The sequence below is a fragment of the Prosopis cineraria genome, unplaced genomic scaffold (assembly GCF_029017545.1).
Source record: "Prosopis cineraria cultivar Desert tree isolate PC_DT_omini unplaced genomic scaffold, ASM2901754v1 PC1, whole genome shotgun sequence".
Taxonomy (NCBI): domain Eukaryota; kingdom Viridiplantae; phylum Streptophyta; class Magnoliopsida; order Fabales; family Fabaceae; genus Prosopis; species Prosopis cineraria.
This window is the reverse complement of record NW_026555332.1, coordinates 39629662-39761022: the sequence shown is the minus strand read 5'-3', so window position 1 is coordinate 39761022 and position 131361 is coordinate 39629662. Positions and strand designations below refer to the sequence as shown.

Below are 131361 nucleotides of genomic sequence, written 5' to 3'. Positions count from 1 at the left end.
TTAATCAAAATTATAAGGATTAAGTTATAATAAGTTAAATTTAGATATTGAATTATGACTACATTAAAAATTATTAAATGTTTAATTTATCCTATTTTTATTTAAATAATTTTATTTCAACACATGCAAAATCTAGAATTAGATAAAGATATCATAAAAACTACTCCCTCCGTCCTCAATTATAAGTGCTCGGTTTCACGATCATTACAGCATCTAAGCTAAGAAAGTGCCCCCAAACGCCTGCTGCTTGCGCCTTCCTCCTCCAAACAAACCAACACATCAAACATTTTGATTTTCTAATTCCCAATCCCCACTTACAAATAAATGACAGTAAAATGCCGCTAAGTATTACTCTCTTTTATTTTATTTATAAGTTAAATTTTTTTATCTCATTTATAAATTATATTATTAAATTTTTGTTGCATATTTTCTTTTTTATTCTTTATTAAATATTAGAAAGAACAAATATGTTGTTAAAATATATATAGTTAATAGGGGAGAAAAAAACTTATTAAATTTTTAAATAGAGCTAATAAAATTTAAAATTTTTCTTAATATCAAAAAAATAAATAAAAAATAATTTATAAATAAGATTGAAAAAGTAATTGCTACTTCATTAAATGTTATAGAGAGAAAATATATTATTAAATTTTTATCATAAATTTTTTCATTTGACCTTCATTAAATATTGTAGAGAGAAAATATATTATTAAATATATATATATATATATATATATTTAATAGTGGTAAAATTAATAAATTATTAAAGTTTTAGATAATGTTAATGAGTTTTAATGTTGTACTTGATTTAGTAAAATATGTTAAAAGTGCTTTATAAATAAGGCTAGAAAAGCATATGTCATCACTCAACAATTAAGTTCATCTCAATATCTTTCAACTTAATTTCAAAGTAATATAAATATTTTTAAAATTAATGAAGCCATAAAAATAATACTATTAACAAGTTAACAATTCTTACTAAATAATACTCCTTTTGTCTCTATATATAAGATATTTTTTAAAAACTTATTTTATCCCTAAATATAAAGAGTGGCAATAATTTTTTTTAAGTGATTAAACAATTTTACCCTTATAATGAAAAATAAAATAAATTTCTCTATCACCATCAAGATATTAATTATAATATTATTAAGGATAAAATTAAAAAATTATTGTGTTTTAATGTGAGTTTAACTAAATAATAAATTTTTATTTATATGCGAGATTTAATTAAAAATATTTTATATATATATATATATAAAAAGATAGAGGGAGTATGTGCTTATATTATTTTGAGACCGTTAATATAAAGAACCAGAGTCAGATAAATTAGTAAATAAGTAACGGATAACAACTACTACGAACCTCCATTAGTGATTAGTGGGACGGAAAAACATTAATTACAAATACAAGGTCTCAAAAACATTAATTACAAATACAAGGTCTCAATTATTTAATCGTATTCAGGTCAAAAAATATTTATTTAATCCCAGCAAACAAAACAGTAATTAAAAAAAGAAAAAGAAAAAAGACCCTATCAGAAGTCCAGAACCTTTAGATTCCTGCTCAAAAATTCCACTCTACGCACCACCACTCTCCGCCGCCTCAGGAGCCGCGACGTTCAAATCCCAACCCCTACTCTTGTCCATCTCTTCCTCATCATTCCTCGGCGCCTGACCTCCGCCGTCGTCTCCGACGACGTCCTCCACCTGCTCCAACGCCTCCCTGCACTCCCTCCCACCCGTTCCTTTTCCATCAAAGTACCTCACCGCCTCCTTCATCCTCTTCAGTATCGCACAAAACTCCTCCACCTCATCATCAGCCGGAGCAACCGCCACCTCACCCGCTTCCAGGGCGGCGGCGCCACCCTTGGCAGCAGCACGCTCTTGCTTCTTCAACTTCTTCAATCGGTCGGTCCCCTGAACCTGAGCATCTCCGATGACCAGCCTCTTATTGGGCTTGTGGAAGTCCATGACAAAGAAATCAGAAATGGAAGGATAAATAAAGTTACAAGGCGAGGAATGGAATACATATAAAGCGATCTGAATTGTGGCAAGAAATCTGATTCTGACACGGGGAATACGAAATGGAGGGCGGATGGGGGATCTGACAGAGCCATAATTTGGTGATATGATTAATAATTACGATTAGTTAATGGGATGTTTGACTTTCTCATAAAGGTCGTGTTTGGGCCGTTGGTTTAGCTTTAGTTGTCGATCTGATGTCGGTCAGGTTCTGTTTTTTCATGTCAGTCTCATTATGCTGTGCGTGACTCCCACGCTCCCAATTAGTGCCTTTTTTTTTTTTTTTTATTTTGGGAAAAAAATGAAGAGGAAGAAGAGTGAAGGAGCAAAGTGCGTAGAAAAGAGACAGCAAGAGGAATAGTGCGAGAGAGAGCGAATGCTTTAGAAAATTTTTTTGATATTTAATATTCCCTCCACTAAAAAATATAAATTTAAAAAATTAAATATTAAAAAAATATTTTTTTTATACAATTATTTTTTTAAGTATTTTTATTAATAATGACTTTATATTTACTGTAGAGTGTTTAATAGGAATAAATATAAAAAAATATGGTTAGTTAAAAAATATATAATTATTTTATTGGGGAATGAGATTCAGTTAAAAATATCTTATATTTTTAAAGGAGGGAGTATAAAATACTTGCACCGTTCTAAATTATAAAATATTTTTAAAAAAGATTTGGCATCTCAATATTTTGAGATGATTAAAGTTTCATTAAATAAGCTTATTTTAATATTATCCTTTCTCTCTCTATAATTAATTTTTCTCCTTTCTCTTTTCAATATATTAAATGACGGATATTTTGAAAGTTTAAATTTTTATTTTAGAAAGATAAAGTTGTTAAGCATATTTAATGAAGTTTATTAGTATGTGAAATTTTATCTAAAAGTATCTTATAACTTATGATGGAGGAAATACTTAATTAGATATTAACTATATTTTGTGAATATTATCTTTACTTAATCCCTTTAAATATGAGAGCGAATATAAATACCTTCTTTTGTTCAAGTTTCCAAAAATAATTTTAAAAAATAAAAGAAATACTTTCCTCTTTTTTGATTTCTCAAATCTCCACAATTATGTCTTGATTTGAGCCTTCAACAAAAAAAGTCAAATTAAAATTTAAATCTTTACACTTGTGTCTTGATTTGAAATAATAAAAGTTAAAGATTTTTTATTTCAAGAATTCAATCGGGAAGCGAGAGGAAGGTGGTAGATTGAGAAGGAGAAAAAGAAGGAGGATTAGGAAGAGAGCTCATAGAGTACTATTTTCTCTCCTCTTCTCATGATGGCATGGTTTTGGGTTTAAACGATGGATGGAGATTATTTATTTCTTTCTCTCCTTATTAGACATACTCTCATGAATCACAAATTCTAATATTTTGTGAATTCATATAAATGTCATCCATACATTTTATTCTCCTCCTTTTTTATAGCCTATTCACCGACCCTAAGGAAAACGAAGGTTCTAATACTTGTTATCATACATGTGATTCTCAAGATTAATGGCTGAAGGGTGGATTAAGGATTATTTGGATGTGCTTATTTCCTTATTTGCATGTACATATATTTTCTTTGTTTGGTTTTGTTTACTTTCTCCTTTTCTTGCTTGTTTTGCTTTTGCTTTTTGTTTTTAATCTTTCCTCCTTTTTTCTCTCCCGTTCTTTCCTTTTCTTCCTCTCTTCCTCTTTGTTCACTTTCTTTCAATTCGTTGTTTTCATTCTTTTCCTTTTTGTTTTGTTTAATTAATATTAAAAAATGCTTGCAATCCTATCCTATGCCTTTGTAGCTCCTCGCTGCAATAATTTGAACCGCGTGGTACAAGTTGAGAATCGGCATACCAGAAAAATTAATGCCTAAACATTTCTCTTTCTTTTCCTTTTTTGTTTGTTTGTTTTGATTTCATTCATCTTCTCTTTTGTTCCTTTTTTTTTATTGAAAGCTCATGGCTTGCTATTTGTATATATATTTCCTTCAAAATTGTTTTGCCATTATGCACTAAGCTATAATACTCTCATTATCTAAAATGCTATTCCTACCGCCTTTAATTGAAAATGGTTCTTGTTTTAAAAGTGTCTCAAATTTTTCCAATGTTTTATTCTAACTTTTACTGTGAGAGGCTTTTAGAATTCAATGTACACTCGATAGGTGCGCCATATTTAACAATAAAATACTGCAAGCCCATTGTTAATTATAGTTTGGTCATATCCTTTTCATAACACTTTCCCTAACTTCTGACACTTTTTAGGATATTTATTGCATATTAGAAGCATTTTGGATCATCTGATCCACATTTGTAAATTTTAAAACTTTTGGGGCAAAAGTGAAAAATTCTAAAAGTTTAGGGGCAAAACTGTAATTTTACAAAATTAATTCAGAAAAATTTGTCATTTTCTAATTTTTAGTTCATTAATCCCACAAGCTTAATTTCAATTGATTCAACTTAGTTTGTAAGTTATTCACTAACACATCTTTTAAAGTACATATTTTTTTGTACTTTAATTGTACTTTTCATGAATTTTGAAAGCATATTAGATTTAGTTTTTTGTAACTAAAAACACCCAAAAAACTTCTCATAACTAATTTCATATTCTAATCTTTAATTTAATCATTTTAATTCACTTCACCATACTTTCATAATTTACACCTTAGTTGGATAACTTCATAAGATGAATAGAATTATTTGTGTACAATTTACTATTTAATGAATTCATTGTGTGTTTTAGGCCATAAAAAGCTCTTGGATGATAATGGCAACCCCTTTGCATGAAATTAAGCTCTTGGATGAGCTATTTTGATGATAAAAAGGTCACAAATAGTTGATAAAATTTAAAAAAAGCATAAGGTTAATTATGACAATTCCATCTTTCAAATTTAATTCTTGTTTTCCTTATTTTTCTTATTCATTTTTTCATCATCCCATCATATTATTTTTGAATTTCTCCTTCCATTTTCAAATTATAAGTTGTCATCCATGTCCATTTATTACCATTTAGATAATACATTCTCAAAATTCATGGTTATACATGAAACATTATGTGAAAGGACCCTTAAATGCACAAAAGGCTCACATCACTTTAGGGCAATTGGTAGGTGTAACATCCTCATATTCAAACTTTGAAATTTAAGTGTTCAAAAGGGATAAATTGTAAAATTAAGTGATTAATAAATTAATAATATTTTTGAATTACTAATATGGCTATTGGGTCATTGGATAGCCTTAGAAGAGAGGAAAAATTCAATATAGCCCTATTGTGCCATCTATTGCGACGGGTGGGTCATGCACTGTGGCAGATGTGTAAAAATCTAAATATATCAAATTGTATGCACATCAGAAAATGGAAGGAGAAGAAGAGGAAAGGCAAAAGGGCAACAAAGGAAGAGTGGAGGGCTGTTACAACTTCATTTTGAGAGCAATTTAGAGGTAATCTATACTAGTTTAATACTTGGGCAAGCTTCATATCTTCTCTCTTCCTCCTATATGCAAAATTTCTATTAGCTAGGGAATGTTGGGTGTGATTTTCATCTCTCCTTGAGTTTAGACCAAATCCATTGGCTTAGTTGAGACCTTGGGGAGTTAAATCAAGCTTCTAAACTTAAGTTTAAGGATTTTATAGTGATTTGAAATTTTTGATTAGGGTTTAGATAAATCATAAATGGAATTTGAGATATTGGGAGTAATATGGGTGAAAAATTAATATTATCTAAATATTTGACTATTAAATAAAATTAATGAAGTGTATTGAAAACGTTAATGGTGTTAAAGTAAGATTTTGGGTATCATGGATACCTAAAACTAGGTGAAAATGGAGTTTAATTAGAGTTATAATTGATGTTAATGTTATAGATTAAATATTGATCGAGCCCCGTTGAACTAGTGGACCTTTGTGAAGTTGAAAAATTTGTCATGATAATCCTTTTTGTGACAAAAAGATTAAGGTAGTCAGATGCTCTAAACTTATTATTTGAGTGTTTAGATGGTTGTGTGGAACTGCAAAAATTACTCTATTATTGTTTGAAACTAGTATATTATTAATATGTATAGTAATTGAAATTTAAAAATATTTTTAGGGATTTGAAAGGGATTTATGCCAAAATCATAAGTGTACATACTTGTGAAATTGTATGATTTGTTATGGTAATGATTTTTTTTGGAATAATTCACATGTGTGTGGTTATATGAATGGAAATATATAAGCATGGTCATTGTAAGAGGGTGAGAGTTCACTTTAAAGTTGTCAGGGGTTATTGTATAAAATTCATATACTATACTAGTACCATAAAGGCTCCAGTGTACAATTCTATTCTTGTTTGAAAGTTTCAATACTATTTGAGATAGATTGAGCATATGACACCTTAGGTATTCAAAGAAAGGGAGAATCTATCGTCCATAATGGGTAAAGGAACCTTTAACCAAGGCTATCTTTCATAATTGGTGAACTTAAGCCAATCCAGTCACATGAACTTGGTTCTATTAAATTGTTAACTCACAAATTTAGTTGGAGAAATAAGAAGGATATAAGATGGTGTGTTGATCATGTATTTGTTAAAATTGTAAAACCAAGTCCATGTGTATAATTGATAATTGAATCACACATTTTTGTGCCACTTCACATACACATATGTTGTTCTTATATGTGAATAGTTATATTAGATTATTTGGTTATTGAGTTATTGACTGACCCCCAAGGTTATATTTTTATATGTGAAGGCTCCAATAGGGGCAAAAGGAAGGAAGCCGTCATTGAAATTTGAAAACATTGTGTTTGTATAGTCCTCTCTCTCTCACTCTCTTGATAGTTGTAACAAATGATTTGTATTAATATGCCAACTTAGGAACATATATGTTTTTGATGTACTTGCATGAGAATATTTGAATTATGGGTATCTCAACTTGTATTAATGTAATTGTGATGAGATTGATGTAAGGAGCCGAATACTTGTACAAGTGATGCTATTGTGTTATCTGTGTGTTTGAATGGCCAAAATGATTGATATATGTGATTTATAGTCACCTGTTGATTGATTGTGAAATTAAGGTTTCAATGGCCATTTTATGTTTGGGATGTAATTGTTATCGTATAATTGCTTAATTAGGTTGATTATAGTCTATTTGAGTTAGTTCAAGTGATTCTAGGGATATTAGTACTGGGTTAGTGGATTTGGACACCCTTGAGGTTGTTTTGAAAGGGAAAAGGATAATTTTGTATCTGAGTGTCTAACTTTTAAATGGTAAAGTGTTTGGTTGTGAAATTAATACCAATAGCTAGGTGGCTCAGAAAACTATATGTGAATACTTGAATCGCTCAAATCGAACATTAACTTGCTTTAAAAGTTAGTCCCAGAGTGCTATTATGACAATAAGGGTGCACCACGGCATACTGCATGATGAGGGAATTGACCCCTCTATGCCATCTACCGTGGTGAATGACACATGCACCGTGGTAGATGTGGTCATGTGGCATTTTAGAAGATGGCCATTTTGTCCCATGTCAATGTTTGGATGTGCTCTAGTTCACTCTTATACTTCCGTATTTCTTTTTACTTGTTTTAAATTAAGGTTTGAGCTCAAAACATCATTTTAAAAAGTTTTTTTTAGATCCTAAATCTTTTAAGCTTGATTTTTTAAATCCTTATAGTACCATAACCTTATATAGGAAATTAATTAATCCTAATAATCATAATGGTGTTATCTATTTATGTATTATGTTTTAGTAATGTCAAGGTGGACATTATAGTGGGCATGATTTATAACCATTAGATTGATAAAAATGAGACTCAATAACTCCAAAATATCAAAATTTCATGCTCTACAATCACAGCCCTCTCATTCACATTTTTCACTCATCTTCCACCTTTATTCATCTTTATCTTTTCTCTCAAGAACACCCATGAACCCATGAACCTCTTCTACCATTTCTCTACCTTAAAACCATCTATTTCACCATCCAAACCCACCATTCAACTCCCCTAATAATCTACATCATAACCCATTAAAAAAAATCCATCATCCACTCCATTTTCATATTGACCAAATTTTAATATCTTCATCCATGGTGATTTCTAAAGTTTATCAACAAGGAGAGGCTATGGAGATAGTAATGAGGAGTAGTTAAACTTATCTTCTATTCCTAGGATGCATTGATGAACTCTCTTTGAGCTTTTAAATTTTGAAAGTTTCTCTTATCTCTTACCCATTATTTAATTCCTTGAATTTTGATACTTATGACATTATAGTGACAACGGTTATTGGAATTGAAATTTATGATACTTGGTTGAGTATTATATGAGGTTATTATGTTATTTATTTTCCAATTGAAGTCCTATTATAGTGATTTTGGTGTTGTCCAAAACTTTATACTAATTTATTCAATTTCTTATTGCATTTAATGTTTAGTTACTTTTCGTGAGCTTGTGAGTTATGATTGTTCATTAAGCACACTTAAGGTTAGCTAATTATTTTTTTAATCAATTTGAGGCCTCATTTTATTAAGGAAAAAGCTAAAATTGGTAATTAAATTTATAATCAATTGGTCATTTTTAAATATAATTAATTCTAAGGGTTAATTTATGGTCTTAGTTCATCTAAAGAACTTTAGAGTGCTAATTCCTAGTAGTTATTAGGATAACTTTAAAACTAATTGGGCCTAAGAGAAAATAAATTAGATAGACACTACTACAAAAATTTAGATATATAACAGCATTTATTCAATAGTTATAATAAAAAATGTTATATATTGGGAGGCGGGAAAGAGAAAATGACATATTAAACGGTTATGTAAAAAATTGTTTAATATTCCATGATAATATTCAACGGTTTATTAATATAACTGTTGAGTATATAAGGATATTACACTCCACCTCTTACTCAACAGTTAAAATTTAAAAACTGTTGAGTATTGATTTAAATACTAAACAGTTTTTAAAATTAAACCATTGAATATATATACTACTTGGGTCAATTCATTTTTATTTTTTTAATATCTTGATACTCAACATTTATTTGGATTTAAACATTGATTATATATATATATATGTATGTATGTATAGCAAAATAATATATTATATATATTATTCAAATTTATTTTTTAGCAAAATAATATATATATATAATATATATATATAATATATATATATATATATTATATTACCCAACGGTTATGTCAAATAACCGTTGAGTATTTGATATTAATACTCAACAATTTGACATTCAACCGTTGGGTATATCAATATATTCAACGGTTAGAAATATCTAACCGTTGAATATATTGATTTCTAAAGCTTCTTCCCTCCGTCAGTGAAAATGAAAAGCTATCACAAGGATGCGCGCGAGAGTGAGATAAGAGCAAAGCAAACCCATTTCTTCCAAGACTCATATCCAGCCAACACTCATTTCCTCTAAGTATCAGCACAGTTGCAAGCAAAGAGAGTCAAAGAGCCATTTTCGGTCAGTAACAGCCGCAACCCATTTCCTCTATTTTCCTCTTCCTCAGAGACCCATTTTCAGCTAAACCCTGTTCCTTTTCCTCTTCCTCGTTAGCTCCTTTTCGTCTTGCTCTTCCTCTTGCTCTTCCTATTTCTCTTCTCAAGAGTAGGTGAGATACGTTTATTCTCGCTCTCACAATCGACCAGCCCTCAATCCTCCTAGTCAGCCATCTGCCCCTGAAGTTGTCACTATCTCATCCTTTCTTCTATCAAGAGCAGCCTCACACTATTATTTTGTGATTTTTAAGGTATTTCTCTATCTCATTTGCTATCTCATTGTGTAGAGGAAGCTTCTGAGGTTGATAACGTTGATTTTTTAACTTAGAATTTAGATTAGCTAACTAGATTGGTTTGAGTTTGTGACAATTTGCTGGGCTATGTTGAGATTTAATTGTGATATTTTGTTGATTGATTTTATTGTTTCATGCCCCTAGTAGTTTGTTTCTACGAAAGACAAGAGAAGATCAGAGTGTTTGGTTAGCTTTTAATTATTTAAATTTGGTTTAATATATAGTGGGGCAACCTTGAATAAAATTTAGTAAACATGTTTTTCATTTACATAAACTAATTTTTTAAGATATTTAGTTTTGCACAAAATTTAGTAAACATGTTTTTAAGATAAACTAATTTTTTTAAATATATGGTTAGCTTGTGATTATTGAATATTCAGTTCAATGTGTGCTAGGTTGTGATTATTTAGTTTATTAAGATAAATTAATTTTTTATTAACAATAAGATATATGTCTTGACTTAGTAGACATGTTCCTTGTCACTTTTACCCAATGCTTTTCAATTTGTTCTTAAATATTGTATTTTTCTAGTTATTTGATTCCTTTTTTCCCCCTATTGAGCTTGGAAACTGGACTTATTTCTTTATATATTATAGTTATTATATTACATGGTTGCTTAACCTTTTAGTTGTAGTAGTATTTTATTCTAAAATTGACCTAAGATTGATCTATGTATATGTTGATTTGAAATTTTTGTTATTTTAATATTGGATTTGTGAAAAGAGGGCATTAAGCCTGGGAAGTGCTCAATTTCATGCCATTATGCTGCCGAAATTTTTTTAAATTTTTATTTTACGATTATTTAGAACAAGTTTGAGCTTTCTTTGACGTAGTTTAACATTTAGTTTGATTAAATTAGTATAAATAGAGAATAAGGCTTGAGGAACATTGAATTTAAGCCGCCATGCTGTTAAAATTGTCTAAATTTTTAAAATAATCAACTTATACTTACTGAATGCTTTTCCATCTTTATTCTCTTACTTAAACAAGGGCATTAATTATGGATAAAGAGTGGATGTCTGCTAATCGTCTATCCAAAAAATATTGGGATGGGGTGGCAGACTTTATTAAGTTTGCAGTAAATAATGCAGAAGACTGCAGGCGAATTGTTTGCCCTTATTTAAGCTGTGGTAATGTGAAGTCAGTTTCTCCTGAAACATGTGAACTTCACTTATTTAAGTATGGAATTGATCAAAGTTATAAATGTTGGGTAAAACATGGAGAGATACCTGAAGATGTGAATAATAGTAGCTGGGCATATATGAAAAGTTGTTCATCATCACCAAATTCTGACACAAGTGCATATAAGGCTGACTGCTGTTTTGAAGAATTAGCTAATGAGATGGAAGGGGAACTCAAAAATTTTCTAGAGAAATTGAAGAAGTTGAAAATTGATGTGGAGACACCTTTGTATGAGGGTTGTACTGAGTTCACTTTATTGTCCGCTGTGTTAGAATTGTATAACTTGAAAGCTACAAGTGGGTGGAGTGATACTAGCTTCTCAAGCTTGCTCTCTCTAATCAGACTAATGCTACCAAAGAATAACAAGCTTCTAAGTCAGCTATATGATGCAAAGAAGGTGTTACGCACAGTTGGCCTGAGTTATAAGAAGATACATACTTGCCCTAATGATTGCATCTTGTTTAGGAATGAATACGAAGAGCTAACCCACTGTCCTAAGTGTGAGGCATCACATTATATGAAGAATGGGAAGAGTCCAAAGAAGGCGATATGGTATTTTCCTATTATTCCAAGATTCAGACGCTTGTATAGCATACGTCAAGAGGCAAAGAATCTAACATGGCATGCACATGGGAGAATTAAAGATGACAAGGTTCGGCATCCAGCTGATTCTCCTGAATGGACAAGGTTCGATTGGAAGTACCCTGAGTTTGGAAAAGAAGATAGGAATTTATGTCTCGCATTGTCTACCGATGGGATGAACCCGCATGGAATGCAGAGTAGTACCTACAGTACATGGCCTGTGATGATGGTCATTTATAACTTTCCTCATTGGCTTTGCATGAAGCGAAAGTATATTATGTTGTCCTTGCTAATCTCGGGGCCAAAGCATCCCGGAAATGATATAGATGTTTATTTGGAACCACTTATTGAAGACTTGAAGCTAATGTGGGAAACAGGTGTAGAGGTATATGATGCCTACAGAGAAGAGATATTCAATTTGAGAGCTATGCTTTTTGGTACAATTAATGACTTTCTGGCGTATGGTAATCTATCAGGATATAGCATTAAAGGACAACTTGGATGCCTTATTTGTGAAGAAGGCACACATTCAATGAAGTTGCAATATGGTATGAAGAATGTGTACCTTAGGCATCGCAGATGGTTGGGTGACAAGCATCGATATCATCGTTGGAAAAAATCATTTGATGGGAAATCAGAAGAAAGAAGGCCACCAAAGCAATTGACTAGTGAGGAACTATTTGAGAAGGTAAAAGATGTTGATATTGAATTTGGTAAACCGTTTGTGAAGCATGTTAGAACAAATGGGTGGAAGAAAATGTCTATATTCTTTGAGTTGCCATATTGGAAGACCTTAAATGTCAGACACTTCCTTGATTTAATGCATATTGAGAAAAATGTTTGTGATAGTCTTATTGAAACATTGCTTAATATTCCAGGAAAGATCAAGGATGGCATTAATGCAAGGTTAGACATGGTTGCGATGGGGATAAGAGAAGAATTGGCACCACAAGGGAAAGGAACTCGTACATTTCTTCATGCTGCGGCTCACACACTGTCTAGAAAAGAAAAGAAAAGTTTCTGTGAGTTTCTTGTTGCAATTAAGATTCCAAATGGGTACTCTTCAAATGTTAGGAATCTTATTTCAATGAAGGATCTAAAGCTGAAGGGTTTAAAGACTCATGATTGTCATGTTTTGATGGAGAATTTTATTCCAGTGGCTATACGTGGTATTTTACCTGATAATGTGTGAGCTATAATTACAAAGTTATGCTACCTCTTCAAGTGTCTCTGTAGTAAAGTAATTAACCCCAACAAGTTGCCAAAGTTGCAAAGTCAAATTGTGCAAACATTGTGTGAGATGGAGATGTTTTTCCCTCTTGCATTCTTTGATATAATGGTCCACCTAACAGTTCATTTAGTTAGAGAGGTACAATTATGTGGTCCTCCTTATTTGAGATGGATGTATCCATTTGAGCGTCACATGAAAGTATTGAAAGGTTATGTTAAAAGTCGAAGTCGACCAGAAGGTTGCATTGTTGAACAATATATTAGTGAAGAGGCTATTTACTTTTGCAGTCAATACTTAAAGAATTCAAGGGTTATTGGTGAAGAAGGTATAGAAAGGACAACAAGAAGAAAAGTTATCACTATCTCAAGTGACCAGTGAGAAAAATACACCTTTTTGTGCTATACAACTCTCTAGAGGTTGATGAGTATGCTAAGATTCACCAGGCAGAGCTTAAGAGGCAAAGCCCTTATCGATTAGATAGTTGGATCACCAAACTACATAATAAACAATTTATACGCTGGTTGAAAGAGCATATAAAAGGGAAGTATAATGCTGATCCTAATTCAGTTCCTGATAGACTGAGATGGTTATCACTAGGACCGAACAAACATGTCCTCTCTTACGCAAGCTATATCATCAATGGGTACAAGTTCTATACAAAGGAACACGACGATCGAAGCATGATGCAAAATAGTGGTGTATCTACTATAGCTGATGGCATGTACATTTCCAGTGCGAAAGATAAAAAACCCATCTTTGCTAGAATGCGTTACTTCGAGATAATTGAGCATATTTAGGAGTTGGATTATATCTCCTTTTGAGTTCTAGTCTTTGGTTGCAAGTGGGTTGAAAATAATAATGGGTTAGATGTTGATGACTTTGGGTTGATTAGAGTGAATCTAAAGAAGGAAGGGTATAAAGAAGATCCTTTCATTTATCCATCTCAAGCCAAACAAGTTTTTTATGTCAATGATCCTGCTGATAAGGAATGGTCTGTTATTTTGTGGAGTAACAAGGAAGTTGAAGAAATGAAAGCTGTAGAAAGTAATGAAAATGAGCAAAACAGAAAAAATGATAAAGTTGATATTAATCCGTTTCATGGGATGTCATTCGAAAATGATGATGGCTTAGACAATATTGAAGATAGTGCTTTCTACGTAAGACATGATCACAATGAGGGCATTTGGATTTCTAAGAAGGGGAAATCAATTCAACTGAAGAAGAAAACTGTTTAAGTTAAGAAAGAATTAGTTAAAAAAGTAATTAGGACAAAAAAAAGGAAAAGAACGAAATAAATAGGTAAATTACTATTTTTAACTTACTTTTTTGATATTTTTTATTTAATCTTGTTAAGATGTTACTCTTGTTTGAATTATTATTGTTTTATTTAATCTTAATTATTGATGTCTTCACAGGTAAATGGCTACTAAGGGTGATCGTCTAGATACTGGATCTAAATCTAGTAGTCCTAGTAAGCAAAATGATGATAGCGGGCAAAATGTGACTAATAAGGAGGAAGAATAACTAAAGAAGGGGTTGGTTGTGATGGAGCAGGTGACAAAAGCAAGAAATGAAGGCAAGAAGTTTACTGTCAAGTGAAATAATAAAAATCAAGTAGTTGACAGTAATAATTTCATCAGTTATATCGGGGTGGCGGTGAAGTCCTGTGTGCCTATCAATTTAAAGTCATGGAAGAATGCAACTCCCGCAATGAGGGATGCTGTATGGAATACTATAACAGTAAGATATTATCACTTTGATTATTATTTTAAACTTGTTTATGATATATATTCTTCTTACAAGTTGACTTGTTTATTTTGCAGTCAGGATTTGAGATTGAGGAAAGGCGTAAGAAGTATGTCCTACAAAATGCTGGGGCAGCCCTTCGAGCATTTAGAAGTTTTGTCTCTCATAAATTCTTGCAGAACCCCAATATAGAGGGCATTGAAGACACAGTTCCTCCCCTTATTAGGCTAATTGTAAATTTGAATGAATGGAAAGATTTTGTTGACTCACGCCGTAGTCCAGAGTTTAAGCTATTATTTTTGTTATTCTATCAAAATTTTATTACTTTTGTTGGCATTTATTTTAACTTATTTATCATGTTTTGTGTTTTTAAAGGCATTAAGCACCAAAAACAAAGAGTTGGCAAAGAAGAATGAATACACTTATAAGGCTGGGCGTAAAGGGTATGCGGGTGTTGAAAAGGCCTTGATTAAAAAAGAGCAGGTGTCAGAGGGTTCTATATCTCGTGGTACAATTTGGGCCGAGGCTCGAAAAAACAAACAAGGCAATATTGATAATCCAAAAACAAAGGCGATTGTTGACACAATAGTAAGTATTAATAATATAATGTTATTAATTATTTATTTTTACTCATTTACCTTACTTTTATTGCTTCACAGGAGAGCTTGACTCAGGAGGCATCAGCAGGCACTCTTACTGCTGATGAGGATATCTTGGAGAAGGCATTGGGGAATATTGACCATCTTGGTCGTGTTCGAGGCGTCGGCTTTGGTGTCACAAAGAAAGAATACTTTAGAGAGGGGTACAAGCGTTATAAAAAGACTGCTTCTTCTGCTGAGGTTCAAGAACTGAGGCAAGAGCTAGCAGAACAGAAGCAACAGATACAAGCACAGTCACAGTAGATACAAGAGCAATCTAGACTTATTGACATGCTGTTGAATCAGCATAAGTTAGGGCTTCCATTGAGTGACGCTAGCCCTAGTATAAATGACAGTTGCACAATCCCATCTCAGCTCCTACCTGAGGTAATATTATTAATTTTCCTAGCCTTATTCATGATAATATTATTCATATTATGTAATGATTTTGTCTTTTTAGGGTGAGGCTGATGTTGATTGTTTGGGAGAGGATGGTAGTTTGGTTGCACTGGGACGAATGTACAATATTACTGGCCAAATCATGCTTCACAACGAGATTCTCCCTGAAGGGACAGTCAAGATTTCTTTGAAGATGGCTGAAAAGCCTAATTATGATCTACCTCACCCCACTAAAGATGCAAGGACAGTAGTAGATGCAATTGGAAGCTTTGTAGCATGGCCGGTTCGTCTTATATGTATTTCAGTGCCGTCCCTAAAGGTATAACATCTAAATTCATAATTGAAATTTATTTGTAGTTGATCTCTAACTATGTGTGTGTGTGAGAGAGAAAAACTAGCCTGTTAATAAGCCTGTGGCCAAGAAAACACTAGAGGTTATGAAGGTATCGGCAAATAATAAGCGAAAGAGGGGAAATGATAAGAACTCTGTTGAAAAATCCAAGGAGTCCATCACATTTCTCAAGAATGCACCGAAGGTTCTCCCTCAAACCCATGTGCCTAAAGCCTCTCAATCAACACCTCAGCGTCAACTAGTCACACCCAACAAACACCGAAAGTTGCTTAAGACTTATGCAGAGATGCAAGAAGGAGTAATGCTCCCTTTCCCTACAACAATGTATGGAGATCCAGAGTCTGTCGATCAAGTCAACAATGAGGTTTTGAGTGACTTATTCAACCATACACAGGCTACTACTACTTTGTATAACTTATATATGAGGTATATTTCTAAAACCTTGTATTAAATATTTACCAATATCTATATTTTAGTCATTTATTGGTCAATTTATGTTGACATTATTTAAGAAACTTGTACATCACCATGCTTGTCGGGAGAGATGTAGCGAAGAGGGTTATACTCGTCAATCCCCACTTGGTCTCCACGAGACAATAAGTCCTAAGCAAGGATTAGAAATAGCTCAGAAGCTTTCTGAATACTTCGAGCAACGTGGCGCTAATAAGAACAAATATTTATGGCACCTTATTGTGAAGGGTAAATCATTTTACGATACTTTACTTTCTTCAAAATTAAATTATGACACTTCCTAATTATAATCATTATCATAGGGGGCATTGGATGATACTTGTGATCAATCCAACTATAGGGAGAGTATGGTATCTCGACCCTATTAGAGGTGGTGATCTTACCAACAAACCGCATATAGTAGAGATGATTAATCAGTAAGTTCACTAAGTTTTGTGCATATATATGTGTGCGTGCGTGTGCGTGTGTGTGTGTGTGTAATTCGTTCTTTTTATATGCATATTTCTCACATCAACTTTTCTGTTGCATGTTAGAGCCATTGTCATGTACCGCACTAAGGTCAATCAGCAATCTTGACAACTAATAATGGGTAGCGGTCGCCTTGATAAAGCAACATCATGGACAATTATCAAGGTATATGTATTTATTATTTATAGTGTATTTACTACATAAAATATAAGTTATATCATGTCATTAACTGATCATATTTTTTTATCCAATGTGTGATCGTAGTGCCCGAAACAACATGACAAACTAGGAATTGTGGGTACGCTATCATGAGATATATGAAGGATATAATTCAACACGCTCCTATGGGGACTCTTCCAAATAATGTATATATATTGTCAACCTTCTCTTCATTATTTAATATTTTCAATAATTAATATGACTTTAGTTTGTTGTTTTTGCAATTAGTACTATAACGACGCATATTGTGACACATTTACTGAGGCTCAAATGGAAGAAGTCCTTGAAGAGTTAGGACGTGGCATTTTTCAAGCATGGTTTAGCTATAACAACCAGCAACAGTGAATGAATAGATGATGTTGGTATATATTTAAAGTTGACATACATATAGTTATACCTACTTAGTCTATTTTTTGATATATGAAGCTTTATTTTGGCCACTTATAGGTTTAATTTAAGCTAGTTAAAATTTTACATAGCTTATGTAGTAATGCACCATGTAAATTTCATCATTTTATGTATAGGATAATATTGTTGGTTGTCAAAATTTTGTTATGGGTATGCTGGATATTGTATTTGTAAATGTTTAATGCAGGGGATTGTTAGAAATGTAAAACATGTATATGAAAAAAGTAACCCAAAATATTCAACGGTTATATATAAAAACTGTTGAATAACTTGCACTATATATTCAACAGTTAAATTTTTAACCATTGAATATATTAAGAATATGCAACAGTTTTTTAAAAAACTGTTGCATATCAGTTATATATTCAACGGTTAAAATGTATAACTGTTGAATATACTAAGAATATGTAACGGTTTAAATAAAAACCGTTGCATATTTTCTTGTAGTTATTTAAAAAAAAAATCCAACGGCCATATATTTAACGGTTTTGAAAAAAAACTGTTGAATAAAGGTAAAATATTCAGTGGTTAAAAACCGTTGAATAAAAGTTTAAAGAATATTCAGCGCCTGATTACTCAACAGTTCATAACCGTTGAATATTATCTAAAATAACCGTTGAATATTGTTATTTTTATAGTAGTGAGACCAAGGATAAGAAGGGAGTTCATGTGTTTAGGAAGACATCGTTTTGCATTTTAATAACACATTTTAACCATTTTCAAAATCTATCCAACCTAAAAAATACCAAAAAAATTAGTTTTTATTTAATATTTGATTGTTTAATTCCTAATCAATCAAACCCAATCAAATTGTTACTATTCGTGATAGATTTAAATAACTAAGGTGTTAATTTTTAATTAACTTCATGAGAGATTCAACTTGGGTTACTCCTTATAAACATTAGGGTATTTCTTAATTTAATTTGAATAACTAATACACATCACTTAACAATCATGGTGCTTAAATTTTTTTTCTTAGAAATCCTTTTTAAAAAGGGTTTTCTTTTTTAAAAATAAATAAATAAACATATTGAAAAATGATTTTTATGTGATTTGAGAATCTCCACAGGCATAAAATAATTAATTTCTTTGTGAGATTTTTTGAATCGTTGTAGAAATTTCAATCTAAAATTTTTTTACAAGGTTTTTGCTCAAATAATGAGAGAAGTCTCTTTCTAAATTAAAAGATACAAACCCAAAATAAAAATAATTTTCAAAAATGAAAAAATCTTTCTTCTAAAAGTCACAAAGACACCCATTATTACTTTCAAACTATGTGAGTTTTGATCCTTCTGAAGGGCACACAGGTTTTAAAATTTTATCCTAGGTCAAGTTCAACTTATAAATAAATAATATTTTTTTATTTTTTGATTTAATTTTTCTTCTTGTTTTCTTTTTTATTATTTTATTAAGGATAATTAAATTATAGTTAAGGTCACATTAATTTTGTTTAACCAACTTAGAGTAATCATTATTGTGAAGAGGTATTGTAGGGTGCCTACACATTCCTCCACGCACAATCAACTCCCAAACTTTATTTTAGTTATTGTAGATGATGTTTTTTTATAAAGGTTTTCAAAATTATCCTTTAAAAATTTTAGTGGCAACCCCCCATTTGTTGATTTCCCTTTTCAACGAAATCATGACCTAGGTGTGACAACGAATCTAATGCAAATTTGAAATTTTCATTTAATAAAGGCAAAATTAAAAGTTTATTATATTATATTTTCAAGCAAAAGTTAATAACTTAATTACTTTTATTTGGTTCTAGTGAATTGATTAAAGACTTGTAGATGACTTATAATAGGAAGTGGAGTACTTTCAAATGTAATAAGGAAAATAACCAATTCATTGAGTATAATAATTATGTCTAAAATTAAAAAAAATCTATTAAACTACTTTTATAATTGATGTAATAAATTTGTCTTGTGAAAATAAATTTTTATCATATGAGGGATAATTTGAAAAAAAGTATTAAATGCTTCTAGTATTTATTTGAGCGATTTTCTTATAAAAAATGTGATAAAATAAAAAAAAACATATGACAACTTTTCTTATAATAAAAAAGGCAGAATATATTTAACTGCGATGGATAAAACTGTGATTTTCAGTCGAGTGGCTCTCTTTTTTCATTGATTTTAATTAGAGTAAAATAGGGGTAGCGCGTGGGGAGGATTAGGAAGTTGAGTTGGGAGAAAGCAGAAGAAAGAGAAATCGGGAGTGGGTGCCATAACTTGTGATTTGATGAGATTGAGGAAGACGATCGATGGATGACTCTCTCAGTGCCTGTTTTGGTCAATTTTTTTAATTAACCTTCTAATACCATGCTCATAGCCTGTGTCATCAAACAAAACTCCTCCATTATTAATTAATTAATTAATTCATTAAGCTGATGACCAAATGTAACTACCTAGTCGATGTCTTCATTCATCAACCTTAATTCTTTCCCTGCCTCACCCTCTTCTTTGTTAATCACTTCATTCATTGGTTAATTACATTTGATATATTCTTCACACAGCCTAATAATTAATTAAGTTGGCTTCTTTTTCTACCCCATTTGCTATGAGGGAAGCGTTTTTGATGAAGATGAAAATAGAAATCATGTTCAGTATGATGATTGAAGTGAGATAAAAACTTTATTTAAGTGAGAAGGATTAAAAATTTTATTTAATTGAGTTCTCCTAAAAGTATAATAGAAGTAAGTTCCATGGTTTTTTTTTTCCTTTATGGAATTACGTTCCTTAGAAAATTGAATTCTTCCTTAGAAAATTGAATTCTTTTACACCAAATAAGAAAATTTTAGAGTTCCCACTTTCATCTCCGCCTTTTCATTTCCAATTCCATTGCAGCAAAAGGTGTATTAGTATACAAGTCTAACACAACATCCTCTATAAAAGTATAATCTGATGAAGAGTACAACATATCTTTAGTCAAAATAAAAAAATAACAAACACACACCCCCCCAACCCCCACCCACACACATATCTAATTAGAGTTTGATGGCTGTGTGTTTAGCAGTAAAATAGGCTTTTTGGGCATGCAGAAGATTCCAAAACTATAAGGTTTGTATTGAGCTTGATTGTGAATTTTTGTTTAAAGCTTTGTTGTTGAATTTTGTGAAGGATTGTGATTGGCGATGTTTGATTGTCTTGGAGGATTTATTGCTGCTTAAAGATTCTGTTGGTCGTGTGGACTTTGCTTTGGTTGCAAGGTAAGGTAATTCTGTTGTGGATTTACTTGCATCTCATGGTGCTAGGATGATGGATCCGCAAGGTTGGCTCTTTAGAGCTCCATCTCCTCTCTTGGATGCTTTAGTTGCAGACTCGTTGAACGGCAATGATTCTGCCAATGTTAATTGTGTTTCTAATATAACTAGAATTGGTTAATTGTGTTGTTTCTCTAGTTTGTTAATTTGTTTTTTTTGTTTTTGCTTTTGTAAGTTGTGTGTTAAGTTATATTCATAAGTTCTTTTCGAGACTTTTTTTGACTTGGGCTATTAGTAAGTGTAATATGTATTTTTTGGTGATTAACAAAATTGACTCATTTTGCACCCCAAAAAAAAAAAACTAACATCTATTTACAGAATTAATAACGATAAAAAGAAAATGAAAATGAGAAGATACCACCAAGATGATTAACTTACGTCACTCGCTCTCTCTTCCTGTACGAAAATCCCTGGACTTGCAATATATCCTTAGACCTTCATTCCCACTGCAGCAACTCCTTAATTTACACAATACTAAATAATATTCAAATGATTAAACTTTAATTAAAGACAAGTTAACTCAAAAGAATATAAAATACCCCAATAAAAAGTATAATAAAAAACATAAAAATGTAGATTCGAAAATCTTGTTGGACCAGTTGAAGCCTAAATATGTTGCTGAGATGAGTAACATTCATGTGAAATTGGAAGTTGAACAAGTGTCATGCTGTAACTTGCTATTACATATCAATGGACTATCAGTTTGAAGTAACTTTCCATCTGATTGTCGGAACCTCAACAGGTGTCACCACTTATCTTGCTCTCATCCTTCCACTGTTCCATCAATTCTCAAGATTTTTTTAACATCACCGTCACCACCACGATATTATCCTTGTGCCCCTAAGATTATATTTCTTCCCTTTATATTTTGGTCAAAATTACACGAGTGTATGTGTATAAAATATATATACATATATAGAAGGAGGACATTATAAAATCCTCTTCATTTTTTATGTCTGTTCCCAACAATATCTCTTCCGTTTCTTTTATCTGCATTTTCTTTAATTTGTTTTGAGTCATTTCATCAATTTGCATGATTTAGGTTACGTCTTTTATATTAAACATAAAAAGAATACTCTTTTTTTTTCAATAGATTTAAATTGTCCAAATTAACTTAACATATATATAGTCAAATTTCACTCAAAATGGCAACGTTATCTTCTGTTTTTTTTTTTTAAATTGTTTGAGGAGATTCATACAATATATATATATATATATATAATGCAGTTGATTTGCATGAGAGACCCGTGATAGAGAATTTAATGAAAGGAAAGTTGTGGAATGGTGGTGAAGGACGACACAAACATAAAAGGGCAACCTTTTGGCCTCATATAATTAAAGCAATTTGTGGTGTTGGTATACATACCAAATGTTATGGTGATGGCTCTTCTTTGGACTCATTTCCACAATGTCCACATTCACATCTGATTTACAATTACCAATCAGATATGATTTGTAGATTCATATCAGCTTCTTTCTCATCAGTAATCTCCCAGTTCGGTTAATTAAAAACAAATTAAAAGAACTAACTTACTGTGCTGCTGCTGATATATATATATAACTCGTACTTAATGGTAAAATCAATGATTAGGAAGCCCACAAAAAGAAAAATGAAAGATTCGCAAGATGATTGGCTCGCTATTAATCAGGTCTTGGAATTTTGGTGCTGAAAAAGTTGAGCCATCAATGTAAGATAAAAGGAAAAATCCAAAGTGATATGGCAAAAGAAACAGTTGACGAGGCCCTTCCTTGACTTTATGGTTCAGATTTCTCTGAACACGCCAACAGAAGAAACGAATTCTAAAGATGGAGAGCTCTAGCCACTAAATCATCCAGGATCCATATATATCATTTATATTTTATGGTTAATATCGAGATTATTGTGGGGCTGCACTGCTTCTAATGGTGGCAAATGCACTGTGACAAGCGAAGAGAGAGAGAGAGAGGGATTGAGGGCAACCACAGGTGTGAAGTGAAAGCAACCAATAGGGGACCATGAAAACGGGAAATGATAAAGCCTCTGCAAGGAATAATTGAACTGGAGAGAGGCTACACAACGAAAGTTTCTTTCTCAGATATTAACACTCTTACTAACAGACACTTCACCACCTGGGTCCATAACGCTCTTGGGAATCCCCTAATAGGAGAGATAACCCAATCAGAATTCTCAAAAGAAGATGAACATCAAACCCTCCACCAATCAGCACTGAGATAGCCCTCCTTCACGAGGTCCCACATGATTCCGTCCTTTAATTTTTTCTGATTCCCAAAAAATTACCAAAAGTGCATGGGCATGCCTTGCCCTTGCCCTTGTTACCTCTCTAGTGAGTAATTAAGTGCCCCATCGCCCCCACACACTTTCAAGTCTCAACACACACAATAATTGAATCCGCTTGGGTTCATAGATACATACTTTTACAAGACACGCATTTGCTCACCTGAACGCCAGAAGAAGATGAAAGCAGCCACTGCGTTGGGAGCTAAAACTGCAAGAGCTTGTGATAGCTGCCTTCGCCGACGAGCTCGATGGTTCTGCGCAGCCGATGACGCTTTCTTATGCCATGGCTGCGACAATCTGGTTCACTCTGCGAATCAGTTGGCCAGCAGACATGAAAGGGTTCGTCTCCAAACCGCATCGTGCTCCAAAAAGGCAATATCGCAAGTATGGTATAGTGGATTCACACGCAAGGCAAGAACCCCGCGTCATAATAGCAAGCAGTTATTGGCTCAGAAAAAATCCAAACATGAAGAAAAGGGAGCGATTTTTAATAGTAGTATTCTTCCCGTCGTGCCGGAGCTCGGAAGCGAAGAAGGTGGGCTGGACGAGAGTGACGAGCAGTTTCTTTGCCGGGTTCCGGAGTTTGATCCGTTTGAAGACGACCTTTGCAACATCTACAGCGAAGTTGGCGATGAGAGGTTGGACGTTGTGATGAAGAAAGATGATGTGAATGGGGGGCAAGATGAAGCAACATGTGACCTAGACAATTTTTCAGAGTTTCTTGCGTCGGATATGGATCTTGCAGAGTTTGCTGCTGATGTTGAAAGCTTACTGGAAAGTGGGCTTGATGAGTCAGGAGAAGAACTGTTGGATTGTAAGCAAGAAGAAATGATGGAGGCATTAGATGGTACTGTGGTGGGATCAGACAAAAATAGTGCAATGGTAAAGATTAAGGGTGAAGAAGTAGTTGAAGCTAACATGGTTGTAGGCATCACAGGCGAGACCTTAAATTGGAACATACAGACAATACATGGCTCATCATCATCAGTGGAAGAGGAAAAGAAGGTGGAGACGAAGGCAAAGATATTGCTGAGGCTAAACTACGAGGATGTCATAACTGCTTGGGCAAGTCAAGGTTGTCCTTGGACAACAGGAAACCCACCTCAGTTGAACTCTAATGACTGCTGGCCACACTGCTTGGTATTCACCCTCTTCTCTCAACCACTTCTTTCATTCTGATCACAAAGACACCCACACACATATTCATTTAGACTCCCAACAAAATCAATTAGACCCAATCAGTAAGTAACAATAAGCTGTATACATATTGACCAATAATGGATCTTCAGCTGAATTATTCTTACTGCTAATTGATATTTAATCTGTCGTGGACATCCTCAAATACTGCTTTTTTTAATTAAGTATACGCTGTTCTTCTCATTCAACTTGCAAACTGTTGCATCCACAAAGCTACATCATCAGTTGCATATCTAAAATCTATAGAATCGATATGATTTATAGGTTTGGCTCAATTGGTAGAAATGACATGTCTTGAACGGAAAGATTTGAACTCAACTGGACAGTTTTTCTTCAGCAGGCATTCACCGTGTGGTCTTGTATTGCTAAAAGATCAATCCAAGACCTAATTTATTTCCCATATGAATGAAACTATTTTTGTACTTGTCTCAGGGTTGGAACGGGGGAGATGTTCATCAGTGCTGTTATGGGGAACTGGGGAGCTTAAGGGGACACATAGATGGGGGAAGAGAAGCAAGAGTGTCGAGGTACAGAGAGAAGAGGAGAACACGTTTATTTTCGAAGAAAATAAGGTACGAGGTTAGGAAATTGAATGCAGAAAAAAGACCTAGAATGAAAGGTCGGTTTGTGAAGAGGGCTTCCCTTGTTGGAACCACTGCTTTGCCTGCTGCTTCCCGCTGACACGAACCACTACAAATCCAAGTTTGATTTTATGCCAAATCTGGATGGTTCAGTCTATATATGCGTAGCGTGCCTGTATAATATAATAATAATAACAACTTCACTAAGGTTTCTTTAATTGTATCGATCTTGGATGTATATGTGTCTCGAGTATATATCTATAGCAGGAGCACTTAGTACTAATTAACGTTCGTACTCATTACGAAAGCCGTTTGAAGAGTCGGGCAATCAATTTAGGGAAGGTTTCGTTGATGTGTAAGTAGTGAGAAACTTAATTATCCAGTGTATCTGATGCATTATGTAATTTCCTAATTTTATAGCATATCTTGAGGCAACTGATGATATTGACGGTTAATTTTTGATGATGATATCAGGTAGTTCAAGTTCAATTCCTAATTCAAATTTAATTTCGAGTACAAAAGGAGAAGAAGATGAAGAAGAAAAACAGAAGAGAAAGGATGAGTGCTTGCGCGCATCACAGAATCCATATATCGATCTATGAAGTCTCTTTTGTAAATTGGGAAAGAAAAACTGGGAATGATATGAGCAAAAAGAGATAAAGTAGTTTAAAAATATAAGGCATTTTTAATTGAATCTCACCTCCCAATAAAAAAATTATTTATTTTCAAACTAACTGTTTTTACATATTTATTTTTATTTAATAGAGTGTTTCATTTTAAAATAAATATAAAATCGTTTATTCATCAAGGATATTTTTGAAAAAAAAATACAATGATCACACTTTTGAACGCTAAAATTCATTATATTTTTAAACAGGAGGAGTAAGATAGTGTGACAGAATTGATCAGATCTTGCCATTCATAACAATTAAACCTTGATATACTATACTTAAGGTGGATCGCTGAGCGGAATAAGCAATATTAGGATGACCTCCGAATTTGAATCTGTTGAGTTGCAGAAGAGATCCTCTTTTCCTTCTTCATACAAAGAAAAATAAAGTTGAGGTGAACTGGATTTTGAGAGCTAGCCAGAGTAGATGTTTACCGGGTTCCAATAACACTTTCGGGCTAAAAACCACATAAATTTTTTTTTTTTACAGATCGTACGTTCACCAATAAAATAAGATTTATCCACGACATTGTAAATTAATTGTGGATCAAATCTTTATTAATTAGACCAACTTTAATTAGTTAAAAGAAATCCTCTATCGTTTGGTGTGCTAACGCTTTACTCCCATGGATCTTCATCTTAGGCAACTGCAAATGTGTGCTGTGTTGTTCAGATCATGGGTTGGGGTTCAACTTAGGCTGGTCCAACTTACTCTTATATTTGGCCTTAATTTAAGAGAGAATAACAGTAGGTCTCAAAGAAATCAATTAATTCAACTTAGATTTCAAGTGTTAAATATCAAGAATTTACAAATTCAACTTTCAATTTTATAATTTTATTGTAATGAATTTGCAACTTATGTTTCAAATTTTAATAAGAAAAAATTTATTTATTCTTCAACTATGTTAAAATTTAAAAAACAAGTACAAATTTATCATAATAAAGTTGTAAAATTAAGTGCTAAACTTGCAAATTCCTGAAGTTTTACATTTAAGATCTAAGTTAAATTAATTAATTCTTTAGAGATTTCTCTATCATTCTTCCTTAATGTAATGGATGTCATGTATATCATACTTCAGAATGTCCTGATCCCATCGTTCATGATCACTCTTATAGTAGTCCTTTTTAAGTACAGGGTAATTTTGAAATACTTGTTTTAATTCAAGTTATAATAAGAAACAAAAAGAAAGCTATGCCTGGTGCGTTAACAACATTGTTTTAATTATAGAAGCTATCTTTGAGGAGAGATTCATCAGGGTCCCCTTTATTCAGTTTCTATATAAAAATATGAATCATTAATTATTTTCTTTCAATTTTATACTACAGAAATTTTTTTATGAGTAGAGTAAAATGTTATATATAAGAAAGAAATTATTTTTTAAAAAAATAAATTTAATGAAGGTAAATTAAAAAATTTCTTTCATATCAGGCAATATTAATAATTTAACTATACATTGTTTTGGTGCGTTAACTGATGTTTTAGGGAGAGTATTACTCCATTTAGTTGTAAAGATAAGATCTAGTTAACTAATTTACACATATTAAAGAAATGAATTAAGGTTGTTATTTATCATTATTCATCAAAAGGAAAAAAATTTGTGTTACTCTTGCTAAAACATCCCTCATTCCCTCCCAAAATTTTACCCAAAAAAAAAAAAATCCCTCCCAAAGAGAGGGAATGTTAAAGAGAGTGAGAAAAGCGTGCAATTAATTAGTAAGGTAATCTAAAAGGTGGAAAATTAATATTTTAATCTTTTAACTTTTATCTCATTTATAACTCAGTTCTTCAATTATGACTCATTATGATTTAGTCTCGACTTGTTTATGATCCAATCTCTCTACTTTTGTTAGTTTTTTTCATGTTAGTTTAGATCCCACATCAAATAGCAAGATGAAGGTATTTTAAAGAAAAGTGTGAGAATTTCTATTATCCGTCTTATTTGATTGGGATAATTTTTTTAAAAAAATTGAAAAGTAAGGAAAGAGTTATAAGTAAGTTAAAAGTTAAGAGAATTAGTTACAGTGAGTCATAATTGAGGGATTGAATTACAGTATGTTATAGTTGAGAGACTGAATTATAAGTAAATTAAAAATTAAAGGATTAAAAGATTAATTTTTAATTTAAAAAATATATAAAATGTGAGAGCTAGAGAAGATTAGGGTTTAAATTCAAGACCAAAATTATGTTTGATAAACATAAGAGGAAAAATTGAAAAGATATGTATTTAACAAATATTATTAAAATTTATTTTTATTATTTATTTATCTATTAAAAAATACTCCTTTTAAAAGGATTTTTTTTGTACTTACTATAAAGTATATGAAAAGTTAATTTCAGGCCAAAAAAAATGAAAAGTTATTTCTAATAATTTTTTAATATTATTCATGTTGTAAATTTAATTTTATGACCCATTGAAATAGTTAATAGTCCTTTATAACATGGATAGAATGCGGTACAAAGCTTTATGAAGCTTATTTTTATTTTTTATAGTACGAAACAAAAAAACAACTTACAACATATTGATGTCTTCTAAGTGAAGGGAAGAGGCAACGCAGAGTATCGTCGTTATTAGGGGAAATGGCAGTTTCTAACTTTCCATTATGCGAATGCCACGTCACAAGAGGTAGCGCTCCGATTCGGAAATGGTGAGGGTGGTCCTATCCCTCAAAATTTGACTCTCTGTTGTTCCAATGGAAGGGCCACTGTCATGTCACTGTGTGTCACAAATGGTCCATCGTAAGATCTTCCTTTTTTTTTTTTTACAAATTACTCTATACATTATTTAAACCCTCATCTCAACTTTAAAATTGTATGCTACTTAAAATTTAAATAAATTACAAGCCACTTCCTGCTCCTTCTTGCTTCCTTGCTCTGGACCACTTAAATTGGGCATTTGACAAGGATGGCTTCTATTTACTTTGTTTTTGCGTATTAATTTTCAACGGACTCTGCTTGTTTGGTTGAGAAAGTTGGGTCCCAAATTTCCTTTTTACCTCCCCTCCAATTTCCTTTAAAAAAAGAAAAACCGGAGGAAAATTTTGTGACCGAGTTGTCATCTATAATTTTATAATATTCCAAAAATACTCAACATACAAAAAAAAAAAAAACTGACAACCATTTCACTCTAAAAGTTTCTTTTCGTGCAGCCTTTTGATTGTTTATAACACCTCTTTCAATAAGAATTTAAACTTTAATTTATCATGAAAGATTAACTTTTTTAGTTAGACTTAACTCCTTTTGCTCCTTATGTCTGATCCATTCACCTATGTTTGAATCTTTTTTCTTTTTTTTTTTCAGATTTTAGGATAGCTCAATCCAGCTCAGGCATGAGCATGGCTAAACATGCAATGGAAATTATCCACTTGCTCACCCATCAAAATCTCATCTATTGAAGAATGAAGATCTAGTTTTATCCTTAGACATTATATTTCATTATCTGAATGAGTTTTTAAAATATTTAAGGAAATTTAAAAATAAAATAAAACGAAGTTCAATAATATAACGGGGGAGTTCTAAAAAATGATGTACCGTCGAGATTGGATTAATAGTTTTAATACTTATATTTTACCATATATTGGGATTGAAAACATATATTATACAATTTAGATTAAGGTGTAAAATTAATTTTACAAGAAAAAATTTAAAAATGATGTAACATATAAGACTTCAATGATAAATTAGTTATTATATACCTTCCCCTCACCTTCTAAATCAAAAAGAAGATTACCAACTCATCCCCTCTCCTCCATTCATACCCATCAAAGGAACATTGAAGCTGATGCTGAACCAAACACGCCATATCATTGCCCTGACATTTTTAACTGCAATTCAAATTAAAGCAGAAAGATTAAATAACTGTGAATTGAATTCAATGTTATGATACTTAAAAATTAAAAATTGCAGTTTTTTAGACCAATCTATCTTCTTACCAGTACAGTGTTGTGCTTTTTTTTAAAAAAAAATGATTAATGATTATGTAATAATAATAGCAGGAAGTAGTAGAGGTCAAAGTCATGTGATTTGAGGATTAAAGTGCTAATAATCCTTCTTCGCAGAAGTATTAATTAAATACACTAACAGTAACTCTATCAATCCATATGCTAACCCCCAACTTTTTTTTTTATTAGACCATGCGAAATAAGAGCCGTTAAATTTTAAATTCAAAATATGATACATTAAAACATGAAATTTTGAAAACCCAAGAAACTGTGCCAAGGTCGTCTAATTCTGCTTCCCTAGTTCTCAAAATTATACGACAGCACATCATTAAAATCCCCCTTTGGCCATCAAGAAAATTGAAATAAACTATGTTTGGTATCAAAGAAAGCCATTATTTGAAAGAAACGAAGTACAGCTCAACCAACTTGGACCTTGGCTGGCAGTGGGTTGGGTTATTCAAGGTGAGCTTCAAGCTGGCGAGCTCAGTTAGAAGCCCAAATCTTGCTGACCAAGCAGATGAACTCATCTAATCAATGAGTCTTATCTTGTCTTACAAATTAATTTTAAAAAAATTAATTATTTAATCCTTCAACTTTTAACTTACTTATAATGCAATCATTCAACTATAACTTACTGTAATTTAATCCTTCAACTTTTAACTTACTTATAATTCAATCATTCAGCTCAATTTTTAATTTTTCAAATAAGAGGGATAAAAGAAATACTTACATCTTGTTTTAAAATATCCTTCTCCTACTCTTTGATGTGAGATCTAAGAGAGCAAACAAAAATTGAAAGATGAGTCAAAAGTTAAGAGACTAAATTATAATGAGTCATAGTTAAAGAATTGAACAGTAAGTTAGTTAAAAATTAACGGACTAAAAAATTAATTTTTTTTAATTTTATTTTTCATCAGGTACTCTATTTCTTATGTTATGCCAAGGAACCTGAAATTTTACCAACATCCTACCTCTCTTCACTGCTATCATTTGATCTAGCCTCGAGTTGTCAGTATTATTATTTGCATTATAAATTTTAAATGAAAGCTATTTTTTTAAATATGATGAAAAAAGTTTTATTCTCATGAATAGGTGGCTATATAAATTGCACGATGTTATTATGATTTATCAATAACCAAATCTTTTAATGTATTATCATTAATTGAAAGGTCTTGTTCCACCATTTCATTACTGAGCTTCTTAAAATATGATTACACACAAGTTTGTAAAAAATTGTGGTACTGTGCAAGAGTAATACATATTTGACAAAAATATATTTGCTGGCACCTCAGTTGAATTTGTTTTTATTATATACAATTCAACGACTCATTACTTTGAGGAATTGTTTGTTATTTATTTTTGAGATGAAATGAGGAATGATTAATGAGTGTGACTAGGAATAATCGCATATTCTATATATTTAATGGATAAATAATCGATGTATTCATTACAAGTCAGTTATCAGCACATCACGGTAACGACAACTATTTAACAACAGTTATTTATTAGAAATAAAACACAGTAAATTATGTCTCAGCTAGCCACTTACCAATCAATGGCAGCAAGATAGTTATTTATAATCTCTGAATAATTTTTATTCATCATGACATAAGTTTTGAGAGAGATATTGTTCTTATCTTTTCTTTACCACTCGCTTGGGGTAAGAATCTGTTTATATCTGTCTCTGTCACCCAAAAGTAGTTATCGTTTCCAGCTAAATTACAAAGGAAGTAGAGAACAAAGTTCTCAGCTGTGCATTCTGCAGAGGCCATTGAATGTTCATTAATTCCGCTACAAAACAAAAGGAACCAAAACCAAATCTACACATTTGAATGAAAGAAAGTGTGTAACTCTCTGAGAAAGAAAGTTTCCTTGTAGCTGAATGGGAATCCGAATCCATTCACCTTAAATACTGTAGATGTTCCTCGGAACTCAACAACATAGTAATGTCACAAAGAATACATGGTCTTGTCAAATCCACTAGCTTTGGAATTGGATGGAAAGGCTTTTATTACTTGAGGAAGAGTCATTGCTGATTTCTGGTTTGGGTGCAGGATCCTTGCTTTAAACACCAGTTAATAATGGATGACAAACAGGGGAATGGGCATGCAGGTCTTTTAACTGTTTACTTGTCGTTTAATAGTTGAAGTCGAGAAAAAAAGGGAGTCACAATCTTGAGAACGTCAAAAGAAAGGGACAATGGTTTTCAGTTTTCTTTTCACAGTGCATATATGAGCTCATGGGAAGCTAGGTTTCTTTTCAGTCTGCATGACCTCAACTAACACCACTTTGGTGCTGTTGCTGCAGTATTCAGATTGTCTGGGATTGAAGACTATGCTGTTTCAAGTTTCAACATAAAAGCACTTTGTTTGGGAGCGAATCATTTGATTTTAATTTATATTTTTTGGGTCAACAAGTTTTGACTGAGTGTTTGAGATTACTAAGATTAATAGAATTCAATAGCAAGGTTTGTCTGGCTCAAATAGGAGTCATTATTCTAATGCCTTCTTCTTTTTTTTTCAATTCATCAAATTCAAATCCATGATTTGATACAAGAGGTGTTGAAGAGCACTTTTGACAAGTTGAAAATATCTTCCAAATGAGTTTTTTCCTTCTTTAACAATTGTAAGAATGTCTTTAAGATTTTATTTTCTCGGTGGTTTAAAATGAATCGGTAAGCTGATTAACACAAAAAATCGAAAGAAATTAAAGATATTGTGACACCTATTCAGGATTGAGGATTCTGAGTTACATATCATTACTTGGTGTTAGAATTCTGTCAGTTAACAAGTAGGTAAATTAAGAATCAACCTAGGAAGGAGGGGGGATAGTTGAGACTTACCTAAGTGGCCCATCACTTAAAGTGGGGAACATGCAATTCTCTTATCCTCTTCATGACAGAAGACTGGAGAGGGACCATTTCCCATCACTTGGCTCGTTGATGACGCAACAATCTTCATAACATGGTTTCATGAAAGAAAAAAGATAACATTTATTAAGTAAAGATGGATTAAGGATAGTTTGTCGGTCATAACTGATTAAGATGTTAATGATAATAGAATAAATGACAAGCATCGAAGAAGACAAAAGCTCCCACTTGAGAGATAACAATAAATGGAGGGGTCCTTGACATTGCTTAAAAAAAGGATCCAAGACTAAGAGGGACTATTTGTATATAAGGAGGGTGAAGGGAGGGACAATTTTACAGCAGCTTCGTTTTACATAGTCCATGTCAAACGAACTTAAGAGGAATGAAGGAGGAGATGCATACAGATATATATATATATATATATATATGTCTATATAAATGGGTAAGACACAGAAGCGTAGGGGCAAAGGGAGCTCCTTTCTGTCCAATACGAAGGGCTGAGGGGTGGCTAGAGCTGCCATCTCATGCATTCGGCTACTCTTAATGTTATCACAGAACCAATGTTAAGTTTGGCCAAGTGCATGCTATGGGGGCAACCCCATCTGCCTGCTTAGCCCACCCATTGGACTGAAGGGAGCTCCTCCTGCTACCTTCACTTCCTTCTCTATTCTTTCATTTGTTTTTGCCGTCTTTATCTTAATTTTATCTCATTTATAGTGTGACTTAGTTACTCTCTTCTGTCTCTTTTATCTCAGAAGTTTTGAACAGGCTGGTTTCCTTCTCATTCTTCTTCTCTACTACTAGTTTCTTCTTGATCTTACCTGTCTTGTGTTTTCAGCTTTCCAAGCTTTTGTGCAGTAGAAGTAACAGTGCTAGCTACAGATGCTGCATCCAGAAGAGAGCGGAACACAGCATTCCTTGCACCGGTAACTTGCTGGCTAAGTCAGGAGAGACTACGGGGAATCATTCTACTCTTTTCTTGTCCTCCCAACCCGCCTGTAATATGTATGAGAAACACAAAAGCTCAGATTATATTTTATTGATTAAAAATGAATATTTCCGGATCTTGTAAACTACAAGATGTAAGATTCATGGGTATTCCTCTTTCTGCTGGCCTTTGCCATAGGCAATAACTTTGTTAATGTGTAGTCACGAAGAACTGCTAGGGATGTCTACAAGACAGGCGCTTATAATAATCTGCACATTAGCAAATAACAGACAGGATTTTAGTAAGGCAAATTAACCATAGCACAACTAAACTGCAAGTTGAAAGTATTGTCCGTCACACCAATATACAGAGATCAAGCCAAGACAGGCCTTTCATCTTCGAGTGCTCGTCCAGCTCAATTTTAGCCCACTGTTTGATATATGCTGTCAGCAAGATGCATTTCTTTCCTTCAAAATCTCATAGAATCGATTTAACTTTTACGTTGCTTTGGCAGTAAGGTTGCCTTCATTTAAGCAATAAAGAATGATATCCATACATATTTCTCTCCCTTTAAGTATCTTCACGCTTTAAAGGAATTTGTTGTCAAAATGATGACTCCATGGACAAACCAAGGGAAGCATTTTATACCAGATCACTACAGAAACTCGAGCAATTTGTGAACCTAGACGAAGAATGTAATGATTGCATTATCCAGATGAAATATGTAAAAATAGCAGTACCGACTGAAACACAGTTTTTCTTTTCCTCCATTGTTCTTAAATCAATCGAGTAGAGGAAGCTAAGAGTGAAGTGAAAATCTATCCACAAAGAGAAAACTAGAGGAAGGAAGGAAAAGGATAAAACTGAAATATACCAGTTCAGCCATGCAATTATATATTTATATTGATGGAGGTTTATAGTTTGAAACTACCTTTTGTTTGATCATGGAATGATTATTTGGTGTTTCGGACTCAACCATTTCAGGCTCAGATCCTGATTCAGCAAATTACATTACATAAGATGCAGGAAGTTATTAATGCACCGAAGGACAGAGAAGACAATGAGGATCCAAATGGTTATAGTGGATAACATCGAAAGAATTTCGAAATAACAAAGTTCCATATGCAAAGGCATTAGCACCAGTAACTGCATAGTATGGAGAGAGCTTAATTTGCTTCAAGCACAAATAGGCACACGAAAATGAACAAAAGGAAAATATGATCCATTATTTTTTATTCCAAATCTTAGCTGAGAATACTCGAGGATCTAGTGATGCCACTCATGAGTTAGAGCTTCACAAAATCATTCATTCGCCATTCGCTAAGGACTTCAATCAGATGGTTAGTATGTAGATCATTGGGGGATAAAAAAGATGCTCAAACAAACAAGAGAATTCAGACAAAAAACAATGACTGAGATGAAGATTTTTAGCTTCATGTAATCGTTTCTTCAACAAGCAAGTGAAATCTAGAGAAAATCAAAGACTAAATGATCAAATTCAACATCGTAAATCAAGAAAGGACGTGGGATGCTAAAATTCTGCTTCCGCGTCAATCGATCTCCATTCCTCAACTGTATCCATATCCTAACACGTTAAATGGAGTGACTGGGCGATTAGCAAACTTCGACATGACGAAAAGCACTGAGGTAGGAAATACGCAACTTATATAATGTAAAATCATCTCCCTCGCTAGTTTAATTTCCAGTGTAATAATTCGCCAACTAAATTCAACTTTTCACCCTTGATTTCTCAACAATCAGAAATGTTCGATCAGATGGTAATTTGATTGTCAAAAAGAATAAAGACAACTCCAACATAACAAGACCAAACTAACGCAACAAACGAGCAATCCGCGTAACCAAATATGAATTCCCCTTAAAGAGCTTCAAGCTCCATAACGAACACCGAAAAGAATTTGAGGCTTCAGAAAGCCTGTGGAAAACCCACGCTTGAGTTTTTTTACCCCCAATTCCCACGTTGAGGAGTTTTTGTTCTTTATTTGTTTTTGAGATTAACTGACTGTGTCCGCGAAGTGGAGCTTGGACTTAAGTCATTGAGCCAGGCTTCGTTCTAGTCTGTAATGGATTTAACGTCACAATTTCAAGTCCAAAGTACGGAGGCCATGGTTAGACATAACTTTTTAAGCACCTTGCGTACTATTTGCGCAATGTTTTCCAACCGTAGTTCGTGTCCCCATCGTTTGAGAATTTATTGGGTACCGGATCCGAACCCGAATTTATTTGCCCCCTCATTTAAGTATCTCAATTTATTTGACTGCTTTTGATTATTGGGACTGACCCCGTGAATTTGCCAATTTGGACATGTCACGACTCACGAGAGCTATTATGAGCAGTACTTCCACATATTGCTTTGGTAGAAAGAATGGAAAATTTCGGTGAATGACATTTTGATGGACTAAGAAACTTGGGTGCGCTCATTAGTTGGAATAAGCTTGACTATTTTGCACAATTTTGACCATGGCCTTCTTTATTATTTTTTTTTTTTTTAAAAAAGCCTGAACAAGAAGAATAGCCCCTGATTACTTCCAATCTTCAACTGGCTTCTGATGTTGTAGGCTAATGACCTTTGAGTACCTGTGACTTGTGATTCCGGTAATTTTTAACATCAACCAAAGACACCTTTAGACTAACCAGATATGCCAGCAAGATACTTATAGGACTATCTATAATCCAACAACCAATTTTTATTTGCTACTGTGTAGCTTTATATTATCGCGAGTAAATCCTTTAATAAATGATCATTATAAGCCATAGAATTTGAACAATCTTCTTTTCTGTCGTTTATGTAGAGAATTAAACCAAAAATTCTCTTTCTTTATTATCAATCAAATCACTATTGAAGATTCAAGATTTTATGTTGTCATCAATCTAATCACCATTCACAGCTTCTTCATATTACTAAACCATATTACTTGTATGACTTAAATGTCTCATACTTTTTGAAAAAACAATTTGATAGGTGAGATTTGGCACGATACTTACAAAATTGATGAGATTCAAATATTTCTTCTTAACATATTGATAAATAACATTTTTTATAAAATTAAAGTAAATAAAACATCAAATAACGAGAATCAGATAAAATAATTTAGTTCTAACGTATCTAAAAAAAATGTATACTTGTTCAATCTCTATAGGAAAATGGTAATTCATCATCTACAACAAAACGCTATTCTGTATTGTGGTCCTGTCCCTTTCTGTATTTCTTTCCCGCTTGGGCCCATTTGGCGGTCTACATTTGTACGTGGATTTGGCAACAGCTGATCATATTCCTAAACAGAATGATCAGAGCCCAGTGTTAATTTACACGTGTTCGCATCAGAACCATTGATATCTGTATGACCCTTAGCTTGTTGACCCCACCACATGGTCAACTCCAGCTCTAACTCCCCATTCTCCGCTTCAGCTTCGCTTCTCTCGTCGTTCTTCGCCGGTTCCGGCCAACCTTCTGTCATCTCGACGGTGCTGCTATCAGCTTCACCGCCAGGACTTCCACTTCTGTGCTCGCTCACCCCCGAACCATTCAACTCGCTCCCCGAACGAGCCATCAGCTCAGCTCCAGCCGGCTCCACTTCCGGCTTCTTCCGCTTCGCGCCGGAGCGTTTAAACTGGCTCCCACTCCTCACCTTGTGTAACTTATCCGAGGCGCACGAATTTCCCTTCTTGCCCACATGCCGAATATCGCACAACTTCAGGAGCGGGCTGACGCCGTCGAAAGCCGATTCGGGCGAAACCTGCGTGATCGGCTCGCCTCTTAGGACAGCCTCGACGGCGGCTTGACAGAGGTTCCAGCTTCCGGAAGAGAGTAAGCCGGCGGAGCCGAAAATGGGATTCACAATCCGACCACAAGCTTCGTAGAGCAAGGACTTAAAAATCGCTGGAAGAAGATAGACAGAAGCAGAGTCAGGACTCAAAAAACTACAAATCAGTGGATGCTTCCTGAGAAAACAAACAAGAGGTGGAAGGGTGAATTACCTGGGCGAAGATGGGGAGCACCGGCATGAACGAGGTTGATGAGGCCGGCGCGGCCGTAGAACTTGGCGAGGAAGAGGGTGGCGTTAGATTGCGATTGAGGAGAGGGAATCCAGAGGAGGCAGGGACGAATGGGGCAATCAGCGGTGCAACCTTTGCGGAGCACTCGGCAACCATTGCAGCTGAGGCGCATGATGAGAAGAAGAGTCGGGTGGGCGGAATGCGTTTGGGAGTCGAGAAAATGAGGGAAAATGAGAAAGCACGCAGAGTAGGAGAGTTCAAAGACGAGGAAGGGTTTATAAAGAGAGGCAATGCCGTGGGTTTGTATTAGAGATGGATAGCGCAGTGGTTTCCCGCACAAAGGCTGTTTTGCCAATCTGGTTTTGAGGCGTCTTCCCCTGGGGGACGCTGAAACTGAATCACATGTTTCTTCAAATCTCCATTTTATCCTCATCCGTTTTCGTCCCCCGTTTCTTTCTTTTTCTCCACTTATTATTATTCCTATTTTTTTTCCATTTTACATTTCCAATCAATAAATATTCCTTCCACCCTAAAATATTTTTAAATAAAATCATAAAATTTATTAAATATATTTTATAATATTCATTTTTAGGATAAAAATATAATTTTAAAAAGTATTATTCATTTAATACTTTATTTATAAAAAAATTATTAAAAAGAGAATTGATTGGGTGAATATTAAAAAATATTATTAATAAAATAATATTTTTATTAAAATCTTTTTATATTTTAAAATGTTAAAAAAATATTTTATAGTTGAGAAGGGAGGAAGTGATATATTAAAAAAGTACAGTGTTTGATATCTAGTTATAAAAAATTTATGTTCGCAACTCATGCCAACGAATCCACTTTTTGACCGGTTGACACAAACTTCTTGTGATGAGGACAACATTTTTATTAAAATAAAAAGTACACTCTTTTTTTGTCTTAATTTCTAAAGTATTTTTTTAATAAAATTATACTTAAAATATTTTTAATTAAATCTCACTCTTAATAAAGTAATTACTTATTTTTAAATTAATTATATTTTTTTTGTATTTATTCTTATTAAATATCCTATAATAAAATAAATTACTATCAATAGGGGTATTTGTAAAAAAAGACAATAATTATACATTAAAAAATTAAATATCTTATATTTATTAATGGAGAGAGTACAAATTAATCAAGTTCATTAAATATAATTTATAATATTAATTTTTTATAAACTTCTAGAGACACCTTTCATTAATGAGAGAGTAGAAAAGTTTATTTAAGGGATACAATAATGAGAGGATAATTTTAGAATAATAATCACTAATAAAATCTTATTTTTTAATCATATTATACTTTGGGACATCAAATTATCTTTAAAAATATTTTATTAAATGAGAGGAGTAGTTTAAATACTTAGGTTTTTTATTTAAATAAACGTTATGCACCAAATTGTGGGCTAAAATGTAGTATAATGATAAGTTCAAGTAGTTTGCAAGAACGGATAAACAGCTTAAAAAATAACTATAATATAAGTTGTGAGCTAAAGTATACTACTTTCGGTTCAAAATAAATAATTGTTACCAATTAATTTTGATTCAAAATATAAATAATTTATTTGCTATGAATTTATGATCCTTTTCTCGACCATTATAAATTGGGATTGTGGATAAGAAAAAGAGATCGAGAGAGAATCATATATGTTTTTATAAGAATAAAAAATTTATTGATATCTAAGTTATTGTTAAAAATTATTTATATTTTATAATGGATGGAGTATTCATTAGCTTAGAGTGGAACACATCAAACAAATTGGGAGAATTAATGTCTCATTTCATTATTAGAAAAGAATGAGTTAAAAAAATAAAATAATTCAAAAAAATAGGTAAACACATTTATAAAAAGAGAGATAATTTAATTTATAAAATTGAGAATCATAATTTATAAAATTTTTAAAGGTATAATAATTATCACATTTATAATATATATTAATAAATTTTATTATATTTTTTTATAAAAAAATAATTTAATTTATTTTATATTATTTTTTTAATAAATTTCATTTCATTCTAGTAAAGGGGACATAAGTCCATTAATAACATTGGCTAGAGTTTTGCGTAAGAGAAATCAAATCAGATTAGCTTTAGTTTTTTAGTTTTGTTTTCAAAAAAAGAAAAAGAAATTTTTTTCAAAAGCGAGGAGATTTTTGTTTTAAGAAATGGCAAGATAGTAATAAAGAAGGGAAGGGAGGGGGAATAAAAGGAGGGAGCAAAAACAGAGCAGGAGGGAAGGAGGTAGAAGGTGCAGAGGAATCGCCGCACGGGGTTGTGGCGGGAAGAGACAAGGGATTAAGCCCACGCGCGAGTGGCAGGAACGGCCTCAGAGAATTGGGGCGTGAAGGTAAAAGCGCGTGGGAGTGGAATTCCGGGTAATGTGGAAACAGAGAGATACCGTACAGCGGTATTGGAAAGGGGGCGCGGAGGACCGTGGGCGCCCTCGGGAGGTAAAGCCAGTGGTTTTGTTTCCTGATTTCCAAAAACCGTGGAGGCTCGCAATTGGGAGTCTTCCTTCCGCCCACGTTTCTTTGTTTTTTTCTCAAATCACAAAAAATACCTGAAATATCCAAGTAAAGATGAAATATCGCCATAAGTCATAATTATTATATCTATTTTTTTAGTGACTTGTCTTATATATATATATATATATATATATATTAATTTTTTAAAAAAAAGTAAAAATTTCACTGCGATAAATAACTAAAAATTAATAATTATAGTATTTTTTTAATTATTTGCACTCTCTTTCTTTTCAATTTTATATTATTTTGTGTGTTTCCACCCTGTCCTGTCCCAGCCTTCTGAATACATTACCGATTCACGAATTCCAAAATCCACACACGCACGTACGCGTAGAAGCCATTTTATACTGTGGAGATGGATTCTAGTACGGTGCTCATGCATGCTCCCCATTTTTATTCTCCATCATCGTACTTCTCCAATGACCAATCTGCAATATTTTGTAATCCTGGCTTTCACGAATTGAATCCCCTGTATCTTACAATATACTCTGTGATTTATTTTCACTTTTTTCTCTCATTCTATGACAGATGATATTAGTAACCAGTCTCTGGTTCAACAAATACTATAATCTCAACCTAGTAGCACACAGAGAAAATATCATATTATGGATTGAAATGAGTATATGGTTTTTTTTTTTTTAAGTTCTATTGTTTTTTTTTTTTGTCTAATTTGACTTTATCGACACACAATGCCATAAGTGAGGTTGAATAAATTTTTAATATTGTATGTCATAGTGTACTTATTTATAATTCTGGTTGGCGCACTTTATCTTTGCTCCTAACCCAACCACTTATTTTATTTGACTCCTTTTGATTGCTTATTTCTTTGGATGGAATTATTAAAAAGTGAGAGAAGTGGGACGTGCCTTTTTTAAATAATTTTTTTTATTTCCGCTTCAAACTTAAATTTTTTTACATGACTATCCACCGAACTTAAAATAGGTGTACTTATTTTGTAATATTGTATATTAGCAACTGCTTGTTTATTTTTGTGCATAATCACAAGTTCTCCAGTAGTGTGCCACATAAAATTCCACGTCACAATAAAATCAAATATAAAATCTGAAAACTACACATGATTTTTTTTTGTATATTACACATTTTTCAAAAAATATATGAATTGCATTTTTTACTTGGAATTACATTGTTTATAGTTTGTGTATAACGTGAATTTTTAAATAGAACTTAAATCAAGAAAAAGTCACTCTACTGAAATAGAATTGGCAACTCTCAATAAATTTTATGTTATATTGATAATGTTATTTCACTTCCTTTGTCCCGGAACCGTTCTCTTCACTCTGCATTTTGAATTTTAATCAAATATAAATAAAGTTTTAACAAATTTAACTTTATACAAATTAATTGATGTTGTAATAAATAAACATTGGTGATTGGTGTGGTGTTGCAACCAATCTACATATCTTAGCATCTGCATCTACTGACATTAGAGAATATAGTCAATGTGCAAATTTCATACACATACTTTATGGAAAAAAATTATTTTCTACAAACAAATCTATTACACGCATTTTCCTGTTCTAATGACTATATATATATATTGGTTATATTATGATAATTTAAATCCAAGTACTCATATAATTAAGTTAAGCATCATACTACACTATTGGTAAGCTGCCTTACTAATTTCCATCAACTAATCTATTCTTTTTGATTTTATTTATAAAGTATAGAAATCAAATTGGAAGAATGATAAGCAAGGACTCTATAAAAAAATTAACATCAAATTAAATTTTTTTAACATTGACGTTTTCAAATTTTAATACTTCTTCTCTCCTATTTTAGTATTAAAAGTCTTGATTTGATATTAATGTTATTTCAAGGTCTTTATTTATTATTCTCCCAATGAAATTTTTGATTCTATTTATAAGGTATATTATTGACTTTTTATTAGAACAATAATCAATTTTTGACTCATCAATATAAAAATTCAAACAGTTAGATGGACAAAATACAAATAAAAATTCAGATAGGCAGCTGAATTAATCAACAGTCACGTCAGGTTTTAGAAGTTTAAATTTAAATGAAGAAGCACTACATATAACTAAAATGCACGTGTTGTGGTCTCTGCTCTCTAGCACGAGGAGAATGCCACCCAAATCGAATTCAAGATTGGTTTTACTGGTGAGGATGGGGTCTGTCAATGGCACTTCAACAATAATGTGACGCAGAGAGTATTGCACTCCTGCTTTATCGGGTCGTTCTGTCCCTGATCTTCATCATTCTCCCAAACCTCAGCTGTACTCGGAAATTTCTTTTTGCAATGGCCGTTTTTCTCTGAGTTCCCAGATTGATTCAGTGTTAACGCCAAGCTGCATCATCATCAGGATGCAATTGTCCTGGTCTGGTACTTCCTCACATTCATGATTTTTCTCTTTCTTAAATCTCAATTTCTGGGTTTCATTCTCTTTTCCACCATGTTTCTCCTTTGGTAATTAATTTTTCTGATGTTTCCAAATGACATGAAACTATTTTCAACTTGTAATGCAATTGCTCACGTGGGTTACGGGTTTTTGGATTAGACATATAATTTTAACTCAAGTTCGCATTAGATGATGTTGCATTGTTTCTTTCTATGGAATAGAAGCCATGTTTCAACCGTGCTGCTGTTGGTTTACGCATTAGAAACGTCGACTCCAAGCTTCTGAAATGTGTATACCATGGCCTCTCTTATTTCCTTCCGGATTGTAGTCGTACATGTTTATATCCTGAGATTCTTTCTCTTCTAGTTTTCTTTGACCAGTCAATTAATTTGGTGCAGGTGCAACTGCGTATGCACTGAATCAGGAGTAATATTTTTTCAGGCGGTTTCCTCCCTTCCAGGTAAAACATATTGGTCCATGGGAGGAACATATTTCTTCAGTCTTTCAGGATTTTCCCCTCCGGGTTATAAATGAGAATTCTTTAAAGCATGTCTTCATAATCATCTGAATTCTCGTGTCACTCCAGGAACCTAGGAATGAATACACAATCTGGTAGCTGCGGTGTAGACCTCAGAGAAGTAGACAATTTAAGTGCCGTTTCCAATGGAACTAATTTTGGGCATTCAATAGTGACCAGTCACGGTGAGATTGAAGGTATGTAGTCTTTACCCTCTTAGTAATTATATGCATGTTACCTTTATTCATTACCTAATATAATTAAGCTTGTTTTGATTGAAAAATTTTCAGCCAAACATCGAGCGATCCTGGTCAAATGGCTAAATAGTCTTTTTCCTTCATTAAACTTGCCAAAGAATATTAGGGACGATGAGTTAAGAGAATGCTTGAGTGATGGCACAGTTCTATGTCAGATATTAAACAAGTTATCGCCTGGCTCTGTGAATGTGGTGATGGACCTTTTTAATCCCTTGAAATTTGATTTATCAACTTGATTTTGGATAAGTTGGCTCAATCTCAATTCCTTCTTTTAGGTTAGTGATGGTGATCAGTCTTCACAATCAAACTCGGAAAATATCAAAAGGTTTCTGGCAGCTATAGACAGTCTTGGGTTGCCTCAGTTTGGTGCAACAGAACTAGAGAAGGTATGCAGCAGACCTCTCATTTTGTCATGAATTCAAATATTAGGATCGAATTGTATGCATACTACTAATTTTGCTGAATCATTTGAGTCTCTTATCATTCTTGTTCAAACTACTTGATTGGATTTTGATTATGGAATTGTCTATTGTATCATGTAGGGATCTTTGAATCATGTTGTGGACTGCCTTATAAAACTTAGAAGTTTGCATAGCTCTTCGGGAGATGATAACATTTCAGTACTAAGTTTCAAATCAGAGGGTTCCCGTGGACATGCATCTCGTAGTTCTCCAACATCAGGAGAAGAGAATAAAAGATTTTCATCTGAGTCAAAGTCAAAGTTACAACGTGTACTGCGTAGTGCAGGTATGCCATTTTGAGCCATAGTTTCAACCTGTCAACAACACAACAACTCATACTTAAATCTCATATATTGGAGGGCAAAGAGCAAAAGTTTGTGTTTCAAACTTTGCTAGTACCAGTATGGTGTATGGGTCATGTAAGTATATTTAGACAAGCCAGTCTTTTGTGTGCAAAATGAAAGAAAAGAGAAAGGAAAGAAGACTCTTTTCCTGTGTCAAGCACATTCATACGACCGCCCTAAACTGAAACTTATAACCTTTGGTTCAATTAAATAATCACCTGCTGGTTTTTGTCTTTAAGGTATTGGCAATTGCTTTTACCCTATGCCAGAGTCGTCAGGGGCACTAACACAGCATGTTGTGCATAAACTCCATGAATCGCATCACGCAGGGCATAAGTTCCATGAGATGTTTCAACTGAAAAATGGAAGCTTGGTAGATATGCCTTCCTCAAAAGTTTCGGAGATAATGAAATCAAACAGTATAGAGGCGAGACCTCTCTTCCTCTTGCAATCAGAATTAAATGTTTCTGATCCACATGCTTTCGTGCTTAATGTATTAATGATTTGTTTCTACATCTAATTTTGCAGAATGCTTCCACTCAGTATATTCTAACTTTCATGAATGGTATTCTAGATGAAAGTGCTGAAAGAAGAAACGGTGAAATACCTTACGTATGGCTTCAGTGCTATGTGCATTTATGCTTTAATGGATTTATAAGCTTCCAATTGTATTCTATGACAATGGCTAGCACATGTAGAATGTATAAGGTTTCAAAAACATAGTCTAACTATGTCTTTGTTGCTCAGCGTGTGGTCCCCTTGCTGAAAAAGATTGTCCAGGAAATTGAGCGACGTATATCAATACAGGCAGAACATTTACGAACAGTATGTACATTAAAAACAAAATTTTCAAAACCTTGTTACTTTTGGTCTCTTCTTACTACATCCTTACCTTGTATCTCCAGCAAAACAATATTTTAAAGGTTCGTGATGAAAAATATCAATCAAGAATCAGAGTTCTTGAGGCACTTGCATCTGGAACTAGAGAAGAAAGTGAGGTATGATGATCGAAATTCATCAAGTTAGCGGTGGTTCTATTTTAAAATTTCACCAAATTTATCCTTAGTGCAGATATTCAATTCATTATATTGATTCTTTCGTTACAGATGGTTGCAAGCCAGCTTAAGCAGTTAATGGTATTACGCTCACTTGCTTTTTAAACTAAATACATACTGGCACACTTTTAGAGAGAGGATATAATGAAAGCTTTTGGTTGGATTCTTTTCATATTTATTTATATTATGGTCTATATGGCCGCCCAATACAGACTGAGAAGACCAAAGTGGAAGAAGAGAAGAAGGCTAGTGAGGAAGAGTTGATTAGGTTGAAGGAAGAGATGGACCACATAACTACAAAATTTTCAACATTGAAGCAAGAGCTAGAAACAACAAAAGACACATGCTTACAGTTGGAAGCAGAAGCTGAGGGTGCCAAAGGAGAACTGAATCAGAAGTCAAAAGAATACGAACTTCAATTAAACGATTTACTCAATAAGGTGAAAGAACTTGAGACTTCTTCTGATTCAAAGTATCATAAATGGAACATGGAGAAGAACCTATTGCAGGAAGCTGTCGATTTTCAATTTAGTTCCCTGCAGGTGTGCTTTGACTCTGAAGCTCTGGCTATTTTTTGCTGTCAAATATTACAATTTTTTGCTGAATTTTCTCCAAAATAATCCAGAAAATAAAATTGTCTTGGCAATCCATTGTGCAAGATATCTTGAAAGAGCAAAAAATGTACATGGAAGAAAGCAATCAATTAGGTAATCGTTGTTACTTGAGTGTCATTCATGTTTCTTTTAGTAGGCTCTGATCATTTAATTTTCAAATGGTTCAGGTGTAAATCTTAAACCACTAGTGGATGCAGCTAATAATTATCATGTTGTTCTTGCCGAAAATCGAAGACTGTTTAATGAAGTTCAAGAATTGAAAGGTGCTTTACATGTGTGTGTTTAATGGGTTATTAACCTGGGAGCTGATAAACTCACATGAAACTAATCCTGTTACAGGTAATATTAGAGTATATTGTCGAATCAGACCATTTATTCCTGGACAAAGGGAAAAGAGATCCATCATACAACATACTAGTGAAAAGGATTTGGTTGTAGCAAACCGCTCCAAACAAGGGAAAGAAGCACTTCGATCATTTAGCTTCAATAAGATCTTTGGTCCAACTACATCTCAAGGTCCCCCCCCCCCCCCAAATACTCGTCTTTGTGAAGATTATGCTTCAAAATTGGTGATAAATGAACTGTTTGACTATCGTCTTGATATAGTGATGCTTTACTCATGTCATTACTCTTGATGATGTAGAGGATGTATATTCTGACATACAACCATTCATACGATCAGTACTTGATGGGTACAATGCATGCATCTTCGCTTATGGCCAGACAGGTTCAGGGAAAACTTACACTATGGTATGAACCCTCTTCACATGCTAATCTTTTTCCATCCCTCATGCTAATCAAAGAAATTCCTGATCCTAGAAGATAATTTATCTCAGAGTGGTCCTAATGGAGCAACAGAAGAGACTTATGGTGTTAATTATCGAGCTCTCAATGACCTCTTTAGCATTTCCAGCAGCAGAACAGGCTCCATAGTCTATGAGGTTTGGGTTCAAATGGTTGAGATATATAACGAGCAAGTGCGCGATTTATTGGCAACTGATGCTTCTAAAAAAAGATATCCTTTTTCAAGATCTAATCAATTGATTCTTCCGTTTGATTGTTCCATTTTTCTCTTCCTTTCAAATTTTATTTTACCTGAATGAAGAATTTTATGTTTCCTTGATTTGCACACACTTGGGATATTGACCCAACCTCAACCCAAGGGCTTAGCTGTACCTGATGCCAGCATGTTCCGTGTTAATTCAACTTCAGATGTTTTGATGCTAATGGACATTGGACTGAAAAACAGAGCAATGGGGGCAACTGCTATGAATGAAAGGAGTAGTCGTTCGCACAGGTATGATTTGTTTCTTCTCTCTTTTACTCTCTATATTGAAACTTCGTTTCTATAGTAATGACACTCAATAACTCTATATACAGTGTGGTCTCAATTCATGTTCGTGGGAAAGATATACACTCTGGTTCTTCTCTGCATGGTAATCTTCATTTGGTAGATTTGGCAGGAAGTGAAAGGGTAGATCGTTCTGAAGCAACTGGGGATAGGCTTAAGGAAGCGCAGCATATAAACAAATCATTGTCTGCCCTTGGAGATGTCATTTTTGCCCTCGCCCAAAAGAGCTCCCATGTGCCATATAGAAATAGCAAACTTACTCAACTCCTGCAAAGTTCTCTTGGTATGTCATGAAACCATGGTTTATAGTTATTGATAGGATTATCTGTTGAGCTTCTGCTGAACTGCATAGAAATCTCTTGGATTTTACTGCATAGGCGGTCATGCAAAGACTCTCATGTTTGTCCAACTTAATCCGGATGTAAATTCATTTTCTGAAAGTCTAAGTACATTAAAGTTTGCTGAGAGGGTCTCTGGAGTTGAATTAGGACAGGCACGAAGCACTGGAGATGGCAAAGATGTTAGAGAACTAATGGAGCAGGTGCTTGACATGTGTTCTCTCTTATAGTTTATCATTTCAACTACAACAAATGTTCTCAGAAAGAATAATTTCTTAGCCCATTTCTTGCATTGTTTCAATATGCATTTGCAGATAGCTTTTCTCAAAAACACAATTGCATTAAAAGATGAGGAGATTGAGCAGCTACAATCACTTAGAGATGTAAGAAATGTCTGTTCGGAGAGAGCCTTTTTGAGGTATGGATCTCCCTTTAAGGGCAGAGAATCCATAAGCAGATCTCCTAAGAGGGACCATACAGCATCAGGGGGGAGAAATACACAATTAGAAGCTCATTTCCAGCAGTCAATGGATGGCCTAAGACAAGACACTGAATTTTTCCAGTTTCCCAGAGTTGCTGGGAACAGTCCTGATAGGCCAGAGATTTTCCGGTATGCAAGTGAGGATTATGGTGGAAGACTGAGTGATTTTTCCGACGGGGGCTTTGTAGGAACAGAAGCTGACGATTTGTTTGATAATAAAGTTCACACTGAAAACAGAAAATCGCCACTTCGCATGGTGAAGTGAGTATGGCAGTTTTTCTGATACTGCAAAACTACTTGCAGAACATCATACTTACCATGAATTTGAAAGGTAGTTCAGTTTCGTTTTCACATTGCACATTGTGCAGATCAAAGCCATCCCCAAAAACTGGCGGAGTACACACAGCTCACAAGAGTCCTCTAAGGGCAAAGATCTTTCGACATGGTAGTGCAGATTATGGGGCAACACCAGGTGATCACTTTTCTGAACGGGGCTTTCGGAGAACCGTCACCGATGATCAGTTTGATAATCAAGTTGTCGCTGAAAACAAAAAATCTCCTTTCCGCACGATGAAGTGAGTAGTTCTTGTCTTAGTACTGCTTTGTCTACCGCTCAACGAGTCAATTACTATATCTCATGATTTTTGACGTCTAAGATATCAATATGTCATAATATTGAATGCTAAAAGCAATACAAGATATCTTGATGTATAAAATTCTGGTGCCATACTCCAGAGTTGAAGACACGATAAGAAAAATGTACATGAGACCCAAATTTGCTCTCCTCTTTTTAAACTATACAACAAATCTTACCCAAAAAAAATCTCGAAAATCTGCAGTCCGTCCATGCATGAACATCAAAACGTGAAATTTGGATAGTTATGCTTACATCTTAGATTTGAAATTGAATGTTGTGTAGATCAAAGGTTGCATCAAAAGTTACTCGAGTTTTGCCGAAAACGACCCAACCCTCACCGACTACCACAAAGGGGACGGCCAAGAAGTCACCAAGTATGAGAAAAAATTGAAGTTTATACTCTGCCCTTGTTGTGTATTATATAGCGTTTGACCTATAATAGTCAGATTCATGGTAGATTACTGAGATTAAATCCTGGTAATTCTATTATATTCGTAAATATTATGCGGTACTTGAGAATCTCTTCTTCGTAGATACTCCATATATTTTATGGTTCACATTTGGCGACTTAGCTCTCAGCTCATGAAGATGTGATTCACTTGTTTCAGGAATTAAAAGAAGCAACAGTGGTGGACTTCCAAAAGGTTCGAAACGATGGCATTGACGAATACTGCATATTTTGTGTCAATTTATTTATAAATCCCCTCGCTTTTTACACTCGTAGATTACACTTACACATGTAAATATAATTCTTTTGACTTCGAAACCCAAATTTGAGTAATAATGTAATCAAATTCATTATTTGGTTTCAGCCCTCAGAAGGTTTTTAATTAGTACATAAGTAAACCGTAAAAGGGGATATTTTATTCAACAACAAAAAAAAAAAAACGGATTGATTTAAACTTAACAATTGATATTAATGTTAATAATTATTAATATTAATAATATTTATAAATGTTAAACAAACACTCAACAAATTGGTTTGTTAAATTACATTTATTTTATTTCCATTTTAGTAATCTAAAATTAAATTCTACTTTTTTTTAACTGGCAGCAGTATAAAATTTTTCATATAATTGAAATAAGGATTGATTTTTTTCTTATTGAACAGGCACCATGGGCAGATTAGGAGGGAGATAGGAAAGCCGTCAAATGAAGGGAAAATTGAAGGCTAAATATCAACGCGCCCAAAATTTTTCAATGAGGCTGTACATTGTTTAAAATTAGGGGGAAAATACAAATTGCCACTTGGAATTTTCCGTGTTTCTGTTTTGTTCGTCAGTTTTTTCCTTGGAAAATGAGAACAATCCTCTCAATTCCTGTACTTTTTTTTGGCCAATCTCTAAACTTTTTACGTTGCGTTATGCTTGAGGAGAGAGAAAAGCGGAGGGAAGAAAAAAGTATGAAAATATTTGGTTTTAGCTTTTGTAATTATTGAAATAACCAAAATAAAAAGTGTTAAGCATGTAATTACTGTTGGAAAATCACGCAAAAAAAACTGAAGCCTTGTTCGAGTACATTATCTCAAGAGCTATTCCACGACATCAGTATTGGCCATATATATATTCGGCTTAATGACCATGATAGAAAAACCGTTTATGGATATTGTAATTAAAATTAATTAATGGTGATCAAAATATCTAACACCGCATCTAACTCGCACAAGGTAAAATGTTGCCTGCAGATCGCAACTATATTGGACTGTTACTATGTGTGTGAACCCAGTTCTCTTATTAACTCATTTACTTTCTCAAATGTTTATCTTAATATATTACTACATACGCTAAAGCTTCCTCTAGTTTAAGTAATGTAAGATTTCTTTTGACACATATAAAAACACTGAGAACTATTTCAGCCAATCTTCAGAGAATCAATAGAGTCAAATTGATCAAAAACAGTAGTTTGGTTGGTTTTAATGATTTGAACGTGTTTTATTTAGCAAATATTTCATTTAAGAAGTAAGCTAGATACAAAGCAAGTCCAAGAATGGAATGACGAAGTATCTTTACATGTAAGCAGAAAAGAAAAGGGAAATCGCATTATTCATAGCCCCTGCACAAATATATATTAAAGTTATCGTTAAATTAAAATAAATATAGTAGAGGTGTTATGACTGATGGCAAATTTGAGTTGAATAAAAATGTTTTCTTTATTATATATTTTTTTAATTGCTCACAATTATTTTTTTATTAAAAGTAATTTTGTTTAAAGTATAGTTAGATATTAAATGTATAAGTGAAGATAGGAACCTTAATTCGCCACTCTTTATCGTTTATTAGCATATGATAAATATAATGTTTTCATTTAATATTGATTTAATTCAACCTTATCAGCTTATCTTTAAACTTAAAAAAAATTATTGGAATCAAAAAGAGTTGAATCTAAAAAAAAAGTCACTTCCTTGTAATGACAAAAAATTGTAGGAATAATTAAAAATATTTCTTAAAAAGAAATTAATGTATTTTGATGTGCCCAGGCCCCAGTGTTCAGATCCCTTCAATTTTCTTAAGAGGAAACATGACGAGTTCATGTTGAGGGGATCAAAATCGCTCCAATAATTAAACTCATCACTCATTAGAAGCAAAATTAAGTACTTATAAAAGCTGCTCTATAAGCGCTGATTTATTCAACGTTCAACTTAAAATTAATAAAACTACAATCCCCTGGTATCGGATGTCATATAACTATATATAAAAATTAATAAAACTAGTAAATAGTATATTTTATGGGAAAAAAATAAGATTCTGTTAATATTATTATTTTTATATTTAATGACTTGATTTTTTTTACCATCATATAACTATATTTATTGACTTGATTACTAAAAATTTTGAGTTCAAAATACTCTTCTGGTCGGCCAAAAATAAAACTCAACCTTTTTTCTATAAAAAAAAAACAGAGAAAGCATTAAAGCTCATTAATCATATCTAAAGATTCAATAAATATCCAATTTTACCTATTAAATATACATAATACTCTGATATTTAATAACCTTTATACCATTTAATAAGAACGAAAAGGTAAAGATAGATAAAATAATTATTGAAATACCCTATAAATAGGATGAAAAGAAATGATTTATTTGCCATATAAATAGAATTAAAAATATATTATCTCATTCTCAAATTATAAGATATTTTAATAAAAATAAAATCTCATAAATGATAATTTTTTTTAATATTATCTTTCCTATTATATTCTATCTATTTAATATTCTTTTATAGATGGAGTTTTAACTAAAGGGTATTTTTAAAAGTTTTTATTTTTTTTGTTTGAAAAAATAAGGTTGTAAAATGTATTTAATGAGTTTTATTAGTATATAAATTTTGTTTTAAAATATCTTATATATTGAGATTGAGGGAATATTAATCTAGATTTTTTGAAAATCCTTTATCTAACATTTTTTTATGGGGTTCTAAATTGTCATCATCTCTGTATTTTTTTATTTTCTTTTATTTTTTAGCAAAGTCATCATCTCCGTATTAAAATCCATATTTCACTTGTTCTTTTCCCATTCGGCCATTCCCAATTTCATGGGTTCTCGGAATTGGAGGAAATCCATAATCCAACAAGCTTTTAATTTTTTAATTGCACCAACTTGCTTAATTCTAACTTCTTTTTCCCACACAATAAATGAATAAATATAGTCCAAGCAAATAAAATACTCTCTTTGTTTTTTATTATAAAAGGAGTTATGATATACTTTATTATTTTTTATAAGAAAAACTATAAAATTCAAAAAGTATTTATTGCATATTTTTAAAATTATCCCTTATAAAATCAAAATTTATTTTCATGCAACAAATTTATTTTATTAGTTACAAAAGGTAATTTAATATATATTTTTTAAAATTTCAGACGTACTCAACTAACTTTTTTAAAACTGCGTATATTCAAATTGTAATGGTGTCACTATCCACCAACGATTTTTATTTTTTTTATTTTTACCAGCTATCCACCACCGCTTTTGCATCAACCTACAGACAAAAATGTATGAGCATTTACAATACAAATATAATGATTAAGATTAAAATTTGAATAATTAAATTAATGCACTAATAAAATTTAAAATTACAATCAGGGAAATATAATAATCAAAAATTAAACAAATATTGCTACTGGAATATAGAAGAGACGTTGTACTTGCCGGTAAGGTATGCTGCTCAAGCTTTGAATCCTTAGCTGGGAATGCTTTTCCTAAAATATTTCCCCACACACTCACAAAGACTAAAACTAAGCCCTCATGTTTTCTACTGCTAGTACTTACGTCTATTGATAAAGTATGTGATACTTGATGAGTATATGCAAATTAAAAATGAGAAAAAGTTTATTCCTCAATTTCAGCCCTTGGAAAAAAAAATTATTGTAAAATAATCTGAAAATAAAAATCATGTTGGTATGGATTGAGGATTTTGTCAACGAGACGGAAACTGGCTAGAACCAGAGTGACATGACAGAGCCACAAGCCCACCGCGCCAGCTGTGATGCTGTTGTTTTGTTTTGTTTTGACTGCTCACAATGCTCCAACTAGTGACCACGAAGCTCCCACGCACCTTCGTCAGTCTTCACCCACCAGAATGGGGTCCCATCGTCGCGTCTCCACGCTCCCTCGCACGCGCCTTTATATTCTCTTAAAATTTGTTTGTTTATATTTAAAAATTGAAATATACCTTTGAGACACACATATGCATGGTGATGCATCTTTCACCACCCCATTGCCTAGTCAGCTTCTTGGACCATCACATCATCGCACACTTATCTTCATTCACATTCTATCCATATTCAATTCCACACTCCCATCTTCAAATCCAGCCCCCCACCTTTGACCTAATCTGCCCTTCTGAACCTTCCCTCAAGCCACAATCTTTATTTTCCCTCCATTCCAAAATAAACGTCGTTTCTACGAAGACATGCACCCAAAAGCTTTTTTCTTATGTTATCATCAAGTACTATTGTAATGAAATGAATTGCATACTTTTGCACACGCAGAGGCAACATCGTCTTCTTTATCATCTACATCAACTTGGCCTTCTCTGAGATTAAAAAAATTTAATTTACAACATCAAATTCCAGAGATTAATCCTCAACTTCCTCCAAATTACACTTACAAAGGGAGGATCTGAGTGACAAAACACACAACACTTCAGACTCCAGACCCATAATCATATGTTAAACCTAACAACGAAACGAGGTGAGAAAGGCTGAGCTTTCTCTCCCCGCAAACACCTTGTCTTCTTTTATTCTTCAAAATCACAAAAAGACTTGGTTGGTTCTCTCGCCATATCTCCATGTTACATGACATGACGCCTTTAACTCATGAACAAGGACTGTCTGATAGACCTTTATATACATATATTACACTAAAAATTTGTAATTCAACAATGGCTCCTTTCTCTCCCAAAATCTCCTCTGCTCTTCGAACTCTCGGAAATTTTTCATCATCTACCTTCTTTCCTCAGCTTCATGGTGTTGATGAGGCTTTTGGTTATGAGTTTTATGCTACAGCAGAAATACTGCAGTTTCGCCTATCTCTGCTCAAGCAATCAAAGCCCTCAATCCTGACAGCTGCTGGTTTGTGGCCAAAGCTCATTCGAACACAGCCTCTCGCTGAGGAAGAAGAAGAAGGCGACGAAGGCGTGATTGAGAATGGATTGAAATTGCCGTTACCGAATTGCTCGTCTTGGATCACAGGGTTTGAAGCCCTGCTCGGTGGAGATCCACAAAAATATGGAGGCGAAAACCCCACTTGGCTCCCAGATCGGTCAGCCAAACTTTCCTGTTGAATAACATGCACAAAAACTTCTGAAGGTTAGATTTTTTCTGATCTACAAGATGAAATCTTTTGTCGTCTTTAAAAGGGGCGCATCATAAATCACCAAAATTGAATTTTATTTGGTGGTTGGAGATTGAGGCGGAAAATAACCTTGGGGAGAATAATATCAAGAAGCTCTGCCCGAACAACTCCTGATGGATCTTCCATGTCTGACTGGTGGCTGATTTGTTTTGAAATAGTTCAAAAAGTTAAGATTATTACAAAGAAAAGCTCAGAATTTGTGATTAGTAAAGGATAGAAATTGAGAATTACCTGAATATTGGCCGTCTGATGGATCTTATGTGGTCGTTCATCGTTGAAACGTTTAAGCGACCCAAGCGACGAGGCTTAGGGCAAACCATCGACTCCTTCCTCATCTCCTCGCAGCTTGTCCAGGCGTTTTGTTGGTTTCTGCAGCAATTCATTTTCCTCTTCCTAAATCTTTACCCTCAGAGATCTATACAAGGAAACGCCTGTAACCGCGAAAAAGAAAAAGAATAATGAAACTCGTTTCGATCAGAAGATAACGAAACAAAATTCCATAGAAATCTGAGCTCTAAACATAACCACACCCTAGAAAGATCCAAAGATTCAACCTTTCTCACATAACAAAAAAGAACACTTTTCATTCGGCAGCTAAGGGGAAGGGGGGAAACGCAAACTCATAAATTTCAGACAGACAAGTTCCAAAAATTAACTGCGTTTTCAGATCCCCCAAAGAGGGACCAAAAACACAAAGATTCATAGAGAAATCAGGACGAAGGAAGAAAGTACCTGAGCTGCCTCAGAGATTACTCTGAGAGGAGGAAGATGAAGAAGGAACAGGGAAAAAAATTTTGGGTCGAAGCAAAAAATCGTGAGGCAGAGAAAGGGAGGTAAGGAGGAAAGAAGGAAGGCTTGGCACCGTATTCATAGATGAGAGGAAGATAGGGAGTGACGACCAAAAGGGGAGTAATACTATAGTACGATGAGGTGCAGATTACAATATGCGACCGCGGTTATGAGACGTTGGATCGCTGAGGGTTGGCCTCGGATTCGGTGACGTAAGGAGATGGGGGATTGGATTCTGGTAGGGGTCGACTTTATTCGCTGACGCAGACGGAGAGAGAAGCCGCATAGCATGTCGCAGACTGCTTTTGTGGTGATTTCTCAATTTTGCCCTTCTCTCTCATTTCTTCCTCATGCATTGAGGGCGACAAGCCCCACGGCTTGTCCACCCCTGTCCGTCGTGTGTAGGATAGATCACAAGCATATGTATGCTTCATCAAACCAAAACGATCCCTTGGTAGACCTCAAATAATGAAAACCAATCAACGTCTGAATATCATTCATTGTATTTTTCGGTCATGCACAATAATTCTAAATTAGTTTACACTTTTGAAATTACATCCCTTTTAAAAGTATAATTGATTATAATAAATTTTAATCAATTCTATCTATATCCATCTCGATTTTTTTTTGGTCAATATATCCACCACGATTATTCAATAATATACATATCAAAGATATTATTAGAAATATTTATTTGTTTCATAAATAAGAACTTAAAATTTTCTATGACATAAGTTCTAATCTGAGTAAAGAGTAACCATTTTTTTTTTGTTTGGGTCAGATTACAAGTTTTTATAAACTTAAAAATGAGAATTTAGCCTTCGATGAAAAATATTAAATGAATTGTGTTAAATGTAAAGATTTTACTTTCTTGTTCATAATATATTTTACTCTGCAATTATATGCGTGCGGCACGCCTTTCATTGTCATTGATATTCAAAAAATCCTCGTCATATCATACCATAGGCATGTAGTGGTTTTTTTTAGGAGAAACTATTAATTTGAAATTAAAATCCCTAAAACCATTTCTAAAACCATGCAAATTGAATTTTGTATTTTACACTATTTTCTCCTTTTTTTGTACTTTGTTACTCTTGTTATTAAAAAAATATATAGTATAGTTTCATCTGGTATATTTAATTTATTTCAAATTCAAATGATTCAAAACGCATTCCACAACAGCAACTAATGATTATTTGTATATATTGAATGTAAATTGACAACCCATTGCAAACCCAAGGGGTTATTATTCTTGCTTATAATCCACAATTTCTTGTTTATAATAGGATCCGATAAATGATAAAAAAATTGAAATAATAATTGTGGGAATAAGAATTTTCATTGACACAAAAATATTGATAATAATAGTTGGGCTTTCGAAATTGGACAAAGACGGGCTGCTTTAAATGCGAATGAAGGGATGACACGTAAGGCAAGCAAGCGCCATAACCCCAAAGGCACAATTCAATGAATCATATGGGATTATTTGAAATTATTTTTATTTTATTATTTTAAAAATTAATATTTTATAAAATATATTTTGAGAATAAAAAATAATAAAATAATTATTTTTTTATATTTTTTTATTTTTTAAAATAATAATCTCAAAACACTTAAAAGTTATTTTTATTTTTTTGCTCTCCCGAGCAATATTTTATTTTTTATACTCTAAAATATTTTTTTAAAACATGTTATTAAATAAATTTTTTTATTTTTTTATTCTGAAAAATAAAAAACTGTTTTTAAAATATGTTGCCAATCAGATCTTATATTAGTGTACGCGCACACAATTATATATTATTTTGATTCAATATAATATAATACGGACATACAATCATATATTATTTCGATTCGAATTTTCCTTTAAGTTTAGAGGCAAACCACATAAATGATATATATGCGCGTATTTAAGTTTTCAAAACTGTAACGATAAAGACTACAAGATTGAACAAAAGGATATTTGCATGATCAAAAGCAAATAATAATAATTTGACTTCCCAGAAAGACATCGCAGTGGCGTGAAAACATTCCAAAGTTATCCATTGAAAAAAAGGGGAACAAATTGATGAAGGGGGCACAAAAAATATATATATATTCGATTCCAAAGTGAAAAAAAGATATAAAGCTCTATGAATTATGAGAATGGAAGATGAAGTGCTGAATATTGAAGTGGGGGCGTCCATTGGAAGGATAAACTTGTTTGATTTTGTTTATTTTCTTTTCTTTCATTCAATTTTATTTCCTCAGCTCAAGTTGGCGCGCACATTCCCCATTTCTTTGGTTTCTTAGGTGTCCGATCTTCTATAACATAGTATTTTCATTTCAAATTTTAAGTATGAAATTAAGAAATTTTTTTAAAAAAAATATATTACTTAACATGGACAAGGTAGAAAAAACTTTAACTTTTAAATAGAATTAATAACTTTAACATTTTTCTTATTTTAGTAAAAAAATATTAGAAGTGACCTGTAGATACTACCGAATGGAGCATATTCTAACTAATCCAAATCATCAATGGGCAAAGGCGAACAATGGTTCAAGGCTTATATATATATATAGGGAGAATTACATTCAGCTCCTTTTTAAAAAAATTAATCATAAATAAGGATCAATAAAAATCTCATTAAAAAAAAATAAGTCACATTCTCATTTTAATAATAACCCATTCGACATTGGTTCTTATCTGTAATTAATTTTATTGGGAGAGGGTTGGATGTAATTTTTTTAGTATTGATCTTTATTTGTGATTAATTCTTTTAGGAAGAGGCTGGTTGTGATTTTTTTATATATTCCTTCCTCTTCCTTATTAATATATATTTTTTATTGATATATTTAAATAGAAATAAAAAACAAAAAAATAATCTCACTCAAAAACCCCCGCAGACTTTCCTGGACAGCCGAATCTGAGCCTTCCGCATTTGACGAGCATTTTGGGAAAGTATGAGTGAAGAAGGCTCAGATTGTGTGAAAGTAATGGATTTGGGAAGAAGGGGCTCGAGTTGTACGACAAAATGGTCGGGGTTTCTCTTAAACATGTTTTTTTTTTTAATTATTTTAAAATTTAGAGGTAATTAGTTTTTTTCCCCCCTTAAATCTTATTTTCAGTTAGTCCCATGAGTGTGGAGTGACATTTTAAAATCATAGGGTCCTTCCATGCTAATAACAGGCGGCATGGTCCATGAGTGAGATTTTCTCAAAACAAAATTTTCCCATGGACGAGGATAGTAGTGCGGGAGTGATACGCGAGAGGAAGATCAGGAGATGTCGCGCATCTTTGTACTTTTAAAGTTTTTTTTCCCACCAAACATACATCCATGTAATTTGTGGTTTGTGCAAACCTTATAATACTTTTATATATGATATAGATTACAAAAAATTTATTAAAATTATAGGTATCAAAATACAATATTATTTAATATTTTAGCCAGACATCTTATAATCTGGACAAGGTTTTATTTTTTAGAACGTGCTTTATAGCTATTGTTATAAAACATCTAAAAATTAATATTAATTACTTGTGCTAATAAAATTCTTCATGTCCTGTTTAGTCGGCATATTGTACTTCCTCTCGATCTCTTAATAAAAGTCCTAATTTTGAAAAACACATTAAGTAAGGAAATGCTGAAATTTAAGTGATATGTAAACATTAGTTTTCCATTTCACTCTCCCCCGTATTTAATGCTTTAGGAAGGAGTGTAATTTAAAGGGAGGCTTTCAATAAAGACCCCTGGATTATATTTATTTAAATTTAAAACTTTTAAATTTTTAAAATTTTATTATAGTCTAGGAGGATTTGATATTCATTTTCTGATAAAAAATAAAATTATTACTTATTTAAATTAATATCAAAATTGTTATATTTCACTTATTTATTATCCTACTTAACATATTCATTTACTTATAAAATATTATTAATTACCTTATTTCAATTATTCATAAGGTGAGAATAGGGTAGACCTCTACACTACAACCTACTTTAGGCCCAACCTAGCACATCATCTTTATTATCATATTATATTGTAATTGTTAAGTCCTTTTAATTATTATGTGTTATAATTGATAAATTAGATTATATATTATATATAATATATTAATAGTTTTAAAGTATATTTGAAATTTTTAAAACTAAAATATGAGTATATTTAAAATGCTTATTTTTAAATAGGCTTTTAAATAAGCTTTCAGATTATTCCAGGCTTTAGGTAGATTTAGATTTGAGATGTGACAAAAGTCTTATACAGACTTTAAGCTAGCTTCAAGCCTTTGATTTGCCACACAAACTCAAGCTTCTAATTTAAATAGACTTTTAGGCCATGCTAAACTTTAGGTAGTTTCAGGTTTGAGATATAAGAAAAGCTTTATATAAGCTTTAAGTCAGGTTCAAGCTTCTGATTTACCACACAGGCTCAAGCCTATCCAGCTAAAGTCTTACTCAACCTAGCCTATTTCCACCCCTATTGTTTATTTTCTTCGAATGAATCAAGTGAAGTAAGACAATGAACAAGTGAAATAAAACAATAAACAATAGTCTGGAAATAAATAAATAACATATAGTATAGTAATCAATAAATTGTCTTAAAATAATTTAAACACATAAAAATGAAAACAAATTACGTAGGGTAATAAACAAAATTCTATAAATAAATTAACAAGTGAAGTAGGACAATGAACAAATAAACTAAGGAAATTCTTATATTAATTTAAATGGAAAAAATTTTATTATTTTTTAAAAAAATTAATATCAAATTAGTATCTATAAACTGCAGTAAAAATTTAAAAATTTAGAGGCATTAGATTTAAATAAGTAGATTTAAAAGTCTTGATTAAAATGTTCCAAATTTAAAATACCAAATATGGGATAGGTAATTTAAATTTCCTATAAGATATATTCTTGGAATTGATTACGTCTAAAAATTTGAATTGCAACTTATATTTAAAGATAAAAAAAAAGTGAAAAAAAAAAAAGGGATCCATGTTAGGCGACGGAGGAAGTAGTAAAACACTAAAACTTGGCAAGTTGAGATTGAAAGGCATGCAGACTCCTTTTTAGAAGATCACGAGAGCTTGCCTCGAGACTGCGACATGTCAATCTTATTGAAGAACCAAACTAACCCCAACTTTGGAGGCAGAAACATGCATGTGACTATATATGTGAGAATAAGCCATAACCTTGCAATTATTCTCATAAAAATAAATCTCTCTCACGAGCAGATTCCAAACCATTCACAGAAGCAAACAAGGTCTCAACTAGAAGCATGCATGAGCCACTCACACGAAGGATTTTCTTTTTTCTTTTTTTTTTATTAAAATCATAATTCATTCATAATCAAATATTACAAACTCAAATCATCTCTATATGGCCATTTTTCTCCCCTTCCTCTTCTTCTTGAATAAAGGAGGGAGGATGGTTAACACGAAGGATTTTCTTCCAAGTTCCAATTATACCATAAAATCACAGCAATTAATTAATCGTGCCCTTGTCAAAATCATCCAAGCCAGACTTCGTCACCGTAGTAAACAAACAGTACTTCGTCACCGTAGCATCAATGTAATATTTAGGAAGAGGGGGCTATGCTGGGAGACCGTATCTTTAATTTTCACCCAATCACATGACATGAAAAAGTGCTCCCTGGATTATTAGTACAAGGGATGCTCCTCCAACACATAACATGGACCACGTGTAAGAAATTTAAGGACTGCATTCTCTTTTCAGTTGGCTGGGTTTACTTGCACGAAAGCCCTCATAGCGAGTTTTGATTTAACATTTGCAGCAATGTATATTAAACTGTGCTGAATGTTAAATCTTAATGGCCAATAGGTTTCTACATTTATAGTATAACCGGTGACACGCGAGCCATAAAACCAATAACATAATAATTAAATAAAAAATATATTAATTAAATATATATAATTTATATATGTGCCTGCGTGGATGATGCATATAATAAAACCACATTATGCCTAGTTATATATTAATAAAATAAAACAGTATGACCTTAAATTAAGAATATCATAAACTATAATTTTATAATTAGCTTGTCGAATATAAGTAGATTTTGATTAAATCGAGTATTAAATATGTTTAAAAATATCTACAATTGCACATTCAACTCTAATTAGTCTCAACTCAACACAACTCTAACCAGTTTAATTGTTGGATCTGGTTTAAAAAAAAGCGCTTGATGGGCCTTTAGAGATAATCACTGTTTTAATAGTTATGTTCCATTAGTGCCTTTCTTGACACTCTTTATCTTATTGGTCCTTAATTAAATAAATGACAAAATTATCTAATTTACACATACTTGTAAAACTAATTTAACTAATTTATGTGTTAAAATTATTTTCATTTTTTCCACTATACCCTCGATCAATGTTCAGGTTTTTATTAAACCTTAAACGGTTTGTTTACATTCCAATGTGGGTCAAGTTTTTTAAATATATTTATTAGTGGCTTTTCAAGGTAAAAATATTAATCACTCCTCAAATTTGGTAAATTATCTTATATAAAAGGAAATCACTTTTTTTTCATTGAGCATAGGTTTAATCCTATTCTAGAAATAATTGAATACTAAATGTGGGTACCTCCCATAATGAGAATTTAAACTTTAATTTATCATGTTGTGAGAGATTAATCTCTTTTACTAGATTCAACTTTTATTGGTATAAAAAAATCACATTTGTCTTATAATTTGCTACAGTTTTGAATTTAAGGCATGTTTTGTAAAATTCTATGTCTTAGTAAATGAGAAATTTCATAGGGAGTTTTAAGCTGAATTAAAAACCTTAATTTTACCTAATTATATCTATTAACTGGATGCACCATGATCTATTATTTGGTATTCACATGGTTGGGCTATGCCATCATCATTCCGACAATTTTGTGGCAATGGGATCACAAAACTTCGGATCAAACCTGAACTTGAATATCAAAATTATTTTTTATTATTAATAAATTTTTAATTCACACATTTCACACCCCTAAATGAAGTTTTAATATTTTAGTAATAGTTTGTCTTGAATACTTTTTGAAAGTGTTAAGGAAAAATAAACATGAGATGTTATTTCATATGCTTTCATCTTCACTCTTGCAATTATTAGTCTCCCTTCAATAGAGATACAAAGCCATCTCATTTATAGAAAATAAATAGCATGATTTGTTTTATACTCCATGCAAAGTACGGATTTCACAATCTAGTTGATTGATAGTTGTTAATTATATCATATAAAATATATAAGGAACCGAATTGTTTCTAAGTTATGAATACTCATCTAAATTCTTAATTAACTTTCACGTAAAATACCGGTTATATAGTCTAGTTACGTTGATTGATAGTTTATATTATGCCTTATTGATTTAGCCCAAACATTGACATTATAAAAATGCTAAACATCTCTTAAAGTTTTCACTAGATATTCTATTTCCTTGATCATAGGTGAGAAAGTGTGGCAAATTAAAGCATCGATCGGACCAGCTTAGAGGTTCCCTTGTTGGTTCATCGAATGATACACATACCCGACATCGATCATTTTGCTTTGTGACCCAACATTTTTCACTAAACATTGCCGCAACCAAATTATTAGAAGTTTGATAATTAAAATAAAATTTTCAAATTAGTTTTCAAACCTCAATAATGAATAACATTTTTGAAAGAACACAGTAAACTCTTCATTATTTTTTCACAAAAAATCTTATATCTAGAACCAAAAAAGGCATCTATGCAAGATTTTATATTTAAGAACAGAGTGAGTATTTAATTTCTTTGTACTTATTTGTTTATCTTTTCAATTTAAAAAAACTTTATGAAATTTCTTATGAGAAAAAACAAGGTTTTGATCGGCAATATCTCTAGTTATTAAATTTGAGCAAATCCACCATCCTATGATACAAACCTATTAATAAAAGCCACACATCGTTTATCAAGTTTCGAGCTTCCAAAAGATTGAGCGGATGTTTTACGGGCTTAATAATTGGGCCGATCTATTTATGGTTCTGGCCCTTTGTCCCACCAGAGTTCAGATTTTTATTTGCTGCGTGCATGGGAAAGGTACTGAGAAGTAATTAACAGTGTTTTAAATATGATTATTTTCAATAAGGAATGTCTGTGTAGGTGGAAAAAAAATCATCTTACATAAAAATTTAATCTTTATACCAAGACAAAAAAAATCATCTAAGTAATTTCATGTTCAGACCATGTTTTATATAACTATTTATAAGATTACTAGAGCCGTCAATTAGGGCCAGCCCGTAGGGCCGGCCTTTTTAGGTCCGAAAAAATTGAGGGTTGGACTTCTATTTTACCTTTAAAAAAGTAAATCGGGCCTAAAAGGCTAGCCTTTTTAGGCCCGAAAATAAAAGGGCCGGCCCTTTTAGGCCCGTTTATAATTTTTTTAAAAAAATTATAATATAAAAAAATAAAAGATTAAATACATAATTTAAAGAAATGAATATATTAAATGCATTCATTCATCCCTCATTCATTTATTAAGATTTAGCTAATAATATTAGTTGAGATTAATTTTTATTGGTATTCACTTTGATATTGCTATTTGATATTAGACTTAAATATTTTAGTTTTCTTTATTGTTGTGGTGTAAATTGATTTAAATTTATTTTTTTAAACTTAATTTTATGAATAATAACTTTTTTATGATTATAAATATATATTTTATAATTTTTGATTGAAAAAATAATTTTAAAAAAATAGGGCCGAGGCCCTGAGGGCCGGCCCTTTAGCCCTGAGGGCTAGGGCCGGGCCTTAAAAAATGGAATTCTGATATGTAATCAAGCTTATTAGGGCCAGCTCGTTTAGGCCCTGGCCCTTCAAGGGCCGGTCCTTTAGGGCCGGGCTGACCCTAATTGACAGCTCTAAAGATTACCCTCAAATCTGTTTAAGAAAATCGACTGTCTCCCACTTTAATGTAACAATCATTGGCTGTAACTAACATGATATTTTTGTTATATAACAGTATAAAAGTGGAACATTTGAAAAAAACATTTTTTATATGAATTTGGATTATTTTAACCGAGTAGAAGAGAAATAATTCTAAGTGGAGAAAAAAGTGACATGATGATTTATTTATTCGAGAGGACCTAAATCTCAATCTGTAAGTTTTGTCGAGGTATTGTTTTATCATTTAGTGGTGTTGAGATGGGATAATTTATTTTTTCCAGGATAAATATGTAAACCCTCTTTGAAATAAAAGATAAGAAGAGCAAAAGGAGTGCATAGTAATAAAAAAACGAGTCCACAGACACAAGTATATATTCTCATTTTTTATACTATTTTTATGTAACATCAAACCATAGATATTACATAATGATGAACTCACCGCATTTAGAGCTGGAAAACTGTGGATTCCGACACGTTCATCGATGTTTTTTCAAAGGCCAGCTATTAATAATTGCCTTTAGAATAACAAATATATATGGCTTACGAGCTCGAACCTTGTGGACTTGAAGATTTGGAAGTATATTTTTTAAGTTATAATTTATATGTTTGCATTTACTAATTTTATCCTTTTTAAAAACTACAAAAATTAAATGTAGGTTTATAGATCTGACCTTAAGCTCTGATAACATCGTTCGGGCTTCATGAATGACGACGGGCTTAACACGTTAGTCAGCCGGACCTATTTCCCAAATCTAGGTCCCCGCCAATATAGTTGAAAATATAAATCCTGCTATATAGATTGGCTTGGATAACTTGTTATATGTTTGCCAAAAAAAAAAAACAGAATAACTTGATATAAATAGGATTAATATGTAATTTAAACTCTAAAATTTATAAAATGTTTATTATAAACTCTAAATAATTAAATTAAAATAATTTCACTTTTATTATTAAATTTTAACAAATGTTTGTTAATTTTTTTAAACAGGGGGCACAACATGCGATTTTTATCAAATTTTGCCCTCCCTTTTTTTTTAGTGAAAATTACACATTAGGTCCTAATTTAATGAAGTTTTTTTAAATTTAATGATATGGACGAAATTACTTCAACTTTAATTATTTATAATTTAAAATATACTTTTTAAAAATTTAAAGTTTAAATCGTCCATAAACTTATAGTTCATGATTCAAATTATTTATTATATTAACCTTTATAAATATCATGTTGAGTTGAAAAGTTGGCACAAATAAAAATTAATATTTTATGGCATAGATAAGATAATCTTTGAATAAAATGGGCTATGGGTTAAGACCAACCTGTTTAACCCATATTATTTAGAAAATAAAAATCAAGGAATAAAAAATGGAGGAAGTTTTGGCTCCCTACCCCGCAAAAACAAGCAAATTTGAAATAAATCTTAATAGAATGGATCAATCATATATATTTATGATGTAAATTTTTTCAAAAGTATGGAATATTATATTGAAACTTATTATTTAGATGTAATTTTTTTAAAAAAATCATGAAAAAAAGTTAAATGAGTTGGTAGGTTATCTCATTTAACTTGCCAAATCTTAAGAGTTGGGTGGATATTTTTTTAATCCATATGAAAATGAGATAAATTCAATCTAACTCATTTTTTTACAAGGGAAATTATGTAAATGCCGAAGTCCTATTTATTTGTAAATGTCAAAATTTAACATATAAATTTAAAAAGTAATTTATAAATAAACTAAAGAAATAATTAATTTTTTTATTTACAATCTGATTATAATTCTCCTTTTCTTTATAACCAAACAAATTTATGGAGATAAATTTTAAAAAAGTTTACATGGAGCCTCAGAAAAGTCATATCATATCATTCATGAGTTTCAGATAACATGAATTTTTATATATTTTATATTTTTAAATGGTATTGATAAGCCGTGCCATCTTCTGAAACAATGTGAAAGAAATTGATGCCATGGCCACAGAACTTTTTTTTTTTATATATATATAATAATGGAGGAGGTGGAAAGCTATCATACGGAAAATTGCCATCAGAAATTACTGGGGGAAAAAATGTTTGAAAAGAAGCAGCCATAAAGAAAGATGTCCCGATCAATCAATATAGACGAAGGATTATTCATTGAGAAGATTTTTGGAGAAACTAGATTCTTCTTATGGTGTCGAATGACTAATCTTGGACGTCTATTATTTTGTCAAGGCTTTCCTGAGCGTTGATGATTCATTGGAGAACTATTCGAGTTACCAAAAGAGTAGTGTTGTGAATTTTTTTGTTGGAATTATAAATCCACTTGAATAGGCATTGAACAGAAGCCAAGTTTGATTTCCTCTAACACCTGTGGAGATTTCTAGTGACCAATCAGAAGAAAGAGGCGCAGCTGATATGGGTGGGATAATGAAAAGAGTTGGAAGATGCAGTAGTGATTTGACTGTTGGAAGGTGCCAAGGCATGCTGCAATCAAATCAATATTTATTTGAAAAAACTGAAACTCGTAGAATTAAGAAAATTAAAAAATATAGACCAAAGTATGCAGAGCATGAGATATTTTTTAAAGAAATGAACATTAAAAAATATAAAATATTTTAATCTTTTTAGTTATAATTATTGTATTTTTTTTAAAGTATTCTTATTGATGAATGATTTTATATATATTATAAGGTGTTTAATAAGAGTAAATATGAAAAGATAAAATTAATTTAAAAGTATGTAACTACTTTATTGAGGTGATATTCAATTAAAAATATCTTTATAAACAGAAAGAGAACATAATTTCATGATAATTAAATTAACAAACAAAAAAATATGAACAATATGAGTAGATCATTTTTGTTTTGAAAGTATAGCAGATTATATTTTACAGTTCACTGCAATCCGACGGCAGACCTAACTTTATAAAATATGAAAATAAAGACGCAAGCCTTTAATTTATTTCCCTTCATTTCAGACGCCAAAAAACAAAAACAAAAACAAAAGAAAAAGAAGAGAAAACTGATTTATTGCCTACCGTTATTTCTCCAGTCTATCACATGTGTACTATATACTTCTTTATTTCTGCAGATACTGCGTGTAGCAGATGTCTGGATTATTGTTCTTTAAGATTCCGCTAAAACTTAGTCTAAAAGCCCCCCTAGTAGATAAACCCTAATTTAAAAATTAAAAGAAAAAAAAAAAACTAAAGTGAAAAAAAAAAAAAAAACGAAAGCTACTCTTGTCCTTGTCTTGATGTTCCTTGCTTTGTCTCTGGTCTTTCCCTTTCAGTGTTCATCTTTAACTTTGCCTTCCATGGATTTCTGGCTCCAAAACCCATGCGCGCGCGCGCTCTCCCTCTCCGGCTCTCCCTCTCTCTCTTACTTTGATGATATATATATATATATGGGGTCCCTCCATTTTCTTTTCTGCTTTAACCCCTACAAAAGCATGTTGAGGATATTCCTTTACTTTGTGCATGACTCATGCATGCACAATCATCATCCAGTCACGAAGCAGCAAGAATAAGAATTAAGAAATCTTAATATAATGATGTGAAACGTGTAATCTGGGCGAGTGAGTCAGCCCGTCAATGTGCAGGGAAGAAAAGTGGAGAGGAATCTCTTTGAAGCTTCCCGTCCATCGCTGTCACTTTGCTCATCTTCTCCTCACACCAATGCAACTGTTCTTCGCTTAAATCATTCATTCTCAAAACCCTCGACACTACTTTTAGATCTATCAGTGCCATCAAAATCTCCATCTCTTGATCCTCCTTCTGCTTCTTCCTCTTCCTCAGACATTTCCGTGAACGTCGAAGATCTTTCACCTTCGTCGTCTTCTGCATTATATATATTACCCGCAAATGTCAATGTTAGTTAACTAATAATAATAATTAATAAAGCATACATGCATGCGGTGATCTGGAAAGCAATATTTAATAATAATCAAGGGGTATTAATTTAATTAAACTCTGTTAGGACTTGCCTTTTGGTTAACCTTCTTCATGAGCCGAAGTAATGTTGGATCCACAGAGTTTCTTCGGTTTCTCTTAAAGTAGGCTGCCAGGATCTGACAGGGCTTCTCTTTATCAGCCTTGAGGAAATTCATGAAAGTTCTGATCCCATCCTCCATTATCATAAGAAATGATGTCGACGATATTCTTGACTGATAATCACTCTCCCTCTGATCATCCTCCGAATCTTCAAGAGTTACGCTCGTAATTAATTTACTCAATTCTATGATTCATTCTTATTCTTCTATATGTTTGCTTTTGCCTACCATACATAGTATCTATAGCTAATAACATTACACAATCTAAATACACCACAAGATATAAAAAATTGTAATAAAGTTATTGAAAATCAGGCTGGTTATTGAATCCGTTGAGGCACAACCGTAGTAAAAATAGAATCAACCCAGCAGTCATGAGTAAAAATAAAAATTTAATTAAAATACGCAAAAAATATTCACACATATATGTTAAAAAGAGAAATATTTAAATGAAAAAGGCATCGATTTATATGTAAGTAGAATATTCATTTATAAATTACGCACATGCAATCCAACAAAAAGTTGTTAAAGTATAAATACGAGGAACAGCTATTTTCTATTTTTTAACCAAAAAACATGTCATTTTAGGCTTGGCAAGGGGAAAGAAAAATAAAATCTTGATTAGACCAGTTAGAGGACTGATCCACTGTGGGTTCAGTAGGTTTGACTATACCCACCCAAATTGAGTTTTAATACCATCAGTGATACCTATTATTACAGAGGGAAAAAATGAAGTCTTAATATTAAAGTATTTAGTGAACCAACCTCGATATTCTGGGACAAGGAGCAGTTTTGGTGCCAAAAGCCTCATTCTGGCATAGATCTCTGGTCTCCTTCCATGCTCATACGGTTCATTCTCAACGTACCTCTGCAGCAACACCTGAAATTGCTGGAATTGTTGGGCAACGATGGCAGGACAACCATCAAGACACGATGCTTTCTTTGACTGAAAATTCTGGTAGTTCCAGTTCAGAGCTTCCCATGTCAAGCAGATTTGTGCAACGTACGCAGCCTCCAGCTCCCGGTATGGGTTCTGACGTATGTGAGCTGGTGTTTTGTTTATATTTGAAAACTTGTACGCTATACGCTCTGATATGGATCTCGGAGATACATAGATTGACTTCAAAGACTCTGAAAATGTGCCACAACTCGCAAATATATATTCAATACAGTGAAAGAAAAATTAAATTTGGTCAATGAAATACCAGTTTCGTGTAGTTTCTGTGCGCTAATTCTATCTAGGAATGTCATTTCTTCATCGTACTTCTGGAACACGGTGTAAGACTCCCACTTGGGGCAGCTCCTTCTGGAGGAAGAAGAAAACGGGTCATCGGTTCCAGAATCTCTGCAAATGGCTGAGCTCCTCCAGTCCGATGAGCTCTTGGAGGTGGACCCCGCAGTGCATGAGTCACCATATATTTCTTCTTCGTCCTTTTCTTCAACAATCAGCCTCTTCGTTTTCAAATTGGTCGGAGCCAAAACAAAGAACCTGCCATCCCCCATGAAGTTGGCCTCCTGCACTTTCTTGTTTTTAATAAGCCTATCAGTAACATGATCCTCTGCAGAAAGCATATAGCAACACCTGTTGCTTAGCGTTGATAGAAAATCATGTGAGTAATGTTAATAATTATTGAACGAAGGTGATGGTGTGGAAGTACCGTCACATGTTTTGTCACTGTCCACTAAGTCGCTATCAATAGGAACAGTGTTCAGTACAGAATCATCATCAGCGTGATGATGATCTCTTGCAGCAGTAGCATCAGCATCAGCAACAACTTGTTCTTGTTGTTCTTCTTCAACAAGCCCTTCAGTTTCAAAGTCTGAAACCAGTGGAGATCTATGAACAGACAAGGTTTGATCAGAAGCATAGTGGTTTTCCAATTCGGAGGTATCATCATCAAGCGAGCTCTCCCGCGGACTTATGAAGAGGTCTTCGGAGAAAGACTGAGGACTAGTCTGGTGGTGGTCGGAGTGCAGAAACATAAGACTTTCTCCACGACCAACGACGTCGGCCACCAGATGGTCTCTCTCGATATTATTATTATCCCTCGAATCATAACAAAACCTTTCTTCCCTTCCTTCTTCCTCCTGGTCTTCATCCTCGTAAAACACATACTCATACTGCTGATCTCTGCAACACAGACACCAAAACAGAGAAGTATGTATATATAAGTAAGTAATGCGGGAGAAGATAAAGAAGGATGAGAGAGAGTGATGCGGGGAGACAGAGAGAGAGACCGGTGGAGGAGGGAGTAGTTGCCGACGAAGTTGAAGAAGCGGAGGAGGAGGAAGGAGGAGGAGGAGAGGAGGAGGAGGAGGAGGGAGGAAGGAGGAGGAGGCATTGTAGAAGAGTCTGAGAAGAGCTTCTTGTGGAGAACAAAGGGGCATGGCGGTGGAAGATAAGTGGCTTGCTTTGCTCCAAAATGAGCTACAAAGCAACTCCACCATTTGCCAAAGCCACTCGCTAAAAGAAAACAAATCGCTGTTAGTGCTCGCAACGCACAATATCCGTCGCCTTCATATCTTTCCCGGGTCAATAATATCGTCCAGATATTGTGCCCGGAATCCCTATTTTGCCCCTCCAGTTCCCTTTAATTTACCCTTTATCAATCTCTCGTCACATGCATGTCCCAAAGAAACTTGCGGTGGAGTCCTCTCTAATGGGTACTTTAGGTTAATTATGGCAGCTTTTCTCTCACAAATGACACGCAGCTAAGCTCAAATGACATTTTTTAATCCATGGGGACATATTTGAATTGCACATTTTCTTAAAGCATACTCCTTCTGTATAAATAAATCATTTCTAACTATCTCTTTGAAAATAAAAAGATATAAAGAAAAAAAGTCCTAATTTACCCTTATTAAATGTATTATATTATATATATTTAAAAATAAATGTATTATATTATAAATTTTAAACTTTACTCATGGAAATTGTAAAATGGATAAAATTAAAAGAAAGTAATTAATAACCTTTGTTTTTAACCAAAATGCCTTATAAAAAAGACCACTAACTCTTTCTAAAAAGTGACTCAAATATAAGATGGGGGAGGTACTTTTTAATTTTGATAAAATTTTAACATGAAACAAGCGATATTCAAATACAATTTTAGTAAACAGCTTTTTTTTTTTTGTAATTTATGCTATTAAGAAATAAAAAAAATGTTAATTACCATGCGACTATTATGCTCGCATTTTAATAATTGACGGGACTTTAATTTGGTTAAAAGATAAAGAAGCGGTTTGTGTTCACTTTTATAATATAAAAAAAAGATGAATTCATATAAATTGAAGACCTTTGGTATGAAATGAAAGTATTGTAAGATCTACGGGCTTCCTAGCTATCTACATGAGTGAAAAAGATTATTGAGAAACTCAGCATATTGTGGATTCTAAATTGTTAAAAAATGTTCATTTATTTTATTATATTAATACTTAATTGCAGTCGCAATTAAAAAAAATGATGTTCAAGCTTGCTTTATTTGCTCTTAATAAAGTGCCGTGTTATTTATTTGAAAATATTTACTGGGGTTTGATGGCTTCTTTCAGGATAATAAAGAGAAGCGTAGTAGGGGAATCATTTTATCACAATATTTCATGAAAAGAACCTAAACCTTGTTTTGTAGCAATAAGTTTCCACCTTTCCTCCTTAAATATTAGATATCGATGAGCAAAACAAAGAAAGAATTACTATGATTTATATAAAAGCACACATGTGTACTATAGAAGAGACTAAAACCAACCTACACGCATAGGTAGACAGAAGAAACGGCTTTATAAAAGAAGAACCATAATATATACATTATATTTTCTGAAAAAGTAAGATTCACATTGTTTAATTTTAATTAAATGGAACAGACAATGTATATTCAGGAATGCATCAAGTAAAGTGAGCTGTTTTCCGAGCTACAAACAGTATTCAATTCAATGTGAGCTACGTTTGAGTGTATTCTTTACCTACCAATGGAATAAAGAGCCTTTTTAAAAAGATGGTGGATATGGCTCTGTGGATTTGTGACTTCTTTAAGCAATCTTCCATAAATTGATACTTGTCTTTAACTTGGCTAATAAGATTGCAGATTGCAAAATGTTTATTATACAAACATTGTTCATGCAGACTCATTAATATAATTAAGAATTTGCATGCCGAAGATAGAATAAAATTTGGTATAATTTAGATATTTCATTGTTATTAAAATGAATTTAGTTAATTAATTAGGATACAGCTTTTAATCACTGAGTGGACCAAATATTTCATTCACATTGTGCATCGTTTTTAATATATTGTTTGTCTAAGTCGAGCCTATACTTTAAATGGGGAATAATTAACTGATATATAATTCAATGAATAACTACTTCGGTTAATTTCAATAAATAACTCATTTCTAATTCAGAAAATTAAATAATTAATTCCGTGACCCTGTATCCAAGACAAGGTCCAATATTTTTTTCTTGATTTCTCGCTTAGTTTATTTAACTTGCATATATGAACTAGTTGTTGAAAATATCTCAATAAACAATATAAAATAATCATAGTAGAATTCAGTGGGTAGACTTAATCCAGAGAAAATATAAGTCAATAATAAAGCCTCGATTACCTTGGGTTTAAACGGATTCACAATCTATTAGGCTCCTGTAGTTTAAAAGAGTACAAAGATAGTAGAGAGAATAGAAAAGAATCATGTGTGATGGTTATTAACTGATCATATTTTATGAATCATATCATCTCAGTAACTGTCTCAACATCTAATTAATTAATTAAACATATATTGACTCGGTCAGTTAAGAGATAGAAAATATTAAAAAGAACTGACTACTACAACTATAAGATTATAGGTTAGATCTCTGCTTTTTGGACTCATTTGTGTGGTTTATTTATTACGATCTATACAAAATCATAAAAATTAATTTATTCTGGACTCAATATCTAATTAATGTAAATTGACAATATATATAAATATTTTATAAATTTTCCAACACTAGTGACATAACATATATATTGCGCAAAATAAAAAAAATCAGAATAACTATGATATAATTTGTTAAGTTGGCTTCTTTTATTTTTATAAAGAAATTTGTATGGCTTGTTTTAGGCCGTAAAATATGGGCCCAGCTCACTTGCTTGGTTTATGCGTACAATTGAAAACTGAAAAGCATTATTCTTAATGACGTCACAATAATGAGAGGGCCGTATTTGATCGAATGATTTTGAAAATTCTAATTTTGAGTCTAATATTTTCTTAATCACAGATTGATCAAAATTACTTAATCAAGGTTTTTTTTGTTTTAAAAACTCAATATAAAATTTACTAGGACACATCAATTACAAAACCACATTAATTTTGCAAACAATCATACCGCGGGTTGTGACGTACAATAGGACTGTATTAAATTAATATCCCCCCTTACATTGGACAATGCTTAGGTCAGGCCCAAATTGAGAGACCCAGAAAAAAAAAAAACGAACGTGGAACCTCTCAATTTCATTCCTTGTCATATTTTCGCCTCTAATTCCCAATCATAATGCGACATCCTACTTTTAGGAACCCTAATTTGGGGACGGAAGTTCCAAATAGAGTTAATTATAGACAAGAAAGACTAAAAGGCTTGAAAGTTCAAATTCTAACCCGAAATGCTTTATCTTGGCATTTTTTAGAATTTTGGGCTAAGTTCAAAAATTCATAATTTATTCTATAAAACTTAGATTGATCTCATTCTTGTCTCCTGTTATACCTAAACTAGTCTGATGAGCCAACATTTAACTGTATTTTGGGCACTCATTATTGAATAAATTGAATCATAGCATTAAAATTGGGAAATATGTTTTATATCCTCACTCGTGGCTCATCTATGGTGATTAGGAAAAAAGAAGAAGCTAAAATGAGGGGAAATCAAGTATAGTTGGAGTAAAGTGGGCCAAGAATGCACAACAAGACCAAACATCCTCTACCGTCCGTGGTTTTGAATGTGAAGAAATCTCCACCATTCGGGGCTGAAGGGTCTTGGAGCAAGTTTGAACCTCTATGTGAAACCATTGCGGCTATGGATAACATGAGTCTCTACTATCCGCATCAGAAATTAAGGAAGCTTTTGCCCATCCATGGATGAAGGCGCAGGTGAGAGGAAGTGTTCATTTCACAACGAACCGTTCGTGGTATAAGATTGTGAAGGCCACGATCGTCCGCAGTTGAAGATAGAAACCACATGGCAGGGCTATTTTAAAATGCTGAAGCAATATTAGGGTAAATTAAATAAGAGAAGGCGTCATCTGGAGCGAGATTTTTGGGAGAAGCTGTAACACCCTAACTTTACTAACTAAAAACTTAACTAAATATCATGATAAAAAATATTTAAACTAATAAAAATAATTATCATGATATAAGATTTAAAGCAATTCTCAAATTTATTTTAAAAAGATGGTCATGGAGGAAAAGAGCTAATCTATATTTTAAGAACTATAATAGTTATAAAAATTTATCTAATAAATAGATATTTAAATCCAATCTTAGTAGAAATGATTAAACTAGTTAAAAAGGCTATCAAAATTATAGAAGTTTTTCCTTATTTAAAATCATAAATAATATCATAGCATGGTAGAAAAGAGTCTACCATAGTAGATAGAAAAGAATCTAAAAATAATATTTCATTCCACATCACATCCCACCATAAATACTAAAATATTTATTTATATTTAAAATTATATTAAAATATTTACTCTAAATAGATCCAGTAAACAATTTTAAAACTTGACCCAAATGACAAGTGAGTTTTATACTAGCAATAATTATTTTACAAACTAAAATGGAATTTAAACTTACTCAGCTAAACACCAAGCTTTCTTACAACTTCTTCTTTGCTTTGCTAAGCTTACCTAAAATATAAAGAGAGGGTGTGCGTATTAACGTCTCAATAAAGAGTCCCACCATATATATACAAGCTACCAAACATAAATAACAATATATGCAAACATATAATACAGGCCATCATTCATAATAGTTATATGCAACATATGATCATATGCTAAAAAGACTCCTTAATTGCTCTATCCCACCTTATATTGCTGACCAAATCCATAGGCTTATTCATGGTGTGGCCTACTCGTTGGATTGACCAAAGCATCGCTGAGCTTATATACACCTAGCCAAAGGTTATAGAGCCCAAACTCCAAACTATGGCTCTCCTCCTTAAAGAATCCACTAAGAATTATCACTATCCCACGTTTCCCCTTTACAAACTTGGCCAAATAAATAAGTATTGAGAAACAAGGCTCTACAAAGAAAAGGCCAACAATTACGAGCATAATGGAGGCAAATAACATGGTCACAATCAAATATAAATCAATGTCCTCATCATCTTCTCAGCCCCTTACCAATGCATGACATGCATATGCAATAATCAGAATGCATACCAACAAGATTTAAAGGGAACATAGTGCCTCATATAATCATGGCAATAAATCACAAGCATGGTTGACAAATTAAAGTAACTCATTAAATTCTAAAATCACATCCTTTATAATTCCCACACAATTTATCCTTGAAATAATTTATAGAATTATCATTTGCATTATTAAAAAATTGCTTATGAATTATTTTAAAATTTAAAATTTAAAAATCATTCAAAGGTATTTATGAAATTAAATTTCTTATTTTATATACATATTTAGAAATAAATCATATATAGGATCATGAAACAAAAAAATAATAGTGAAGATATGTTAAGTTTAATTTATTATTTACTTTTTATTTTGTATTGTTCATAATCTTTTTTAGACAAAATAACTCATATATTTTTAAAAAATTATGTTATTAAACTAGTATTTTAATTTTGATAAATTAAAATTTTGATGGGTTTTATTACTTTCAATTATAATTAAGTTAAGTTATACATAAATTATTACTTATATATAAATACATAAATGATGTTGGAACGTCAAAGTTGTACAAATGTCGCAAGATGCAAATGACATTATAGACTTTTTGTTCACATTGCACATTTGATGCTTAGCTTGATATACACATGATGTCTATTTCTTTTGCTAAGCTCCAATGGCTCTTGGATAAGGATTTTGTGTGATCTACCTAGTGTAATTAGGTTTCAATTGATAAAAAAAAACAGAGAAGTTGCTAATAAGATTTTATAACTAATTATTACCAAGAAGAATATGAAAAGTTATTCAAATTTACCTTGTTATGAGGTAGAGAATGATTAAGATTAGCTAAATTAATCATATATGATATCTCTGTAATTATCATGTATTGTAAAAGTTATCAGTATAATTAAAAATTTAAAATTATTCAAAATGACTCTATATTAACAAAATTTATGTGGTTTAAATAATTTATTTAAATATTTTTTAAGATATTACAAAATTGTAGATAAAATATATTTTTAAATAAAAGAGGGTGAAACATTTAACCATTTTAAGAGAAGAAAAAAATTTAATCATTTAATTTGTTAATTTTTGAGAAAAATATGGAGAAGATAAAGTAAAAGATATTTAACATAAACTAATATAATACATATTTATAATAAATTATATACTTAATTATTTTCAATAAAAAATAAAATAAAATAAATAATTGGTTACAATGTTTATAATAAAATTATTCAATATTTAAATTTGTTTATTTTAAGTTTTTTTTCCTAACAAAAATAATATTTACTGATAAAATAATATTTTATTAAAATATAATATATTTATATAATTATTTGTCATATTAATAATGGAAAATAAAATAAAATATATGTATACTTTTTAATAATATATTATTTGACATATGTATATGTAGTTAAACAACATATATTAATTTTGTATATGATAATTGCATGTGCATTTTAGTTCAATGGATAAAGAAGGAAGACTTAAGGCTTAGAAATGTGAGAGGTAAGAGTTCAAATTTTACTTTGACATATTTCACAACAAATATATGGCATAATGTGTGGTTATGATGTGGCTTGAGAAGGCAAACATGTAACAAGTGATGTGGCATCATTTACTATATACGTGGCACAAGATGCAAGTGATGTGACATCATCTACCGCATATATGGTAAGTGGGGTGGTATCACATGATGCATACTGGTAGAGTGATGTGGCATAAAATAAATTATTATTTTCTTAAAAAAAGTTACTAAAAGTTTTTAATTATTATTATTTTAAAAAAGAGTTCATGTTGTTGCTAAACTTTTACCGCCACACAAAACTATTAACGATAAAAGTTATATTCACGACCTTTTTAGTGGCAAAAAACTTTTGGATTTTTGGCAAAAGTCTTTTTTTTTTAAGTGTTAGTTTTAACGTTGAGGGAAATATTCTTTGCATATTCTCACCAATAATATAAGAAAACGGAAGAAATGGATTGGTCTAAAGCCAAAAGCCCTGCAGGGCTCCGTGGCTATGTTAGCTTAATTGGGTCGATATAATTTGATCATGAATAAATAGCATATTACTGTAAATTGGACGGGTCATATAATCAGTTAAGGCAAAGGATTATGATCAAAAACATAGTTGAATTGCAGTAATTGGACCAATCATGAACATAATATTTCATTAAATTGGTCAAATTAAAGCACTAATTCAACAATTACTGATTCAATCAGCTGGATTGATTTGATTTTCAATACTAGATAAATAGTGAGAATTAAATTATATTATTCCTTCCACCGTTTTGGTTTGTTCACCATTAATCTCCTTTGACTCAAGCTTTTGGCTTTTGCGCGAACCTTTACCATTCACACCAGAGAAGCTCGCTTCTAGAAGCTTATGGTTAATTAGTGCACGGAGTTGCATGGAAATAAATTAATACACACGTGGTGGAGGAGAAATGCACAAAGTTGTGAGTTAGGATTGAATTTTGCGAAGATTTGAAGATCATGAACGATCGATGATGAGGAAAAAAATGCAATTGAAATGCTCCCCCTTGGATATACAGTCTTCTGGGTTGGTCACCATTTTAACCACCCACAGTAACATATTTTCGTACCTCATCGTTGAATATATCAAAACTGTGTTACATATGCATCACATTAATAATCGACAATTAATAATGCTCGCATTTTAGCTTTAAATTATTCTACCGCCTCACGTATCTTTGTTCAAAGCGCTGAACTTTTTGATTCTTATTACCCATCAGTAGCCAATTAATCAATTTAACAAGTAATTATATCGGACAATATTCTAGTCATAAATGAAGGAAATGCTCAATGTGATACTTCATCTGGACTACGATATAATTAAAGCATTTGTAACTACTTCACGGTTTAAAAAAAGTAGGTTAATCTCATGAAAAGTTTTAAATCTTTTCAGTTATACTCTAATTAAAATCTGATATAAGTATTTTAATAATGACAATTAAACATTATTTTTTAAGAAACGAGTAATAAATGAATAAGGGTATATAGTTGAAAACACATTTATAAAAACAATTATAATAACTTATATCTTGAACTAAGACTTTTAAAAGCTGCCTTACGTTGTGATTATAGGAAGTACATGTCAAATATAAGGAGATACAAGATGTGTGTGTGTGTGAATATCTATATATGAAAATTGCAGATTTAGGTTTAGCCCCCCCCCCCGGGAATTAGAGGGCAGGCAATGATCATCATCATTTAAAATATAAGAAGACTAAAAAAATATCATTATTTACATAGAAATTTTAAAGGAGTCGTAAATTTTATACCCGTTGAATTTGTTTTTATATTAGCAATTGATATTTTACATAATTATATTGATATATTTTTTGAAGTGTAACAAGCTAAGGAAAAAAAAAAATTGGTATCTGAAAGTACATCATGTAGTAGTTTATACAAGTGTTAACAATAAATTACATTATTCACAAGTAGAGATAATTAAGAGAAAAAATGGTTAATTAAGTGGGCAAAAGATTTGCAGTGGGTAGAAATGGGTGAAGGTGGGTGGACAGGATCAATGAAAGTAGCCGAAAATTGATGTGGTGTCATAGGACTCCACCTTAAATCCCCTCCTTGCAAAATTGATTAATTGCCACTATCCTTCATAATATTAATTAGTTATATTTAATTTCTTCGTATTTTCCTATACTGAATTATATATAACACATTATATACGCAACTCCTCAGGATAATTTTGATACATAAATAATACTCATTCTGTCTCAAATGATAAGACATCTCAATCATTTATTTCACATATTAATAAAAGCAATTATTTCTCCGCTTTCATGAAAAAATGATATACCTTTTGTTTTGCCCTTTAAATTTTTTATTATGAAAAGTGTGGAGAAGTGTTTTGTTAGATTACATTCTCTCCATTTTTTAACATGTAAGCAAATTTTAATAACTCACACAGTTTTAAAAACTTGGTTAAACATAACAATTATGTTTGAAATTAATTAATTTAGACTAAATTATTCTTGTAATTAATGAAACAAGATTGTCTCATGAAAATAAATTTTGATTTTATGAGCGACAAATTGAGAAAAATGTAATAAATATTTGTGGGATTTTATGTAGAGTTTTACTTATAAAAAAAAAAAACAACTAAGCGCACGCGCGCACCTGGCGTAGTTTGTCATACAGTAAAAATGAAGGGAGTATTTTCACCACAATAATCAATGCAAGGGTAAATTTAGAAAAGAAAATTTTAAAAAAGTACTAAGTATTTTATATATTTTGAATCAATTTTAACTGACAAAAAAGAATATCTTACAATTTGGACCTGATCGGGGAGTTTGTTTAGGAGTAAATTATATTCGAAAACCTTGGTGGTGGACAATTCCGGGAATTCACCACAACTAAACCTTATTAATTAGAATATTGAATTGTCAAAGGAGGTAGCTGGGATTAACAAAGATATGAAGACTTCCTTGTTATTCATATATACCTGTTTTTGTGGGTGATGTTATTGAGCTTACTTTTGGTCAGCTTCTTCAAAAGCTGCAGGCTTTCTGGTAAGAACATTAACAGCAATAATGGAGGATGAAAATAATCTGCCTCCAGGATTCAGATTCCATCCCACGGATGAAGAGCTCATAAACTATTACCTCAGAAGCAAAGTTTCTGATAGTGCCTTCACTTCCAAAGCCATATCCGTCGTTGATCTCAACAAGTCTGAACCTTGGGAACTTCCAGGTCCAGTTTCTTCTTCCTTAATCTCTCTCTCTCTCTCTCTGATCTCAGGAGTTTATCATAGAATATTTTCCCCCTTATGGCAGACCAGTTATTGTTCTTGATCTTAACCGTTTAATTATATCCTTGCGCTCTCATTTTTCTCATTCATTCTTTTGGAATGGTACTGTATGTATAACCTTTTCCACGATTTAGTGCCGGAGGGGGAACTAAAGCTATAGAAAAAGGAAATAAAACCATCTACCCCAGATGCACGGTACTGTTTTCCGAAGCACGCACATTATATCCCACAATTAATGATACTATCCATATTAATTAGTTATACATAATCTATTGTTATGAGATCTGTTAAACCTTCATGACTTTGGTTCTATTTTCAAAACGTAAATAATTCTGAAGTTAAAAGTTAATTCCACAATGCATGAATAAAATGATCTAATACAGATGGTCCTCAGTGATAGAATGTCTTACACTTATCTGCACTCATACATGCATAATAATTCTCACTATATGTTAACTCCCATAGTTCATTAAGTTCCATAACCTCTCATTAAGCTGGCCTCCATATATAACCTTTTATTAAGTAACAGGACCCCTTAATATTAAGCTATTGTAACCCTCTTTTTTAGTTTTAACTCCGTTATTGTCTAGGACATAGCCTTTAGGAACTACTATAAATAAGGCCAACTGCAATTGTCCTTGCATTGAGAATCAAGCAAGAATAAGAATTTGATTTCCTTTTTTTTTTAATACATAAGAAAGAAAGAATTTCCTTTTCTCAAGTTGGGAAAACTAAGACGAAGATATTTTAATTAAAAACCTAAAACAGAATTAATAGTGTATAATTTAAAATTAACGTCACTTTTTACAATTTATCAAAACTAAAAAAATTCATAATCAATCATCAAATACAATCTACAAATTTTGTAAGAAATTAAACATTGCGATGTTTTTTAAGATATATTCCCACAGGCGTACTCATTAAAAATAATAATAATCATGCTGTGGTGATATATGTATACAGGTAAGGCATCGATGGGAGAGAAGGTATGGTATTTCTTTAGTCTAAGAGACAGGAAGTATCCGACAGGACTTCGAACCAACCGAGCAACGGAATCAGGCTACTGGAAAACCACCGGCAAAGACAAACATATCTTTCACGGCGGTGCGTTGGCCGGCTTCAAGAAAACCCTCGTCTTCTACCAGGGAAGAGCTCCTCGTGGTCTCAAAACCAACTGGGTTATTCATGAATATCGCCTGCACGATAAGGTACGTATACCTATCTATCTAATCCTATAAGCTCTACTATGTATTAATTAATCAGATACTGACGATCATCCATCAACATCAATAATAATGTACATGTATTTTGTATGTGTTTTCATTTCATTTGTAGGAAGATTGGGTTGTTTGCAGGGTGTTCCAGAAAAGCATATCATCAGCATCCAAAAAACCTCGTGATCAGGATATCACATCATCTTCCCAAGTGTCTTTGGATTCACCTTGCGATGCAACCTCAATGGTGAATGAACTGGGCAGCCACGTCGTCCAACTTCCTAATTTTAGTATTGCAAGTTCCTCAACTGGAGGATTCACAGACAACATTAATCACAGCTTTAATGTAAACACAGACATGAACTTGAGCACCAATAATTGGTCATCAGCTGCAACAGATCAAGTTCCCTCTCTTCTTTCATGGCCTAATTGTGCTGCTTCTCGAGGATTAATGCTGAATCCTAATAATCTGTCAGTGAACTCCTTGCTTCTCAAAGCGTTGCAGCTCAAGAGCTATCAGCAAGCCAATGATCACTTTGCGTCGTACATGTCTCATCAAGCAGTTCCCAACCTTGGAGGATCGTCACTCACTGATAATGTAATCTCAAATCCAAGTTCTTCTCATTCCTCCAAAGTCTTAGAATGCTTGCAACTTCAGCAACAGCAGCAACCGTTCAATCTGGACTCCGTTTGGTGAAGCCCTTGAATTCATCGAAGCTAACGTCATTCTATTGAACTTCTTTGTTATTATAATTATAATATCCAACTCAGTTCCTGGTCACAGCTAATATATGGAACCAATTTCCAACCCAACATGTTCCTTCAAAATTATATGTGTATCTCATGAGTTGTAATTAGAGTTGAAATAGGCAAGTTGTACATCACGGTTTAACTCACTGTGCACCTGTGGGAGGAAATTCATCAATTAAAAAGATTCAACAAGGACTCTTGTTTCTATAATAAACTGTGCTTTATATGGGTTCAGCTGTGTTCAATCTCTTTCTATTTGCAATCTATTTGTGTTATAATATTATTAATATCTCTTATCCAAATATATATATATATATATATATATATAATATAAAAATGCTAGATAAGCATTGAAGTCATGTTAAAACATTTGGTTCCCTTTAAATAAATAATTTAATTTTACAGTCTTCAATTGTAATTTTGCCTTTCAATATTACTACAGCAGAGTTTATTAATGATTCATCTTCATAACCAAATCTAGTTACGTTAAAATTAAAACTAAATGGTGTTAAGCAAATCTTTATCATTTTATCAAATCAAGTACATGTGAAAATAAAATACAAAATCTATCGAGATTAAAATATTTACAAGCCATGAGTAGTGCTATTATTTTTTGAGTAAATTATTATATATAACTGCCTTTTTATTTTACTAAAATTATATCGACCTCGTATTTTCAAAACATATACTTTAATCTAATTTTTAATACAGTTAAGAATATTCTGTTGAAGGTTCTAGAATATTTACTTTTTTTCAATTATGTTGGAAAACTTACAATTTGCCTTTTATAATTTAATTGTATAATCTCTCTCCAAATTTAATAAACTATAAATAATCAATTGCGAGAATATTTAAATAAATAATTTAAAGAAATATAATTTTATGTGTGTTTGAAATATTATTTTTTATTTATACATTTATTTTTAAAAAATAATAAATAAATAATTTTACATAACTGAAAATAAAAATAAAAATAAGAAAGTAAAAATGCATTGATTTTTTTGGTATTTTAAATTATATTGAGATAGCATTTATGTTTAAAGAGAGGTATTTTGATTTAACCAATATGACTTAACAGTCAATTAGTAATTGGGTGGATGAAAATGAAATTCTTAAAATAGAAAGGAGGTTTTTTTTTTTTATGATTGATACTACAGGAGGTTTCTATAGAATTTTAAAATAGAAGGAAGGTAGACCGTAGATGTATACTACTAGAAAAAAGGGAATTAGTAGTGGACAAAATTCATCATTAATTTTAGATTTAGTGATAGATTGGTCTTCACTAATTTTCATCATAAATATAGCATTACTAATTTAATAATAAACCTCTCTCTTTTTGTAGGTACTTTTTGCCAATTGAGTTGTAATAATTTTTTAATATTAATTTATAAAATTTAATATATATTACTTACTTAAACACGTGTATTTAACTTAGTAAAAATTACATATAGGTCACTTATTTATAAATAAATACCACAAAATTTAAAAACTACAGAACTTGAATGTAATTTAAGATTAGAGTGCAAAGACAACAATGTCCCTATTAAAAATATATTATATCGATCAAATAATTGTTAACTATTTTATCAATAATTTATAATTATCACTTCAACTTTTATAAATATAACTTTAATTTTTACAACTTTTTACAACTATAACTAAGGTACGTAAAACCAGACCAATCATTGAATCGATCATGACACTGGGTCACGGGTTAGTGATTCAATTAGGATTGAACCGGGGGTTGAATCGGTGACAAACCGGTCATGATTAAAATAATACAATTTAAATAAAAAGACATTAATTATAAAAACATTTAACCAAATCTAACTACTCAAAAGTCTAACAGTAATAAAATATAATACTTTAAACATCTATTATTACAATTACAACTCTTCAATCTCAAAAGTCTAGAGAAGAGATGGAGATTGAGTTGGAGAAGAGACGAAGAGTTAGAGACTAAGCTGGAGAAAAGATAGAGATAGCAGAGATAGAGAGAGCTAGAGAAGAAACGGAGATAGAGCTAGAGCCTGAAGAAGAGACGAAGACTAAGCTAGAGAAGAGACGCTGATTAAGTTAGGGTGAGAGAGGAGAGACACAGATGAAAGGCCAAACTAAATGCTGTTTGAAAATTTGAATTGGACTTAGCGTGCTCTACCTTTAATTTTTTATTTTTTAACTTTAGTTTTACTTTTTTTTTGTTATCTTATTTCTGAACTCAGCACTCTGAAAAATAAAAAATGAAAAATAAAATATCCTAAAAAAAATAACTCAGTTAACCCAGTCAACCCACTGGGTTAACTGGATTATACCGGGTTGAACTCGGGTTGACCGGTTTACACCGGTTCATCCTCTCATCGGTTTAGGAGTAAACCCAGACCGGACAAGGGACCGGGTCACCGGTTTTCAGGTTGATCCGACTGGTCCGGTTCGAGTTTCAATACCATAACTATAACATCAAGTATTCAAACCTTTTGACCATTAAATGTATAGTTATAAATTACTGATAAAGTATTTATTAATGATTAGTGTTGAGCTTTTTAATAATATATGACCAATTTAACTATTAAATATGTAAAGTTACTATTATAAAAAGTTAAAGTGATAGTTGTAAATTATTTTTTAATAAGGGCATTATTGGTTTTTAACCTCAAATTTAAATTACACTCAAATTTTAAGAAATCTAGTTGTAATTTTTAAATTTTACAAAATTTATTTATAAATAAATTTGATTTACAAGACCTACACACAACTTTCCTTTTAACTTAATGTATTTGTTTATATATTTAATATTTTATTATTATTTAAATATGTTAATAATATATGTTGTCATATTTATACATTAACACATGAAAATATACAAGTCAATATATATTATTAGTTAATAAATATATTATTTAATATCAATTAATATATATTATGAAAATAAATATTTGTGTTTATCATTTTTATATTATCTATGTTATAATTAAAATATTTTCATATGATAAAATTTTTATTTTTTATATTTACATAATAAAAGGAAAAAATTATTTGTTATTTTTTTCTATATCTTTTTGTATTATATGCTTTAGTTATAATGAGAGGAAAAATACTATTTGTATAATTATTTAACTTGATAATTTTAAAGATTTTTTTAATGTGAATCTCAATTTGTATATTAAAAATTTTTTATTTTTATAAAATATTTAACCAATTTTTACTAATTAAAAATATCCGTCACAAATCTGAGACTAATATAAAGATTTGTGACATAATTAAGTGATAGATTTAAATTTGTCACCAAATTTTTAAAATTTAATCAAAATATAACAGCATCTTATATTCATCATTAACTTATGTAATTATTGATCAATTTTAATTTGTTACTAATGCCTATATTTAGTGACGGGTCCATCATTAAATGTTTGTGACTAATTTTAATGTATTTTGTTATAAAATTATCTTTTGGGCACCCTGTGTTTTGTTAAAACCAATAAGCAGGAGCACTATTTACAAATTATAATTATTGTGACTTATTTTATAAAATGATTTCCTGAACTCTTTGCCTTTTCCTTAAAAAATGTTCCTCGAATTTTTTTTTCTCCACAAAGTTTAACAATTAAATAAATGATTACAATATTTGAGAAATTTTTTAATTCATGATAACATTACTAATTGTCTAAAATGTGGTGCTATCTCTCATGTCCCTTGCGCATGGAAAAAATATCTTTATTATTTTACTCATTAGTTATATATTTATTATTTAACATGATTTTATTGGAAATTATAAATTATTAAACGATTTGATATTTTAAGGAAAACATAAATATTTATATTTTATATCTAATAACTAGAATGACTAAAATAGAATGAATAATTATGACTTTCTCTTTGCAAATTTTTTTTAATCACTAAAATTTAAGTATTATAAATATCAATGACTACTTTAATTTAAGTAATGATTATTTGTATTTTGACAATGACTAAAACAAGATAACAAGTGACAAGTTTCACTCTGCAAATTTTTTAGTCATTAATCTATTTATTTTTTATTCTAAATTAGGGTATTATAGTAATTTCAAAAAAGATATTAATGCCAGGAAAGTCTTAAAAAATTTAAAAAGAATTATCATATTTCATAAGATCATATTGTTATTTGTATATTTCAAATATATTTTTCTATTGTTTTCCAAATAACCATGGCCTTGCTGGTTATTTGTTTATTTTGTTTTCCACATATGTTCTCAAGTAATTTTATTTGATGTACTATTAATTGCTAAATGTGAACACCTTTATAATAAAAAATTAAATTTTAATATATCACATTATAAAAGATTAATTTTTTTTATTAAGCCCAACTCCCAGTTAGTTGCCTTGCCCTAATTGTTTATGCCCAGCCGAAATGAATATTCTGATCAAAAAATGGACATTAATAGCCTTACGAGCCCACTCTTATTTTCAATTGGCTTAACCCAAACTAAAACGACGATAAGCCCAAGCCCAACAACTTATTGATCAGCGCCCTCTCCTGACTTCACAAGTTACATTCGCCACCAATTCGGTTGTTTCCTGCGTTAGCAACAATGGCGGGAAAGCAAATTTCTGGCGACGGCTTGTCGGCGAACCTCGCTGGGATGTCAAAGAACCAGCTTTATGAGATCATGTCTCAGATGAAGGTATTTCTATTTCCCTTGTTCTCATCCGACTAATTCTTTATGTTCTGCATTGCTTTTATCTCTGCCGTTTTGGTCTAATTCTCAATTTTCTTTCAAATACCCCCGATATTTCTTATTAACGCTTGTGCTTATTCCTTGCCGCTCTCTCTCTCTGGGTATTCGGCGTGGAAAATCTTAACGATTCCCTCAGAGCCTTATTGAACAGAACCAGCAGCAAGCGAGGCAGATCCTCATTCAGAATCCAATGTTGACTAAAGCGCTTTTTCAGGTTACTTTTTTCTCAACCTCTCCTTTTATTTGTTTGTAATTGGCATGTGGCGTTTGCGCTGTTGTTTTTCCACTCTATCCCGCTTGTGGTGAACTATCATGTGAATTATGTTCTCTGCTTTCCCGAATGGAATTTTTAGAATTAGGGTTTTCGTGTTTATTTCTGTTTTTCTTCCCGTTTAGGTTGGTTTAAAGGCACTCATAATCAACCTGGAATTTCTGAATTTTATGTTGAAAGATTTGTCTCTGGCTACTTTATTCGGAAGTTCTGCGGATACGTGCATGCTCATTTTCCCCAAAAAAATTCGAACACTCCTTTTCTTCTCGCTTTATTATCTTCCTTTTATCTCCTATATCTAACTGTACCCTAAGAATTAGTTTATTTGTGTACACATCAAATTTTCGGTTGATGTTACATCTAAAGAGTGGGCTGTTGTTGGAGCACATGAGCATAGTGTGATTCATGTAGTGGATCCTATCTAGGGGGACAAGGCTTGTTTTTATTGTTGTTGTTGTTGGGTGTACTCATTAGAGTGACTTCTCGGTTTCCTAAGGGTTACGTTTATCTATATTTATATCTATTTATGGGACTTGCTTTTGAATTATGTATTGAACAATGATATATATATATATATATTGTATTCTTGTTATGCTGTAGATGCTCCAGCACCACTCTAGTAATTGTCATGCCCTCATACTAATGAACACCGATATCTGCAAGTCTGTGGGAGGGGCTATTATAATTTGTTCCTTTTTTTTTTTTGCATGAATTTCAATTGTTTCCTTCTTCCGTGGGGATACGGTTAGATCACCCTTGGTTGTGCTTTTATTTTGAATCCCATTTTTTCTGATTTGCCTTTGTTTATTCAGGCACAAATTATGCTTGGAATGGTGCAGCCCCCTTCGGCGGTATGCTTTGACTTCATAAAACTTATTATTATCCTCACAAACTTTGATTGGAACTTGGAAGTATGTGTATATGATCGATTTTTTGTTTCTAGATTCCAAAAATTCAGCCAACAGTCTCACAGAGCACTCAGCAGCCAGTACAGTTGACTCAACAGCCCAACATTCAGCCTGCTCCATTTTTGCCTGGGCAAGGTGGTCTACATGATCAAGCAAGTGTACCTCAAAACCAAATTCTTCCAAGGAAACACCAAAACCAACCTCCAGTGCCAATGTCATCTGCTGCTGTCCCTTCAGCAAGTCATCAATCCCAGCCCATGCCTGCACATTCTTTGCAGGTGCCACAGCAACCTAAAGTACATCTGACTCCCCAAATGGCCCACGTGTCTCTTCCACAATCATCACAACTTCCTAATGCACCTCCACCCTCTCTTCATTCATCTTCACAGCTCCATCAAACCCATATTCCAAATGTTTCTGCTCAGTTGCAGCAACCATTGCAGGCACCTGGATTTTCACATATGCCGCTGCAACCACCAATGCAATCACAGTCCAGACCACCTTCAGGACCCAACTTTCATCATCAGTACCCCCCACAAATGGGGGCCAATATAGGTTTTCCGCATTCTAGCGGTCCCCACAATCTTCCACAACCCATTTTTCATGTAAGTCTGTTGAATATTTCAATTGAGTATTTATGATGTAATAGCATTTTAAATTTTAAATTGTAACAAGATGCTGTCGTTGATGAAATTTACAGCCAGGTGCGAAGCCAGCAAGTGTTGGGCCATCGTTTCCACAGGGTCTGACTCCAGTTCCAAGTCAGTCAGCTACCCAGTCACCTTATCAGGTATGCTTGACTTGCACCCTGAGACTATTTGTTGGCGTCTTTGAGTTCAGGGATAATTAATCCTTAATAGACATTAAGATATCTGTTGATGGTTATGGTGCTCTTGCCGACAAAGTTGACAGTGGTATTTATTCTATAGAGAGAACATGCTTTGGTCACAAATGAACGGTGGAAAGGTGAAAGCAATAAGAACAATAAATAGGATGGGGGAAAAGAATAAAGAGGGCTTATTTTATTTTACAGGATAATTTGAAATAAGTTCACTTAAATTTCAAAAAGTTCATAGAGAAAGAGGTCTGGCTACTCTTCTTTGAGCTGCTAAATTTTTGTGGACAAAAGACCCCCCCTTTCCCCTCATTTTCATTGGTATTTGGTTTTTTATTTCTTCTCTGCACCATGACTTCACAAAAAATATTTCTGATTTCTGACAAATTATAAGGATATTCAGAGATGAATCTAGCGGATGATTCCCAAATCTGAATACCACATTTGTGGTTTTGTTTCAGTTTAAGTTTCGCTAATTTGTTCTGCTAGCATTTGAACATGACCACACAACCCTAGTTGATTTTGGTAGTTTTAGCTTCACAATAAAGCAAGCCTAAGTAACCTGGCCGGAGGAGCAGTGTCAGTTATGATATGTCTATACCTAATTGTCTATGCTTGAAAATTCTTGTTGATTTGTATGCCAATTGATGCTTGTTTGTCAGGTTGGGGGAGCTGGAAATGCAGTGCCAGTTGATAGAGGGTCTTCTAGGATACCTGGTCTCTCAGAAGGCATAATACAGCTTTCTGGCACTCCGGGACCTCCATCATTAGTTCCTGGTCAGATGGGCGTTGGCAATCAGCCTCTTAGGCCTCCTTCTGTAAGTATATTAATCAACAATTAATATGATTGATTAATTATGCCATCCGCTGATTTTTCATGTGGACATTTTGTAGTTGACACCCGAGATGGAGAAGGCACTGCTTCAGCAGGTCATGAGCCTTACACCGGAGCAGATAAATCTCCTGCCTCCAGAACAAAGGAATCAAGTGCTACAGCTGCAACAAATGTTGCGCCAATGAAACAAAGAAAGCTATATATACCAAAGAAAGCAACAAACGTTCAAGATACATTAGGTGCAGGATTTGGGGTGTTGATCTTCCAATTCAACGCTGCTTGTTCGCAGAGAGAATTGGTGCATCTAAATTCGAGCTGAGTGGCTGCGATGAAGGGTTTCTACGTGAGCTGACTCAGTTCAAGTTGTTGTGACATATTAAACTCCAATTTGTCTATAATTTGATTGGTCTGAACTTTGTGAATTTTGGGGTCTTTATTTTTTTTTTTTCTAATTTTAGTATTATGTAGTGGCAGTTGGGTAGCCGGATGTTCCTTAAAGTGATTAGGTGGGTGAAATCATGAAATATGATGTGTTTTATTTTATCCCCAACTGCACGACATTTAACAACACCGCCTATTGAAGGCTGGGTAGTGGTTTGGGAATCATTTATTTCTGTGGGGTGGCTTGAAAAAGGAATTGGGATGCTTTATGGCAGTGCACTGCCTACTGCCTACTAAAAAATGAATTGCACATGCATGTTCTGATCTAATATTAAAGAACTGAGCTTTAACTTACACCAGGACATTTTGTTCAGTGGCTTCTAATGAATGAGTTTGTTTCCGTTTTTGTTAAATTGTCATTAAATGAATTTGACCGACTACTTTGGATACCGTCATCCTGATTGGAGGACTAGCTCAACGAAGAACAATGTTACCTCTGGTATGGGGGAAAAATCTTTGGAGAAATGAAAATAATGTAAATTTTATTATTTAAATTTTAAAGTAAACATCTGTCATGACCTGAAATAATTATATTGTTATTATTTGGATGTTTAATAAAATAAAAAATAATGTGAATGAGAACTTAATATACATACCACTATACCTTGTTGCCAAGCAGAAATAATTCTACTTCAATTCCTCTCCTTTTCCGAGGCCTATGTTGCTTCAATCCGTCTTTTTCGTAGCAGGTGCTAAAGACGACCAGTATTGGGGGTATTTCATCTTTTCTAAATCATGTTTCCCGATCTTGTATTTTATGGTATACAGTTCTTTATCATCCAGAAGCCAATTGAAAGCAAGTCGCAGCGTTTTTTTGTCAACTTCAGATTTTATTGCTCACGGGCATCCTCTCTCGTTGTTAAGTTTATATTTTAAATAAATACTAGACTGGCAAAAGATTGAGTGCATGCTATTAAATTTGCCATAAAAAATTACATACAGGTAAACTTTCTTCTCCTTCCCTTTGTTAGCAGAAGCGTTACCTGTAATAACAACCAAATTTGTCTTCCTACAAGTGAGACTGTTCAAGAAATAAACAAATAATTAAAAAAATTAATCATTTCATCCTTGAAGTTTTAATTCAATAACAACTTAATCCCTAAACTTTGATATATTATAATTCAATACTTATAGTTTTGATTCGATTATAACTCAATTCCTAAAATACAGTTTTAATCAATTAAAATATTAGTCCCTATATTTTAAAAAATAAAATTATAAAGGTTAAAATTTTATTAAAGTTTAGGGGTTGATATTTTAAATTACTAAACATTTTAAATCTTTAAATTTTTAAAATATTTTTAATTTTTATAATTTTATTTTTTAAAATATAGGGATCAATATTTAAATTGTTAAAACTACGGGGATTGAATTGCAAGAGTCAAAGTTCATAGATTAAGTTACAATTGAGTTAAAATTATAAACACCAAATTACGAGTTAAAATTTAAGGATTGAATTACAATTAAGTTAAAATTATAAAGACTAAATAACTAATTTTCTTGAAGTAATTTCTTTTTTATCATGCAAACGTATGTTTCTTTGATATTATAATGTCAAAGAAGAAACATCAACTGATATTATAATAAAAACTACACATTTAAAATCAATGAGCACTTAGTTCAACTAGAGAGTTGAACCCACTTATTATAGAATTTTGAATTTGAGTTTTGAAATATGTACTTGCATCAAATAAATAAGTCAAAGACATTTTTGAGGTAACCATGAAATTGCTATTGGTAATAATAATTTCTTATAGTAGGGGTTTGAAATTAGTTTGAACAAGAAGAAACTGAAGGATAGAAGGGAAAAAAGAAAAAAGAATTATACACCTAAAACTAACATGTATACATGATTTATGAAAAGATACGTCACATCAATCAAAGCTCAACATTTATTAATTAAAACTTTGAGAAGAAAATCCAACACAAGTTGGATCGAGTGGACAGAAGTAATCTCTTTCAACATGTTGAATTAAAGTACAAATTTTTATTAGGAGATATGTTCATATTTAATGTCCAATTATACTTTAAATAAAATGCCCTCCAATAAGAGAACACTTGTATGTAACCACCAAAAAAAAAAAACGCACACACACAAGCTCAATTACATCTAAGTATCATCACCATGGGAGTTAACATATTCCCCCATCCAAACTTATTAATTACTATTGGTCCATAGGGAGGCTTTGCCGACAACCCAAGCTCAAAATCTCTAACAATGTACCATGGGAAGGTTACTCCAACCAACGTCGAATAAGTAACCATATACCATGAGAAAGTTCAACGAACCCAAGCTCGAATTAGTAACAATATACCATGACAAAGTTCAATCAACCCAAGCTCTACAATAAATAGAGAATAATACACTTACAAACTATATCCATGCATCAAAATCCACAACTTGATTCTTTTCTGAGCAATATTATGTAGAAAATACAAACTTGTTACCGACTTGCGCTTAATTTATCACCAGTACACTGATTTCACTTAATAATCCAGCAAGCCACTCTTGATAGAAATGTAACAAGAAGCCGCCTTAAATTTCAGTTTTATCATTCCTTAAACCATCGAAATACTTTCATTCTCAATAATCAACATTACAAGGGTTTTGATTCTTTATTTTCCTCTCGCCCCACCACGTCACCACCACCCTTGCCATCTAGGTTAGCTCTAGGTGGATTCTCAAAAATTACATTTTTTTTTAAATATATATATATAAGGTAAATGGAATGCTGGCCCAAAAGGTACTAAAATAAAAGGTCAAGTCAAAGGTAGACAGCGAGACATAAATGAGGAGGTGAGAAAGACTTAACTACTCTCCTCTGAAATATTTAATTCATCAACCAATCCTCTGGCACCCTCTGTTCTCTTCAGTTACCTTCCCGCTTCTTTTGGAGCCTCTCTTCTCACTGAACTGCTCATTCTGTTGTATCTTGTGCTTTCTCTTTCACTCAGAGTCTCTCAGAGAGCTGTGAAATGGAACAAAGCGCTAAAGCTGCAATACAAGAAATGAGTGAGGACCTTCAGAGCATCTTACGTTCCAACTTGGATGAGGCACCTGCTAGGCGTCGAGCTCGTGAAGCTTTCAAGCATATTCAGTCAGACCTTCATCACTGCTTGTTGCGGGTACCTCTTCCAAACCCAGAAATATATTCAGCTTCTCACAAGCCATGAAGCATTTACATGAACATCGTCTTTTACCAGGCTTTTCATTTTCCTTTAGTAACATATATCAGTTTGTGTCTGAGGTGGTGGCTGTACAGTGTCCAAGAATGATAAAAAATAATCATATTTATGTATAACTAGCGTACATGAAATCCGAGATCAGTTATAATAATTATGACTTGGAAACAATGCAGTTTTCTTTTTTTATGCTTTTTATGTTCTAAATTTTAATAAATATGCTTTTCTATATATTGTATGAAATCTAAGATGAGACATTTTTCTTTTGCCAACAAATAGAAGTCGTGATGTTACTTTCCCATGAATAGTGTGACTTGTAATAGATTTTATATTCTGTATTGATAGAATTTAAACACATGATATTTATGGTTCATTTTTATTTCTGAATTTTCTGCAGTCCCCTGCAGATGGTGTGAAGATGAAGGAGGTACGGCAATCAGAAAGTTTTGTGCATATTTGGCTTTTGACTTGTCTTGCTTGTATTTCCACCTTATTTCATTTTTCAGAAAAGAAGAGATTAGAATTCTTTAGTACTATCGTTATCGCCATATATTTCCTTTCACCTTTCCATCAAACTTTTGAGAAATCAATGAACAAATCTTGTGATAAAAACAGTAATATTCTTTTTAATTTAAAACACGCGCACATCTCTTTATTAAAATAAAACTTATACAGTTATTTTTCGTTGACGGAAATCTATGTTATTAAACCTAAATAGAGGATATTTTGATAAAATTTTAAAATTAAATTGATTGAAATATAAAATCTTTTTTTATTTCAAGAGAAGTTCGCGCCAATTTTAAATATAAAAGAAAATATTATATGAGTTTAATAGAACTAGAACAGTCCTCTATACATTACACGGACACGGAGGCATTCAAACTTTTCTGGATGATTGAAAAAGAAGAGGTGTTAACCAAATGGGGGGAAAAACAGAGAGATAAAGATAAGAATTTGCAAAATCAGATAGGGATAGTAAATCTGCTATGAAACTACAATGCAAGAGGATTCTCTTTGCATGATAAATTGATGATTCGGAGGGAGCTGTCATATACTCACTTATACACTCTTATTACATTTATATAACTTTTTTCATTTCTTTCAGTAAGTGATACTGAGGTTCATGGCCGAAAATTCATACTCAGGTTAGATACCAAAAGGAGCATATGGGACACCTCTCGTGTTGAAAATGTAGAGGCATGAGATGTAGCTTCGTTCCTAAGTTAAACTAAAGCTTTCTCATTTCTGCATTCTCTAGTTTATGGTGTCATGGAAATGGTTAATATTTTGTAAATCATTTCAATCATGTGAGTGAAGGTTTATGAGGTGAACTCCAGAGGATTAGAAATATTCTCTAAGAGTTGGCTTCCAGAAGAAGCTTCGTTGAAAGCAATTGTTTGTTACTGTCATGGTTATGGAGACACTTGCACCTTTTTCTTTGAAGGTATGAATTTAACTACGCTCTTCCAAACTTAGTTTATGTATCAGGGAAAGTAAATAAAGGGGTTTTCATTCTATCTTCGTATGTAACATTAAGGAGTTGCAAGGAAGTTAGCATCATCAGGATATGGAGTATTTGCAATGGATTACCCTGGTTTCGGCCTCTCAGAAGGTCTTCATGGCCATATTCCTAACTTTGACAACCTGGTTGACGATGCTAATGAGCATTTCTCCAAAATTAAGGGTGAGATTGATTTTTCATTTCATGATTTTGGACATTGGTTATATATATGCATGATAATCATTTCCTTTATTTAGGATTTTTAGTTGTGTTAAATAGTAGCCCATATGTCTTTGCTTGTGAGACTTCCTAATCATTGGTTTATCAAGAAATCTGATTATTGACTCTGCTTTACAGTATTCTCTGATTTTCCTTTAGTTCAAAATTTTCTCCACTTACTTCTGGTGGTTATGTATGACAGAACAAGTGGAATATAAAAACTTGCCTAGCTTCTTGTTAGGAGAGTCAATGGGAGGAGCCGTTGCTCTGAAGCTGCACTTCAAACAACCTACTGCTTGGGATGGTGCTGCTCTTATCGCACCTCTCTGCAAGGTATCTCCGTGAATTTCAAGCAGGATGAAGATCTTTGACTTCTTCCTTTTTATTATGACGGCAAATTAACCAGTGTTCTTGGGTAGTTTGCAGAGGATATGCTTCCTCACTGGTTGTTGAAGCAGATACTTATTGGTGTTGCCAAGGTTTTCCCCAAAACTAAGCTGGTGCCACAAAAGGAAGAGGTGAAAGAGAATATATTTAGGGATAAGAACAAGAGAAAATTGGTAGGTGTTGATACTTATGACTTGAGAATAAATACATCAAGATGTGCTTGACTTGGAGACATGATAAAAATGCAGAAAAGCATCCATGTCTGTCTTTTTGCTGTTAATAGTGTAGTGCTGCATACTCCCCTTAGGTTTTAGTTTTCTGTCATTTTTCACAATAATTTTACCTTATTTGCATCAGGCACCCTATAATGTATTAATGTACAAGGATAAACCAAGGCTAGGAACTGCACTGGAGTTGCTTAAAGCCACACAAGAGATAGAACAACGATTGGAAGAAGTAAACTTCTCCTTCTGATTCCTTCTTAACACATTTTAGTTGTCTTTCTTCCTCCAATTTGAACTTACAATTCATCGGATATTAAAAGCTAACTAAGGATTCTGAAAGGATACAAACTGAACAAGTTTTCCATCCCCCCCTCCCTCAGATTTGTTAACCACACGTAAAATACTCCAATGGTTTTAACATATGTGCATCATGAGCAAGGCAGGGACATAATTAGTAGCTTTTTGTTCGTGTTTCTAGTGGAACTTAAATAATTCTAATTGCTAGGTCTCTCTGCCATTGTTGATCATGCATGGAGAATCTGACATAATAACCGATCCATCAGCTAGCGAGGCCTTGTACGAAAAAGCTAGAGTTGAGGACAAGAAGTTCCGCCTTTATAAGAATGCTTACCATGATCTACTTGGAGGTGAACCTGATGAGACTATATTTAGCGTGCTTGATGATATCATATCTTGGCTTGACAAGCATAGCAGCAGACAGAATACACATTGATCATCCTATCAAGAACAGTTTGCTGCAAAACTAACCATTCCAAAATATTGATTTATGTATTTATAAATGTTTAATGGTTTAGGGAGACAACAAAATCTGCCAATCATCAATTACTTTATGTTCAGTGCTTGGATAGCAATCTACAGTTATTTGCTTGGCTGTTCATATTTTGCTGTCCAGAATTTTCTCAGTTCATGCATCGTTATGGAAAGAATCTACTTGAATCAAATTGTCAAAGATACTAAAAATTGCTACAGAAAAACATCAACACTGAATTCTGAGACTCAGACATCTCATCCCAGGCTTATGTTTTACCACAAAACTATTGAAGCTAAAGCAAATAAAATTGAAATCTTGCTTATAATAGCCAATAGGTGAGGGATTTATAACATGGATTGCAGGGACCAATTTGCTCCAACAATAAAAATTACTAAGCGTGGTGAACTGTTGAATCTATCTTAATTTGGGCATAGCTATACATACACTAACAAAACTATAGTTTTTCCTTTTTAGGTACTTATTATCAAATCCACCAATTTAAATGTAATGCGAACTTTAGTGTATTCAGAATTTTATTTCTAAACAATTTTCCTAAAAAATCAAACCCACGTTGTTAGAGATACTCTCTCTTATCAAGTGTGTTAAATTCTTTGTAATCACATTGCATCTTCAGGCATTTTTCATTTAGTGGCTGTGTTATGCCACAGAAGCAAACTATAAAACCTCTGGAAAGCAAAATATTAGGAAAAGAAGTATGAGAAAGGAATCATCCTTTACTGAGGGATGAAGAATCTTTGCGAACATCATATCAAGTAAAGAGGCGGGCAGACTAACGTGATCAAGTCGAACTCCTCTATATCAGCTCCAAAGATTTATAAACAGAGGAAGAAGCATTCAAATTGGAATTGAATCCGATGAATTACTCGATAAGTGTCTTATGTAACACAATAACAACTAGTCAATTTAATTAAACGATTGTCAGAAATTTTATTATATCATACTCATAAAGTATTGAATCTCACATTTGTGGAAGGGATAACATATGTGAGAAGTGCTATGATCATAAAAATTATATTAAATTTTTGGAGGAAAATGTATTTTGATAATTTTCAAACATTGATGAAACTCAATTATTATAATTGAGACACTTAATGAGTGAATGAACTTAAGCCACTCATCGAATTCAAATCTTATTTAAATTACTCTCATTTGGCCTCTTAATTACTATTTATATTACAGAATGATTACTGAAGATCTAAAGTTAAATATCATATGATACACTTGATGAAACGTAACAATAATTATTCATAGCTTAAAACAGCAAATAAATTCTTTGACAAATCAAAGACAAAATTCCTATGCTGTGCTTGCTGCATGCATTGGTACTAGAAAATCGGTGAAAAAAACAACAGTACATCCAGTGACGGTGCTAAAACCCTGAGTCATGGGGTACAACATTTTTTAAAATTAATAATTTAAAAATAATTTAACAATTTAAAAAATATTGCACACTACATGACTTTAAATTATGAAATTGTTAAACAATAATCTCATTATCAATGTTAGGAAAATATCTTTTTTTAATATAAGACACTAAACAATTATTTATCAATAAATCTCCCATGCATTTTACAATCAATTTTTCACAAATTTCATATATAAAAAAAGGTTTTTTTTTATCATTGCTTTGACAATTGATAATATCATCCTTAACTTCAAGAAAGAATAACTTTTTTTAGAACCCAAACATTTTTAAAGTTAGACCAGAAGGTGCAAAATATTAAAACATATGAACTCTTATAATTTTTCTTAAGTTGAGGGGGTGCATCCCCCCCCCCAAAAAAAAAAAAAACTAAAGTCTATCTAGCGCAAATGCATCAACCAACCCATTATGTCTATTAGTTTATATGCGGGAGGCGCATGAATCACACAGCTAGTTTGTGGCATGGCATCAGAATTAAATAAGTGAAAAAATTGAATCTTCTACATTCATGCTTGAGAAAGAGACACACACACGCAAAAGAATGTGATAGTGTGTGGGATCCACGTCCCATCCCTACATTCATCATCCCCCTGGTGCCCCCTTCTCTCTCTCTCTCTCTCTCTCTCTCTCTCTCTCTCTCTCTAAGCATTCATTTTTCTGAATGCAATGGATGCTGCTTGAGAAATGAGATCATTACATTTAAATGCAGCACGTGAAAATCCTACTTATGAACTTCTGAGTAAACCATTCATGTTAGCAAGGTTGATACCTAATAGCTAATAGGTTGCAGGCAATCAAAGGTGCAGTTCAGAACAAATGGAAATTTTAGTACAAATATGTCAAACTGCCTTCATAGGATGGCTAGGGCTGCACAAAAAACAGGACGATACTGAATTTCACCCTAACTTGAAGTCTAATCTTTTTCATGAAAAGGACTTTTTCATGAAAAGGACTGAATTAGGCAACTCGTAATTCGGTCTTGTTCAGTGATAACTCGAAAATTAACAAAACCGGACTTGGTCCATAGGACTGGGAGACTGATCCTATCAATTCAATATTCACTTAGCTTTTTTTTTCCTTTTTATTCTATGAGAGGCAATAATCCATTTTAACATAATAAACTCAATTAAAATAGTAAAAACACTTATAATAATAATAAATCCATAATAATTTCCAACAATAAGAAAAAAATATTTCTGTTACAGTCCAAATGATTTAAATTTATAACTTTAACAAAAACAACACTCAATAAAATTTAACAACACTATATTACAATAACAATTTAGAAACAAACTCAACAAATCTTCATACAATCATCTCCTTACCATCAATTACAATTCAAACATTTGTCAAAAATAAATTAATTATAATTATAATAAAAAAATTAATAGGACTGGACTAGACCAAATGGTCCGGATGCCTAGTCTCTTGTCCAGTCCAACCTGAAGAAATAGTCTGGTCTTTTCAGTCTTTTTAGTCCTGAAGGACCGATGTCTATACAGACCGAACAAGACTGAGACCATCTCGAGTTGGATTGGACCAAACAGGACTGGAAGACTTTTGCATAGCCTTAGGATTGCCATCATCTCTAAAGATTGGATATTCAGAATTTCTATCATTCCCGAGTAGCATCTTCCTCATCAAAACCCCTGCCATTGTCATAACCATCAGAGTCTTCCTGCTCACTCTGCAAATAAGTAACAACAATGGGATAAATTATTAAAAAATAAAATTGTACGTAAAATATTTTTATAATTTGTTCTTTCAACGCTCTTCCAACAACTTCCCCTTTCTCCAGGGAGTTTTTTCCCCTCTTCGAGAAGACAAATGACAAGAAGGAAATAAAGGTTACAAGTTTACAACCAATCTCATACTCTATAATTAGATCCAAAACTAACCACCCAAGTCTTTCATGAAAAACTGAAGAACAGGAACTTATAAATACTATTGCTAACATTAAATTACGATGGCCAGGACTTAATTTATATTTTCATCAACGCAAGCAGGCAGGAGTGAGTAGGGACAAACAGTGTCATACTAGGGTGAACTCTGAGTTCTGGTCCATGTGGTTATGGTACTTCATCCTCCAACTATCCTCAGGTTCCAAACCTTGAGACATATCCTTCAAATCATTGAAAAGAAAAATTCAGACTAGTTCATGTCGACACAGTTGAGAAACCTTCTAGTGATTAAGTTATATGTCAAAAATAAATATTATCATCCCATGCTAGTGAGCAGAGAGAGAGCATCAATGAAATGTTAGGCAAAAATGTAGAAAACTATCAAATTTAGGACATAAATATTCTTAGAAAAAGAAAAGGAAATTTCTTCTTGCTGAACCCAGACAGTTTTGCAAAATGATTAGTAGAAGCATTCCCACATTCAAGATCAGAGCTTTGTTGAACTTCCTAAGATGGGATGGTGTACATAAAACTCATGCTCGAGAGGAAAATCATTTTTCAGTCTCAGCATGGAAGGCAGAAATCTCTCCAATTTTAAAATGCAAAAACTGATTAGAGGCGCTCAAGCCCAAAAATATTTGGTGAGGTTGGCGTGTCGGTCTTGTCAAATAATTCTTGAGTAATATCTTACTGAAAGTGCACCCAGTAAAGACAACTAGACGGATTATAACTTCCTTATACAGAAGAATATATTGAACTAGATATAGATAAAAGTACAAGTTGCTGGAGGACAAGAAACCTTCAAACAAGAAACAACAAAAATAACATGAAACAGAACAAAACAGACAAAAACTATATTGCTATGTTACAAACTTACAAGGTTTCTGTTCATTTGTTCAATAGTTTTCTCCAACTCAGTTATATGCTGACTCAGAGCCTGCATGATAAATACTAGATCAAATATAACGCTGCAGATATATAAAAGATGATTAGATTAGCAATTGTCAATGCAAAGTTTGAACCTCATGGCGTTGCATGGCTATTGAACGCTTCAATGCCTTTGCTTTGGTTAGAAGATTTCTAGGCCTCAGAGCAATTGGCCGTTTATAATTTTTTCCTCGATAGAATATAAGAGTAAATCCTTTATGAACTCTTTCTATTGCCACAAGTATTCCTCCACTCTCATATTCCAGTAACCTTGCTGTGTCTTCAACAAAAGCAAGGGTCTTTTGTTTGGTTATCAATTTTACTAGTTCTCGATGCTTCCAATGCAAATGCATATTCTCAATGACACCATCAAAAACGCCACGTATTCCTGGAGATTATCATGAACAAAATGTTAGCATTGCAATGATACATAATGGAAAATTTAATTCAGCAGAAAATTACCCACCAAGTGGCAAGTATGGCTTCATTCTTAAACCAACCCTGCGAAACATCACACGCTCTTCATCTGTGATTGTTTCCTGGTCATAATCAGGACCAGCTGGAACCATGGATGCTTCTATCTTAGCCAACAAACTTTCTGCTCTAAGTTTTTTGGCCTGGGCCTGTCCATAAATGAGCATAAATCAAATTAAGTGTTGCTATAAAAATAGAAATACTAATTTAAATTTATATAAATCAGTATAAACATCTCTATCCATTCAGCTGTGTAATCTGCATTGTTATAAACCTGTATTGTGAAAGAATAAAATAGAAACAGCCACCTGTGCTAGATTTAGAAAATCTGAAAGTCCAAATTCAAGCTTTTAATGTTACTTGTGGACAAAGCCTAAAACAACAAAATTTATTGAGGAAAAATGAGTTGATTGGACTTATATTTTCACCAAGCAAGAATTCCAAACCAAGGCCTGCAGCCGAACCCATATCTATCATCTATGCTTATATCTCCAAATGCATTCTTAAAGTACAAACTTCATAAAATAAGTTGACACTTACAACAGCTAGTTTATGTTCAATTTTTTTGACAAGCTTTATGTTCTCGGCTTTGGCAGCTTCTTCCATCATCTTCTCATGTTCTTCAGCAGATACATCCCTTCCCCATTGTGCTTGAGCCTCATAGAACTCAGCCAGTGATCCTGCCTGTGTTATTACTTCATCTTCCCCTGATGGAACGGCATCTACAGTTCCACACCTCACCTTCTCTTCAACATCCTGCACCTGATTAACCAATTTCTGTCTTTCAGCCAAAACTGCAGCCACGGTTGCTGGAACAAAGTCCTTCCCACGATATAGTACAATATAATATTTATTCCTTAGCAGCAGCGATCCTCCTGTTAAATTCTGAGGCATAAAAGAAAATCAAACATATTTAACTCAACAGAGTTAATGCATTACTCTGTACTCTTGGCATATCATGTGTCAGTAATTAAACAGCAACTCACAAGCTAATGTAAACAAAATGTTGCTTCCGTCAAATTATATAGATTCATCCAAAAGAATGCATATCTAAATCTCCATTCTGACAGAGATTTATCCCCATGATAACAAGAATGAAGATTTTAGTTTATGGAAATTTAGTTTTGGGACAATTGAAATATGAAGGCGTGTTAGTTCTTCAGATCTATAATTACCTTTTTATAGTTATTCTTTTCTTAGATTATTAAAAGCTGATGATGTGATTATGGAACAAAAACTTGTTCTCATGATAATTTTCCATAGGAAAATGCTTCAATGGATAACTGAATTATAGCAGGATAAAACAAGATTTAGCATACAGCTAAGCTTGATATGTTAATTCAACAGTAAGCACTTTGTCCAGAATGCAATGTCTTTGGCTTGATACAAGCACAATTGCAAAAATAGTAATCCTTATAAATAGGAAATTACGAAGAGCAAACCTTGAGCTCGTCGGCCATAATCTTATTGTTTGTATTCTGGATCCCACGTTTGACAGCAATCTTCACAACTAAGCTTTTCTCCCAAACCTTAAGAATAGCGCATGCCAGACCTTGATGATTTCTGTTTCTTCCTTTATTAATTGTCGGCAAAAGATGTTTATCAAAAGCATATATACAAATGCAATAAAGATATGTAGAAAATGAATAATACCTAATGCAAAATGACAAGGAAGTGACTTAGAAAGTTTCCGTAAATTAGTGACCTCTGCATTGGTTAGTTGAGGGCGCATTCCAGTGGGAAGAAGCCTGAAAGGTGTTTTGTAACCAGGAACTATAGGAGGAAGTAAATCAGCATCAACAGGAAGTATTCCTGTGCCCCACCATTCAACAAAACGAGGACCCAAACCATCAATCAGGTTGTTGTACTCTGCTTCCTCTGTTGTCAAGTTTTCAGGCCATTGATTCCTCACAACTAGGTTACTCTTTTCCAGGGATGAGGTTGCATTACTATCATCTGCTTCTAATGAACTGCCAGGAGAGACATCTGATGCAAAAAGGCCATCACCTTCACTTTCATTATATTGGCACCTAGATGTGGGCCCTTCATAATTACATCCACGGTATACCAACATTAGACTTCCAGACCTCCATATGACTAATCCTTTAGTTCGACGCTGCCCAGCATTACAAGAAGTCAGTTCTTGCATTTGTTTCTTAACACATATATCGTAAATAGAACGTACGTATTTTACTCTGCACTATTGTCAATCATAGAAGCAATGATAACAGACCTGACATATAAAGCCTTGGCAGGAAACCCAATTACATTTACTATTAGCATTTAGTGCAACATGTAATATGGAACGCACTCTTTGAAAAGTCAAAAAGCTTGCAGTATAAGGCATTTATTTAACAAAAATCGAAAGGTTTGTGAAGAATTCTTTAGAATAAACTATAAAGTATCCACATTTTTTGCCTTGACAAATCAAAAAGCATACCCTTTCCCACATTTCTCATACAAAATCATTAAAATAGAATAAATATAATAATTTACAGTTGTGCCTTTTCTATATCATTTTAAAGTTGTAAAGCTCTATAACAATTCAAGTTTCAAACTACTTAACCACTGAGTTTGAATTTTACATACACCTACATCATATGGATTTCTTGCATTTCTTTCGCTCTTCCTTAACAGCTTGTATACAGTACAAGCATTGGTTTGCCTAGCTGGAAGTAAAAACGATGTCCGATCAAATGGAACTTGGTGTATTCAACCCAGCATTGGTTTGCCTATGATGGAACTTCATTGGTTTGCCTAGAACAACAGAATTTTTTTTTTATAAAATTAGTAAATTAATTATTAATAATGGCCATACAACTCCGCATACTCAACCGAAAGATAAGGTTCTGGTCAATTATAAAAAACAATGCATATCTTTATTATGCTCCTTATCTCCGCATAGGCGTGGTATAATCAAATGGAACTCCAAAAATTAATTACCAGAGATGAAATTGAAGAAAAGTTCTACATTTACTGTCTTCAACCAAAAAAGTATGTCTCAGCCAAAGAACACCGCTGCCAACAGGTTTCAGATTGATAATAGATTGGCATGTTGAAGTCAGAAAACTCTCCAGTGACCTCAAAGACTCAAAATGATGTGGATTTACGTTCAGTGCAGCTACTAAAATGGATCAAGACGTCTAGCGTGTTGAAGTAATTACTAATTACTTTTTGTGATTCAGAGACGTAAAAGTGAGAGAGAGAAAAAAAATCTTGTAGACAACAACAAACCTCAACTATCACATGAGCCGTCTTCATATCCCGTGCAAGAACCTCATGAAATTTAAGCCTCACCACCTCCTCTTTCCTCCACTTGTCATGAATTTTCTCCAGCACAGCCTGCGTGAGCCCAGCTTTAGGTACACTAATCCTATCTCTAACTTCCATTCCTACTCTCCTCAATCTCCTCAACTCCTGCTCCTCAAGTGTAAGTTCCGCCGTAGTTGGCGGCTTCAGTTTCCTTTTCTTCAATCTCCTCTCACTCTCCTCTACTTCATCCTTCTCATCTCTATCCCATGGAAAAACCATCTCATAGCCTTTATCATCAATCAACATACTATTTGGCCGAACCCACTCTCGACTCAACAAATCACCCAGTCTCTCCTTCCCAGTTACTGGCATTGCATCACTGGCTTCCACTTCATTTCCCTCTTCTTCCTCCGCCTCATTGTCTAATCCTAACCCCAAGTTCCGCAACCCATGAACTATTCTCTCAATCGCGTTTTTTCCTTTGTCTTGATCAAAATACCAAGTCTCAGCTTCACTTATTGGGTCCTCAGTATTCAATTCGGATTCGGAAACACTTCTGTTGGCTTTTCGGTCAAGTGACTGGGTTGAAGAGTTTGTAAAGGGGCTTTTGTTAAGCCAAGGGGCAGAGTGGGAGTTAGATTTTGGGGACGGTTTTGGGTCGTCGTTATCCCAGGGATAAGAACAGCTGTCTCCACTGTGCTCAGTAGTTCGAAGGGAAGAGAACAGCCTGAGAACTCGAAATGACAATCTGGAAGAGGAAAAGAAGAGGTTGAGAGTGGAGGAGCGAGAGGGCAAAGGAAGTGAAGTCTTGAGAGGTAATTCTGATAATTGAACAGGAGTGAACGCCATTTTGACTGCCATGGAATATGGTTCATCACATCACGTGTTGCTTGGATTGTTAGTGTTGAGCTTTAGCAGCCGTTGTTTGGACGCTGAGAAAGTTGCAGATTGCAGGAGAGGAACGATGTGTGGAAGCATAGAGAAACGTTTGGCTTGGCTCGGTCTTGAGGGCACCCTGAGAAGGCGATAGCGTTTTTCCCTCCTTTTAGCCTTCGACGAACGGACAATCGGGGAGTGGGGATATTTTCAGATTTGGCAATAACCTTATTCCTCACGGAAACTCCTACCTTTCATTCACCCACTTTCCTGAGTTGGCATGCGCGTGACTAAACAAGTAATTTTTTCTCAAGTACAATAAATATATAACAAAATACTCCATCACTTTAAAAATATAAAATATTTTTAATTAAATTTTACTCCTTAATAATATAATTATTTATTTTTAAATTAATTTTATTTTTTTATATTTATTTCTATTAAATATTTTATAATAAATATAAAATCATTATTAATAAAGACATTTTAAAAAAAGATAATAATTACACTTTAAAAAAATTAAAATACCTTATATTTTTTAACATTTAACTTTTATAAAATGTTTTCTATTTTTCAACAAAAGGAGTAATATCTTCTTCAATATGAAATCAATAATAAACCTCTTTAAATTAAATTATACATGTACAAATGTAGAGGATTCAAGAGTCTACCATTCATATTAATCGTAATTAATTAATAAATTAGCAATTAACCTATTTATAATGGGGATTTTTTTTACAGACATGTAACATGAAATTTTTTTTTTTTAAAGGATAGCTCAGGTAACATCGACGACATGCAATATGGGTAGAAGTATGAAAACAAGTAATATTGACTGGATTATAGTTGTATATTGACAAGTCATACTCCTCTCAAATATACGTAAGCCTTCTAGTTATTTCAACATGCATATTTTCTAACAAAACTTCGTTGTTGCTATCGAGTTTACAAATTTTATAATAAATAAGAAAACTGATATAAAAGCAAATATGAATTCCAAAGCCATAATTTTTGTGCATTTGTAACAAATTACGTGCCTTTATAATTATAAACTAGACTGTAAGCTTGTAATTCATGATGAGTTTGAAATGAGTTACATTATAACTTAATACAATTTTATATAGCTGCGTATCGATAGATCGATTTCAAATTTATATTTACACACACTTTTCAATTTAACATAGTTCATTGATGGACTGACCGACTCACAAGCCTAAGTGAAATTATTTACAGCGGCTTGTGAGAATAGGAATATGCATCAACTAAATAATCCGTTGCTTTACATTTACAGCATTTGAATACAAATAGTTCAAAGTTTAATAATTTATTTTAATGATGGGCAACTATAAGAGTCGCTGCTAGTGTGAGAAACATTTACAAAATTTATCACTCCTAGTTACCATACAGCAACATTAAACGTTGGAAAGAACTTGCTTCAAAGGGAAGTAGAAGGTGGTCAGTTTATAGTGGATCTTCTGGTCATAGAAGGAGAAGAATTAATGATCTCCTGGCCTAGTTCCTTTACTTTGCTGAGAAGTAGCATTTGCTCTGTCTCCAGCTGGCCTATATAGGCTTCCTGTGTATCCTCTAGCGTTTCAAGGTCACTCAAAGTTGTAGAAAGTCCCTCAATATTCCCATCCTCTATCATGGACCGAAACTTTACCAACGTCTCTTTGATCTGACCAAGTTCAATTAATCATAATGGGGTCAGACGAAACAATATAAAAGAATTTAATCTGTAAACAGAGGTGATAATTGAGAAAATATGCGGCACCAAGTGATGTCTTACCTGGGCAGGAATTTGGTGTAAATGACTCAAGGAAGGTTCCGCATCTAGACTAGGTCTCCTTTGCATCTCTGGGACTTTCCTGGTAATTTGGATGTGGATCTCTCCCTTCTTGACCCCTTGAAGAGGTATCCACTTATCAGCCATCTGGTTTGGAGGCAACATTTGGTATTCGACTGCACATTCACCTATACTTGATGTGGGTAGTAAAGCATTATGGTCCTTAACGTACAGATATAGGGGACTTCCATCATTAGGAAACTCTAAGGTCTGGTTCCATTTAGGGTTAAGAGTTCTGGGTATGACCTGTCAAATAAAACAGCTAGTTAGTAATTGGAAACCCATCTAATAATATTCTTTGATGCACAATTAAAATCAGTTTAGAAAACCCCTAAAAGAATATTCCGAAAAGTGTTTCCCTTGTATAATAGTAAACAAGCGATTTTTTAATCCGCAGAGAGGAAAACGGACGGCAAAATCATACAAAGCAACATGGCAATTGGAAATCATGCACTGGCATTAGTATGATCAGTATGTATACTGTTGGAAACATAAAATTGCAAATCCTAAAAGCATTCAGTTTCATTGAAAAGAAATGTGGTTATAGTATTATAACCTTTGTCCTTTTCCTCAGGTTTCCATATTGCACCCTCACATATGGATCACTTGTGCCTCTGAGATCAGCCGCAATAAGATCCCTTCCTTCAATCAGAACAAGCTCAATCCAACCATTGCTTGAGCCCAAAGCTGAACCCTGGATATCTCAAAGACAAAAACAAAAACATGTTACAATGAATATTCCAGATGTGAAATGACTATATACATATATAAAAAAGAGAGAATTTCAGTTAAGGATCAGGTAAAAGACTTAATTTCAAGTAAGTCCAAAAATATTATGAAATTTCAGTTCAATCCAGGAGAAAAAAGTCAAAAAATTTCTTGTATAAAAAGACCAAAATGCCCTTTACATGTTATGCAAAATCACTAGTTGTTAATTTTCTTACTTCACTTGTTAATTTACGAATATAAGTTGCAAATTACATAAATTAACATGTCAATAATTATATAAGACTTCACATTACTTTTTCAATCAAAAGCAATAACATTAGTTATTAAATCGCTAACTTTACTTATTAATTTACTAACATCATTTGTAAAGTACTAACAGGTCTTGCAATTTATAACTGATGTTAGTAAACTAACAAGTAAAGTTAGCAGATTAATAACTAATGTTATTGATTGTCTGACAAATGAATATTATTTACAAGTGATATTGATAAATTAACAAGTACAGTAAGAAAATTAATAACAAGTGATTCTGCATAACACATGAAAGGTATTTTGATCTTTTCACGTTGAAATTCTTTTGATTTTTCTCTCCTAAACTGAACTGAAATTCCAGAACATTTTTGAACTCACTTGAAATTAAATCTCTTTCTTGGTCCTTAACTGAAATTCTCCCATATAAAAATGTCACAGCAAGATGTGTCCTTTCTTCCTTTTGATATTCTGCAGTGCCAAAAATTGGAAGGATCACTTATTTCTTAAGTGATGAAGCATACCCGCGATCCATCTTGATCGTCCACCCTAACTGCTTCTATTTGAAGTCTTAATTCTCCAGAACTAACTCTTTCAAGAGGAATCCATACATCCTTGATTGACCTTTCCACCAGTCCTTCCAAATTTACAGTGGCACTGCCAATGTTTTCATCTCCGAAAGTATCTTCGTTAAAGCATTTCAGTTTTAGATATTCACCATCACCAATCTCATCAAATTCAAAGGTGTGGTTCCACACAGGATTTGAGGTAAGAGCCGTCCTTGTTCTATGGACAACCTGAATGACAGCTAACAGCAGAATCAGATCAAGCATAATTATGCACTCAAGTTGCATGAATAATCTCGTATTAACTGTGCTGTAGAAGTCTAAGATCAATGACAATATGACGTCAGTGTTATGAGAGGTCTAACCCACCTTTCCATACTGCAATTTTACGTATGAATCAAATTTTCCAGATTTGTCTTTTGCAGCAAAATCCTTTCCTTCCACAACAGTTATGCTAAGTTTTCTTCCAGTCCTTACTTGAAGATTTGATGAACCATAAAGTGATTGCTGAGAGCTGATTCGTAAGTTGTTCAAGCTATGCGAACCATCAGATAATTGCCACTCTTTCACTACAATGCTCACTTTTAACTACAGAAGATAATGAAAAGAGGTGTCATGAACAAAATATCCTAGTTACTAAGGACTTCTCTGCATTAAGAAAAGGCAAATCAATTATCAATTTCTAAATAGAAATTGGGATTGAAAGAGCACCTTGGCATCAGCTCTATCATAAAAAATACCAGTCAGAAGAGTACACTATAGATTACGCTATCATAAGAATCTAATACACCAAATTTCCACTCCAATTGACTCTCAAAGCCAACGTGCCATAAAATCAGTCAAAAACTGGTTGAACCAATTAAACACCATAACTTTTAATTTGGTTTTCTCATCAAGAATCAAGATGTCAAGAAAATTATAGACCATGAAAAATAAAAAGTATTCCTTTTTTTTTTTTTTGGTACAGAGTATCCATTAATTTTAGTAATGTATCTATATTCATCTGTAATATATAAAATTATTTATTATACCATACTTTTAATCTATAAAATTTATATATTAATTACTATTAAACGATGGAAATATAGACAAGATAAAATAGTCAATCAAAAGGTAAAAAAAATTCTAGTAAGATGAAACTATATTTTATCACATGTGGACAAGCACATGAGTGCACATATATATATATATATAAGTCAATTTTATTCAATACTCAACGAAAAAAGCTAAGCTAAACTAACTAACTATAGCATATCAATTATATCCAATACTCAACAAAAAAAGCTAAGCTAACTAACTATAGCATATCAATTTTATCCAATACCCAACAAAAAGGCTAAGTTAACTATAGCTCGCATGTATATAGATATCAACTTGATCCACTACTCAACAATTATTGTAATTGGGGCTTTACATAGAGCCCAAGATTTAAGAGAGAGATGGTGATGATCAAATAAAATCCCCAATGTCCTTTTACCTAAAACAATCCCCAATTTTTTAAGACTTCAACAGTTCCTATATTTTGCCTTAATTGACAAATTAATCCCTAATTTACTATCAATTATCAATATCACCCCAAATATTCTTTCCCCCTTCTTCATAACAAGTTGTGTCAATTACAAAACAAATCTGGTAGTTAAAATAAAGGAAACAGATTATGAGTGACGAGTATGATATTGCACCTCTCCTGAATTGGCCCCCTCAAATGGGACAGTCATTTCAACTTCATCTCCACAGAACATTGCATGTTTTGCAATGATAACAGAACCAGGTCCTATTGCCCACATTATTGTTGAATCATCTTCAACATGTCTCATCTAATCAAATAAACATTTAAGTTAGCATAATACAAAAGCAAAAGGCTGAAAAAGAAAACCTGTTTGTCAAAGAATACAAGTCATTAGTGGTAGGTGGTGTGCTCCTGCTGCTGTAATCTACCATCCAATTGCTAGATCAAAAAGGAGAACATCAATAACATACCTTGATTTCACAACTTGCTAGGTAGTCATACTTCACACTGCCAGGAGGACGCTCATGAAGATTGAAACGAACAATTCCTGCATTATCATGCAAGACCATATTAAATGTTGCATCCCAGCGAGGAGTTGAGCCCAGTCTCACATCTGTTCTTCTGGTTAATTCCTCAAGTTCTACCTCTACAAATGTCTGTAGATCCTTGTCATCAGAGCTGCTGTCTGAAGAGCTATTGGATGTACCATTTGTTTGCTTCCTGGAAGGGCTTCCCTTGAAGCAACTCCTAGAAAGTTTGTTTGCTGAAATCACCCTGACATATATAATGCCTCCAACAGCCTTTTTTCCTAAGTCGGCTGCAGGCAAGGAGATACAACGGCGGCGAGGTTCCACCATTGTTTTCACCAAGGTATCAGTAAAAAGTTTAACCTGCATAAAAAGAGTGTAAAATTAGCTTGAAACTTGACAACGAGCATGTGTGATCAGACATGAAAAGGATACAAGTTTAACATACAGAAGATCTAAGCTTGACATTGAAATCAGCTTTATGGAAAAAGTTGCACAAATGAAATCGTCCCCAGAGACAAAGTAATTTATGTTTCTTCTGCACTTTGATGGAGTGATCTTTTAATACATATAGATAACAATTATACAAACATTTCTTATACTAAATCTACATGCAAATGGAAACACATCTTAATGAACTTGAGTATCAGACTGGAATTATTTGAAGTAGAAAGTCAGCTTTAATGTCTACTCTGCAAAGCCATTTCTAAAAAGTTGACACTGAACCAAAGTCAATAACTTTCTACGAAAGCAAAATAAAAAACAGTTTAACAGACTAAACGTAAAAAGAATATACATTTCTATTCTTTTTAAAAAAAAATAAGAAAAGAAACACACCAGCCAAGAAGAAACACCAGGCAACACAGTAGCAGGTAGTGACTGGCTTCCACCACTTCCAAAGGCAACTCCTATTCTCACCTCAGGAGTTGATACGAATGAATATAAAAGTGCTTTACCATCTAGAATTGGGGTAATTAGGAGCTGCAAAATGTAAATGAATGATTAGAAGAATAATATAAATAGACCAAAGCAGTTTCTCAGTGATGCTATAATTAGGACTAGAGGGAGTAGGCTTGTTTTTGTGTCTCCTACTTCACTTTATGTAAGCTTCATTTCATGACAAGTTAGCCTTTTTACTTAAATTTGAAGAGAAAATGAGGTTGTCATTCACTTACATCACCCTTGATATGAAGACTGTTGACCACGATCCTAGCAGTTCCCATCAAAGGCTTAGCCAGCTTAGCAAACATCAAAATACTCATTTCATTTGTGTCCCAATCAAAGCCCAGTCTAAGGACTGGCTGTCAAAAACCAACAGAATATAAGAATCTCAGACTTTTGAAATATACCATGAATTAAAGGATAAAGCTTAGATCTTAACAAAGAAGAAGACAAACAGCCTAGCAAAGTAAGAAAATAGAACAACTCAAACTATAAATTTTAGGGGGTGGCATTTGATGGGTTATACAAAAATACTTCATCTACATCAACTTGCAAGACATTATGCCAAAGAGTAGAAAAGGAAGTTCAAATTTGTTCATACATGAATCTTCTTTAAAATCCTAGAATCATGAATTTAACATTAATTTACAAACAGCCCTCTAGATTTAACCTTTGTTTCACAAATTATTCTTGGTAGTATAAAATAGATATTAAAAACCCTTGGCGATGATGTCAACATGAATGAAGACAGAAACGCATCCTTCCTTCCCCATCTGATTTAAAAAATTTAGAAGTTCTGAGGAGAAAAGTAAGATTTTTCATTAAATATCAAGCATGGTATATGCAGATGATATCAGAAATGTAAGGAAAAATAATACCTGATCACCAATAGTTAACCATTGCATCCCTTGTAGACCCAAGCAAGGAGGGCCAGATCCAAGTGAAAACTCCTGAAGCTCAACCCTTTCCTACATCACAGACTGCTTCAGTCCAATACCCCTCTACTAAAATTTCAGCATAATTAGATGTCCATACTGTTTTGGTCAACAAACATGAGATTCTTGCCAAAGGGAAGATGAATGCCACTTACTATAAGTTTTGGTTTTCTCAGCTTTAAACGTTTCTGCACACAAACGAAAGAACTTGTAATTAGTTCACCTATCTTTAAAATGAAGGTGTCAACTCCATCTTGAAGAGAATGTAGATCATGATCATAAATAGTTTAACCTAGTTAGATTCACCATTTGACAATATTAGTGTTTAATGGCTAAGCTGTAATCCTAACATTTTGTTTCTTTATTCTTATCTAGGGGACAGGGAGGGAAGCTGGTCAGTATGCGAGGGTGCATGGTGGTTTTGGTTTTGGAGAGCTAAACAATGAAGGACAAACTCTTCTTGATTTCTCATTGGCGTATGATTTTAAGATTGCCAACACTTGTTTCAAGAAGAGAGATGAGCATCTCATCACTTACAAAAGTGGAGCCTTAAGGTCACAGATTGATTTTCTTTTGGTTAGGAACACAGATAGAAGACTTTGTAAAAATTGTAAGGTGATCCCCGAAGATGCTGTTACGACACAACATAGGGTCCTAGTCCTTGATGTGTGTATTATGAGTAAAATCCAAAAACGTCGACAAGTAGTAACACCAAGGATTAGGTGGTGGCAATTAAAAGGTGAGAAGCAAGATATTTTCAAGCGAAATCTTTTGGATAAAGGAATTTGGGAATCTCAGGGAAGTGCTAACATCATATGGGAGGATATGGCTAAAAAGATACGGGAGGTTGCAAAAGTAGTTTTGGGAGAATCGAAAGGTTCTGGTCCGAGAGATAAGGAGTCTTTGTGGTGGAATAATAGTGTACAGGACAAAATCAAGTATAAGAAGAACTGTTTTAAAGCCATACATTTGTGTAACAATGAGGAAAATTGGGAGAGGTACCGTATGGCTAAGAAGGAAACTAAGAGAGCTGTGGGTGAAGCTCGTTTTAAAGCTTTTGAAGAATTTTATAAGAACCTTGAGACGAAGGAAGGAGAGCAAAATATTTATAAGATTGCCAAGAGTAGGGAAAGAAAATCAAGAGATCTAGAACAGGTAAGGTGTATTAAGGATGAAGAGGGAAGAATTTTAGTTACAGATGATGAAATTAAAAATAGATGGGAGACTTACTTTTCTAAACTTTTCAATGATGGAGAGGATTCATCTAGTAACTTGGAGGATTTAGTAACTGGTGAAGGAGAACAAAATTTGTCATTCTATCGAATAATACGTGATAAGGAGGTAAAGGAAGCTCTTAAGAAAATGGCAAATGGTAGAGCCAACGGACCTGATTGTATACCTATCGAAGCGTGGAAATGTTTAGGTGAAGAAGGGGTGAGATGGTTAACTAAGTTATTTAATATGATTTTACGGTTCAAGAAAATGCCTGATGAGTGGAGGAGAAGTACATTAATTCCTATTTATAAAAATAAAGGAGATATTCAGAATTGTACTAACTATAGAGGGATTAAACTCATGAGCCACACAATGAAATTGTGGGAGAAAGTAATTGAGCACAGGTTGAGATTGGAGACAAGTATTTCTGAGAATCAGTTTGGTTTTATGCCAGGTAGATCAACTACAGAGGCGATTTATCTACTAAGGGGATTAATGAAAAAGTATCGTTGTAAAGATAAAGATCTACACATGGTTTTTATTGATTTGGAAAAAGCTTATGACCGTATACCAAGAGAAGTGCTTTGGAAAGCGTTGGAAAAAAAGGGAGTACGGATTACTTATATTAAAGCCATACAAGATATGTATGAGGGGGTAAAAACTAGTATAAGAACACCTAGTGGTCAAACAAAGGATTTTCCTATAAAGATTGGACTACATCAGGGATCATCTCTGAGTCCTTATTTGTTCAACTTGATTTTAAATATTTTGACGGAACATATTCAAGAGGAAATCCCGAAATGTATGCTCTTCGCGGATGATATAGTTCTTATAGCAGAGACAAGAGAAGAGGTTAATTGTAAACTTGAGTTATGGAGGAGGACATTGGAATCGAAAGGTTTTCGTCTGAGTAGAAGTAAGACGGAATATTTATATTGTAAATTTGGTAAAGGAATATTCGACAATAATTTGGAAGTGAAATTGGGAGATCAAATTATACCTCAAGTGGAAAAGTTTAGATATTTGGGAGCCATTATTCAAAATGATGGCGAAATCAGTGGAGATATTTCACATAGAATTCAAGCTGGGTGGTTTAATTGGAGAAAAGCTAAAGGAGTTATTTGTGACCGTAAGGTGCCTAATAAACTTAAAGGAAAGTTTTATAGCACTGCTATCAGGCCGGCAATGTTATATAGTAGTGAATGCTGGGCTCTAACGGGACAGCAAGAGCATAAAGTTGGAGTAGCAGAGATGAGAATGTTACGATGGATGTGCGGACATACACGTAAAGATAAAATTCGAAATGAGCACGTACGTGAAAAAGTGAGGGTGGCACCTATTGAGGAAAAAATGGTAGAAAATCGGTTGAGATGGTTTGGGCATGTACAAAGAAGACCAAAGGAGGCATCAGTGAGAAGAGTGGAACATATAACTTTGAGTCCGATTAAGAGAGGTAGAGGAAGGCCTAAGAGAACACTCTTGGAAGTTGTTGAACGCGATCTCTTAATTAATAATATTCCTAAAAGTTTGATAAATGATAGAGCACAATGGCGTCTTGCAATCCATGTAGCCGACCCCACCTAGTGGGATAAAGGCTTGTTGTTGTTATATTCTTATCTAGGGGATAGGGGCAACATCTATTTTGAATAAACTGAAGCAGACTCTAAAGTGGCCTAATTTAGCCATGGATGGAAGAAAATGCGCTAAACAACTGTACCATTAAAAAAATAAGTACCAGCAATGCGAGTACTGAAAATAAACGATAATATACATCAATCATCAACGTAGTAACTAAAAGAGGAACAGAAATTTCACCTCAACTATATCTGATAACCTTCTTGAAAGCTTTGGGTTTAAATAATTGGACCAAACTTCTGTCAATAGTTTATTCAGCCACTCACAGTGCTCCAATGGTGTCGAGGGCTATGAGTACAAGAATTGAAGTCAACTTCATAAAGCTCTTTGAGAAAGTAAAAGGGTGTAAGAAAGGGATAAGATACCGAGATGTTCAATACGACTCGATTCCATCTCTTATTTAAGTCCTCCACAAGTTGTTTGCGTTGATAGTTCCCATACTGCAAATACAAGAAAATTATCTTTCAACAGCTCCTATATTAATCGGCCAGAAAAGAGAAATGCACTTATATCACATACAATTGAGACCTTTCAAAATCTGACCCAGAATTTAGAATTTTCATTTATTCAACAAATATCACTTCTGAGTAAAAGCTCCTCCATACGACTGAAGTCAGCTAAACACGTAAACAATTTAACACAAATGAGGTACTCAAGATTAAGTGCCTGTGTTATCATCGCTGATGTAATTACAGACCAATAATGTTTCCATTACTCGTCTAAAAAGCCCAACTACCCAATAGTATTTACGTCACTAACGTATCAAGTTTTCAACAGCTGCTAAGTTTTTACTGACTTCTTGATAAATTTAGAATCTTGTTGACTTAGTAAGCATCCACTTAAGGATTGCCCCCTGCTTTAGAGCTCCAATAGCTTATCTAACTCCTCTGTTTACCCAAAAAAAATCGTTCAGCTGTTGTAAAACAAAATTCATGGCAGATGGATACGGTAAAAAGACAAATTGTTTGTAGAGAAAAAGGGTGAAGCAAAGAAGATACAAATCAGTTCACCGCAGACTCTCAGACCAATGATCATGACTGAACTGAAAAATTAGGCAAGACAAAGATGGAAACTCTTCCGCCTCACCTCTCCCCCTCATGAAAATCGCGGGTTAATATCAGAAACAGACGTAAACAGACTCGATTAAAAGCACACTGAATTTAAAAAAAAAAAATTATACTACAATCTATCGGACGCAAGTAGAATTTCAAAAGAGGAAGGGTAGAGAGAGAGAGAGAGAGTAGAGTACACACCTGAATGGTTAGCCACACAGCTAGAGCAAGCGGAACCCAATTGGACAAAGAGAATGCCCATCTCTCAATAACCCAGGCAACCAAAAGCAGAGGAATGAAGACAAGAATCTGGGGCTTCTCCTCGTGGAGATAGTTGAAGAAGTCAATAGCTGCATCTTCAACGTTGAGAAGCAACCTTCTCTTTCTGCTCATTGTAATCGAACCGATTTGTAATCTCTGATCTTGTATTCTACCTTCTCTATCCACCATCAGCATATCCCATCCATGGCAATGGATAAGGTAGAAAGGATAGAGAGGTCGAAGAAATCAATCAAGTAAGGAGATATTTGTGAGCTAAAGAATATTGAAGATGAACAGAAACAGAAGCACATGAAAGGAAACTAACAGAGGAACCTTTTAGCTTTCCATTTTGACGGGGGATGTAGTAGGAAGAAACATAGCCTGCCACGAGTCGACTTCCTTGAATGGATCGTTAATTAATTAAAAATTAAAAAGGAAAAAGTAAAAAATACGGGAAATGTACGTTCTATAATCTGTAGTCTGAAATCTGACTAATTGCAAAAGTGACATTAAAAAATGGAAAATCACAACTAAGGACCCCAAGAGAAGTGTATTCACAGCTTAAGACTCATGAATTATGACTTAACCTTGTAGTCCTGCAATTCTAACTGTAATTAATTATAATTGTTAAGATACGTAATTGCTCCCAACTATATTCTAGATAAATTATAAGAAAATCATTTCTTATCAAATTAAAATGTGATAAAATGTTATTATTTTATGAGTCATAACTTGATTATCACATGAATATACTTAGTTTTATTAATGAAAATGATTTTATTCTAAACTTATTACTATAAAAATTATTTTTATTAAAATAGAATGAGTATTGTTATTTGTGAATAGTTACTTGTTTACCTCACAAATACACTTAATTTTGTTTGTCAATGAAAACGATTTTATTTTGAATTTATTGCTATAAAAATTATTTTTTATTAAAATATAATAAAGTATTGTTATTTTACTAATGATAACTTGTTTATCACATGAATATACTTGGTTAGAGATGATTATGTACTTTCATAATTGCAATTAATTATAATTAGGATCCAGGAACTGGAGTGTAAAATCAGAATTTATGAATCTTCAAGCGGTGATCTGTTTGTCTATGGTTCTTGGTTGTGAGCTTTCCTAAAATATTAAAAAAAATCACAAATATAACAAAGGCTTCTGAGGTCCCATGCACTTTTGACTTTTCCTATCCTTCGGCGAGCTGTAATTATAATATTATAAATTAAATATTATAAAAATGGCTGGAGATAGTAATCAATATCATATGATCGCCCAACGGCAGGCGCCAACGATGACATGACAAAAGGAGCCGGTCTGTATAATTAAAAATAACAAATAAAAACAGAATTCATGCAAATTTAAATTATAGAAGATTATAAATTTAGGTATATTTTAATTAAATTTTTTAATTTAATTATATAATTAATTTTTTCATGAATGTACCTATAATCTAAAAATTCTTGTAAGTTAATTCTTTTTTTTATAAATATCAATCCCATTCACATCAAAAAACAGTAACATTGTTCCCCAAAACAAAGCTTATAGTTATAATTGAAAGTGTTAATTTTGACTTGAGCTGCAAATTACTCTCCCTATTTTAAAATGTAAGTATTTTAAGGTTTGAGTTTAAGAATTGTGAATCAAAACATTGATTATATTAGCAAACTTGCTCCTAATTAATGTGTTGTTATAGGAGTGAAGGAAGGTAAGATGAGAAAATTATTAACAAATGTTACTTTTAACTTTTTAAAGAGATATATAAAATAAAAAAATTCTTAAGAATAGACTTGTATTTTGATTCAAGTAAAACTATAAGGAATGATAGTCCCACAATTGGTTCAATAGGTAGAAGAATTGTTTGTATCAATTCAACTAAAAATCTTAAGTTCAAACTTTAAAAATGTAACGGCCTTAACAATAAAAATTTTATTTGGAAGATCCTTACTCGACTCAATCTAAATTAATGTGGATTTTTGTTCAAGTTCTTTCAACACAATATAGAGTAGGCCCTGCAGTAACCGGTACTCCCAGCAACAACAAAAATACAGAAGAATGAAGTATGAAGTCCACACTAAAAGATCTGGCGAGAGGGGATAAGAAATACTCTCTCAAATTAAAAATATAAAATATTTTTTAAAGAGTTAGATATTTAAAAATGTAAAATATTTTTAATTTTTTGAGATATAATTATTATCTTTTTAAAATATTCCTATTAATAAATAATTTTATATTTATTATAAAGTATTTAATAAAAATAAATATAAAAAATATTATTAATTTAAAAGTAAATAATTATTTATTAAAAAATAAATTTAATTAAAAATAATTTATATTTTTAAATTGAGAGGGTGGAAGTTTGGAGGATTGGTATGTGTAGGGCTGCACAAAAGATTGGACGGGACTGGACTTTAGCCTAACCCGAAGTCTGGTCCTTTTCATGAAAAGGACTGAGTTAGGTAACCTGTAGTCCGATCTGGTCCTGTGAAAACTTGAAGATTAATAAGACTGGACTTGGTCCATAGGATTGGGAGACTGGTCCTGTTAGTCTAATACTCACTTGGCCTTTTTTTTTCTTTTTTTTCTCTATGATGACCAATAATCTATTTCAACTTAACAAATTTAATTAAAATAATAAAAACACTTATTATCATAATAAATTCATAATAATTTCTAACACCAAGAAAATAATATTTTAGTTATAGTCCAAACTCTAAATGATTTAAATACATAATTTCAATAAAAAATCAGAGGAAAGACCGAAAATAGACCAGAGGAAAAAAATCAGCAAGAACAGAAGTAATAAAAATCAGCCCATAGACATGTTCCTTCAAAGTTCGAACAGATCAAGATCAGAGTGCAAAGTGCAAGGCAGGGGCTAGGGTTTTGGTACACTGAAGAAATTGAAAATGAGAGCAAAGTTGAGTGAGTGGCTGAGACGCTAAATACTGTTGAGTAATAGTGTTGAGGTTTTTTTTTCAATCAGAGTGCAAAGTGTAAGGTAGGATTAAAACTTTTTTTTCTAAGGCTTATTAATTAATAATTTATAAATTAATTTTAATTATATTAAAATAATTATATAGGACCAAACCAGACCACTCAGTCCAGATGTTTGGTCTCTAGTCTGGTCTTATCTAAAAAATTAATCTTGTCTTTTTAGTCTTTTTGATCCTATAGAATCAATATTTTATAGGACTGGATAGGATTAAATTTTTATGGATCGAATCGAATCGAACGAAACTACGAAACTTTTGTACAGAGATATGCATGAAAGTGGGGTGGAAGGTTGGTTGGCGTGTCTGTGATTATGACAACGACGTTGATGTGCCCTTTGGTACGCTTCCCCTGCTGTGTTGATCTCAAGTCTTCTTCTTTGTGCAAACCCACATGAGATTAAAAGCACGTCCCATGCTCTGTGCTGGTTTAAATAAGTTAAAAAAAAGGGGACAATTTCATTTAAGTACCAAAAAAGTGATTTACTTTCAGATAGCTCTCAAAGATTTTTAAAATATCAGTTCAATCCTATAAAACTAAATTAAAAATAAGTTAAAAATTAAAAAGATTAAAATACCCTTAGTTCAAATATTAAAAAAAAAGAAAAGAAAACTACCAGCAACCGTCATTGGAGCACCGTCTTTGGTAACCGAAGCTTCGCAAGTGATGGCAACCATTGGACCTCTGTTGTCGAAGCTCCAGTCGCCAACTGTACCATCGTCAATGGTGGCTTGAAAAATACGGAGAATTAATCTCTTCAAAGGTGGGTAAGATGGACGTAAAACTCAAGACTCTTTAGTTCACTAAAAAGTTTTAAATCATCAAGTCACTCAACCTGTTCAATTATATAATACATAAAATTATATATATAATAAATTTTGTTTCCAAACTATTTGATTATTACATTACTTGATAATCATATAATTTTACTTATTAATACCTTAAAAGAACTTGTTAATTACTTAACTTTCTTTGTTAACCCCACGAATCTTATAATAGAAATAAATCACTTGTTAATCGAATAACTATACTTGTTAATACCTTAAAAGGAATTGTCAATTACTTAACTTTTTTTTTGTTAAGTTCATAACTCCTACAACAAAGCTATATTACTTATTAATCATGTAACTGTCATTATTAATATCTTAACAAGACTTGTTAATCACTTGAATTTACTTGTCAAATTTATGGCTCCTTCAACTGAATTGCGTTATTTCTAAATCATGTAACTTTTACTTGTCAATTACACAACAATACTTGTTAATTGCATAACTTGACTTATTAATACCATAACAAGACTTATGTAATTTTTGCTTTGAAAAAGCAATAAATTACTTATTAATTGCATAACTTTATTTGTTAATTCCTCAACAATACTTGTTAATTGTTTATTATCACTTATTAAATGAATATATAATTTATATAAAAAATTGAGTTTGTCAAATAACAAAAACAATGACAATCAAGTCTCCTTTATCAATATTCATCAAACTAGATGTTTGAAAAATCTTATATAATTAAAGCCTAATATATTTTAAAAAATAAAAAAATAAATTTTAAATATTCAAGTATTCCGGTTGCTAGAATAAGTCTGAAAAAACTCCAATCAAGCTCAAACCCAAATTCATTTATTAATAATAATAATAATAAAATATTAAGATAAGATAAAAATTGAAAATATTAATTTTTTTAAAATTAAAATTAAAATTAGCTAAAAAATAAAAATAAAATAAATTTTAATAATTTAGATATTTAGATTTGAAATTTCAAGATATTAAAATTGAGCTTAACTATATATGTTTTTTTTATAAGTTTTGAGTATTTTAAATCTAAATTAGTTCTCAAACTATGGGCTCTAATTAGAAGTATTAGGTTCCTCCATTCTACGAGGTGTTTTCAATTATTCGTGCAAGAAACCTGCCTTTCTTTTTCTTCTTATTTTTGCCCTTTACATCTCTCTCTCTCTCTCTCTCTCTCTCTCTCTCTCTCTCTCTCTCTCTCTCTCTGTGGTCAGTTTGTTCTCTATTTTAAACGTAACTTTATTATCTTTACTTCTTCATATTTAAATTATGAGTCAAATTTTTAAAATTCTATTTCTCCATAGATACAAAGCAAAAGGTCAAAAATATAATCCCTCTAGTTTTTATTAAAAGAAAAATTACCATATGCTTTATTATTTTTTATATGAAAAACTCAAAATTCAAAAAATATTTATTATATTTTTCTCAAGTTATCTCTCATTTTTATGAGACAAAATTTTCATTAATCATAAGTACATTTTAGCCTATTTTTTCATTTCAAATATATTTATTAAGATTAACAAATTTTCATAAATTATTGAGTTTGTTAAAATTTGGTAATCGTTAAAATAAGGAGAATAGTAGTTAAGTTATTTTCCTAATATTATTATTTTTATTCATATAAATTGATGGCAAACTCATGAAACTTTTAATCCCATAAATTAGCTCAATTATTAATTTAATCCGTAAGTTTTATTTATATCAATTCAATCCTTATAAAACATAAAGGACTAAATTGATACAAAAAATTTGAGAGATTAATCGATAATTGAATTAAATTTAAAGGATCAAAAATTCATTATTCCCTTTTAATTCTTATATAAATTTTGTGTAATCATTAATTTTAGTGAAACCTGAAATTGAAAAGTCACACATTTTCTTAAAATATAAGAATATTAACTATATATCATCTCTTTAAGAATAATGAAGTTCGTTAACACCTTAGAATTAAAAGAAACAGATACCCTTTTTAAAATGAAAAGGAGCAAGAAATCCAAACAAACAAACAAAAAAACGGGAGAAAAATTACATAGATAAAGAGTCCCGCTTGATCCTGGCAGAGGTGGTTTTTTCTCTTTTTTTTTTCTTTTTGTTTTTGTTTTTTCTTTTTTATCATTTTTCCTTCCACTTCTTGCCAGTAACTGTCACTTACTCATGTTTACACTTCTTCTCCATGGGAGACCATTCAAACTTGTGCTGAGAAAGTTATTTATCATTATATACAAAAGTCTCAGATTTTATATTTTATAAAATTATTAGGAAAAATTAATCTCTTAGTCTTCCAACTTTTAAGTCACTTGTAACTCAGTCCCTCAACTATGATTCGTTGTGACTCAGTCCCTCAATTATAACTCTCCTATGACTCAGGTCCTCAACTTTTGAATCACTTACAATTAGTCCCTTAACTTTTGTTAATTTTTTTTAATGTTAACTTCTATCTCACATTAATGAATAAGAAGAGTATTTTAAAATAATATATGAGCATTTTTTACCCCTCTTATTTGATAAAAAATTTAAAAAAATTAAAAATAAGGACTGAGTTATAGGTAAATCAAAAGTTGAGGGATTGAGTTGCAGCGAGTTATAGTTGAAGGACTGAGTCGCAGCGAGTCATAATTGAGGGACTGAGTTACAAGTGAGTTAAAAAGTTGAATGATTAATTTTTATTTTATAAAAAAAAACAGTAATCAAAAAAATTCAACAATGATAGCAATTGAACAAACAGACAAAAAGCTGCTTGCACCTGGAAGCTGAGCGACAAAGAGCGGTCAAGCTTCAAAAAATAACAAAAAAATAGAAAAGAACAACGCTGGCGATTTGGGGACCTAAACCTTTGGGGAATGATATTCTTTAAATTGACAAAAGTGAAAAGACTATTCTTTTAATACAATGAACTAAAGTTGAATGCCCTTAAGTGGGGTCTCTGGTGGGACCACAAAATCTGTTCAATTTTATTTCTTGAGATAATAAATTTTCATTCCCTCAAATTTCTCCTATTTCAGTTATTAATTTAATTTTTTAAATTTAATTTCCACTAAGGTAATGTCTTATATTTTCTTAAATCTGTTCTTTTAAATTTTAAAATATACATTAATTTTTAAAATAATTTAACATGTAAAGAATATTGATGACTTAACATTTATATTTAGTTAAATGAAAATAAATTTAACTTTTAAATTGATTTAATTTTTATGAATATAACCTCTCTAACATGTATATATTTTATGAATAGAACTTTTTTTTTCTAGTTATGCTCTTATTTACAGAAATTGACCAAGTTAGTTCATTTATTATCTCTTTTCTTTTATAAGTTCATAATGAAAAATTATAATAGTAATTGCTTTAGATAAATATTAATTGTATCTTATCAATAGGAGCAAAGATAAACTCTAAAAATTCTCTTCTAAATAGCAATGCAGCTTGTACTTATTATATATGTTGTTTTTTTTTTTAACTATTACAGATTCATTGTATATAATATATTTAAATTAAAAATTTAAAAGCTAGATAAAAAAAATTAAATTTTCTTTTGATGATGATGTGTACTTTCTCGATTTTTTCTGGACAATGGGATATTTAACTATTAACTGAGAATAACGTGAAGGTCAAGTTTGAAGGAGTGAAGTGATCTCCATAGAGTTGCCAGATTCCAATTCCACAGTTGGATTGACTTGAAGTGAATGGCATTGAGTGGAGCAGAACGCACAGCAGGATCCGCACTTGGTTCTCTCGTCAAGAATGACGACTGACGAGCATCGCGTGCACGTCACCGATAAGTACTCTGAATTTTAATTAAAGACCATAAATAAAATTTATTCCCACCATTTAAAAATATACAATATTTTTAATTAAATTTTACTCTTTAATAAATTAATTATTTATTTTTATATTTTATTCTATTTTTTATATTTATTTTTATTATATTATTTTATAATAAATATAAATTCATTCATCAATAGGGACACTTTGAAAAAAAATATAATGATTATATTTCAAAAGATTCAAATACTTTATATTTTTAAATATTTAATCCTTTAAAATATGTATTATATTTTTAAACGAAGGGAGTAATTATTAGAGGGTCTGAAAAAAACTTAAAATTTCAGTTTAATCCATAGAAATTAAAGTGCAAATAATTTCAACCATAAAAAAAATAAACCCTTCACTTATTATGTAAAATTATTGATTATTATTTTTTTTACTTTACTTATTAATTTATCAATATGAGTTATAAATTACATTCGTTTGTAAGACAAGTAATACCTCAGTTATTAATTTGCTAACTTTATTTGTTAATTTACAGAGATCAATTATAAATTACTAACAATATTGTAATTTATAATTAATATTAATAAATTAATAAATCTAATTAACAATTTAATAACTAATATTATTGTTTGTGATTGAACAACTAGTGTTAAGTCTTGCATTATTATTGGCATAGAAATTCATATAATCTACAACTCACATTAATAAATTAACAAATGAAATGAGAAAATTAATATCTAATGATTTTGCATAATAAGTAAAGGGTAATTTGATCTTTTTATTTTTAAAATTATTTTCACTTTAATTCTCTTGAACTAAACTGAAGTTTCAAATGTGTTGGGATACATTAGTAATTAAATCCCATCCATAGTTTTTAATTGAACTTCTTCCCTCTATTTTTCCTCAAATGATCTCTGTTGTTGGTTTAAATGATTTTTTTAAATATTTTTAATATTATATTTAATAATAAAATATATAAAAATTATAAAAAATTTAATATTAAATTTGGAATGTTCAAAGTATATATAAATGATTATTTATGAAAATTATAAACATTCTTAATATTAAATTGGACATTTCATAATCTATATCTATATTATTCAAAGTACATTTGGATGGTTAATTTGTAAAAAATTGTATTAAATTCAGTCATCAAATTGAATTTGTACTGGCTAGATCAATTATAAGCAAATTTATTAAAGATTTCCATATTTTTTACATATTTATATTTAAATAAATATAAAATAAAAATAAAAAGCTTAAATCTACAATGTCCGTATCTCATAAAGGGTGATGAGTACCATGATATTCATCCTCTAAGCATAAAAACAGTTTAGATTTAACATTAAATTTTTATAATTTCAGACATTTTTCTTTGGGAGAATAACAAATAAGTCTTAAAGGAACTAATTAATTCAAATTAAGTCCCAACTAATTTTAATGTGCCAAATTTTAGGGATTTACAAGTTGAGCTCTCAATTTAAGACTTTATTGTAATAAATTTGTAACTTATTTTTATATTTTAATATAGTTCAAGAATAAATAAATTTATTTTTCTTGTTAAAATTTGAAACATAAGTTACAAATTTATCATAACGAAATTACAAAATCAAGAGTCAAACTTGTAAATTCTTAAAATTTGATATTTTAAAATTAGTTAGGACTTAATTTGAATTAATTAGTGTTAACCTCTGAAATTTTATGTCATTTGAGCATATTTTCTTTGAATTTTTGATATATTTTGGCATAATTGTTCATAATTTGAATACTCAAGTTAGAAAAATATGCATGTTATTTTGAAAATTCAAATCATGACTCTATTTTAATATTTTGAAGCTAATTTATTGATATTTTGGATTAAGGTATGGTTGAATGTATTTTTGAATTTTTGTTGATCCTTTTGGATGAAGAAATGCAGTTGTATAAAGGCTAAGTTTCGTTATATATGACTCATTTTTTTACTTTAACTGTCATTTTGGACTTCTTGGAAGTATTTGGGAGTTTTGAATATGTTAGGGTATGGATTTGGGTGAAAATTAAGCTTGAGTTTAAAGATTGAAAGAGATTTCGGCTTCATATTTTGGTTTTTTCTTTTTCATTCTTCTACCCTTCCTTTTGTTTAATATTGATCTGATATATTTGTATTTTCTTATGGATTTATTTGTAGATAACCCCTTGATTTTATGATTATTTTGAACTTTTTGTATTTGTGATTAATGATGTAAATATGTTGATTTAACTCCATACTTAATGCTTCTAGTTGATTGCCATCAATTAAATTATTGGGTTTACTTGATTAATGCTTTAGAGAGTTATGTTGAGTATAAAGCTTGAATTGTGTGAAAACTTAAAGTTTGCAGGTTGAATGGATAGTTTTATTAATAAGATAGAGGTACACTCATTAACCTCACATAATCACATAAGATTTGCAAGAAAAATTAAAATTTAATTAGTTAATTAAGATATGAAGGGATTAATTAAATTAAACACCTGCTCGGAAACTTAAGAGAGTACTTGTGAGTAATTTAGTATCCTTGACTAGCATAATTCATTATTAAGAACAAAATATATTAGAGGTTGATTGAGTATTCTTGAAGTATAAAGGGAGATAAATAATACTATGCCTAATTACTTTCAAAAAGTATTGAATCATTCTCTTTGCTTTATTTTTCAATGTTAATTTAGTTTGCAAAATCATATTCACCTAATTGTGTTTGGCTTAACTTGATTGAATTCGTTAAGTCTTTTGTTTGATTATTGTTTTTAATAAATCTCTATAGAAATGATACTCTACTCACACTTTATATTTTGTTATGGCCCATGCACTTGAAGAGCACAATAATTGTTCTTCTTGGAGCCTGTCTATCATTCTTCCTTTTTATTTTCATAAATATAATATTAAAAATATTTTAATAACAATTTAAATTCAACGGCATTGATCATTTGAGAAAAAAAATGAAGGGTTCAGATCACCTTATAGGTGATAAGCGTGTAGTACCCATCATTCCTGATAAGCACTGAATGTGGATGGAGCACAAGAGTAGAAGTGTTCATACTAGAGGCTAGTGTTTATACTAGACTTGTAAATATTTTCACATTCCAATAAAAATTAAAAACACTTATTCTACCAAAACCTTGTGTATCTTTTCACATTCGAGTGAACTGTGATAAGGAAGCTCGGGACCCTTTTTGTTATCAATTGAGACTCGATGCCTTTAGCACGCCTGATATTTATTATTCACCATGAACATAGTGATATTATATACAATACTTAACTTGATTGAATTCGTTAAGTCTTTTGTTTGATTATTGTTTTTAAATAAATCTCTATAGAACTGATACTCTACTCACACTTTATATTTGTTATGGCCCATGCACTTGAAGAGCACAATAATTGTTCTTCTTGGAGCCTGTCTATCATTCTTCCTTTTTATTTTCATAAATATAATATTAAAAATATTTTAATAACAATTTAAATTCAACGGCATTGATCATTTGAGAAAAAAATGAAGGGTTCAGATCACTTATAGGTGATAAGCGTGTAGTACCCATCATTCCTGATAAGCACTGAATGTGGATGGAGCACAAGAGTAGAAGTGTTCATACTAGAGGCTAGTGTTTATACTAGACTTGTAAATATTTTCACATTCCAATAAAAATTAAAAACACTTATTCTACCAAAACCTTGTGTATCTTTTCACATTCGAGTGAACTGTGATAAGGAAGCTCGGGACCCTTTTTGTTATCAATTGAGACTCGATGCCTTTAGCACGCCTGATATTTATTATTCACCATGAACATAGTGATATTTATACAATATCATTTGTTAAATAGAGTTAACAAATTTAATAATACTGTATGTAACTTTCTCAGTATTTACATTATAAAAGGCAATGTCCTTTATTATAATTTATAACTTAAAATTAATTTTGATAAAAACATGCAAACTATTTTAATTTTATCAAAATTAATTTTAAAATTATTATCAAAACATATTTATGTTATAAACATAATTAATTATAATCAAAATCAAATACATTAATTAATTTTTTCATAATCAATTATATCTAATTGAAACGCAAAACACCCATATTTGACAAAAAAAATTAAACATATTGATTCAAATAATTATAAATTTAAGATGTCAAATTATAGACAAGATATTTATAAATTTTTAAATTTAACCGTCAAAATATATATGAAATTTTGCTTGCAGCTATCTATATTAATATTTATAATTTACTTATTTTAAACTTTTGTAGAGATTTAACTATCATCATCATGATTATGGTCAATATAGAGTCCATTAAAGGGATTGCTTTAACCTTCAACATGAAGTGCTAGGAGCAATGCTAGAAGTAGGAAGTTAGGTTATGCTTGCAAGTCACCCTATTTAGCCTACCAAAATAAGCCAGTTGTTTGAGATGAAAAAATTGGCCAACTATTTCAAAATAGGTTGAGCCAGGCCAACCTACAAATTTAATAGGTTTAAACAGGTTAATTTATGGGTTAGCCCATTTTTTTTTTTAACTTTTAAAATTTTTAATTTCCCAATCACAATACCTTTCCTTGTAAATTTATAATAATGACAATATTTCTTAAATATATAATTTATGAATTTTAAATATATTTGTCATGTTTGAAAGATATTATAAATTTTTTTTATAATTTGCAAATAAAATTTTTCCTACAAATTGCAAATCTATGATTCATTAGTTTGGAAAAATTATAATAAAATTTCACCAAAATATATAAAATGATAATCAAGTCACTTAAAATATCATCATTCTTTTAAAGTTTTTAGATACCTTTTTAACATCAATAATTTTAGGTTAATAATTATTACCCCTTGTTTAAAATAAAAATAACAAGTTTGCATGAAAAGTTGTGATTTCTTATTTAATTCTTACGAATCATAAAATAAAAGTTGTAATTATTTAAACAAAAATTATAATGGGTTATTTTCAAAACTTGGACTTCAATGATAAAAGAAATTTCATGTGGAAGTCATGGTTTCTTATTTAGTTCTTGCAATTCATCGAATAGAAGTTGTGTTACTTAAATAAAAATTATGATTTGTTATTTTTAGAATTTAGACTAATGATACAAGAAATTTCCATATGATGTTGTTATTTTTTGTTTAATTTTTGCAATTTACAGGAGCAAAATTTAATTGAAACTAGTTATTTTTAGAACATGTTTATCAACTATAAAGAAATTTTACATGTGAAGTTGTTTTTTTTGTTCAATTTTTATGATTCATAGAATCAAAAATGTGATTGCTTAAACAAAAGTTGTAAAATAAAGCTAGACCTATAATTTTTATTTTAAACAAAGAACAATTTAGTTATTTAACCTAAAATTATTAACATTAGAAAGATACTCAGTGACTTTAGAGGAATTATGACATTTAAAAGACCTAATTTATTATTTATATAATTATATGAGATTTTATTTTTATTTTTCCTATTAGTTTTTATAGAAAAATATTAGATATATATTATTTTTTAATCGCATAAGATCAATTTATTGAAATCACAATATAAATTTTTGAAAAGATTATTAATAATAAAAAATCTACCATACTCTTTTTAATATTTTGGCTTCCTTTTCCTATTTAACTCACAATCGATGAAAGCAAATAAAAATAATATCAAAATTACACTAATATGATATTATTATTTTTTTTAATACTAGTCATATGGCCCACCAACACTTGGGTGTAGCACATTTTCAATAGTTTCAAGAGTTACCAAGGACTTGTTCAAGTGATTAGAGACTTGGACAATTTAATTTAAGGTCTCGCATCCGAATCTTAAAGTATGCAATCACGCAATTGAGCATGCAAAACATGCTCGCTGGTATATCTTGCAAAACCCCCTAAAGAGGGCTCCACTTACATAGGAATCTGTTAACCAGGAGTGAATTGGGCTTCCTTTCCACAATATTATCTTTATTTGATGTATAATAATTATTTACAAATCTTAAAAAGTACTATTTGTGGACATTGGACAAAGAATGTTTAAAGTGTAGTGAGTGGTATGAATTTTATCTCATCGTATTATTTTATTTATTAAACTTGCGTGTGGAATCAGGATGCTTGCCCAGGAGAATGATCGTGAAAAGTCTAACAACTAAATAGTATTTGTTTTTGTGGGTTGGCAACTTGAGTTGGATTGTTTTTGTTTTGTTTTTCTCCCGCGGGCTAGCCGACCCCAGTTAGAAAAATATCCAACCCATGTGGGCCAGACTGCAGCCCGTATTTCGAGCCGTACTTGAGTCCTCATTTCAACTCAAGAGTATTTGATCTGTTTTTAGCTTTTAAAGAAATTTAATTATTTAATTTATATAATTTTAATTTAATTATAACTCGATCATTGAAATTTAATTTACTATAATTTGATATTTATAATTTTTGTTTATTTGTAGTTCAGTAAACTTTAACTTGATACAACTTAATCGTATAATTTTAATTATTTACAATATTGACTCTTATATTTTAAAAAATTAAATTATAAATATTAAAATTATTTTGAAATTTAAGGAATAATATTTTAAAGTACTAATACTTCTTGTTTTATAAAGATGAGAAAGATTAAAATTATATTATAATTTTATTTTCTAAAACACAAACAAGAATGATATTTTAAATAATTAAAATTATAGAAATTAAATTACACAAGGTTATGTATTAAGTTATAATCAAAAGATACTATTATGATGAGTTAAAACTTTAAGGTTAGATGATTAATTTCTCTTTTTCTTTTTAGATAAAATATTTGCTTTTAGTTAGGACCATGATGCAGATATGCTTTGTCTTTATCGGTCAAGACTTCAACTATTTGGGCCTAAACTACGCATCTTGGGCCTTCTTGCAACCATTTTTCCGTCTTGGACTCAGGTTAGCTCTTTCTTTCTTTCACCATCGAAGTTATAGATGATTAACCATGTGAGTGTGGCATAGTGGCTATCTCATTTTGTCTCTTAAATATGTGGTGGGGGTTCGATTCCTCACTCATGCGAATGGAGAGCACTCTATGACCAGCCATTTGCCCTCTTGTGGGAGACCCCGTGGTAAAAGAATTAGTCACTGCTATCGATGGTGGATACCTTGGGCAACAAAAAAAAAAAGAAGTTATAGATGATTTTGTATTAAATAAAAAAAAACAGAAAAGAAATTATAGAAGATGTTGGGGACTAATTAACAGAATTTTTGAATGATTAAGTTGAACGCAGAATAAAT

At 32.1% G+C, this 131361-nt stretch overlaps 11 protein-coding genes and 1 long non-coding RNA gene across 23 annotated transcripts; 6 read left to right on the top strand and 6 right to left on the bottom strand.

The window, feature by feature from the left end:
* The first annotated feature begins 10800 nt into the window (after positions 1-10800).
* Positions 10801-12756, top strand: LOC129300652 (uncharacterized). The gene has a single exon (XM_054939255.1). The coding sequence runs from the start codon at positions 10801-10803 to the stop codon at positions 12754-12756; it is 1956 nt and encodes a 651-aa protein (XP_054795230.1).
* Positions 12757-23048: 10292 nt separating this feature from the next.
* Positions 23049-25547, top strand: LOC129308372 (zinc finger protein CONSTANS-LIKE 16-like). Of its 2 annotated transcripts, XM_054949456.1 has the most exons (3): positions 23052-24179; positions 24669-25172; positions 25292-25511. In XM_054949456.1, exons 1-2 carry the CDS (start codon positions 23217-23219, stop codon positions 24915-24917), a joined length of 1212 nt encoding a protein of 403 aa, XP_054805431.1. In that variant the 5' UTR covers positions 23052-23216; the 3' UTR covers positions 24918-25172; positions 25292-25511. The 2 variants fall into 2 exon arrangements, with proteins under 2 accessions (XP_054805440.1, XP_054805431.1); XM_054949465.1 differs by lacking the exon at positions 24669-25172 and having other exon boundaries at positions 23049-24179; positions 25292-25547.
* A 2495-nt stretch (positions 25548-28042) lies between these two features.
* On the bottom strand, positions 28043-35278 carry LOC129286013 (uncharacterized). 6 transcript variants are annotated; one of them, XR_008587471.1, is made up of 7 exons: positions 34155-35278; positions 33584-33905; positions 33117-33492; positions 32269-32380; positions 30157-30199; positions 29192-29309; positions 28043-28201 (listed from the first exon to the last, which is right to left on the bottom strand). It is a non-coding gene; the product is annotated as an uncharacterized LOC129286013 (long non-coding RNA). The 6 variants fall into 6 exon arrangements; XR_008587473.1 differs by lacking the exon at positions 28043-28201 and adding an exon at positions 28395-28496; XR_008587470.1 differs by lacking the exon at positions 28043-28201 and having other exon boundaries at positions 29063-29309; positions 34155-35276.
* Positions 35279-36234: 956 nt separating this feature from the next.
* LOC129288305 (LOB domain-containing protein 40-like) lies at positions 36235-37501 on the bottom strand. The gene is made up of 2 exons (XM_054924820.1): positions 37220-37501; positions 36235-37121 (listed from the first exon to the last, which is right to left on the bottom strand). Exons 1-2 carry the CDS (start codon positions 37407-37409, stop codon positions 36517-36519), a joined length of 795 nt encoding a protein of 264 aa, XP_054780795.1. The 5' UTR covers positions 37410-37501; the 3' UTR covers positions 36235-36516.
* Positions 37502-42023: 4522 nt separating this feature from the next.
* LOC129292381 (kinesin-like protein KIN-14C) lies at positions 42024-49563 on the top strand. 4 transcript variants are annotated; one of them, XM_054929955.1, is made up of 25 exons: positions 42024-42153; positions 42568-42629; positions 42756-42883; positions 42977-43134; positions 43219-43329; positions 43486-43690; positions 44078-44175; positions 44277-44360; positions 44496-44573; positions 44654-44746; positions 44855-44884; positions 45016-45345; positions 45429-45510; positions 45585-45680; positions 45757-45933; positions 46061-46167; positions 46254-46433; positions 46551-46714; positions 46798-47051; positions 47146-47309; positions 47421-47848; positions 47956-48162; positions 48507-48598; positions 48833-48868; positions 49336-49563. In XM_054929955.1, exons 3-25 carry the CDS (start codon positions 42766-42768, stop codon positions 49362-49364), a joined length of 3321 nt encoding a protein of 1106 aa, XP_054785930.1. In that variant the 5' UTR covers positions 42024-42153; positions 42568-42629; positions 42756-42765; the 3' UTR covers positions 49365-49563. The 4 variants fall into 4 exon arrangements, with proteins under 4 accessions (XP_054785930.1, XP_054785923.1, XP_054785937.1 ...); XM_054929948.1 differs by having other exon boundaries at positions 43988-44175; XM_054929952.1 differs by having other exon boundaries at positions 42063-42148; positions 43988-44175.
* A 3663-nt stretch (positions 49564-53226) lies between these two features.
* LOC129305922 (uncharacterized) lies at positions 53227-54967 on the bottom strand. The gene is made up of 4 exons (XM_054946136.1): positions 54811-54967; positions 54310-54509; positions 54148-54217; positions 53227-54000 (listed from the first exon to the last, which is right to left on the bottom strand). Exons 2-4 carry the CDS (start codon positions 54459-54461, stop codon positions 53719-53721), a joined length of 504 nt encoding a protein of 167 aa, XP_054802111.1. The 5' UTR covers positions 54462-54509; positions 54811-54967; the 3' UTR covers positions 53227-53718.
* Positions 54968-66551: 11584 nt separating this feature from the next.
* LOC129303070 (uncharacterized) lies at positions 66552-70261 on the bottom strand. Its single transcript, XM_054942125.1, has 6 exons — positions 70022-70261; positions 69442-69914; positions 68989-69342; positions 68549-68914; positions 67718-67932; positions 66552-67571 (listed from the first exon to the last, which is right to left on the bottom strand). Exons 1-6 carry the CDS (start codon positions 70123-70125, stop codon positions 67323-67325), a joined length of 1761 nt encoding a protein of 586 aa, XP_054798100.1. The 5' UTR covers positions 70126-70261; the 3' UTR covers positions 66552-67322.
* A 9399-nt stretch (positions 70262-79660) lies between these two features.
* LOC129291953 (NAC domain-containing protein 92-like) lies at positions 79661-82110 on the top strand. The gene is made up of 3 exons (XM_054929451.1): positions 79661-79896; positions 80918-81162; positions 81290-82110. Exons 1-3 carry the CDS (start codon positions 79737-79739, stop codon positions 81863-81865), a joined length of 981 nt encoding a protein of 326 aa, XP_054785426.1. The 5' UTR covers positions 79661-79736; the 3' UTR covers positions 81866-82110.
* Positions 82111-86455: 4345 nt separating this feature from the next.
* Positions 86456-90022, top strand: LOC129320375 (cleavage stimulating factor 64). Its single transcript, XM_054965805.1, has 7 exons — positions 86456-86576; positions 86767-86844; positions 87714-87752; positions 87845-88414; positions 88510-88599; positions 89307-89462; positions 89539-90022. The coding sequence occupies exons 1-7, from the start codon at positions 86484-86486 to the stop codon at positions 89662-89664; spliced, it is 1152 nt and encodes a 383-aa protein (XP_054821780.1). The 5' UTR covers positions 86456-86483; the 3' UTR covers positions 89665-90022.
* A 2765-nt stretch (positions 90023-92787) lies between these two features.
* On the top strand, positions 92788-96373 carry LOC129294453 (caffeoylshikimate esterase-like). Its single transcript, XM_054932844.1, has 8 exons — positions 92788-93046; positions 93501-93530; positions 94421-94547; positions 94641-94787; positions 95026-95156; positions 95243-95383; positions 95568-95666; positions 95940-96373. Exons 1-8 carry the CDS (start codon positions 92897-92899, stop codon positions 96165-96167), a joined length of 1053 nt encoding a protein of 350 aa, XP_054788819.1. The 5' UTR covers positions 92788-92896; the 3' UTR covers positions 96168-96373.
* A 1954-nt stretch (positions 96374-98327) lies between these two features.
* LOC129318900 (chloroplastic group IIA intron splicing facilitator CRS1, chloroplastic-like) lies at positions 98328-105292 on the bottom strand. Of its 3 annotated transcripts, XM_054963910.1 has the most exons (10): positions 104187-105291; positions 102606-103068; positions 102395-102525; positions 101493-101837; positions 100945-101101; positions 100574-100866; positions 100429-100488; positions 99689-99772; positions 99231-99337; positions 98328-98512 (listed from the first exon to the last, which is right to left on the bottom strand). In XM_054963910.1, exons 1-9 carry the CDS (start codon positions 105063-105065, stop codon positions 99266-99268), a joined length of 2484 nt encoding a protein of 827 aa, XP_054819885.1. In that variant the 5' UTR covers positions 105066-105291; the 3' UTR covers positions 98328-98512; positions 99231-99265. The 3 variants fall into 3 exon arrangements, with proteins under 3 accessions (XP_054819885.1, XP_054819893.1, XP_054819878.1); XM_054963918.1 differs by lacking the exon at positions 98328-98512 and having other exon boundaries at positions 98783-99337; positions 101493-101714; positions 104187-105292; XM_054963903.1 differs by lacking the exon at positions 98328-98512 and having other exon boundaries at positions 98783-99337.
* Positions 105293-106213: 921 nt separating this feature from the next.
* On the bottom strand, positions 106214-116932 carry LOC129316577 (synaptotagmin-5-like). The gene is made up of 14 exons (XM_054960996.1): positions 116488-116932; positions 115600-115674; positions 115415-115522; positions 112540-112572; positions 112328-112417; positions 111683-111808; positions 111345-111488; positions 110451-110870; positions 110153-110287; positions 108840-109058; positions 108429-108701; positions 107483-107620; positions 106870-107172; positions 106214-106758 (listed from the first exon to the last, which is right to left on the bottom strand). Exons 1-14 carry the CDS (start codon positions 116740-116742, stop codon positions 106537-106539), a joined length of 2541 nt encoding a protein of 846 aa, XP_054816971.1. The 5' UTR covers positions 116743-116932; the 3' UTR covers positions 106214-106536.
* Between the last annotated feature and the right edge of the window lie 14429 nt (positions 116933-131361).

What these genes read in the sequence shown, in the direction of transcription:
- LOC129318900 (XM_054963910.1), bottom strand. Translation starts at nt 105,065, where the DNA reads ATGGCAGTCAAAATGGCGTTCACTCCTGTTCAATTATCAGAATTACCT. An exon ending in CGGCTCATGTGATAGTTGAG is followed by an intron (nt 103,069 to 104,186) that starts GTTTGTTGTTGT and finishes AATGCTGGGCAG; the next exon opens with CGTCGAACTAAAGGATTAGT. An exon ending in TTATGGCCGACGAGCTCAAG is followed by an intron (nt 101,838 to 102,394) that starts GTTTGCTCTTCG and finishes TTTATGCCTCAG; the next exon opens with AATTTAACAGGAGGATCGCT.
- LOC129305922 (XM_054946136.1), bottom strand. Translation starts at nt 54,461, where the DNA reads ATGAATTGCTGCAGAAACCAACAAAACGCCTGGACAAGCTGCGAGGAG. An exon ending in ATCAGACGGCCAATATTCAG is followed by an intron (nt 54,218 to 54,309) that starts GTAATTCTCAAT and finishes AAAACAAATCAG; the next exon opens with CCACCAGTCAGACATGGAAG. An exon ending in TTGATATTATTCTCCCCAAG is followed by an intron (nt 54,001 to 54,147) that starts GTTATTTTCCGC and finishes GTTATTCAACAG; the next exon opens with GAAAGTTTGGCTGACCGATC.
- LOC129316577 (XM_054960996.1), bottom strand. Translation starts at nt 116,742, where the DNA reads ATGCTGATGGTGGATAGAGAAGGTAGAATACAAGATCAGAGATTACAA. An exon ending in TGAGAAAACCAAAACTTATA is followed by an intron (nt 112,418 to 112,539) that starts GTAAGTGGCATT and finishes TCTGTGATGTAG; the next exon opens with GAAAGGGTTGAGCTTCAGGA. An exon ending in AGGGGGCCAATTCAGGAGAG is followed by an intron (nt 109,059 to 110,152) that starts GTGCAATATCAT and finishes TATCTTCTGTAG; the next exon opens with TTAAAAGTGAGCATTGTAGT.
- LOC129320375 (XM_054965805.1), top strand. Translation starts at nt 86,484, where the DNA reads ATGGCGGGAAAGCAAATTTCTGGCGACGGCTTGTCGGCGAACCTCGCT. An exon ending in TGACTAAAGCGCTTTTTCAG is followed by an intron (nt 86,845 to 87,713) that starts GTTACTTTTTTC and finishes TTGTTTATTCAG; the next exon opens with GCACAAATTATGCTTGGAAT. An exon ending in TGGTGCAGCCCCCTTCGGCG is followed by an intron (nt 87,753 to 87,844) that starts GTATGCTTTGAC and finishes TTTTGTTTCTAG; the next exon opens with ATTCCAAAAATTCAGCCAAC.
- LOC129303070 (XM_054942125.1), bottom strand. Translation starts at nt 70,125, where the DNA reads ATGCCTCCTCCTCCTTCCTCCCTCCTCCTCCTCCTCCTCTCCTCCTCC. An exon ending in ACAGAAACTACACGAAACTG is followed by an intron (nt 68,915 to 68,988) that starts GTATTTCATTGA and finishes GCACATTTTCAG; the next exon opens with AGTCTTTGAAGTCAATCTAT. An exon ending in CCTTGTCCCAGAATATCGAG is followed by an intron (nt 67,933 to 68,548) that starts GTTGGTTCACTA and finishes TAACTCTTGAAG; the next exon opens with ATTCGGAGGATGATCAGAGG.
- LOC129291953 (XM_054929451.1), top strand. Translation starts at nt 79,737, where the DNA reads ATGGAGGATGAAAATAATCTGCCTCCAGGATTCAGATTCCATCCCACG. An exon ending in TGAACCTTGGGAACTTCCAG is followed by an intron (nt 79,897 to 80,917) that starts GTCCAGTTTCTT and finishes ATATGTATACAG; the next exon opens with GTAAGGCATCGATGGGAGAG. An exon ending in AATATCGCCTGCACGATAAG is followed by an intron (nt 81,163 to 81,289) that starts GTACGTATACCT and finishes TTTCATTTGTAG; the next exon opens with GAAGATTGGGTTGTTTGCAG.
- LOC129308372 (XM_054949456.1), top strand. Translation starts at nt 23,217, where the DNA reads ATGAAAGCAGCCACTGCGTTGGGAGCTAAAACTGCAAGAGCTTGTGAT. An exon ending in ACTGCTGGCCACACTGCTTG is followed by an intron (nt 24,180 to 24,668) that starts GTATTCACCCTC and finishes TACTTGTCTCAG; the next exon opens with GGTTGGAACGGGGGAGATGT.
- LOC129300652 (XM_054939255.1), top strand. Translation starts at nt 10,801, where the DNA reads ATGGATAAAGAGTGGATGTCTGCTAATCGTCTATCCAAAAAATATTGG.
- LOC129288305 (XM_054924820.1), bottom strand. Translation starts at nt 37,409, where the DNA reads ATGCGCCTCAGCTGCAATGGTTGCCGAGTGCTCCGCAAAGGTTGCACC. An exon ending in TGCTCCCCATCTTCGCCCAG is followed by an intron (nt 37,122 to 37,219) that starts GTAATTCACCCT and finishes ATCTTCTTCCAG; the next exon opens with CGATTTTTAAGTCCTTGCTC.
- LOC129292381 (XM_054929948.1), top strand. Translation starts at nt 42,766, where the DNA reads ATGAATACACAATCTGGTAGCTGCGGTGTAGACCTCAGAGAAGTAGAC. An exon ending in GTGCAACAGAACTAGAGAAG is followed by an intron (nt 43,330 to 43,485) that starts GTATGCAGCAGA and finishes TGTATCATGTAG; the next exon opens with GGATCTTTGAATCATGTTGT. An exon ending in ACTCCTGCAAAGTTCTCTTG is followed by an intron (nt 47,052 to 47,145) that starts GTATGTCATGAA and finishes TTTACTGCATAG; the next exon opens with GCGGTCATGCAAAGACTCTC.
- LOC129294453 (XM_054932844.1), top strand. Translation starts at nt 92,897, where the DNA reads ATGGAACAAAGCGCTAAAGCTGCAATACAAGAAATGAGTGAGGACCTT. An exon ending in TTGCACCTTTTTCTTTGAAG is followed by an intron (nt 94,548 to 94,640) that starts GTATGAATTTAA and finishes TGTAACATTAAG; the next exon opens with GAGTTGCAAGGAAGTTAGCA. An exon ending in TTATCGCACCTCTCTGCAAG is followed by an intron (nt 95,157 to 95,242) that starts GTATCTCCGTGA and finishes GTTCTTGGGTAG; the next exon opens with TTTGCAGAGGATATGCTTCC.